This window comes from Benincasa hispida, chromosome 5 (assembly GCF_027475165.1).
Source record: "Benincasa hispida cultivar pf3 chromosome 5, pf3_genome.v1.1, whole genome shotgun sequence".
In the NCBI taxonomy this organism is placed as follows: domain Eukaryota; kingdom Viridiplantae; phylum Streptophyta; class Magnoliopsida; order Cucurbitales; family Cucurbitaceae; genus Benincasa; species Benincasa hispida.
The window spans coordinates 58,686,293-58,830,471 of record NC_143482.1 but is presented as its reverse complement, the minus strand read 5'-3'; the positions used below and the strand labels follow the sequence as shown (position 1 = coordinate 58,830,471).

The following is a 144,179-nucleotide window of genomic DNA, read 5'->3' as shown; positions in this document are numbered from 1 at the left end:
TGATTTTCGAGACCTTTTTATCATTTTTTTTACCCATAAATTAAATTTCTAAATCAACTCTTTATTAAAATTATATTTAAAAATCCTTAGATGCATTTACATCAATTCTGTCCAGAGTGATCTTCATAAACATACTTTTAATCATTTACAACCAAATTCGATCCTATTCAAAGTGAAAAATGAAATATTAAATTATTTTTTAGCGATTATAGATATGTTTTAAAGTGATTCTAAATATGACAAAAATGATTTTAATAATTTCAAGATCACTCTAAAACCTTTATATATGCAAATTTCTTTAAATATCAAATTAGCAAAATAGATGATTACAACTAATGAAGGGATGGTTTTCAAGAGAAATCTTGAGCAAGAGTCTATATTTATGCTATGTTTTTTCAAATAGAATATAATAGATGATGTAAATTGATACAATTACGAATATTTAGAGTTTAGGGAGGCTTAAATTATACAATTCTAAATAAGTAATTTTCAAAAATAGAAAAATAAGAAAAATTAAGTATACAAAATAACAAAATTTAATCTTGTTTAATAGACAGTGATAGAAATCTGAAATCTATCATTGATACTATGTGATAGATGACAAAACAAGTATATTAATATTTTTTTTACTATTTTTAGAAATAATTTGATAATTTTTTTATTTGTTAAAATTTTCTATTCAAAATATTAGAGTTATAAATTGATCAATATTTATTTTTAAAAAAAGAGCAAAATAATGACATACGGATGTATTCGTGACCAGTAGCGTATTGGATTAAAAAAAAAAATATATATTGTTTTTTCATAAAAGAAAAAAATCTCTGTTTTCTCTAACCATGTTGTGACACGTGTGAACATGGGGATTGTAATTCTTTTTTTTTTTTTTTTTTTTTTTCCCTCTCTCTTTCATTCCCTTTTGCCACTTCCAGCCAAATGCCTTAACATCTTATTCACTACTAGAATCTTTGCCCTAACCTTCAGCCTTTATATAAACTTATAAACATCTCTCTCTCTTTACAATATCTTCCTAGAAAGAAAAAAAAAACCCAAGAGACAAAAAAAAAAAAAGAAAAAAGAAAAAGAAATGGAAGCAAAAATTGATTTGGAGAAATCTAGATTTAAAAGTGTTTGTGTTTTTTGTGGGAGTAGTACTGGCAAGAGGATTTGCTATAGAGATGCCGCCATTGAATTAGCTCAAGAACTTGTGAGTTTTTTTTTTCTTTTTTGGGTGATATTTCTTTTTATTTTTGAAATTTCAATATTTTCTATGTATGAAGGTTTCAAGAAGATTAGACCTTGTTTATGGTGGTGGGAGTATTGGGCTTATGGGTTTGGTTTCTCAAGCTGTTCATAGAGGTGGAAGGAAAGTTATTGGGTAATCCTTCAACTTTATTTTCTCCCATATTTTGTGTCTTTTCTTACTTTTTTTAGTTTTTAATGTCATGTTTTGAAAAGTTTTTTTTTCTTACCCATAGTATTTTATAATATGATTGTGGCTTGGTTTGTAGGATAATCCCAAGAACCTTGATGGGTAAAGAGGTAAACTATTTAGCCTTCATTTAGTAACCATATGATTTTTTTGTCATATTATGTTGTTGACTTTTGACTAAATATTTTGAGTAGTTCTTGAAAAACTAATAAATTAAAAGCAAAAATTGTTACCGAAACGGAGTGGAATTCAAAATAAAATTTGGAACTTTGCAATGGGGTTGTAAATGAAATATATTTTGCAGTTAACTGGTGAAACAGTTGGGGAGGTAAAGCCAGTGGCCGACATGCACGAAAGAAAAGCAGAAATGGCCCGCCATTCTGACTGTTTTATAGCCCTCCCAGGTCATCTAATCATCTCTCTTCTTTCAAAAAACCGCTACTATTAACTGTCTCATAATGTCCGTCATAATAGATGTTCTAAAAGCTAACACTCTTTTCTTCAGGAGGCTATGGAACTTTAGAAGAGTTACTGGAAGTTATCACTTGGGCTCAACTTGGCATTCATGATAAGCCAGTTAAGAACACAACAAACTAAATTCCTCTTTTATTTTTATTTTTATTTAGATATATTTATATGTTTTGAATTTATTTTTTCAATTTTTCTTAGGTGGGTTTGTTGAATGTTGATGGTTACTATAACTATCTTTTAACTTTTATTGACAAAGCTGTGGATGATGGCTTCATAAAGCCTTCACAAAGAAGCATAATAGTTTCAGCACCAAATGCCAAAGAACTTGTTCAGAAGCTCGAGGTTAAATCATTTTCTCTTTCACCCTTTTTGCATAAATTACCCCTTTTCTTCAAATTCATTTTTTCTCCTTTTTTTTTTAAAAAAATTGTTTGATAGTCTAAGAAAAAATAATAAATGTCAATGTTTTCTTTCCTTTTTCATTTTAGGTTGTTTACTAGTTTGGTTGATGAAACTATCATATATACCCTTATTTGATTTTTGTTCAACTTTTCAGAAAAGTAGTATATTTTGTAGGATAATTATTTCAAACGACAAAAATATTTGAAATATTTACAAATATAGCAAAACGTCACAATCTATTAATATCTAATACTGATAGATAATGATATTTTGCTATATTTGTAAATATTTTAATTTATTTAGCTGTCCCTTTTGGTAAACTTTTCTTTTTAAGTTCGAATAAAACTCCTTCCCATTTGATTGCGGCAAAGTTATTATATTTTTATTGATCGAATGTTTGCTTTATATCTTTAAGCTATACAAGAGTGTAGGGGATAAATTTAGACGTTTAATTAGTTGTCTTTTAAACTAATCTATGTTCTTTTTTTTGTTTCTTAATGTACTAATCTATGTTTCTAGTTTCTTATGTTTTTTAGTCTTTTTGAACTTTTAGCCATAGGTGTGTTTTGGTTTCAAGAATTAGTTGTAAATGTTTGTAAGTAGCTTATTATATTATTATTATGCATATTGACATGACTTTTTTTGAACTTAAACCTATATTTTATAATTATTATTACACATGTTGACATGACTTTTTTAATTTAAAATAATAATTAAATAAGACAATTTATCATTATTGTTTTTAAATATAAAATGCCATACCAACAGCTATAATAATAATAATAATAATATAAAAAGTCTAAAATGACAATTTTTTAAAACCAAAAAACTTCAATGGATGGTAGTTAAAAACTCAAGGACTAAAAAATGTCGTTTTTTGTTAAATAGAAACATGAGTAGATACCCATATTATTTGTTTCTTTCACTTCGGAAGTTACTTTTTATATTAGTAATTTTTATAAAAGAAAAAACTATGAACTAAAAATTTCCATTCTTATAAAATTCTCAACAAAAATGTAAAATTAGTAATCATATTAAATTTGGTATATTTAATTTTAAAAAATAGAGAATAAGACACTTATAAACATATTCCTAATTCTTTTTTAAACATTTTACTTTTATAGAAAAAAAAACTTACAAGAACACAAAAAAGGGAATGTCACAAAATAGACTATTGATGTACGACGTTCCTTCAAGTATCGATGGAGTAAAAAATGATACTTAATGGTACATTATTAGGTTTCTCAAGTATCGGGGAGACGAAAATGATAGTTTAACGAAATCAATGTTTTAGAATTTGAAGGTGTGTTTGGATATGAAGAATAACACTATTCTTGGTTGGGTTAGGAATATGTACCTGTACATGATGGGGTGATAGCAAAGGCAATGTGGGAAGTTGGGCAACAGCAACAGCAACAGCAACCACAAGTGGGGTTCAGTGCCACCAAAATGAAGACTGAAATAGCCTTATAAAAAAATGAGACATTATTAAAAAAAAAAAGAATGGGTTTATAAACAATCCTTTTTGCTTTTGATATGATTTTGGGGTCTCACATCAATCATTCATTAACCGATATGGTAAGCTCGAAAATTTAGAAATAGACCAAACAAGAAAATTTCCATTGGCCACTCTTTTTTGGCTTTTATTTTGTAGTTTGGCGGTTTTTTGGCTTATGGCTTACTAAACTTGTATTTTGATGTCTCTATGTACAAAAATATTATATATTATATATAGAAGGATAACAAAAAAAACAAATTTTTATTTTTGCATTTTCTTCACATTTCTCATGAGTCAAACAAAGTTGTTTATACTATTATAGTGATTTTGGTATAGTTTCAAGAATATTATTTGATATGAGAGGATGTTTATTTAGTTATTCTTCTCACGTTGAGGAAATGAGAGTAATTGATTGGATTGCTTCTTGTGCTTTTGGTGTAAAAGAAGGGTTAAAATGTAAATATAGTCTCTAGGGTTTGGAGAAACTTAGAATTTAGACTTTACGATTTAAAATCAATTTAATAAATAAAAAAAAAAAGAAAGAAAAAGAGTAGTTTTTATTTTCTTCACTTTCTCTCTCAACTAGGTTCTTAAAGAATTTGTCTGGTATTCTTGTATTATTTACTGATGATTCTTAAATATTGTTGATATGATTGGACAAAGAATAGAATTAAGTAGGATTTTTTGTTAAGTTCTTGATGGGTGTTTGGTTGGATTGGTTGAAGGATCTTTTAGATCTAACTTAATTGGTCGGATTGTACTTCCCTTTTTTTTATATATATATATATTCTTTTTTTTTCTTTCTCTATTTTTTTTGCTTCTTCCCCTCACCCCTTAATTTTAATTTTCTTTCATTTCTCCAATTTTTTCATTTCTCATTTTTCTAATTTTCTTTCATTTATCTTATTTTTGCTTCTTTTTTCCATAAGAATTATGAGCTTGAGTTTGGCACTTAAGACTTGAAAGTATCCAATTTATAAGTGACTTAACTCCAATGAGCCAATCATCAAATTTGATTACTGTAAATAAACATTAAATATAAATAGCAAATGAAAATACTTTTTTTAATCTACAAATTTGCATCATTTTTAGAAACATTCCTTAATAGTTCGAAATAAGAAACGGAAATAGTTATTAAACAAGTTTAGAAATGTTATTGAATAGGCCAATAGTTTTTTTTTCCTTTTTATAGAACTTTAAGAGTATGATGTCATAAAAAATAAACTAAAATAGCATAGATGACCCCGTGTACTGTGTCATATTTGTGTATTGATAATAACAATTATTGGTGATATTAGTGATAGAATTTATCAAATAGATATCAACCATATTCATGTATTAGTGATATCAAATTTAGGTAGACATCAGTAGTAGAAATCTATTAGTAATAAAAGTCTATTATTGATAATCATGATAGAACTTTCTCAATAATAGTAAGTGATAACTTTGAGTGTTAGTCTTTTAAAATTGATAGTCACTAATGTCACTAATATTTTCTATTATTGATGATTTTTTCAACAATTAATATCCACTTATAGAAATCTATCATTGATAGCCAACTTAGTGAATTTAATTAATAAAGTTGAATCTCAAACTAAATTGTAAGTGGAATGCCTAGAGATTATCATTAATAGCATGTTATCAGTGACAAAAGCTATCAACGATGACATGTTATTTGATGGTAAAAAGGAATGATAGAAGTTATCTCTGATAACATGTTATCAATTATAGAAGCTATCACCAATAATTACGATATAAGTGATATAAGTGATATCGGTGATAGAAATTAGGTGATATCTATATATCGATAATATTAATAATTTAAAAGTTAATTCCATTTGATGAAAATCTATCATTGATATCTACTGCTAAAAGTTATTGGTGATAGCCACTCATTGAAGCTATCAATCAATGATATCCGTATATCAATGATATGACTTGAGTATATATCAATAAAATGAATGATATTAATGATATTGGTGATATGAGTTAGGTAAATATCATAGATAGTCCCTTATAGACTACTTATTGATAAACTTCTATTACTTAGAGCTTTAAATGTCTTTGAAAGATGATAGTTTCCTTTCAAAAGTTGATAACTACTTATAAAAGTCTATCCACTGATAGCATTAGGTGTTAATATTTTAAGTTTCATTACAATTTATCAAAGCATATCAATGATAGCCATTTGAAAATTAATAACAAATTGAAAGGTGTTACTATTTTAAGGTTGTATTAATATTTCTCAAATAGAAAACTATCACTGATATCAACTATTAATGATAGCAATTGATAGTAGTTATTATTATGATTGATAGCTACTATCAGTTGATATCACTGATAGTTGCTATCAATGATAGTTTCCAATTTGAGAAAATTGTAGGAAGATGCACGAAATGTTGGATTGCTGGGCTTTTTAGTGATTTACCTATATGCTATCAGTGATAGTTGATGCTAATTTTGTACCATATTCCTAATATGTTTATCCTTGTTCTACATTTTTATTATTTTGAGTCTAATTATTATTTGTGCAACCAACCCTTTATTTTTTTATTTTTGAAAAAGGTAAAATATTAATATGTAAAAGTTTAACTTAATCATTTTCATATATTGAATTAAGATTAATATCTCAATTTCAATTTATATAATGAAAATTTTCTTCACAATGTGTTAAAAGAACTATTTTTATGAGTTTTTGGAGAATAAATTATTTAAAAAATAATGAAACTAAATAAAATTAAAATAAATATATGTATATATAATTGTCTTATATATATGAAAATATATATAAATTTTAAAGTTAGTAATAAGTTTGGGTTGATTCGAGTTTGTTTAAGTTATTTTAATTGAATTCATTCAACCCATAAATTTTTTTTTATTTAAATCCAACCCAATCCACATTAATCGATAATAACCCAACCCAAATCGTACGGATTGGATTGAGTTTATCGATTTTTTTGGATCATCAAATTTCTTTAACACTTCTAGGTCCTAGTTCTTGATATATATATATATATATATATATATATATATATATTTAAATGAATGATAATGGTTGAAGGTCTTAGTGATGACAAAGTTTGCTCTTTTATTTCAACAATACTTCTAATTTTTTTTTCAATGAATTACAATACTCTTTAATAAATGTTTCAAAATTATCTCACGAGTACTAATTTGTTAGATTTTTAAATAAAAATTAGCGCTAACTTAAATGATTAAAATTGACGAGTCATTCTAATAAAATTTTATTTTAAAAGTAGTTTTGAGATATTTTCGACAAGTAATATTTGATTCTTAATTGAAATGTAGTTTCTTCTTATCATACGTAGTTCAACTAACCGTCAAGTATTAGTCGGACCTAAACATTGGACTTATTATTATTATTTTGGAAGAGTTGGTTAAGTTATGATTGATGATGAATGTAGTACCACCAAAGCAATATGTTTTCATTTTTGTAGGGACAGAGATATTTGTTTTTAAAACTGTACCCCTATGCCTTGCCTGCTTTCTCTCTGCCCCTTTCTGAAAAAGTTGTTCTTTTTTTTCTTTAATGCAATTTTGTAGAATTAAAGACAGAGAGAAATATATTATTATTATTATTAAAACGTACGGATACAATTGTTTTCAGAACAACAAGACATCCACAAAAACAACTCAATCTTTTTTTGTTCATAAGAGATGATCATTCATTGCCCAATTTTGGGCTTTTTTGTTTGTCGCATTTCCCCTATTTCCAATGCTTTTTTAATTCCATTGAAAACTTTAATTAAATATATAGTTAGTCCCAACATAGCTTAGTAAATAAAGTTATCAATTACCATTATAAAAGTTGATGGTTCGATTCTATTTTGAATTTGAAAAGGATAGATTTTATAATGTTTTTGATTTTTAGTGAAAATTGTTTCTAGGTTTGCAGGGTCTTTTTGGAAAGATTAGAGAAAGACAATGTTTTTTGTTTTAAAAAAATCATTTTTATTTTAAACTCTTTTAATCAAAACTAGCGTAGTTAGGACCAAATTTTCGAAAGTTTAGGGACTAAATTTATAATTTTGAAGGTTATCATGGACTAAACTTTTAATCTAACATTAGTTTGAACATAAAAAGTCTTTAGGCATTCTAAAAGTTAAAGGACCAAAATAGAACAAACTCGAAAGTTTAAATTGAGAAGTTGTAGATGCATAAAATTTAATTATTTTTTTTAGTTGATAATAATATAGTAGGATTAGAGGATTAAACCATGGACTTTTAAAATGATAATAGACGTCTTAACAATTGAATTATGTTTAAATTGAGAAGTTGTAAATGCATTACTTACAAATAATTTCTAAGAAATGAAAATTTCACTCTTTGTAGACAAAATGTGAAATTTTGTGTTAATTTTCGCAAAATATCAAAAGAGTAGTCATCCCTCGTTGGAAAAGTTGAAAAGAGCAATAAACTCCAAACACTATAAAAGGAGGTTATAGCTTTGATTTTAGATTATCTCGACTAAAAACACTTCAAACTAGGGTGTATTAACTGTAGTTAAATTCTTTTTTGAATGAGACTAAATGGTGTGAGTAGTATAAAAGCTTTTGAGCCAATGCTCCTAGTATTAACGGTAGTTAAATACTCTTTTTACTTATTTTTACGGTAGTTGTGGGAAATTTTTGGGTTCACACGAAAACACATCCGATAGATAAGGTACGTCCTAAAAAACATGTGGATAGGGATAAACGATAAGGATGATTATGATGGGCGGCCCTTGTGGAAAAAGGGGCTAACTGAAAGTGTGGGGTTGTTTTTGTTGTACCCCATCCCTTGCGTTTTGGGTCCATGAAAGCAAAGACACCTAAAGTTTCTATTTCCATGGGGGAGAGAACAAACCCTAACAAAGTATGTCCAGGCAGAAGGGTCCTTGTTTTTTTGGGGCAACGTGACCTTAACTGTGGGGGACCTTTCCTTTCCCCTTTCTGCCTGTCTCTTATTCTCAACTTGGTGTTTGTGTCTTAGTCTTTATTATTCCATGTAATTATGCCATTTTATGACAACCTTTTCTTTACTGTACTTAGTTGAATTTATTGTATAGATGACCTAAATTTTGCTGTCGAAATGATGTTAACCTTAAATCTTAAATCCTAAACATTTTGCTTGTGTCAACTACAATCCAATAAAATAGTACTCTTATACACTTGGGTTCTCCATCCTAGCATATTTAACGTTGTTTGTTTTAATGAGAAAGTGAGAGAAAATAATTATGAGTGTGTAATTATGAAAGATGAAGAAACATTGAGTAAATTTTGTTTGAAGTAATATAAATATTTTGTTATAGGGTAACTTTTTATATGTTAATCTTTTTTTTTTTTTATAATATAAAGAGGTAAAGTAGAAAGATTTGAATTTTCAACATCAAAGACATGAGTACATGCTAATTACTTACTACTGTCAAACTATACTTAATTTTAACTTTATTCATATATTAATATTGACAAGCAATTCTTTTAAATTAAATGTCAGGTCTATAGCAATCTGTTATTGCAGGAGGATTTCACTCCAAATTATTTCTTAAAGAGGGAAGAAATACAAGTACTCAATTTTAGATGAGCTAAACTAAACGACATTTATGGTAACCATTATGAGTTGGTCTAGTGGTAAATATGGGGCATGATCGACCTTGATAAAGAGTTAAAAGATCATGAATTCTATCAATGGTGGCAACCTACCTAAGATTTAATATCCTATGAGTTTCTTTGACATACCCAAATGTTGTAGAGTTAAATGTGAAATTAGGTGAGGTGGACATAAACTCGTGGAAAACTCCAACCCCAATGAAATTTTCATGGAGAATCTTGCCTCAATACTTGGAAAATTAAACGAAAGATTTCGTGAGATGGAGAATGATATGGGAAGCTGAGGACAGGGCTGGGAAAGCCATCCCCACCCTGCGTCGCCTCGTGTACATCTCTAATTAGGATAAGTTTGACTATTTATTCATACTTTAACATTATATTATATAGTTAATTTGGTATTTGGTTTCATTTGTGCTACGATCATTTTGAAAAGTTCAATTACAAGAATTAAATTTGCTAATAGTGGATGATATAATTATCAAACGGATTGCTAGTTAGTGCAAACAAAGTTTTACATTCGTTAAGGGAGAGATCTATAGAATATAAGTGAAATTAATTATTTCCATTGGTACGAAGTTTTTTAGATAGTTCTATATCGAACAAAAAGTGGTTTGGAGATGTGGCAAACAAGTAGTGCAATATCCAATCAAATAAATTTGGATAGAGAAAGCTATATTAGGTCAAGTCCCCTGATAGGAGGATTATATAATGTGATTCATCATAGTATATAATTAGCGAGGGCAATTTTATCACTCGTGATATGAACAATTTAATTTAAATGATTTCAAAAACAAAGTCACGAAGGTTTCGAGTCTTACCCATGTCATGAGATTAAGGCCTAGGAAGCAACATTAATTTGGTTATTGATTTGATCTCCTTGAACCAAACCATCGTCTGATCTTGTGTATGTCTGTCATAGCTTCTAACTAATTTTATAATAATGTATATATATATTGTACTTTTCCATATATAATTATAGTCGTTTGATTTAGTTCATTTCAAATACGCAAAAAGAATTTGACGAAGAGGGAAATATGTGATAGAAGATAGAAATTGAAGGAGATATTTTGAAATGAATAGTGTAAGGGTTATGGCTCCCTAAAGATGAGAAATAGGGAAGTAATTCCCAACCAACCAACCACTCAACAAATAAAGTGGGGGAGGGAGGAATAGAGATGATGATGGTGAAACAGTGGCCAAAGTGGATGGTGATGAAAATGATGCAAAATTCCTCTCCTCCAAAAACGTTTTTTTTTTTTGGTTTTTGAAAAACTCTAGAAACTCTTTAACTTTATAGAAGAAATAAACAAATTAAAGAGAGAAGGAAAAGAAAAGAAGCTAAACCTCTTCTTTATTTCTCTCTCTCAACTGCACTGAAACTGGCAATTTCATTCCCCACCAAACCATATATTTTTGCTTCTCCACTGACAAATCCCATCTTCTTCCTCTTGTCTGTCTCCTCCATTCTCTTCTACCTGACCATTTAACCCCCACATTCACTTGGATTCATCCCTCTCTTTCTCTCACTTCAAATCAAACCCTTTGGGAGCTTCCTTTTGACTCTTGTGTTTTCAACTAGTTTCCACATTAACACCTTTTATTTGTGTATATATATACACACACGTATGTATATATATATATGTATTCGTGAGTGTTTAAATCAATTTATTCGTATTTCGATTAATCTCACGGGACAACTCGCTTAATCCCTACAATATTTAGGCGTTAAGAAAATTTGTAATATATTAAATTTTAGGTAGGTGGCTACCATGGATTGAACTCATGACTTCTTAGTCATTTATCAAGGTCATGCTCTCCATTTACGACTAGACCAACTTACGATGGTTCACAATAAGAGGGCGTTTGGTTTATTTGCGGTTTGAAAAGGGTATTGTGTAACTTGTGACATAAGCGAAAATATTGAAAATTAAAGAGAGTGAAAGCGTAGACAGTGAAGATCAATACAAAAATTTATGTGGTTCATTAACAGTATTGTATTAGCTACATTCACGAACAGAGGAAGAGAACAATTTTATTATTAGAAAGAATATAAGAAAAATACATATGTACAAACACTAATAGGGCTAATTATAAGAGAGTTTATATATAACACGCCTTCTAAACCCTAGGCCAAAAATCGTAAATACTGAGACTCTGTGCTTGGTCATTTTGCTGTACTTGTATTTGTAAATAAGTTGAGTCATTGGTCCTTGAACTTTTATGATCTTGCAGAGACCTCTTAGTTCTCAGTACATACAGATGCCAGTTAAGCCGAACTCTTGTTGGCATTTAATAATCTAGTCTTTGTACTTTAGTTTGTAAGAATTAATTTATCTCTATATTGCTTTTGATTTTATAGTGATTTAGTCCCTTAATTTTAGTTTGGAACACTTTGTAAGAAGAGTGGAAACTTAATAGATATTCCCAATTAAGATTGAGGTGGTTGGCATGGTAGATGAAAATGACTAAAGAAAAATACAAAAAAAAGAGTACTTTTCTTTATATAAAAAAGCACTAAGGTGACTCGTTATACAAACACAGATGTTAAAAGGAAAATACTGACAACAAATGTAACAGGCAGTTAAAGGGATACAGAAGTTAATAACCCAGTTCGGTAAAATCCACCTATGCCCAAGGGACAATGTGCCCGAGAGAGATAATCCACTACTATTAAAGAATTAACTAGTTTACAACGTAGTACTTGTCTACAGTACACGACTACTACAACTCACATAGAGCTCAACTCATTAATCATCCAGGCTCCCCTTAGATGTGAGACTCCCTCTCAAATGTACTTAGGCTCCCCCTAAGTTTGGTAATATTAGTGTTGAACACTTTGACTTCCGATAGTGTGTGAGACTCCTCTCAACGTTATTATCTTCCCCTCAAGTTAGTGAACTCCCTTCACTGATGAATCTAAGGATCCCCCTAAGATGGAGAATTCCTCTTCCGAAGCTGAGTCTTAGACTTCCCTTAAGACCAAGAATCCCTTCTCTTCAAATGTGTCTTAGGCTCCCCATAAGGTAGAATAATCTTTACATTCTTGAACGATTCACACAGCGACGTGAACACAAAGGATGAATAACTTGAACAACAGAACGTAGTGAGCAAAGAGCAAGAAAACCAAAATGAACAATTCGGCCACAAAACAGAAAACGACTTGCTTGATTAACAAAAGCGACAACCCTAAATGATCAGCATAATTCTCTTAAAATAATCGAATTCAAAAAAGGAAACAAATCTCCATTTGGAAAAGATAAGTCACATCTCAATAAAGGAAAATATCGAATGGAATGAATCAGTGAATTTTCCGATAAGAAAAAAGTATTTACGGGTATATAAACTATTATCTGAAACAGATGTTAAAGACTTTATTTGAAACAACGGTAGAAATGAATGTCTTAAAAAAAATATAAATCCAACCAATCAAATCTCCAACATTATACATAAAACTTTTTGTTGTTTGAGTACAAGGTACATATTTGTCTGACTTAATAATAGAAGAAAGCTTCAGAGAATACATCCTTCATTTTTTTTTTAATTTTGACAAAAACCACATTTGTGCATTTTCATTTCTCAAATCTCAAATCCAATTTTGTTTTTAAATTAATTTATTTAATTCAAACTTAAAAAAAAAAATAGGGATGAAATCAGATTCTAGATTTTGATTGGTAGTGATTTAATTATATTTTTGGATTTTTTTTTAAAATTTCATCTTATTTTTCAATTATATTACTTGGGGTTGTTTTTTGTCCATCAAACTACTTAAAAAATCTATGTTTTTTTTGTATTTAATCATATAAAAAATCATTTTGCTATTTTTTCAAATTTGCTACTTAAATTTATCATCTAACCTGTTACCCAAAATAATTCATGCCAAAAGTCCTTGAGGAGTTGGGCTGGGCCAAGCCCAAATTGGGAATTAGATTTATGATTTTTGAGAAGGAGGTCTTAAATAGCACTTTTTGACCATACCCTTTAAGAAATAGCCACATATTCTTATATGGATAGCCAATATATATTTACTACCATTACTTCATATATCCTTTTAGGTTTTGTTTAGGTTAAAAAAAAAAAAAAAAAAAAAACTAGAGCACAGTTCAACCGAACTCCCTCACCTCCTCATCACAAAGGAGGGAGAAAATAAACTTCTAGTACTTAATTGATATGTGCTCATTTTAAAATTGGAGGTTCAAATCTTCATATCCCACCCTGTGGATCACGTGCTTAATTAAGATTGTTTTAGAAAAATTTTGCAAAAATATGGAACTTTCAAAAAGTATTTTATAATATTAGGGTAGAAATTTTTGGCTCTTACAATGGAATCGTGGAACTTTTTTTTTTTTTTTTTTTTAATAAAATATTCTGAATAAGTCAGTTTTCTTTAATTTCTAGGAAATTTGTAATAGGTAGCACTGTAGGGTAAAATATTTGCACCTTTAGCACATTAAATGAATCGCAGATGTAGCACATTTTTATGTGTTTGACTACTATATTTTCTTTCCCATTTTTGCCCCTATTATAATTTGGGCGCATTTTCTTCTATCTTTCTTCTTTGGAAACATAAAAAGGCATATTTTACCATATATTTTCATAAATATTTTTAAATTTGATTTTTTTCAAAAGAGGCTTTTAGCGTTATTTATAGACATTTTTGTCTTTTTTTTTATATATATTTTTATTCGTTTTTTTTTTTTTTGTATATATATTGTTCCTATTTTCAAAGCTCCATTAATGATGAAGAGAGAAATACAATTATTATAAAGAGATAAATATCATTTTTTTCATTCATTTTTTATATTTATTTTCCTTATTTTTCGATGCCCCTTAACCATGTGGAGAGAAATACATTTATTATGAAGAGATAAAATATACTCAATGTGATTTTTTTTTCTCATTTTCAATTGGAAAGAGAAAATGCAATTAATATAAATTTTTTCCATTTTTATTTGGAAAAAGAAAATGACATTTAATATGATTTTATTTTCCATTTTATTTTTCATGTTGATTTTTGATATTATGTGATATATTCCATTGTTTGTTTTGAGTATTATGTGATATATCACGTGTTTGTAATATATTCCATCGTTTATTTGGAAATATCTCAACAAATATATGAAATATATTGGTAAATATGTTTAATATATACTTAAATACAACTCTGGTTTCATGACAACTTGCTGATTTTTCCATTTCCATTTGAGGAGAGAAAATGACATTTAATATGATTTTATTTCCATTTTGCTTTTGATGTTTTGATTTTTTGATATTATGTGAAATATTCTATTAATTTTTTTGAATATTATGTGATATATTGTGTACCTGTAATGTTGGGTTATATATCTTAAAACTTGTAGTTTGTAAGATTAAACATATTCTATTTGCAATAAAGATGTTATGAGGTTTTGTTTAATAAAACTGTTATTTAATATGTAGATTGCACTAAATCTAAATAAACTAAGATGCATGATTATTATATGAGTATTTGGACTTTATGGGAGACGTAAGAATGGATCAAGTTTGAGTAGATAGCCAAAACGGTCTATAAATATATGGATAAGGTTGGGTACCTTATTCTGGAAACACTATTGGATGTGACTTGTATTTAGTACAAACGATGTGATCCTGAATAGTTCATGTGGAGACATGCGAGTGAGGGCGTTCTATGCAAAGAGTTTGTATAAGACCAGACCAAGAAAAATGTCACTCTTATTTTATAACGTTATTTACTGTTTAAGACTGACTATTTCAAAGTGATGACCTAGGTAACTTGACCTTAATCTTGAGCTAACTATGAACTCTTGTTTATTCAGGATTATCCTTGGATTTACATGGGTGAGGGTTGACTCAACAGTGTTGGCTCAATAAGTGTCCCATTTCAGGGGTAAGACCGGGTAGATAGCTGGCCGGGACATTGGGTACAAGACAGAATTCACTCCTACATGCTTTTAGGGATAGTAGATAGGTTATTCCATTAAATGCTGATTTTGGGTCTTTAACAAAGGGCCTCACCCTCTCATTGGCCCGAGAGTGACTCAGTTTGGTGATTAGATCGCAAACCAATTGTTCATTAGAGAATCAATGGGACTTCAGGAACATGATGTAATCTCGGGGGTAAAACAGTTTTTAACCCAACCGTTACAACGAACAACCTGTAAATGGTTAACTTACTAATTATGGTTAAATCAAGTGGACAAAAATATATCTACGATGAGGTGAGTGCAACTACTAGACTTTAGTGGAGTGACCCGGTAGCTAACGAATGTTGCTTAATTCAGTTTAAAGAGTTTAGTCAATTAATCTTGGTTCATTGAAGCCCATGATTGTAGGTTCATTAGGTCCCCTTACTAGCTCACAAACGGATTAAACCTTAGAATAGCGTGATGAGTAAATTTGAAGCGTTCAAATACTAATTAAAGGAATCAGTAATTATATACGATATAATTACACATTTAATTATTAAATTAAACAAAATTGGATAATTGGATAATATTTAAATTTGATTTAAATATTAATTACATGAACAAAGATTCATGATTGTGGAATTGATGTTTAATTAATTTAATATTTGATATTAAATTAATATAACTAATTCAATTATTTAATTAATTTAAAATTAATTATAAAATTAATGGATTTTATTTAATATTAATTATTGAATTAATATTTTATAAAATTAGTTTTTCATTATAAATTGAAATTTGATTTCAATTATAGATTGATTTTATCCCACTTAGGACACCATATATTTTCACATCCAATTTTAATGGTTTTGGTGTCATCTCCCAGTGGTTTTAGATTTTGCTGCTGATAAAAATGAAGGTTTTGACTGAGTTTATTGATTCATGCAAGTTGAATTGAGTAAGAGAAAAGAGTTCTCCTTCTTATGTCACACCAAAACTAGAAATTTCTTATCAATTTTCCTCGATCCTAACTCATTTTGGATCCCACATAATCCACTCTAAGGGCCAAGAGAATAGGAGGGAAGTTTAAGTGGTGGTCTAGAAGGAATTACCGAGGAAATTCAAGCTGGAATTTTGGATTTGAAAGAGTTCTTCAAAGGTAATCTCAGAAACCCTATTTTTCTTATTCTTGAACATGCTTGTTGAATTGCTAAAATTGATGGAATTAAAATGCTTAAGATCCTAATTGCTTCCGTTAATTGTATGCTAACTCCAAAATGTTAGGTATTCCATCATTTATTTGGAAATGTTCCAACAAATATATGAAATATACTGGTAAATATATTTGATATGTACTCAAATACAACTCTGATTTCATGGCAACTTGTTGGTTTTCGTGGCGAATTCATGGTTATTTTTAAATATACCTTAAACATTGTATGTGTTAACAATTATATGAAATATAAATTTATTGAAATAGGTAATTGTATCCATATGACAGTACAATATAAACTGTGACGTCCCAAAATTTTAAGGTAATTTCAATTTATTTATCTTGAGTTAACTAGGAATATATTTTTTTTTTTTTGTTTTAGTTTGAGATTGGAATTCAAATATTGGGTTAAGAGAAAATCTAATTTAAATGTATATGGTAAAAAGAAAATTTGGAGATTTGGACTTAAGTTAGTTGTGGATTTTGTTTAACGAGGGTTGTTATTTTAATTAGGGAATTATGGAGTTTTAAGAGGAAAGGAAAAAAAAATATATAAAATATATTTATATTGGAAGTTAGGGTTAAGGAACATGAAAAATTTGTTTATAAATATTTATATTTAGGGGCTCTTCGTAAACGTGCAAAGAAAAAGGGGTTTTCTTTTTCTCCTCTTTCTTCGTGTGGCCGTGGAGACCCCCTGGGTTTCCTTCAGCTGCTGCTCGCCTACTTAGACTGTCGACGGCATCGCTCGTCTGCTAAGATCGTGTGCCATCGTCGGATTTGACGCTGCTGCTCGAGCCAGCTGTCGTTCGTTCACCTGGTTGCTCCGCCTCTTATAGTCGTGCATGGTTCTGCTCGCCGGTGTCGGTCATGCCAGATTTGGGTCATCGCCATTTTCGTTTCAACACCATCACTGCCAGGAGTTCCGAACTCCATTGTTAAAGAACATAAACATTTATAATAAAAAAGAAACAATTATGTATTAAAGACTAAATTACAGCATGCTTCTTAAATCAAATATAATGGATCGAGTGACGATACCTTTGAAGAACTCTTTCTTCACATATTTTCCTTGATCAGTCACTAACACATCCAAATATCACGAACGGGATGATCAACTAGAAGATCCTCAATCACCAACAAGTAAATCTTGATCCTCGATCGCCGAATAGAATAAGACACCGCCACAAGATTACCTTGGTATTCTCGGGTTGAGAATCCAGTAGTTGTCGGTTCTGTATGAATTTGGATATGGGGAAGGAGGAAGTAAACAATCAAGTAGATGATCGAGTATGCAATGAACAATCGTATAGAAGAAGAAGGTCTATCGTATAGACTTGATACTCGATCGTTTAGTAAACGAGTACTATTGTATAGACTCGATGCTCGATTGTTTAGGCTCTGTAAAACTATCATATAGTAAAACCTCTTTTACTCGATAGTGAATTATGTGAGATGTTTTTAACTCAATGATTTGAAAAACTATTTTTCTTTCTATCTCATAGTTATCATAAACCGTGTAACCACCCACTAAGGTCAGTTATTTAGAAAAAGAAATATTAATTATCATATAATTAATAAATTATAAATAAATATAATAACTAATTTATCATATTATATTTATAACCTATGGTTTTAATATTACATCATATGCAACATATAAACCATAGTTTCTTTTCTATTTTTATGGCATTTAATATAAATCATATTTCTATTAATTCATCCAAGCAAATAATGTATCAAATACATCATATCAATTATATCATATGTAATTGAATTAATTAAATTATATCATATATAATCAAATTTCCTCTTGTTAATTTGAACATTTCAAACTAACCCAAAAACTGATTCTCAACTTGAATCCTTTGAGCTACCAAGGGGACCTTATGGACTTGTAGCTTGAAGCTCCAACGGTATGTGAATAATTGACTAAACTCTTTAATTACGATATCCACCATCCGTTAACAACTAGACACTCCACTAAAGACCGACAATTGAACTTTTCACACTATAGATATATTTCTGTGTCCATATAACCAATCAACAATCCTACGACCCTTCACAAACTACTCGTAAGTATAGTTGAACCAAATTACCGTTTTGCCTCTGTAGTTACATCTAACTCCGTAAGTACCATTGATTCCTTTAATTAACAACAAGTCATAGTCCCAGTATGACTGAGTCCTTTCTTCATAAGAGAGGGTGTGGCCATTATGTTTAAGACTCGAAATCAGCCCTTAAGGGAGCAATCTATCTACTTACCCATGCATCAGGAAAGAAGTGAATTCCGTCTTGTGAAGCTGAGTTCCCAACTCGTTATTCAGACGAATCCCCAAATTGGTAGGCTTGTTGAGTTGGCAATCTGGCCATTCTCACCTATACAAATCAAAGGATCGCCTTCATGAGTAGGAGTTCAAACCTCACTCAGGATTCAGGTCATGTCACCTATGGTCATTCTAGTCTTTATTATCAACGGTGTTATATAAAAAGGCTAATAATTTTGTGGACTGGTCTTATACAAACTATTTGTATAGGATACCCTCGCTCGCATGTCTCCACATGAATGATCAGGTTCAGATCGTTTGTAGCACTTTACAACATTTTTAACATCTACAAAGTGGGCCGTATCCGTAATGTCACAAGGATAAGGTACCCAACCTTATCCATATACTACAGACCATTTAGGTTATTATTTAAACAAGATCCATCTATATGTCTTTACATACTTGTTTAAATTTACATAAAATAATCTCAGATCTTAGTTTATTGGATTGAGTAAATGCTTATAAAATAACACTCATTTTATTGATAATAATATGTTTATACAGAGTTTACAAACTACGAGATTACTAGGAGATTTAGGACACCATTCCCAACAATCTCCCACTTTTCCTAAAGCCTAGGGAGACTAATGTACAATATAAAGACAGTACAAAATACAATAAACTAGGGCATATATTATACCTCAATAACATCTCCCACTTACCCTAGACAAGGTGTCGCATATTCTGTAGACCCAGACTTTCTAGATGATTCTCGAACACTTTAGCCATGAGAGCCTTTGTAAACGGATCAACAACGTTATGCTTTGACGCGATCTTTGTGACATTCACATCATTTTGATGCACAATCTTCCGGATTAAATGATAATTCCGTTCTATGTGTTTACCTCTTCGGTGACTCCGAGGTTCCTTATAATTTGCCACAGCACCACTGTTATCACAATAAAGAGTGATCGACAAAGGCATATTTGGAAAAACTTCTAAATCAGTAAGGAACTTCTTAAGCCAAACAACCTCCTTAGCAACTTGACAAGTAGCTACGTATTCGTCTTCCATAGTGGAATCCGCAATATATCCTCGCTTGATGTTTCGCCATAATATAGCTCCTCCATTCAGAGTGAACACTGACCCTGATATGGATTTTTGAGAATCTCTATCAGTCTAAAAGTTAGAGTCTGTGTATCTTGTAAGGATTATATCCTTATGTCCATACACGAATATGTAGTTCCTCGTTCTCTGAAGATACTTGAGGATCTTTTGACCGCCGTCCAGTGATCTAATTCTGGATTGGACTGATATCGACTGACAATCTCTACTGCATAGCAAATGTCAGGTCTAGTACATAACATGACATATATAAGGCTACCAACATTCGATGCATAGGGAATCCGTCTCTCAACCTCTTGAGGTGACTTAGGACACTATTTCTTAGAAAAAAATAATTCCATGCCTGAAAGGTAATAAACCTTTCTTGAAATTTTACATCGAATATCTGATAAGCATCTTGTCAATGTACGATACCTGAGACAAGGTCAACCTTTTGTTCTTATGATCCCTTATGATATGGATCCCTAAAACATACTACGACTTTCCCAAATCTTTCATTTGGAATTGAGCGGCTAGCCAATTCTTAAAGCCAGTCAGAAAATTCACATCATTTCTAATGAGTAGGATATCATCCACATACAACACAAGGAAAGCTACTGATGGTCTCCTCAAGATTACTATTCAAAAACGAAGTCTTGACATCCGTTTGCCATATCTCATAGTCATAATATGTGGCTATGGACAGAAGAATCCTAATAGACTTTAACATGACAACAGGTGAGAAAGTTTCTTCATAGTCCACTCCCTCAACCTAGGTATAACCCTTTGCCACAAGTCTAACATTAAAGGTCTGTACCTTTCCATCTACACATCTTTTCCTGTTGTAGATCCATTTACAACCTATAGGTTTTACTCCATCAGGTTGATCTACAAGCTCCTAGATAGAGTTGAAGTACATTGACTCCATTTCTTGATTCATGGCTTTAATCCATTCATCTTTGTCAACATCTTCCATTCTTACTTATAAGACAATGGATCCTCAATTCCATCATCAAATATGATGTTTTGGGCTTCTGTTATACCCATGTAGCGTACAGGTGGGTTCACAACCCTCTCACTACATTGAGGCAATCTCAACTTTTGAGATATTTGACTAGATGAACTGACATCAACAACTCTTGTTGATATATCAGTCTGTCCAACAACTCTTGTTGAAGTCTTAGCAGTATCATTATAAATCTCATTTAAAACAAGTTTACTTTGTGGCTTATGATCCCTTATGTGGTCTTCTTCCAAGAAGGTAGTATTTATCGATGCAAACACTTTATTTTTCACTTGGATCATAGAAATATCCACCTCTCGTTTCTTTGGGGTAACCTACAAATAGGCATACTTTCAAATCAGGTTCCAACTTTCTAGGGTTAGCCACAAGCACGTGGGCTGGACATCCTAAATCCTGCTTCTTATTGAGTACATCAGATTATACGCTAAGATATAGGCCCGAGCTTTTTCATTTGCTCTCATCCACCTATCATAGATGTCTCAAACATTTCGGTTGCCTGTTGAACTGGGAACTGGAGGATATTCCTTCGTCAACACAAACCTTAGATTGTCTACAACTAATATTGTATTGCTGTTTGATTTCCAATTCGAATATACTTCTCTATTAAATTTATTAGAAGCTAGCAATTGTATGATTGAGTTCGACATTGCTCATTTTAAACAAACTCTATTAAATATGCATCTAAATCCATTTTTAGCAAAAATAATAAAGTAGCCAATAATTCTTTATTTATTTGCAACGATACTTTAGTGATTTAGAACAATTACTACCGAGGGGCAGTCAAGAATTCCTTCATAGAAGCAAGACAGTTCTTGACCAAGTACTATCTCTAGAGTAACTCATATTTCGATAGTTCTTTTGGTTATCGTTTTCGATCAAGAACTTTACAAACAATTAGTAATTCTTGTAATTGTGACCAGCCTTTTTCAAATCTTACAGAACGGTATGAATATGCCTCCAAAATAGAAGACAATACCCAAGATGGAACTATAAGACCCTATTCATTTTACTGAAGTCGGGTTGTTCCGAATCCTATGTTATAACCCTCCGAGGGGATTGCCACGGTTAATGACTAGCTAGTGTCGCCTAAAAACAATAGCAGGCGCAACATAGGAATCTCACGGTTCAAACTAATGGATGAGACCATAGGACAATGTTGACATATTTCCTTCACCCACTTACTATGAACGACCTCCCTCATTCACCTTGTTATTGACCTATGCAAACACTTTCCGAATGGAGCAGTCGCGGTAAAAGCGACATGAAGCCGAGCATGGATCTCACGGTGTGAACTTTTGAGGACGTGAGAGCTAATAACTATATATCGAATATATTGTTGATCTCCCACAAAAGTGTTCTATGTGTTTGATTATTTACTTAGGTGTAACGACTAATTTTAAACAACCTAAGTCTAAGTGGTTTATCCAAATATAACGCTTATAATTGGATCTAACCTACAATGTCTAGGTGATAAACTATTTTATTACCTCATATCGCTCACGCAAGCTCATAAAATCAGTTAACAACGCTTAATCTTTCGGTCATAATCCCCAGGTAGGAGGTGTTTCGTAAACTATCAACTTAAGTACCCTTAACCTTAAACAGGTTTATGAACCGATATGAGTTTATAACCAAATTTTCTAAGGTAACAATCTATTTTAACTATTAAAACTAGTTGTTAACCTAAGTGAGCTTGCAACTGTTATTTGTTATGGATTTTAAACGTCTAACCCAATTTTATAACGACTTACAAAATTTAAGACATGCTAAACATCCACAACATTCAACAAAGGTATTCAACATCTAATATAATCATTATATTAAATATAACCGTAACATGCATACCATATATTATAATATTAATAACATACTTTCAATGCATGTAACATGCTTTGGTGAGGTTTTGAATCTACATGGTATACTGTATGCATATACATGAATTATTTAATTATTACATACATCACATGCATAAGCAATTAAATACTAACTGATATGGTTTTAGTTTTTGGCATAAACAAGCAAACAGAAGCCTAACTATTACAAACGACTTCAAAATCGTCTGTGAATTGCTCGAATTGCTTCAAACCGAACCCAAGCATCTTGAACCGGACAGGATAAGTCTAAACCGGACCAACAAAGTCTGAACTAGACTAACCAAAAACCCTTTGAGGCTGAACCAGATTGGACCTCGAGAAAAATCAGTTGAACCAGCTGCTTTCAGTCTAAACTCAAAATCTCGCTAAGGCTGATCGTTAACACTGAAAGGCTATCGTCTAACTCCATTGCATTTTGTGGGCAGAGGTACACGATCGCTTAATGTCTTCTGTCTATCGCATAGTGCCATTGTTCAGTTCTTGGGTAGAACTACACGATCGCTTAACACCATCTCACAGCGCTTCATGTCATCGTTTAGTGTCCACCATAGCTACACGATTGCTTAGTTCCATTGCATAGAACTTCATCGCATCGTTGAGCGCTGCAGCTATGCAATCGCTTAGTTCCATCGTATAGAACTTCATCGCATTGTTGAGCACAACAACTACACGATCACTTAGTTCCATCGCATAGAACTTCATTGCACTGTTTAGCTTGCGTTGCAGCTACACGATCATGTAGTGTGATTGTATAGCACTCCCAACACATCGTTTAGTTCCCAGCAGAGCTACACGATCGCATTGTGCTATCATATAGCATTTAACACATCGTTTAGCTTCTGTAGGTACACGATCGTCTGGCGTCCAACATCACAACGACCATCGCCCATAGCTATATGATCGTCTAGCTATTCTTCACATTGTGTAATGCCTTGAGCTAAACGATCGTTTAGCGTCTGAACCTCAATGATGATTTTGAGCAGAAGCTAGAAAAATTGGAAATACAGCTTGACCTTCTTCACTTGTTTCTTCAATTACATCTTAATTTCAACTGTAATTACTCCAAATAAATTATAGACTCTTGATAACAAATATAAGCTCATGAGTCAAGAGCCAATTACAAATTTAATTGAAAAATTAAGGAGAAATAAAATGCCAAAACTTAGAAAACCGTATCAGTGGATCAGTTTCATATATCTCATGTAAAACACCCACCACACTAAAATTAAACCGAATTGAATGTTTATATTGTTGGATAAGGTATTTTTTTTTATTTATTTAGGAAAAAGGAAAATTTTATTAGGGACGGGTGGGGTTGTGCATGTAATCATGTGTTAGACATGGCTTATGTGTGTACGCCCATGTGTTTGAGGTCATGCGTCGGAAGAAAATGCGTTAATCTGGTATGCAATGACCATGCGTTCCTATCACAAGTTTTCCTATGCTCGTGCCAAGTATAACGTGAACGCAAGTTTTTCGAGTAATCCGAGGTCGAACATAGGGATTTGTCACTCAATAATGCTTGTGAAGCAATGCATTTGAGGCGATGAAAAGAAAAATAAAAAGAAGTTTAAGGGATTTACACACTACTCCTACTTCTAACTAAACCGATTGAGCAATAGAAGACTTGCAATGAGAATAGGTAGATGCACAACAACCATTAACGCATAGTAATATTTATTATCTTAAATCGCCCGAGTAATCCCAGCTCATTGCACTAATGCATCTCACACCTCTTTGTGGTCAGCCGCATGACTATATCTCTATAGTGCATGGTTGTATCGAGCATAAGATTGTACCTATCTCTAGGAACAATGCATACTTTGCTTTAGTGCACTCCATCTTTTACCTTCTCATGCAGTTAGCGTGACTACTTAACTTATAGACAAGCAATGCAACATCCCATATACAAGCTTGCTACAACCTTTCACTAAGCAAAGAGGATTAACTCACTATACTCGAACAACGCACATCTCTCGGTGGGTTGCTACATGCGTCCTATCTCTAGGCTACACGATTAAGCATGTAATCGCCTTTGATAAATAAACGTTGAATATAAACAATGATAGAGATAAAGACAATGAAGAAGACGACAATGAAGGAATCAAGATATGGGTTGATCACAAAATGTCTTAATAACCTAAAATGTAATACTATACAGAGGTTAGAAGAGAAATGAAGGACTCTGCATCAAGGCTGCCGGTGGTGCCATAGATGAATGGTGGAGATGTCTCTCGCGAGTTCTATTTCCGACGCAAGCTCTGGTCATCACTCGGTCTGGTTTTTGGAGATGAAGAATTCTCACTAAAAATCTTGCTCAAGCTCTCATTTGTGATCGCAAACCTCTTCCTTGGGGCAGAAGTTCAGATGTCTTGAAATGAAGGTCCAAGAGGTTATTTATAGAGTTTAAACGCCGACAGCTATCATGATTGTGTTATGGCTTACTGATTCTTTTGTCGCAGTATGGGCAATGTCACATCATCTTATCTTGTTGATACTCTCAAGGTATGCGTTCGAGCTTGATTCAGCTGAAGCATCAACATGTCATTCCCATCTTGCGATCATCCTTATCATCGCGTTTTCTACTTGTTAACCCTCATAAAAGGCTAAATAACTGGCATTTCTGCCAGTTATCACCCCCCAAACTTAGAATCATGCTTGTCCTCAAGCATGCGTTATATTCAAGAAATTCTTAACTCACCTTTCGGCGTCTCTTTGCGATGACCATCTTCTCATTATATAATTTACTCGTGCCTCTAACTATGGATGCAATGCTCTTCTTCACTTCGGCTTCTTCTCCAAAGAAATATTTTTAAGTTAAATTCGACAAGCCTTTGCTAAAAAAAACTTTTTATTCATTCATTCATTCATTGCAACTTTGCGTTCATCTCTTGAGAATGCGTTCGTTCAAAACAATTTCAGATTATGTAATTACTTATTTGAATGCGGTGTTGAACCTAATTACGCTCTTCGTTTTGGCTTACCTCCACGTGTGTCATGCGGACATCCAACTTTGGTTGCATTCCATATTCAATTCAGCTCATGTCCTTCTTAATTTGACTTGCGCTCGACAGAGGAGTTGCGCTTATGTGTTGATCCTGGTGATTTACCTTTTTGGCTTTTCTCCAGGGGTGTCATGCAGACATCCAACTATGGGTAAGTGCTTTTCACAACTCAACTCTTGTCAACATGGATTTCCCCATTATGTTAGCTGTGGGGTTGTTATTTTCAAAAGTTTTTTTTTTTTTAAGGGAATGACCGCAATGTAATGAACGCAATTCTCCGAGACCGCTGCCACTTTCAAACTTAGAGGGTGGCAGCGTTGTCACTGCAAGCTAAAAACAAACTCAACAGGAATGTGATAACAAATGTTTCAGCAAGAGTTTGCACACAGTAAAACTATAGTCTTTCACAATTTGAAGAAGCTATTAAAAGTATGGAGACCTTGCGATACCAGTTAGAGGCTGCAGTGAATTATTTGTATCATCATAGATGCATCGCAAAGAACTGCAATCAGACAAGGAGAATTCCAAAAAGGATACGGCATAAAAGATAACAAGAACAGAACCTTAAGTAGAATACGCATGCGATAATGCGTTGGAATTCATGTGATTGAAGCCATGCATTGAAGGGTGTGGAGGATTCTTCCGTTGTAATTGCGCACCGAGGAGAGTTATTGTCGCACCTACAAGGAGAAAACGCACCACAACCAAGGAAGCAGCTACATATCCAAAATAATAATAAATAAAAATAATAAACTAAACTAAGAAAACAACGTAAAGATAGGGTAGAAGATATCCCTGGTGAAATTGAAGTGTTGTCACCGCAAGGAGTCTCCCATGCTGGAGATGGTTCTCAATCGCTCGGGTCAAGGAGTCGCCCTAACCATTGGAGCTTCCAGCAATTGTTGAACGTATGATGGTTGACATGCGCCTAAAATTGCTTCCAGCTTATGCGACAGATAACTTTTCTATCTCGGGGTCAATATTTGACTTTCGACGCATCGCCTATACTTTAAATATTGTTTGCAGCTTGGTCGCACAATCTACAATATGGTTAATATTGAAAGGGTGCTTGCGAAAACAGAAAACTTCACAAAACATTAGTTGCCAAGTCCCCGGCAACGGCGCCAAAAACTTGTTGGATAAGGACATTTTTTTAAATTTATTTAGGAAAAGGGAAAATTTATTAGGGATGGATGAGGTTGTGCATGCAATCATGCGTTAGACATGGTTTATGCGTTTACGCCCATGCGTCTGAGGTCATGCGTCAGAATGAAAATGCGTTAATCTAGTATGCAATTACCATGCGTTCCTATCACAAATTTTCTTACGCTCGCGCCAAGTATAACGTGAACGCAAGTTTCTCGGGTAATCCGAGGTCGAACATAGGGATCACTCAATAATGCTTGCAAAGCAATGCGTTTGAGACGATGAAAAGAAAAATAAAAAGAAGAAGTTTAATGGATTTACACACTACTCCTACTCATAACTAAAAAGATTGAGTAATAGAAGACTTGCGATGAGAATAGGTAGATGCACAACAACCATTAACGCATAGTAATGTTTATTATCTTAAATCGCTTGAGTAATCCCAACTCATTACACTAATGTATCGCACACCTCTCGATGGTCTGCCACATGACTATATCTCTAAAGTGCATGGTTGCGTCGAGCATAAGATTGTGCCTATCTCTAGGAACAATGCATACTTTGCTTTACTACGTTCCATCTCTTACCTTCTCAGGCAGTTAGACGCGGCTACTTAACTTATAGACAAGCAATAGAACATCCCATAGACAAGCGTTGCTACAACCTTTCACCAAGCAAAGAGGATTAACTCACTATACTCGCACAATGCACACATTTCAGTGGGTTGCTACATGTGTCCTATCTCTAGGCTACACGATTAAACATGCGATCGCCTTTGATAAATAAACGCTAAAGATAAACAATGATAGAGATAAAGATGATGAAGAAGACGACAATGAAGGAATCAAGATATGGGTTGATCACAAAATGTCTTAATAACTTAAGCTAAAATGTAATACAATACAGAGGTTAGAAGAGAAATGAAGGACTCTGCGTCAAGGCTGCCGGTGGTGCCATGGATGAGTGATGGAGATGTCTCTCTCGAGCTCTATCTCTGATACAAGGTCCAGTCGTCACTCGGTCTGGTTTGTGGAGATGAAGAATTCTCATTGAAAATCTTGCTCAAGCTCTTATCTGTGATCGCAAACCTCTGCCTTGAGGCAAAAGTTTGGATGTCTTGAAATGAAGGCCCAAGTGGCTATTTATAGAGTTTAAATGTCGACAGCTATTATGGTTGCGTCATGGCTCACTGATGCTTTTGTCGCAGTATGGGCAATGTCACATTGTCTTATCTTGTTGATACTCCCAAGGTATGCGTCCGAGCTTGATTCAGCTGAAGCATCAACGCGTCCTTCCCATCTTGCGATCGTCTTTCTATTATGGTTGTCATTCCGTCGCCGAAATTCCCAAATGATCACCGCAACTTTCGTGCGATGGACGCATTCGATCACCACAACTTCCATGCAATGGGTGCATGCGATTCAACTTTCAGCGTATGCGTTTGTCTGCGATTGCTTATTTCAAACGCATGTGTTTGATTCCTGCGATAGCTACAAAGACACTTTGGCTTGGAGTAATGCATAATATTGGGGTCAGTGAGGATTTAGGTGCTAATCGACGCAAAACTCAAATTTTCACAAATTGTAAGTATTATCATCGTGTGTTCTACTTATTAACCCTCATAATTCTAAATAAAAGGCTTATAATAACTGGCATTTCAGCCAGTTATCATATATGATGCTTTGATACCAATTGTAAGAGTGTATCATCATGCAACGGAAGCAACAAGGATCAATAAACATTCAAATTCACTAATTTTGGCAGAAACTAAAGCATGCTTATCTAATAAAAGCGGGTTTGTAGTCATATCTTTGTAGAACTCTTCAAGATCTTCTTCAACAATAGTTGTCTTCTTCAGAAGTCACCGTGAACCACCTTAAGATCTTCCCCACTATCCTCTTGGAGCTTAGAATGAGTTATGGGACTCAAGAACAACTTGAAGCAACAGAAACAAGGGGGAAGCTCATAATACCACACTGTTTGAAGAACTTTTCTCCAACCCGAAATTTTCTCTAAAATTTCTATTGAATGCATCCCTCAAATTCACTCAACTCTTCTTTATTTATTGCTGGTGAACATGCAAAGAAGAACACTGCATGAGTTGCAGCTCATTCTTGGAGTAAATGTGAAGAAAGGACGTGGTGTTTGTGTGAGCTAGTAGAAGATGGATAATGGAAAAAACGTTTTTTCCCATCTTGTGCAATGTTTGTAACTTTTCAATTTTTCCTCAAAATCAAATGATTTTCAAAAACTAAAAATTTTATTAATTTTATTAAATCAGTTTCATAAATTAGTTTTCTAATAAAATTAATAAATAATTATTTAAATAATTCTAATTAATTTAATATTAAATATTAAATTAATTTTTACACAAATCCATCTTCATATATATAAATCATATTTAAATATATGTTCTCCTATTCCATATAATTCTAATTTGAAGATTTTAAATTAACTTCTAAAGATACTCTAAAGCTTATCCATTTATGAGCTAGTAAGGGAACCTCGTGGACCTACAGATCATGGGCTCCAACGATCCGAGATTAATCGGTTAAACTCATTAGACCGAATTAACCCCCATTCATTAACTAATGGGTCACTCCACTATAGCCTATAGCTGAACTCCCCTCACTATAGATATATTATGTCCACTTTATATAACCATAACCAGTAAGTCGATCCTTCACAGGTTGTTCATAATCACAACTGGGTTAAGATAACCATTTTATCCCTGTGAATACATCTTGTTCCTCAAATTTCCACTGACCCTGTAATGAACAATTTTGATTAACTCTTATGAATCTAATCCTTTCTCTATTATGACAAGGTGGAGTCCCGATTGTTCAAGACCTGGAATCAGTACTTAAGAGAACAACCTATCTGCTAACCCTAAATCGGGTAGGAGTGAATTCCATCCTGCAGGGCTATGTTCTCAGCTATTCATCTAGTCTTATCTCTAAAATGGAAGGCTTATTGAGCAGTGCTGTTGGACTACTCTCACCGGTTGCAGATCAAAGGATAATCCCAAACAAACAGGAGTTCATAGCTAGCTCAGGATTAAGATCGAGTTAACCTAGGTTACTTAATAAATGAAATAGTTAGTTTTAACAGTAAACAGTCATTATAAAGAAAAGTGATTGTTTTCATGGTTCAGTCTATATGCAAACTCATTATATAGGATACCCCCACTCACATGTCTGAACATGAACGATCTGTGGATCACATCGTTTGTAGCACTTTGCAACTTCTTGTAACAACTACAGAGTAGGCCGCATCCAATAGTGTTACCAGGATGAGATACCCAATTTCATCCATGTACTTATTAGACCATTTAGGCTATTGATAATGGACAGAAATGCACATTATCATAGTGTTAAGTTCTTAAATAATGTTGGTTTGTGTGATAAAATATGTTAGATTGCGTCCAAAAAGCATCAAATTCATAATATTGTGGTCGCATGCGTTCATCGCATAGAAACAGTTGATTTTTGTGTTTTTATGCAGAATATGCGTTGACGCAAGGCGAAAATTGCGATCATAGGAAATCATTGGTCGAGCGCAGCATTACCACAAGGCTTTGCGGTGATTGTGTTCACAAACATTTGCTCAAGAAGGATTGCTACAACTTGGTCGGCACAACTTGGTGGGCGCATCTGGGTGAAAGGCATAATTAATCACGGTGGGAAAGAAAGCTGATGACGGTTAAATCCGAATTAAGTTGACAGCCTCTATTGATAACAAGTACATTCAACTTTTTGGTGACAAATATTCCGCGCATCAGTCAGAAAACTAAACCATCCCATCTGAGCAATCATAAGAGAGAAGCCGCCTTCACCCTGAAGCTCTATAAATACCAAAGTCATCCTTCAGAAAAAAGGTTCACCAGTTCACCATCTTACGAGTTTAGAGTTCAGTTGATAGTTTAGCCTTATTCTTAGATTTTCTTTCATTTTAAGGCAGACGCGAGAGAAGGAGGTTGTGCCGACAGATCGTTCCGGTAAGCTTGGGAGAGCGCCGAAAGCTTCACGGACAGAGAGAGGGCTGATGCTTGCGAAAGTAGGAATATCTTTTGAATCGAATAGAGATTGACTGTGTAAAAGCCTTGGTCAGCAAGGAATTGCTACCATACTCTCTACCTTTATCTTCCATTGCTATTTTGTACTCAAACTTATTTATAAAAATGGAATTTTCTTCTCCATATCTGTTAACTCTCTGTTATTTACGCATGAGTAGCTAAATCTGTTGAATAGGTTAAGAAACACTTAGCAAGCTTTACTGGGGTTATTCATCTATACGATTATCTTGAATTATGTATGCTTCATTCGTCTATTAGAGATACTCGGGAAGGTAGTCTAAGGACAGGATCTAGGCTTGGGAAAGTTAGTTAGAATCTAGGCTCGGGAGAGTCAAATTAATCAAGAGATAGAAGCTTAGGAATAAGCACTGTTTGCAATTAAAGCATCGCATGCATCCTAGAGATAGGATATGATTGTGTGCGGTCACCTTGCCTTTATGCACTTTGCATCATCGCATAGGATGAGAGTAGAGACTTAGGAATAAGCTCTATGGACACTTTTGCATTCAATACATGCGTCCTAGACTGAGGAGCATCGCATTTGCATTGGAAATGACTTGTTGTGCATGGTTGTAGCATGATCGCATAGTTTGACGCATTCTCAAGTAAACTAGCTAAAGACCTTCTCAACCCATTCATCCGCATACTCAGTGCATCTATCACGCAATCTAAATTTTCTCAAATCTGCCGCATTTATTTATTTTTCATCACCGCAAACAACAACCTAAAAAATTATTGATTTATCTGGTTACCGCAAAGTTTTCTAAAAATTACCAACGCAACCTGTTTTCGCAAGTCCCTAAGTTCGACCCTGTACTTACCAGGAAACTCAGTGGAGTTTACACTTAGATTCCGCTGAGGAAACTTGAGTGCTCAATGCATTTTTCACCATCATTTTTCATCCACATTTTCACTTCATAAAATAACGCATCAGCTATATACTGTTAACTTTATCCTGTTTATGTCACTACATAAAGTTACAGTATTAAGACTATTGCCATGTATATGTTTATTGGATTTTCATAATAGAATTCAAAATCAACAATTTATTATTATTGATAAATAGAATGTTTAACACGAACTGCGAGTTCTAGGACATTCCCAAAATAAATATGTTTAATCCATGCATAAATATAACTCTTATATTTCATGATGCATGCGCATGCTCTCTTGTAATTTCATCATGCAAGAAACTATATTAAAACAATTATAATATATGATGCATGAATAATTGCATAACCTAAGGTGGGTTTTAAATCTATATGTCATACACTATGGCATATAAACCAATATACATCTCATGTACATTAAATAAAAGTTGATGAACCGGGATAATTAGCCTTAAATCCTAAAAAAACTAAGCTCACTATTAAAAAGAGCAATGAGTCTTTGGTTTAAACAGGCGAACAGGGTCTTGAACCATCTGAGCGAAGAAACGCGTCTCCTTGATCGTGTACCTACTCCTTGTGATCGCCTACACGAGAGAGTAAACTCTTTATTTAATCGTTTAGCAACGTTGTAAGAGCATAAACGATCGTTTAGCAACAATCGTGTACCTTTGACTATGCGATGAAGCATAAAGGCACGCGATAGTGTAGTGCACATCGTGCAGCGCATGCCTTAAGCGATCAACTAAACGACAACGATGCGGTGAAGCATAATCGTCAAAACGATCACTGAGCAAGAACAAGGTATCGTATACCGTGTGATCATGTAGTCAGTGACTATGCGATGAGGCATGCTGAGTTACACGATCATTTAGTGTGCGCGCCTTTTATTGAACGATGAGCATCAAATGCTCTATATGATCGTTTACCTCCAGCTTCAATGCGATCGAGAAACATACGTTACACGTAGAGTAAAAGCTTTTTCCCATAATTTAGCATTAGCTAAACGATCGTTTAATAAATATTACACGATTGGGCAGAACTTTTCTACACGATCATTTAGCCAAATCTCAACGATCGTTTACCTTAGGCTACACGATACGACCAACCTTTGGTCTTCTTCCTCGACGAGAATTGCATCTCCATGCTTCGAACCTTCATCACGAATGACTCAACAAACTTCAAACACTTTGAATACAGACTCGATTGCTTGTTAATTATGCCAAAAAACGCAGGAGCCCTTACAAATGAACACTTTGTAAACTTAAAGAAAGCTTTAAACAGAGGAAACCATCCCATAAACATTCATAAACACATCCACAAATGCATTTAACTCTTAAACGCAATGCATAATACTTAAAACCCACCACGACTATAAAGGAAGTTCAAAATAGAAATGAAATTTGGAATATCAGAACAACCTGGCTCTGATACAATTTGAAGGAAATCAAACATGAGGATTTCCATGAGCAGCTGAAGGGATCGTTCCAAATTCCAATTGAATTAAATATAAAGCAATTACAGTCTAAACGGAAACTAACACATCATGCATATATAGAAATTACAGCATGTTAAACGATGATACAAGGGATAGAGGAATGCATACCTTTGAAGAACCATTCAAGAATCCGTTGAACAATCTACAATGCATCCATAGACAGCAACACTCAAACGTAACAATCACCACACAAACAACACGAACAACTAACAGCTCCTCGAACCCAATCGAGTCCAACTCGATTTATGAACTGAGTAAAGACACTACCACAATTGTTACCTTGGTATTCTAGGTGTGAGAATCTAGGAGTTGTGGGCTCTGTATGATTTTGTCTTGAGGAAGAAACTGGAGGTCTACGATCGAGCAAGTGGGTGATAAGAAGCTGGTCTATTGCATAGACGATGTGCTCGATCGTTTAGTAAACGACAACGTATCGCATAGACTATGCTACTCGATCGTGTAGCTACGATCAGCTGAATGACTATCGTATATTCAACTCGACATGATCGATCAGTTTTTGTCAAAGCTATCGCTTAGTGAAACTCTTTCATTTGATAGCTTGTCACCGTGAGTACTTTCCGAATGAAGCAACTTCTAAATTTTGGAAAACAAGTTTCCTTTTGTCTATATCAATTTCCAATAACCGCCCACTTAATCGGTTATTAGAGAAAAAGAAATAAATTATCATATTATTAATATATTATAAATAAATATGATAACCAACTTACCATATTATATTTATAACCTATAGTTTTAATATTTCATCATATGAAACATTCAAACTATAGTCATTTTTCTATTTGATGGTACTTGATATAAATCATATTTATATCAATTTCTCCAAATAATGTACCTCATACATTACACCAATTATATCACATATAATTGAATTTCCTCTTGTTAATTTGAACACTTCAAATCAACCCCAAAATCTGATTCTCAACTTGAACCCATTGAGCTACCAAGCTGTCCTTATGAACCTATAGCTTGAAGCTATAATGGTACGTGAATAACCGACTAAACTCTTTAGTCACGAGATCCACCATCCGTTAACTACCGGGCACACCACTAAAGACCGACAGTTGCACTCTTCTCACTAAAGATATATTTAAGTGTCCATATTAACCAATCAATAGTGCGATAACCTTTCACAAATCGCTCGTAAGTACAACTGGATCAATTTACCATTTTTCCCCTGAAGTTACGTCTAACTCCTTAAGTAACACTGATTCCTCTAATGAACAATAAGTCATAGTCCTACTGTGACTGGGTACTCACTTTCAAAGAGAGGATGTGGTCACTATATTCAAGACCCAGAATCAGCCCTTAAGGGAGCAATCTATCTATTTACCCCTGCTTCAGGGAAGGAGTGAATTCCATGTTGTGTAACTGAATTCCCAGCTTCCCAATCAGACAAATTCCCAAAAAGGTAGGCTTATTGAGTTGGCAATCTGGCCATTCTCACTCATACTAATTAAAGGACCGCCTTCATAGGTAGGAGTTCCCAAAACACTCAGGATTAAGGTCATGTCACCTATGGTTCTTTTTGTGAGATGTAAGTCTCAATTATCAATGGTATTATATAAAGAGACTAATCATCTCGTGGTCCGGTCTTAAAAAAACTCTTTGTATAGGACACCCCCCCTCGTATGTCTCCACATCAATGATTAGGATTAGACCATCTGTAGTAGTTCACAATACTTGTAAATTTCTACTAAGCGAGCTGTATCCATAATGTCACAAGGATAAGGTATCTCTCATTTATTCTTATACTACAGACCATTTAGGTTATTACTTAAGGCATGATCCACTTGTATATCTCATATACATGCTTAAGTTTATATAAAATAATCGTGGATCTTAGTTTATTGGATATGAGTAAATGCAAGTAAAATAACTCTTATTTTATTAATAACAATGTGTACACAGTTTACAAACTACGAGACACTGGGATAATTAGGACACCAATCCCAACACAAAAAACGTCAAAGTATCATTTCTTGAGGGCAAAAAATGTCAAGAAAGGGTTTTCAATGACGTTTTTTTTACCATCAAGAAAACTTTCTTGATAGTCAGGTTTTTTTTTATGTTGGTTTTCTTGATTTTTTTTTTTTTTTGCCATCAAAGTAGACATTTTTTTGACAGTTTTTGCCCATAATAAAGGCCAAATTTGTAGTAGTATTTGGAAATTAATTAATTTTCGAATGTGGGACAAAACTCCCTTGAAAAAACGTTAGGTTGACTTGTCACTTGAATTACGAATGTTCAATGAAAAACACAGACAACAACTGTAACAACAAGTAAAGAGATAAAGACACACAGAAGTTGGTAACACAGCTTGATAAAATCCACCTATGTCTAGAGGTAGTATGCCCGAGAAAGATAATCCACTAATATTAATAGGTTAACTAGTTTACAACGTAGTACTTATCTGGAATACACGACTACTATAGTGACTCTCACAAAGCTTAACTCACTGATCACCTAGACTCCCCCTAGATGTGAGACTCCCTCTTAAATGACTTAGGCTTCTCCTAAGTTTGAGAATATTTTGAACACTTCGACTTTCGACAGTGTGTGAGACTCCTCTCAACGTTGTTATCTTTCCTTCAAGTCAACGAACTTCGTTCACTAATGAATCTTAGGATCCCTCTAAGATAGAGAACTCCTTCTCCCTAGCAATAGCTCAGGCTCCCTCTAAGATGTGAGAATCTTTTCTCAATAGTGATGGCTTAAGCTCCCCCCTAAAACCGTGATTATCTTCAACGTTATGCATTCACCGGATGAAAGCCTAGCATAACATAATATAGTGAGAAAAGAGAAAAAACACAATGTTGTATAGTTCGGCCACAAAACAGAAAAATCGCCTTGCTCAAATAACAAAAGCGACAACCCTAAATGATTAGCTTAATTCTCCTTTAATAATCAAAACCAAGAAAGGAAACAAATCCTCACATGGAAAAGATAAGTCACACCTCAATAAAGAAAAATATCGGATGGAATAAATCAGTTGGAATTTTCCCGATAAGAAAAGATATTTTACAAGAAAATAATCTATTGTCTGAACCAGATGTTAAGACTTTATTCGAGGCAACTACAAAAACTAATATCTTAGAGAAAATATGAAGCCAACCAATCAAATCTTCAACAAACTCCCTCTTTGGCTTTATATATGTACATATATATACATATAAATATATATATACCAAGGCAAAAGAAACGAACAACCAACCATTGAAAAAAAAATAAAGTTATCTGAAATCAAATCATAACAAATTAAATAACATCACAAACAGAAGCACAAAATAAGCAAAAAAAAAAAAAAAAAAAACTTCCAGAACAAAACGAAAAACAAAATGAACCACATCTTCAGAATCACAAAACAACAAACTCATAATTAGCAAAATCAAGCCCAAAACTTAAACTTTCTAAATTCTCCCCTTTTTTGACTAAAAAAATAAAAAATAAAATAAACACCTCCTTTGAGAAGAGGAAGCTCGACCAGTCTTGGACAAAATAGACCGCATCATCTAAAGTACCCATCGACGTTAGCTTTTCTTTCTTGAAGCATCTGCACTAAAGACTCAATATCACAAAATTCATTAGATAGCAGTCGAAGAGTACGACTACCAAAGATAGACTCAATTAAAGCTTTGCTTGGCCCACCAAAATGTCAGGAATATGGTGTCCTTCCAGGAGCTTGGAATGAATGACAAGCAAGCTTGGAGAAGAGCCAGAAGGTTCAGCAGAGGTAATCAAATTCGACTTCTGAGAAATAAGAATGCCAAAAATTAACCTAGGATTGTAGATAGGCAATTAAAGGGCTTTGGACTCAATGTAACTCTTTATCTGATTCAGAACAAATGCACCATAGTTGAACTGAGATCTAATTCCAATATCATAGATCAACGTAGCAAGATAATTGGAATGCCTAGACTTATAGGAGGAAGGACACCAATTAGATATCCCCATATTGTGTAGAAGGACATATTTCACACTGAGTACAGATGATGACAGTTGACCCTTACTAGGCCAAAGTGAGTAAGCACCCCCTATTAATTTAAACACAAGATCCCTGAAAGACGGATGCTGTTTAGTAGCATTCTCTGACACATTCCTGGGAAAAAAACTGATTGAACAAGGCAAAAGATAGAACAAACTGATGTCTTTGATGTGAACTTTTTGGTAGTCAGAACTAGTTAAATCTACAAAATCTGATGATAGATTTACTATAAATTCTCAAACAAGTTGGGGATAATAAGACCTCAAATTCAACAGAGTTCTTTCTAACACAGTAGTAAGCAGTAAATCCCTGAGGTCATGACATTCTTGAATTCATTTGGACAATTCTTTTTCATCCACAAAATTTCTCTTGACCACATATTTCCACAAACTTGCACTTTCCTCAGAATGGAAGGACACCCCATTTAGGGGAACATGAGGAAAATTAGCACTACTAGACTACTATTCCTTGCCTTTTGCAAAGGACAGGTGACATTCCCCGTGTCCTCCTTTTCAAAACTTCTAAAACCCCCAGTTTGAGTCATCCTAAAAAAAAGTCTTGACAATCATTTTCTGATGTCTCATGTGAAGCATTAACATTAACGGCAACATAAGCAATAACACCAATATCAACAACAGTTTTCTTTAACCGAAGCTTTCTAATAGGAATATTGTCTTTATTGTCTTCGTCGAAAGAATGGGCAAAGCTAGGAGATTTCTTAGGACTCCAATAACTTGATTTATGGTTAACATCAAACGGAGCAGTATTCTTCAAATTCTCATCATTTACAGTAGTAAAAAGATTATCAACATAATTCCTTATTCAGACATAACAGATACCTCCAGAAGAGTCTTAACACTTTCCTCAACAGTTTAAACTACTTCACAAGACTCAGTACTAACAACAACTGGATTTACAAAGACATTTTGTGAAGCAATAGCATCAAGTATTTTCTTCTGTAATGACCCAACCCCTTAGGACTTAAGTTAGGCCGTTACTAAATACATGCATGCATGGAACTCAAAACAACACTCGGTTATGGCGAAATAAATGCTTATTAAATAATGTAAGTTCAAAATACTTTCATTAAATTCAAATATTAAAACAATAGTAGGGTACCCATAAATCATAAAGGATAATAAATAAGTCTGAAAGACGATTCTTAAAAGTAAGTTTTAAACATCAAAACTAAAAGTTAAGAGAAACATGAAAAGAACTCTAAATCTCATGAGCGAAAGCATAGAAACTAGTCTTAGAGGCTCGATTATGAATTCCGCTTGTCTATCGCTGGTGCATCTCTACCCTTACCTGAAACAACAACATGAGAAAGAATGAGTATAAAATACTCAGTAAGTAACCCCGTTATTGGGGTCAGGCTAGGCATCTATGTCCTCTAGATACCTACCTCTGGTGAAACATATAAACTGCTCTAGGCCTTATGGGACACATATACACATGAAACAAAAAAGAGACTGAGTTCTATCCTACTGTAGTTAAGTATGCTCACTAGCTCTGGTGAATCCTGAAGGCAACACAAATTGATGAATCCTGAAGGAAACACAAACTGGTGAATCCCGAAGGAAACAAAAACTGGTGAATCCTGAAGGAAACACAAACTAGTGAATCTCGAAGGAAACACAAAATCTAATGGGCATCTAACTAATCAGTAAAGACACTTGTACAGTCTCAACATCATAATTATAACTATATGAATATATGACATACATATATACCAAAACATCATGGCTCTACAACATACACGTATACGTCAACATCATCACATCAAATACAACCATATGGAATCACATACCATCTCATACTAGCATTCAAGTATCTATGTGCACAACTAAATATTTCAGATCTCGTACAGTCTATCATGCTGTCATTCTGCCATAACATTCATTTATCATGCTAGCATACATCTAATGCCTGGCCCGTGGGCAGTTCCAGTAGTAAGATTACTTACGTCAAAGTTAAATCCAAAGAAACCCAAGCAAGCCTATCCTTTTAAAGACAAGCAACACCTAAACTATAGCTCGGTCTAAACTTAATTCGGAAACCCAATTCTGTTGGCTACCTAAACATACACAAAGTTTAAAATTAATAACTTAATTCTCCCCAATTAATCTTAATTCAAAATAACCACCCAACAACTTACTCCAAACTTACCAAACTTCAAAAGATAATTGGCTTTTACTTTGATGAGTAACACCCCTAAATGTCTAAAGTCTTGAATCTAAAGTCAAACCTAAGAGATATTAACAATTTTAACCCAAAACCAAAACATATAAAATTTAATCTAACAATCCCCAAACGAAACCACAATGGGGGGGTTACCAAGCCTTGGAACTTACCAAATCGCCACGAAGAAGGAACTTCAACACCTACTGGACAGTGGACAAATTCTCCTCCAAAACCCCCCAATTAACCTTTAAATGAGGGGAGGAACATTATTATCAACCCAAGACATAACAAGTGATCCAGAAAACAACAAAGAACAATAACAACACCCAAAAACTTACGCAAAAGTCTTACTCCAACCAAGATTTGATTAGAACCAAGTGGCAAAGGAGATTTGCGGTGGAAGCTGGTTCGACGACAAGGTCGAGCTAACGGTGAGGGGAGGGCATGGCTGGCTGGGAGTGCGTATGTTTAGGTGGCATGGACATGGGCTGGCTGGGCATCGACGGCGCAGCTTCAATTGGCGGGAGAAAATCTGGGCAACGGCTTCGGTGGTTGGTCGACAAGCGTCGCTGCGGAGCACGAACGGATGTTCCAGTCGGCGGCTGGATCTCGCAAGGATGGACGATCCACTCGATAGCTGGACGACGTAACGTCAAACGAGGGAAAAGGGTTGGGCGGCACTCGACAGTTGGACTGAAGCCGATTCTAATGACGACGTGCGGCGAAGCTATGGCTAGGGAGGGGTCTCGGTGGTGTGAGGAAAAAGAAGAGAGGAAGGGGAAAGAAAAAAAGGAAAAACAAAAAGGAAAGAAAAAAGAAAAGGAATAAAATAAAATAAAATATTATTATTATTATTTTTTTCTTTTCCATTCTCTTCCTTTCCATTTTTAAAACAACAATTCTTGCCCTTGATTTCCAACACTAAACTCCAGAATTAATTTCCAATTAAACGATTTAAATTCCAACAATTGCACTTAAATGTCCAAAAATTCCAAAAATACCCTCAATTAATAAAAATGACTGAATTACATAAATAAAAAAAATTCGGGGTGTTACTTCTTCGTTCACATTAACACCTTCATTTTCGTTCAACTCAAATTCAGACACAACAACACTCTCATTAGAAACCAACCCAATTTCAAACATATTAGAATCAACATCTCCTCTAACAACAATAAATAAATAATCAGCAACAACATTACCTATAGAAACCCTAATATCCTTTTGAGCAACAGAAGAGGATCAACACTATCTTTTACTAAATCCTTAGAATATCTAAGGAGAACAATAACATGTTGTGAATATGACGTGCAGTATTTAGAGCTTCTGCCTAAAAGTGAAGAGGCATATGTTTTGCATGTAACATCGCACATGCCAGCTCTTGAAGTGCCAAGTTTTTCCTTTCTATAACCCTGTTTTGTTGGAGTGTGATTGGAGTAGATAATTCATTATGAATCTCATTTGTATTATAAATATAACAAACTTTGAGTTCGCAACTCCCTATCATGATCACTCTTATTGCGAATCACATTCAGGTTTTTCTCACGTTGTAACATGAGACAAAGAGCTTCAAAAACACCAAATGCATTTTGTTTTTCACGAAGAATTCGAACTCAGGTGTGCCTAGAGAAGTCATCAACAACAACTAAAACATACTTTTACCTCCCAAACTTTCTGATTGCATAGGACACATAAGGTCTAGGTGAAGAAGTTCTAAGATTCATGTAAAGCCAGGGTGTGATGTCTATTTATGAGGAGTGCGAGTTTGTTTACTTGATTGACAATCTCTACAGATAATTCCATTCGATGAAGGTAAAGAAGGAAGACCAAATATAACATTTTTTACTATAGCTTTTCAAATCATTTGCATGTTCACATGACCGAGACATTTATGTCATAGGCTGCTTCATCAAGTCAAGAGATACGACAGACCTGCGAAGAAAAGTTAGGATTCCGCATATAACAGTTATCTGATGACTTTGTACCTTTTACGATAAGAGCTTTGACATTGTATATGACAACACACTGGTCTTCATATGAGTTTAGACCTTAATAACATAATTAACTGATGATAATAAAGTTAGCAATAAGCTCTTCATTCAACATTACATCATTTAAGGATAGAAGACTTTGGTAATTAAGTTTTCCTTTCCTAGTGATCTTACCAAAAGCATCGTCGCCAATATGACTTTTCTCGAGCTGATAGGCTTGAGTTCAAACAAATAATTCTTGTCACCAGTCACGTAACAATAGCCCCCACTATCAAAGTACCAATGTCCTTTAGCCAATGATCTAAGAGACGCCAGTACAACATTGCATTTGTTTTTAACATTCTTTACTTTCCAAACCTGTTTCATTTTTTACTTTCTATTAGGACTATTTTGAGAGAGGTGAATAGTCTTTTTGAAGTAGGTACATCTGTGAAGAGTTTCCAACAGTTGATAGCAAAATGGTCGTTTATGGCCCATTCTTCTATAGTAGTGACAGATTCATCTTGGTCTCTGAACATGATTGACTATCGCATTGAATTGTTGGAGGAGGTACCTATAAAGCCATAAGAATCTGGATTATAAGCTCTAACAAACTCGATCTTTTGCTTCCCTTTATACTAAGACTATTTATTTTGATGATTTTCACTTTTTGAGAAGCCTAACCTAGAATTATCTCCAGCTCTTTTTCCCTTTGTCAAAATTTTCTCCAGGGACTCAGTACCAGTGTTGAACATTCTAACATTTTTACACCTAGATTCTTTATTGGCTCTAACTTGGTTAAGTTCTCGCTTTAGTTCTGCAACAGTAGTCATAAGCTTGTAATTGTCTGCCAACAAAGTCTCAAATCTTTCCTTTTGCATATCGAGAGCTTTCTGATCATCTTGCCATTTATTGAAAAGAACTTGATAAGAAGGATCCACAGACCCACGGTTGGTGATGTCGTGAGCATTTTTAGCATACACATCATACTCTAAAATCTCACTTGACGAGGTTTCAGATGAGATGTTATTGATGTTGGTGTTGACAATCAACAAACGGAAGCAGTTTTGATCTGAAGCACTCTAATTCCATCAATTTTAGCAATCAAGTAAATATGTTCTTATTAAAGAAATAGGGTTTTGTAAAATACCTTTGAATAATTCTTCAATTACTTCAATTCCAGCTTGAATCTCCTCTACAACACCTTGTAGACCACCACTTGATCTTCCCTACTATCGTCTTGGACCTAAGATTAGATTGTGGGATCCGAAATGAGCTATAATTGAAGAGGATTTTGGAGAAGAGGTCTGGTTTAGTGTTAAAGGGTTAACGAAGCTAAAATTTCAGAACTTCATCAATTGTATGTCACTTCTTTCAGCTGAAGAGAATTTGATCTATATTAAATTTAGCATGCCACTCAATTTCACCATAGTTTGATACCAAAACCATTATCCATTTGGGTAGAGATATTGGCGAATTAAGTGGGAAAAACCCACTTCGTCAAATTTTCAATTCTTAATTTAAATTAAAACAAAAATTGATTTTATTATTTTAATTTTCATAAAATTAAAATTCTCAATTTTAAATAAAATTAATTCAAACAATTAATTTTAATAAAATTTAATTAATTAATTAATTAAAAATTTTAATCTATTAATTAATTAAAATAATTTAGTATCGAATATTAAACTATTAAACCAACAATTCCACAATCATAAATATTTATTCATGTATTTGATATTGAAATCATATTTAAATATTTCATATTCTCCAATTTCGTTTAATTTGATAATTGAACGTATAATTATATCATATATAATTTTCGATTACCTTAATTCGAATTTGAACGTTTTAAATTTACTCATCACGTTATTCTAAGGTTTAATCTATTTGTGAACTAGTAGGGGGACCTAATGGACTTACAGATCATGAGCTCCAACAATCCGAGATTAACTAACTAAACTCTTTAACCCAATTAACCAACATTTATTAACTACCAGGTCACTCCACTAAAGTCCAGTAGTTGCACCCCCCTCATTGTCGAAATATTTATGTCCACTTAATATAACCATAATCAGTAAGTCTACCATTCACAGATTGTTCGTAATAACGGTTGGGTCAAAAACTATTTTACCCCCGAGATTACATCTTGCTCCTTAAGTCTCACTGATCCTCTCATGAACAATTGGTTTGTGATCTTATCACCAAACTGAGTCTCCCTTTGGCCAATGAGAGTGTGCGACTCTATGCTCAAGATCTAGAGTTAATACTTAAGGGAACAACCTCTGTACTATTTCTAAAAGTGGGTAGGAATGAATTCTATCTTGCATTCTATGTCCCCAACTATCTACCCGATCATACCCTTAACATGGGAGATTTATTGAGTCGGCTCTGTTGGGTCAATCCTTACCCATGAAAATCTAAAGATAATCTCGAATAAATAAGAGTTCATAGTTAGCTCAGAATTAAGGTCAAGTTAACTAGATTATCGCTTTGAAATAGTTAGTCTTAAACAATAAACGACGTTATAAAATAAGAGTGACTTATCTCTTGGTTCGGTCTTATACAAACTCTTTGCACAAGACGCTCCCACTCGCATGTCTCCACATGAAAAATTCAGGATCACATCATTTGTACTAAATATAAAGTAGGTCGCATCCGATAGTGTTTCCAGAATAAGGTACCCAATCTTATCTGTATACTATAGACTATTTTGGCTATTTACTCGAACTTGATCCACTCTTATGTATCCACATAAAATTCAAGTACTCATGTAATAGCCATGGATCTTAGTTTATTGGATTTAGGTTCTTTCTAAAACGAAATAAGCAATTCATATGTTTAATAACAACTCTATTGAATAATCCTTAATAACATCTTTATTGCAAATAGAATATGTTAAATTTTACAAACTTCGAGTTTTAAGACATACAACCCAACAACTGACAAGAGCTTTGATATCTTCTTCTAAATCTGTGCTGTATTTTGATTCATTATCGGATAGGGTTAAAACATAATTTTTACCCTTGCTTCTTCAAGAAATTAGGACATTCTACTTGAAAATGACCATAACCTTCACACATTCTGCATTTGAATGATCTTTCTTTTTTAAAGTTTAAGGCATCAGACTTATTGATTTCCTTCCTACTACTTTGGTTCTGACTTGCTTGAGTGGAAGAGATCCACCAGGCTTATTATTTTTAGAATTTTGCAAGGCTTATTTCTAAATCGGAGAACACGATGAAATTTTTTTGAAAGAAGTGAAATAGATTCAACAAAGGAATCCACAGACTCTCTATCAGCATCAACCTGCTCATCATCAACTGAGGACTGTAAAGTAATTTCCTTACTCTTCTTCTTAGGCGTCCCATCCAGGGATATCTTGAAGGTTAGCAAAGAGCCAAATAGTTCATCCACTTTCAGGGATGTTATATCTTGAGTCTTCTTAATTATAGTAACTTTCATATCAAATTTCTTTGGTACAGACCTAAACACCTATCAGATAAGTTTTCTTCTGAAATTTTCTCTCGTAGAGCAAATGACTCATTAGCTATGCCCAGTAACCATATATTAAAATCAACAATTGATTCATCATCTTGCATTTTCAGATTTTTGAACTTTGAAGTAAAAAATTGCAACATTGACATTTTAACTTTTGAAGTTCCTTCATGAGCAACGGAGAGAATATCCCACATTTTTTTTTGTAGGAACACATGCATTGATCAATTTGAATATGTTGTAGTCCACACCATTAAATATTGTATTTAAAGCATGAGAATTCTCTAAGGATGCCTCATCTTCTACTTCTGATCACTATAATTCAGGTTTCAAGATTTCCTTCCCATCGTTAGTTTTGATGCATGGATGAAATCATCCAGTAACCATAACCTTCCATGTTTTGCTTTCAATCGATTTTAGAAAGGTGGTCATTCGAGCTTTCCAGTATGAATAGTTTATCCCACCTAAAACAGGAGGACGAGTGGTGGAGCCACCTTTCTTGATTCTGTCCATGGTCGCAACACCTGATATCAAGTGACCCACTCTGATACCAAAGGAAAAAGCGTTTAAATTGGTAAGCACAAACAACAACTGTAACAATAAGATACCAACAATAAGTATGGTGATAAAGACACATAGAAGTTGGTAACCTAGTTTGGTGAAATCAACTTACGTGGGTGGCAATGTGCCCGTGAAAGATAATCCTCTAACATTAAGAAGTTAAGTAGTTTACAATGTAGTACTTATCTATAATACACAACTACTACAGTGACTCACGCAGAGCTCAACTAACTGATCACCTAGGTTCCTCCTAGATGTGAAACTCCATCTTAAATGCACTTAGGCTCTCCCTAAGTTTGATAACATTAATATTGAATACTTCGACTTCCGATCGTGTGTGAGACTCCTCTCAATATTGTTATCTTTCCTTCAAATCAACAAACTCCCTTCACGGATGAATCTTAGGATCCTCCTAGGATGGAAAACTCCTTTTCCATAGAAATAGCTTAGGCTTCCCCTAAGACTGTGAGAATCCTTTCTCGATGGCTTAGACTCCCCCAAAGTTGTGATTATTTTTAACGTGATGGACTCACCGGATGAAAACCTTGCATAGCGGAATATAGTTAGCAAAGAGAAAAAACATAATGTTGCACTTTTCAGCCACAGAATAGAAAAATCTCTTGCTTAAATAACAAAAGTGACAACCTTAAATGATCAGCATATTTTCCTTTTAATAGTTGAAACTAAGAAAGAAAACAAATCCCTATTTGGAAAAGATAATTTTCACCTCAATAAAGGAAAATCTCAGATGGAAAGAACTAGTCGGAAATTTTTCTATAAGGAAAAGAATATTTTGCAGAAAAATAATCCGTTGTTTGAACCAAATGTTAAGAGTTTATTTGAGACAACTGAAGAAACCAATGCCTTAGATATAATATAAAGGGTTGTTTAGGTTCTGAGATGATATATGATATAGGTGAAGGATCTCTTAACGAAGAGCATCCATGAGCGCGTTCGGATCTTTCCAATTTCATACCCGTTGAAGTACTCTTCAAGCTTTGGAACTCAACGCAGTGGAAGACCTCTACCCAATCTACAAACGCCTAACAAATACGTCGGCTGCAGCAACACGATCAACCACGAACAAATGAACGCAGCGGGGACGACACCATCAAAGAAGAGCCCTTGGTATTCTCGGATTGAGAACTCAAAATGTGGTCTTTAGTGAGTTTGGTAAAGGTAGGAGGAAGTACTAATTGTGTAGACGATAAGTAAGTGGGAGAGAAAAGGAAGCTATCGTATAACTAAGTACTTATTGTTTAGAAGAAGCTACACGATCGTGTAATTTTTACTGGATGATCGTTTAGGAAAAAGTAGACGATTGTTTAACAAACATGGCACACTATACGATCGTTTAGGAAAGCTATCAGATCGTTTAGGAACTAGTGTGCGATTGTTTAGGCACTGAGTGACTATCGTATAGCTTCTTGACTTATGCGATCGTTTACGTTTCTACACCAATGCCAAATTTTTTGAACTTTTTCGAACTTCGCAAAATGAAAAAAATTCATTTTATTCTTCGGTTACAATAACCGACGTGGTTTTTCCGACTAACGCACGTTCGAGAAAAATTTTAAGCCAATTATCATATAATTAACCAATTAAATAATTAATAAATATAATCATATTATATTTTTACCATATAGTTTGATATCACATATCTATTATAGTAATTTCTCCTCTACTTGATATAAATCATATTTATATCTAATTTCCTCCAAAATAATGTATCTCATACATTTAGCCAATTATATCATATATAATCGAACTTCCTCTTGTCAATTTGAACATTTCAAATTAAGCCAAACACTGATTCTCTACTTTATCCAAGCTACCCAGGAGACCTAATGGACCTGTGGCTCGAAGCTCCAATGGTCCGTGAATAGCTGAATAAACTCTTTAGCCACGAGATCCACCTTCCGTTAACTGTCAGATATTCCACTAAAGACGAACAGCTGAACTCTTCTTACCACAGATATATTTTTGTGTCCATTGGATATAACAAATCATGAGTACGGTGACTCTTCACAGATGCTCGTAAGTACAGCTGGGCCAATTTACCGTTTTTCCCCTGTAGTTACATCTCACTCCTTAAGTACCACTGATTCCTCCAATGAACAATACAACATAGTCCAACTATGTGTGAACACCTCTCGGGTCAGGAGAAAGTGTGTGACACCACATCATTCAAGCCCCGGAATCAACCCTTAAAGGAGCCATCTATCTACTTAGCCCTGCCTCAGGGAAGGAGTGAATTCCATTTTGTGTAGCTGAGTTTCCAGCTCCCAAATCAACGAATGGTAGGTTTGAATCGGCGACCTGGCCACTTGCACCCATACAAATCAAAGGACCTCCCTCAATAGCAGGAGTTACCAACTCATTCAGAATTAAGGTCATGTTACCCATGGTCATCCTAGTGAAGTGAAGTCTCTGTCATGAACGGTGTTATATAACGAGACGTTAACACTTCGTGGTCAGGTCTTATACAAACTCTTTGTATAGGACGCCACCGCTTGCATATCCCGAACATGAATGATCAGGATCAGACCATCTGTGACAAGACACAACACTTGTGACCATTCCACAAAGCGGGCCGCATCCGTAGCGTTACCAGGATAAGGTTTCCCTCCTATATTCATATGTTGCAGACCATTTTGGTTATCACTCAAGATATGATCCACTTGTATATCAGGATATACATGCTTGAGTTACATATAGATAACCAGGGATTTTATGTTTATTAGTTTGTGGTAAAGCAAATAAAATATGCTACTGAGCAAAAAACAAGATGTGAAGTAAATATCATATATTATATGACACAAGCGTTCGTACAAACTGTTTACAAACTACAGGACACGAGACTTTAGGGCATCAACCCCAATAGTAGGGAGTTCTGATTGAGTATGAACGAGTATGTTTAAGCACTGAGATGATATACGATATAGGAAGGAAAATGACAGTGAGATACGAAACACGTTCTGAAAATGGGCTTACAAACAATTAAAATCGGTGAGATAGGATAATGGGCCTCTAAATACTGAGATGATATAGGTTGTAGGGATATACTATCTCATGTTGGGTCCCTAAACAACTCCTAAAGTCAACCAATCAAATCTCCAACAATCTTCGCTTTCCACTTGACTTTTGCTATTGCTATGGGCCTTGGCCCAAAGTCATTCCCAACAATATTGTTATAATATACAATAGAAATACATTGGACTTAGATTAAAAAAAAAAAAAAAGAAAAGAAAAAGGGAAAATTGGTAATGCATTGAGAACCAACATGATAACTTTTGTTATATTGAAAAAAAAAATTTATGCTTGGGATTTGAGTTTTGTTTCAAATTGGATTAATATCTATTAATTAATTTGTAATGATTATGAAGTTAAATTTTAAAATTAGTTTTAATAGTGATGAAAAATAGTTAAATTTAATTGATTATACTTCTTTTAAATTAATTAACAGACATTAAATTTAAAGATTGAAAGTGATTATTTTGTGAAAAATCAGGGTTAGAAGTATAAAACTTGAAACCTAGAGACCAAATTCAAACAAAACTCAAATTTCACGGGCAAAATTATAATTTTTTTTGAAATATAGAAACTAAATTGAAATTAAACTTAAAATTTAAAAACAAAAAGTGTAGGCCCTTTTGATAATCATTTCGTTTTTTGTTTTTGGTTTTTGAAAATTAAGCCTATTTCCTCGCATGTTCTTAGCCAAATTTCAAAAACAAAAACAAATTTTTAAAATCTATTTTTTTAATTTTCAAAACTTGGCTTGATTTTTTTAAAATATTGGTACAAAGTAGATGATAAAGCAAAAGATTTACAGGTTAAAGGGGGATTTATAGGCTTAGTTCAAAAACTGAAAACTAAAAATTAAGATCCCATTTGGTAGCCATTTGGTTTTTGGTTTTTATTTTTGAAAATTAAGCATATAGACATTAATTTTGCATTTAAATTTCTTCATTTATTATCTTCTTTTTAGCAATGGTTAAAAAATCAAGCCAAAATTTGAAAACTAAAAAAAGTAGCTTATAAAAACTTGTTTTTGTTTTTAGAACTTGATTAAGAATCAACCATTGTACTTAAGAAAGATGAAAATCATTATAAAAATGACGAGAGAATAAACTTAATTTTAAAAAATTTAAAACAAAAAATAAAATGATTGTAAAAGGAAGCCTAAATGATTATGAAGGTGTAATAATTTGAAATATAGGATCAAATGAAAATTAGACCCAAAATTGTAAAGATAAAAATGTATTTTGCCTAAAATAAAAAGACAAGCAAAATGCAAAAGTGAGAGAGAGAGAGAGAGATTTGGCATGCTGATGGCCTATCGTTTATAAAAAGACTCCTTGTATTATTACAAAAAGACTTAAAAGTCAAATAAGCATTAATTTTTCTTTTTGTTTATTTGTTTTTTTTTTTCCACTCGCTTTTAATAAAATATGATCCATTATTTGTGTATTCTTCGTCAATAATTAATTATAAAAAATTAGTTAAAAATCAATTTAGTTATTGAACTTTGGTTTGTAATGATTTGGGCCTATTTAGATTGTCTTGAGAAAAAAAATGTTTTTCAAAAAACTCATTTTTATTTAAACACTTTTAATAAAAACTTATTAAAATACAATTGAAGAACTATTTTGAGTGGTTGTCAAACACATCAATTTCTTCTAAAATGGTTTATTTTTTATAAATACTTGAAAATGTATTCGAAACACACGGTAGTCTCTGTACTTTCAAATTTTTGTAACAATTTAGTCCATGAACTTTATTACGTAATAATTTAGTCCTCGCACTTTAAAATTTGTAATGATCTAGTTCCTATTGTAGAAATTAATGTTAAGGTCTAATGAGATTTCATGGATAAATAAACCATTAAACTAATTGGAGACTCAATATTTTTATAAAATAAAAAGTCTAAATTGTTATGTACTAAAATTAAGGGGCTAAATTATTACAACATTGAAAGTACAATGACTAAATCATTACAAACCAAAATTCAGAGATTAAAAGTGATTTTTAACCTAAGAAATATCATACGATTTTTTAAGGAACTTGTTTCTATGTGTTTTCATGATGGAAATCTCTATCTCGACCGAGATCGAGAAAGAAAGTGTTAATGCATTTTTGGTTGGCTATATTCAACAGAAAAATTGTTTCTTTGTATGTCAAGCTTCTTGTGTTGGTTAAAGCTATTTTCCTCATTCGATTATGATCTTGGATGCCATTTTCCTTTGGGTGTTCTTCGTAGGCTTTATTTTTTGTTTGCTTTAAGCTTTCCTAATTTGTTCTTTGTATATATGTTGCGCTATGCCTCTAGTTTCAAGTAAGCAAGTATTGGAAGTTTTCTGTGGCAGTTCTCAAAGAAAATTGAGGTGATGTTGAGCCTAAGTGACACAGTTTGGGGGATCTCAAATGTTTGAAAGTGAAGCACCGGTGAAAGTGAGGAGATCTCATACTTAACGGGAGCCTAAGTAGAAACTAGGAGTTGATTGTTCGTAGTGGTAGAGCCAGGAATTTTATGTAGAAGATACTATATACAAGTCTAACAAAAAAAAAATCTATAAATGAATATAAAAAGAAAGTAAACTAATTTATTACTTTACAATTTTCATCTTTATGTAATGAAATTGATCATGATTCTTCACTTACTTTTGGTTTGAATAGATAGCAACATAAACATAATGCATTATTCTTTGTAATGCTATATTCTAATTAATTAGAATATTCATTTAACCCAGCTGTATTAAATCTTCTTGACTTTGTACCAAAATTCTTGAGTGGAAAAGTAACATAAGGACCTTTTAGTAAATATGTTATATGAATTTGATCTCGAATATTATAATTATAATTAAATTTTTGTTCTTAGACTAAGTTTTTCTAGATTGATTTTTGTATAAAATCGATCAGAATCTAAAATATTTTATATTATTTTTTATTTAACTCTACAAAGGTATTAATCATAAGAATATTACAACCTATTATATAGATTTAAAGGCATTAAAACTTAAAGTCTAAGAAAATTATAAAACTTACTTGCCAAGTTTGTATATCCAAACGAACAACAGCAAATAATCCTCTTGCTTGAACTTTGAAATTAGTTTTAAGAATTCATATGAGTAAATGAGAATGTAAAAATAACATGGAGAAAAAAATATATAAAGTATAATGTGAATATAAAACTTATGTGAAAAAAATGAACGATACATTTTTAAATGAATGTTCTTGAAATTGAAATTCAATTTAATTTCGAAGAGAAAGAAAAAAGTTTATAAACTGCTCAGTTCTATTGTTGATAAAAAAGATATTATTTGATTATTTATTAAAAAAATGAAAAATTATTATATTCTAAATGTTACATTGTTTGACATACTTTCCTTTATTATTCTTTACTAAATGTTACATTGTTTGACATACTTTCCTTTATTATTCTTTACATGAGCTAGTGTAACATCCCGAGTTTTTCATTATTCAAATTCTGTATTTTCGTAAAATTCGAGGACAATTTTGTTAATTTCGAAGTTCAGTTTTGTTTGAAGGGGAGATTTTGATTTATGTCACATTAATTTAATTTTAAGTTAATGTTGAGAATTTAAATTTATATTGGGGAAATTAATTTGATTTTGATTTTGGAATTTGAAGAGAAAAAGGGAAGAGTTTTAAGAATATATATATATATATATATATTTAGATATATTTGTGTAAGGAGCGAAATGTTAAAATAAAAGTGAAATAGAATATAATGAAATAAAATAAAATTTTTAATTATATTATATTCCTTTTATTAAAATAACCTTTTTCCTTTAAAAAGAAAATTAAAAAAAAAAAAAACTATTTTCTCTTCAATCTTCTTCTTCTTCTCCCACCACACATGAAGACATTCTCTGTGTGCCCTAGCAGCCGCCGACCATCTCCTCTCCATTTGGTACCGTGCGTCCGATCGAGCCACCACCAGTTCGTCGATTGTTCGTTCGTGGGTTGTCGTTCATGCAGGTCAGCTCGACCTCGTCAGCAAGCAGCGATCGTCTAGATCTCCTCTGTCGTACACCTCTCCGCACGTCGATCTCGCCCAGCCGGTCAGATTCGTGTCCGCGCCGCACTGTCCACCAAGGTCTGAAGCCGAACGACCCAGCCCAGCCATCGAAACTCCCTTCGTGAGCCGATCCTCCGCTCTGTTCCGTCGAGAGTCATTCGTGCACTCGGTCCTGCACACCATTGCCGTCAGTTCAGTGTCATCGCCGTTGATTTCGATAAGATTTTGTAAGTGTGTGGGTTTTCATTTGAATGCTAATCAAATTGTTGGTTTCGTTTAATGCTTACCCATTATGTTTGGATCATAGATTCGAGCTTTGGAGGAATTTTAAGGTCGAAGTGTGTTGTCCGACATTACAAAGGATTGATTTTGTTGCAGTTGGTTAGCCAATAGAATTGGGTTTTTAAAATTTGTTTTGGACGAAGCCACAATTACGGTGTTACTTCAAGGTCTTGGTTGGAAAGAAGAAGATAAACTTGCTTGGTTTTATTTGGATTTAATTCTGAGGTGAGTAATCTTACCACTGGAACTGCCCATGGGCCAGACTTTAGTTGTATGCTAACATGATGAGTGTATGTTATGGTAAATGTTAGCATGTTGATTGATAGTATGACCTAAATCAAAGTATGTTCTGGCACGAGTTCTGATTTGTTTACATATACACCTAGGCACTTGATTGTTAGTATGAGGTGGTATGTGTTTCCATATGTTGGTATCTGATCTGCTGATATTGAGGCATACTTGTATGTTGTGGAACTATGGTTTTAAGATATACATGAATGTTGTAGAATATGTTGTTGAGGATTATGTGTATGTGGTAGAGCCATGATATCGAGGATTACATGTATGTCATAGATTCGTACGGTGTTGACTTTTGAATGTTGAGACTGTGTGAATATCCTCACTGATTAGTTAGATGCTCACCAGTTTGTGTTTCCTTCGGGATTCACCAGTTTTGTGTTTCCTTCGAGATTCACCAGTTTTGTGTTTCCTTCGGGATTCACCAGTTTTGTGTTTCCTTCGGGATTCACCAGTTTTGTGTTTCCTTCGGGATTCACCAGTTTTGTATTTCCTTCGGGATTCACCAGTTTTGTGTTTTCTTCAAGATTCACCAGTTTTGTGTTTTCTTCAAGATTCACCAGTTTGTGTTTCCTATGGGATTCACCAGATGTAGTGGGCATACTTAAGTACAGTAGGATAGGACTCTGTCTCTTACCTGTTTCATGTGTGTATATGTGCCATAGGTGGGTATCTAGAGGACATAGATGCCTAGCCTGACCCCAGTGGTGAGGTTACTTACTGAGTATTTCATGCTCATTCTTTCTTATGTTGATGTTTCAGGTAAGGGTAGAGATGCACCGACGATGACACAGTGGAATTCGTGATCGTGCCACTTGGACTAGTTTTTATGCTTCCACATCATGAAATTTAGAGTCCTTATTTTTCCCTTAATGTTTAGTTTTACTATTTGAAACTTATTATGAAGGATTGTTTTTTTTTTTTTAATAGTTTTAATAGTCTTTACGAATCATGGATACCCTATTATTGTTTTAACAATTGCATTTAATAAATGGCTTTTGAACTTCTCTGGTCTATTTAGCATTTATTTCAACATAAAGGAGTGTCGTTTTTAAGTGCCATGCATGCATGTATTTTAGTAACGGCCTAACTTAAGTCCTAGGGGGTCGGGTCGTTACAGTTAGGCTTTTAAAGTCTATTAGAGATAAAGAATCTTAGTAAAAACTCATACAAAATCTGAAATAAAATGTTGCAAGTAGTAAGAGTCAGGCTCCTATCCATTGCCAACCAAATGACACTACATGCCAACAAGCCAATGTCACTCTTGTTACTTAATTTGAATATATGTGTGTGTATATATATATATATATATATATAAACGACAGATAAATTGAGGGGGGCGTACGTGGCTCCGCCCATGTTAATGTTAGATCATTTGTCCAACATATAAGAATTGATTTGTAATTGTTAAACTATTTCAATTAGTGAAGTTTCTTTTTGCAGGGCACACTGCCACATAAATGTAGGTGAGTTTGCGTCAAATTAGGTTGTTAATTTTTGTGTCTCATCTAATTGCTTATTTCTTGTGCTACAATTTGTTATACATATCATGCTAAAAACATTATATTTGACATATGTTATGTTGTTTGATATTTGCACATTTCTCTCAAATAGATAGCCATTTTTTAGATGAATTATTTTCTACTTTGTTTCACTTTCCCTCGACAAAAATCATAGTTTTGGTATGAAAGCTCCAAAGAGATGAAAGATTGAAACGCAAGGAGGGAAGAAAAAAAATTGGTTTAACCTTTCAAGTATTTAATTTTTAGAATAAATCATTTTAGAAAAAATCGAAGGATTTAACAACTACTCAAAATATTTTTCTAGTCAAATAAAATATCTTAAATAAAAATAATTTTTTTTAAAACCAATTTTTTTTCTCTAATCAATCAAAACGGACCATAAAAATGATCAAATTTAGAAAACCGATATTTGAGAAACAAACTTGTGTTTTCCCAATGTGTGGAAAAACAAGTTTCTTAAAAAGAGGCAATTTTTAAAAATTGAAAAACATTTTGTACTATTTCTAGCAATTGTGATGCGATTTTTTTAAAGAGAAAGAGACCCTGTTTTGGTTTGTGATTGTTTTTCCCCCAAACCGTTTGGGGTCATTTTCTCTAAAGACTTGGTCCAATTGATTAAAAAATGCAGTGTTTCTTTTTTTATTTTTTTGAGTCCATAAAAAATAAGAATTTTTGTAATGGAGAATAGAATAAGAGAAAAAATCTAAAAATATATTATATTTTTAAGATATTTGTAAATATGGATGAGTTGACTAGTCAATCTTTGATTTTTTTTAATTTTCAATTTCGCCATCCCTTATCTTATTTTGTTGTACAATTTTTTTTAGTCTTTTTATTTTATTTCTCTTCTTTGATTTTTGCTTCTTCCCTCCCTATTTTCATTTTTTCATTTTATTTTCTTTCTTAGTTTTTTCTTCTTCTTCTTTTTTTTTTTTTTTTTTTTTTAAATTTTATTCTTTCCTTTATTCGATTTTTGCTTCTTTCCTTTATTTTTTTTTTATTTTCTTTCATTTCATTCTTTTTTCCTTTTTTTAATTTTATTTTCTTTCTTCCGGTTTTTATTATTCCTTTTTTATTATTTTCTTTCTTCAGCTCTTACTTATTCCTTTGTTTAATTTTTATTTTCTTCTATTTCTCCGATTTTTGCTTCTTCTCTTATCTTTTTTTTATTATTTTATTTTCTTGTCTTTCTCCGATTTTTTTGCTTCTTCTCTTTCTCTTAATTTTAAAATTTTTCTTTCCTTTATTTGAATTTTTTCTTCTTCCATTTTTTTCATAAGAATTATGAGGTTGAGTTCCATACGCATGACTTGAAAGTATTCAATTCATAATTGACTTAACATCAACAAGCCAATCATCAAGGTTGATTATTATAACAAATAATAAATATAAATAGCAAATGAAAGTCTATCAGTGATAGCCACTAATATTTTCTATCATTGATAGCTTAATCTTTGATTATATTTTCGTAGTTAATAACCACGTGTAGAAATCTATCATTGATAGCCACTTTAGTGAATTTAATTAATAAAATTGAATATCAAACTAAAATGTAAGTGAAATGCCTAGAAGTTATCACTAATAGAATGTTTATCAGTGATAGAAGCTATCATCGAAAAGAAAAGAGACTTATAAATGTTTGGGAAGGACAAGAAAGGGGCAAAAAGGTGTTTAGTGGTTATGATTGATAGAAGCTATTATTAATAGCATGTTACCAATGATAGGAGCTAATACTAATAGCATGTTATCGATGATAGAAGTTATCCGATAACACGTTATCGGTGATAGAAGCTACCATTGATAGCACGTTATCAGTGATAGAGAACTATCACTGATAGCATGATATCAGTGAGATCGTTGATAGCATCTTATTAATGATGTTATCGGTGAAAGAAGCTATCACTGATAACCACAATATGAGTGATGTTAGTGATATCGGTAATAAAACTTAAGTGATATCTATATATCGAGTTTCTTTCAAGGGTGATAACCAGTTATAGAAATCTATCATTAATAGCCTTAAGTGTTAATATTTCAATGTTGATTCTAATTGATGAAAGTTTATCAGTGATAATGACTGATAGCTGCTATCAGTGATAGCCATGATAAAAGATTATTAGTGATAACTACTATGGTAATCAAAGTTGTTGGTCTTCTTTCAAAGTTATCACTATTTATAAATCTATCATTGATAGCCACTGATAGCCTTAAGTAGTAATATTTCAACGTTGATTCCAATTGATGAAAGTAAATCAATGATAGCTAATAATAATTGATAGCAAATTAAAAGTTAATATTTCAAGATTGTATTAATTTTTCTAAAATTGAAAGTTATCGTTGATAGCAACTATCATCGATAACAATTGATAGAAGCTATCAACGATAGCAGCTGATAGAACCTATCAGTGGTCATCACTGATAGCTGCTATCAGTGATAGATTTTAATCTGAGAAAATCGGGAAAAAACGAAAAAAAAAATGGTGACTAGGCATGAGTTTTTTAGTCTTTTACCATTTTTTAATCTATATATACAATTATTTTATCCTTGTATTACATATTCTATTATTTTGGGTAGCCCTAAAAATAATCCAGGCTAGTTGATTGGACTTGAACTGTTACTTTCTTCTTCTTCTTCTTTCCCCTCCAATGATAATTATTTTGATCTCTATTTTCAACTTATTATGGTTTCATTAACAACCAAGTTAATTTAAATCTTTTCTAATTTCTTTTGTTTAGAAAAAAATGACAGAATTCATCAACATTTCAAAAGTAATATGGTATTTAGACCCCCTTTTTTAGTCAATTTTAAACCATTTCTAGTGTAAAAAGGAAGAAAATTCTATCTCATATATCAAAATTTCTTATGCCCATCAGATTACCAGGGGAAAATATCTCAACCATATAAAACAAGTTAGTCTTTTCATAACACTATTTAGGCTAACTATATATATATATATATAATTCCTTAATTATTAAGGTAATTGATATTATGACTCTAAAAAGAAAAAAAATCAATTAAATTATTCCAAAATAAATCTGTTAATGAAAACTCATTTATTACTTAGATATAGTTTTATTAATATATTTGATACTTAAACTCGTGTAATTTAACATAAATAAATTAAGTTTAAATCTTATTTTGGTTTTTGAACTTTGAACAATGTTCTATTTTTGTCTCTAAACTTTTGAAAATGTCTGTTTTAGTCATTGAACTTTGAATATTGTTTCATTTTGGTCTGTAAACTTAAATTGTTTGTTTTAGACCTTGAACTTTTAAAAAGTGTTTATTTTGATCTCTGTTATATTAAGATTTTGTTAACTCATTAATAAAATGACGAAGTGATTTGTATTTTTGGATGATTAGGCTACCAAATAAGTTAGTTACGCTAAAAAAACTAAAGTTTAAATTTTGAATAAGGTGGCAAAGTGAGAGAGCTTAAAAGATATTTCTAGTTCAAAATTTTGATCATTCAGTATTTTGATATGTTGGTTATTGGCATTTTACTTTACCTTCATCTTGCTCAATGCTTCAAGAGCATAATCATCTAAAAATACAAACTCCCTCACCTTTTTGTCGAGGAATTAATATAATTTTAATAGTAGAGGCTAAAATAAACACTTTTTAAAAGTTTAAGAACTAAAATGAATATTTTTTTGAAAGTATAAGGATCAAAATAGAACAAAATTCAAAGTTCAGAGACTAAAATAGAATTTAGAGTAATAAATTATTGTTGATGAGCAACAAAATTTGTAAATTAGTTTGATGTTAATTAAGCTATACTCATATTTAGTATTAAATAAGTTTTAAAGATTGACGATTTAAAAATCAATCAGAAGATTAGAGGCCAAAAAAAGAAAAAAAACAAAACAAAACAAAACAAGCAACATTAAACTATTTATTTTAATTATAAAATAAAGATGTGGGAAAGGCTTATTTTCCAAGGAGAGAAAATGATAAACATTCTTCCAAGTGTTGGGATTCCAAGAATAAAATCAAGCAAAGACCAAATTTCAAAAGACTGATTCAAAAAGACTGAGGATTGAAGAGACTCAAGACTTGCTGAAAAGGACTTCTATTTTTTTTTTTTCTTTTTTGCCTTTGAAATTTGAATCTCCCATATACCTCCTATTCCTCTCATAAACAAAATCAACCAATATTTTCTACAATAATCGTAACGAATAGTACTTTTAGAATTAATAATAATTAAATGCATATCATCTTTTTTAAAGATTTACAAATATAGCAAAATAGACTCCAAGATAGCTATATCTGTAAATTCTTTTACACTTTATTATATCTACTTATATTTTAAGCTTGATTGCTATATTTACAATTGTCGGTATTTTCTAGGGTGGGGAAATGGAAACTTACGCTGAAAATTTCCAGCGAGAATTTCCATGTAAATTATGTAAAAGTATCAAAAACAAAAAAGTTTGGCAAAGGACCAAAGAGTTCAAATTTTGATGAATTAATGAGAAGAAACCGTGTGGGGTCTACTTTGATTTCTTTCTTTTTCTTTTTCTTTTTCTTTTTCTCCCTTTTCATGTCCCCTTTTTTTTGGTTGCCAAGTGGCCACATAAATAACTCAAATTCTATGTTCTATAGTTTCTTGACTAAGTCTCTAGTCTTCTTTAACAGCCAAAACTTTAGAAAAGCTAACCAAGATTCTAGCTTCTACCAATCTTTAACTCGCCTTATAAATGTCTTTCATTAGCCTCACCATCTTGATGGCCCAATATTTTCATAACCCTTTGTAATAAAACAAGCAAAAAACTGCTTCACTTCACCAAACTGTTGTTTGTTCACTCATAATCCATACTTTTTAGCACTACAGAAAGGAGAAATGACACATGAAACTGATCTTCCTGGCTTTAGATTCCACCCCACTGAAGAAGAACTTCTTAATTTTTATCTCAAACATGTGGTTTCTGGCAATAGGCTGCAGTTTGATCCTATTGGAATTCTTAATCTCTACCAACATGATCCTTGGGATTTGCCTGGTTTGTATTGTTGAAGTACCTTCTGAATTGATCACTGTTTTGTTTAATTCAATGAGTTGAAGTGTGATGTGTTTTTTTTGTTTGTGTGTAGGATTGGCAAGGATTGGAGAGAGAGAATGGTACTTTTTTGTGCCAAGAGACAGGAAGCTAGGTGGGAGTGGGAGGCCTAACAGAACAACCAAAAATGGTTACTGGAAAGCAACTGGGTCGGATCGAAAAATTGTTAGTTTATCAAATCCGAAACGACTCATTGGATTGAGAAAGACACTTGTGTTCTACTTGGGAAGAGCAACTAGAGGAAGCAAGACGGACTGGATCATGAATGAGTATCGTTTTCCTGATAACTCTCCATTGCCTAAGGTAATTTAGTATTTGTTAATGAAGACGTGTTTGACAATGATTTTTTGTAATTATGGAATCGACAATTAAAGATAAATAAAAAAAATAGGCAGTAGAGAAGTGACACAAGCAGTGAGTTAGCTATGTCCATGGGTAGAGGGAGAGAGCAGTTTATTATTAGAGAGGTTTTTATCATTAATATAGATTAGAGAATGTCTCTAGAGTGAAAAAGTTCATATAGTACATTTCTCCAAGTCTTTGGGCTAAAACTGTAAATAGTGTAAATAACATAAATACGAATACAACTTAAGTTTCGCCCGTACTTGGTCATTCGAAGCACTAAATAACATATTCAAGACATTCCAACGCTTTTCATAAGAATAAATTATTAAACACACTAAAAAGAAACAAGAAACAAAAAACGAAATGAAACGAGCCCTTGTTTTCTTCCTATTCATCTCATTCTGAAGGTGCTAGAACTATGAGTTTTGTAATCATTCATTCGTTCATGTTTTACATTTTTTGTAATGCAGGATATGGTACTATGCAAGATCTATAGGAAAGCAACGTCCTTGAAAGTCCTAGAGCAAAGAGCAGCCATGGAAGAGGAAGATGCTAATCCTTTTCAGGCTTCCTATTCATCACCTGCATCACCATTTGAGACGATTTCTTTTTGCAGCCAACAGGAAGGCATGGTTCCTTCAGTAACTCCAACCCATGAAGTTCTTAACAAAGAAGTAGAAGTGGCAGACATGGTGGATGAAAAACAGGAAGAGAAACCAGTGGAGCCCAAATCTTCCTCCACATCTTTGCAAATCCCATCAGAGCTTGACAAACTGACTGAGCTTCAAGTTCCAAAACTGGATATGGACTGGTCCCAAGACTTATTTTGGACTCAATTTAACAGTCCATGGCTTCAAACTTTGACCCCATATGCCAGTATGCTCAACTTCTAATGTTTAGACAGAGCAATAGCCCATAGGCCCAAAGATATAGGTTGTAGATAAATTTTGGTCTATAATCTCCTTGTACACCCTCCTTCAGAGCTGACTTCTATGTAAATTTTCTATCCTTTTCATCTCAAATGTTTCCCTCAATTTGTTTGTTTGGTTTAATAGTTGGCTTTTAATCTTACCTTGTGATTTCTCCATGTATTGTTGATATGAAACATCAAGTTTCATCCAACTTTTAGAAAGCTTATTGCATTTGAAAAGAATAACACAGTTTTGATTTGCAAGATCCAAATACCTGACTTGCATACAACACTTTTGCCAGATGTTATCTAACTTGGATCAAATCTTTACTTTGAACTGACCAGATCAAGACAATTTTGAGATAAAAAAGAGTAGATTCTTGCCCAGAAATTTGGAGGTATTGCAAAGAGAAGTATCATTATGAGCTCAAAATTGTACAAAATTTGTGCCAAGAGCACATGTGTATGCTTTTCCTTAAAAATCTACATCTTGTGAATTGATATCATGTACAGTATGCATAATGTTTTCATCTAGTTGCTGAGGATGTTGAGGAGGGAGACTCTAGTTTTGATCAAACGACGGAACAAGCGCTCGGTTGTTTGTTCCAAATCTTGAGTGCCTAGATCCAACTTTTCAAGATGTTTTTGGACATTCTCAAACACTTGAATCGTGTCTTTGCATTTGTTTGTCTTTTGGCATGTAACAGAGTTCAATGCATTCTCCATATTGGAAAATTCATTGAGTTCTGCATCTTCTTCAGGACAGACTTCTCTTTTGCTGAGCATTACACTAAGAATTGACCAGCTAGACTTTGTCTTCTTCCCTGAGATAAGGAAAAGTAAGGACTCAAACAGCCTAAGACTAATTGCTTCCGCCTCCTTCAACAAGCTAACCATGGCTGTAGTGTTGTAGTCGCTACCGTTGACCAATGTGTTGCTTTTGCTTTCGATGCTCTTATTAGTATCGAGGGCCTTTTGGATTGCCCTCTTTACAACTTTTCTAGAGGCCAAGTATTTCTTAACCTCATTTGTCATCTCAGATCTTCGTCGAATGGCCGAGTGAAGCTCACGGACACATTCCTTTGTGTGGATCAAAGCATCCTTGGCTGAGCTGCACATATCAAGCAGCCTAAGAGATCCATCCAACAACTCATCAACCCATTTCTCTCCACATTGCCTAACAAAAGCTTCTTGAATGGAGGGTAACAAAAGTAACTGTTCGACGCACTCGTGCAAATCCTCGAGGCCACTTAGCTGTTGGCTTATGGATGATGATGATGAGGCAGGAGTGGAATCAAAAAATCTTAGTCTAGTCAAGTGCTCATCACATTGTGAAATGAGAGGGTGCGGTCGGGACGGCAAGCTGTTCGAGCGAGTATGGTATTTGGTATTCTTGCTTGAAGGAAAGCCAGCCATGTTTCTATCTGAAAAAGAGTGAAAGAGAGAGGCTTGAAGATGAAAGGAAGATGTAGATTGACAAGTCTGTGAACCTCAATCAGTTCCTAATCAATATATATCAGTAAGTCAAGGAGATATTTGGAATTTCATTTGCTTCAAATCTCAATGAAAGATAAGAATAAGATATCATGAATGAGATTTGGATCTAAACCACCTGCTCAGCATTGTTTAAGCAATGTCTCCTCTCCACCAAGTCTCCAACTCATTAACAAGCTAACCACTGCAATTATCATTAATTATATATATGATTCTCTTTTAGAAATATAAACTAATTCAGCTTGGTCTGCCTCCATGGTGACAAGGAGGTTGTTCCACACATGAACACATGGGGGAAGATTGAGAATTCATCTTCTTTCTCTTTATCAAAATGGTTATGTGCAATTAATGATATCTCAGCATTGTTCTTGCCATGTCTCCTACCACTATGTTGTTAGCTTCTTATCTCTTCAATATCCTTCGAGTAATCCGCAAAATCTTCGACGCACGAGTGCTGGTCGAAAGAGCTGCCTTTTTTCTAATAACAAAAGAAAAAAGAATAACATGTTTACATTGTTCATCTTAATTATATATATGTGCACATGCTCAGTTTGTTCCCTCTTTTTCTTCCCCCTCTTCTGGGGTAGGTAGGGGCAAAATTCTGAGTTTTCAAGCAGCATATAATCATCAATTCAACTGTCATTTTTGCTTACAGTGATTGAAGCTTTTTCGAAATATAATCAAAGCCATAAATGACCAAAATGAGGGAATGTATGATATTGTTCATGAAAAAAATGGTATGAGATACATAGTTTTTCATGATATTTCTAGCAGTTAAACAAAGTTGAGCCTTGATCTAGATATTTTGTGCATAAATCTACTACTTCTGGCTGGTTGTGGACATTTCCAATCAACATGATGACATTGAACTGATGTAGCTCTAGCAAATTCTTTTTGGACTTGCTTCTTCTTGCAAATTCTTTTGAAACTTTGCTTCTATTTCTTGTTAAAAGAACTCATTCTGGCAAATCACAAATTGTCATGTCGTTACTCTCAAATTAATGATGAAATTACATATCATTAAAGTTGGGACCCATTACAATGTGGCGTGTCCCAAATTAAAATTAAGGGCCCTTTACCCCACCAACTTCTTAATTTGGTGTAAACAACTTGATTTCAATAGTAAACACTATTGAAATTGGTACATTTATCGAACAACTCTATCTTCCCCTCTATCTATATTTTTCACATTTATTGAGTAACAACATTTTCTTCTCTTTCTCTACTTTCACATTTATTGAGGAACTTCATCTTACAATTCTACATCCTAAATACAAACTTACTAACTTCAACATATAAATTCTAGACTTTTTAACTCCATTCATTGGCCAAACGGCCCTTAAAAAAAATGGCAAATCACAAATAATGCCACATGGCTTTATTATGATCATTTGATCAAGTAAGACCAACCCAGTCAAATTGGGTTATATTGAAATTGAGTCCAAGATCGAATGAGCCCAAGATCAATTTGACTAAAAGCCCAAATCAAGGGGGGCTTAGGCTCAAAGTCCAAATCCAAATGGTTAGGCTTAAAATCCAAAATCCAAGTCTAAAGGGGCTAGGCCCAAAAGCCATCAAAGCCCAAGCCTACAATATGCCCATGGAAAGCTCCATAAATAAAAAAGTTCTATTGCATTTTCTAACTTTAGAAAAATAGAGAACCCAAAAGTACTTAGAAGTTTTCATGATTAGAAAACTACAAACACTTTTTCGAAGACCAAAGATGCTTTATAGATCAAAAGACTTCAAGACCTGAAGACTTTAAAGATCAAAAAAGGCTTTGAACACTGAAATTTATTTGAACGTCTGAAGACTTTGAAGATAAGTTAAAGATTTAGTCTCGAGGAGAAGTGTTCTATACCTTGAGGGAAACATACATCCAAGAGATAGAACCAGAGGATCATACACTAGAGATTGTAATACACCCACACATAAATTGAATTCCACGAATTAAAGAACAAACTCTCCCCTTCATATTTCCCCAATGATCTCATATCCTCTATCTTGAGCTTAAGACAGCATCGTCTTGCCTTTAGAATCAACCTAAAAGAGCCTAACAATAGGAACATTCTTATTATTACACAAGAATCCTCCCCACTTCTACAAATACTGCTTATTTGCTTTGCATCAGCTTGAACACTAAATACCAATTAGCAACTTAGCAGAAATAAGGCATAATAACGAATAATACTAATTCAAACACACCAAGACCACTGATTTCACAACCTTCAGCAGGCTAACCATGACTGCACTGTCATACCTTTATTGCACTCAGCAGTCTGCCTTTGCTTTCAGCTGTTTACAACTACGGATCCATCCATAGCCTTGTGGATTGCTCCTTTTAGAACTTTTCTCAAAGACAACTTTCAGCTCCAAATCTTTGGTGAATGGCCAACTTAAATTCATACAGACATTCCTTCATTTGCACTGAAGTTATCCTTGGCTTAGCCATCTAATCAACCCACCAGCTAGCTCAATGAGTAGTCTCTGTGTGTGTTTTCCCCTTTATCTCCTTAATATATATCAGTAAGCAAAGGGAGACATTTGGAACTTCAACTGCTTCAACTTTTTAGGAATCAGTTGTTTAGGCATTTTCCATTTGGACATAGACACTGATGTGGCAATGTTTCCTCTCTACCAAGTCTACAACTCATGTTTAAATTAAAATAAACCTGTTCAGATCTGTTTATATTATAAAAGATTAACTTTGCCTGCTACTATAGATACAAGAAGGTTGCTTCACACATGCACTTCAGCGAAAAGCTTGATGATGAATCATCTTTCATCCTACATATTAAACTAGTAATCTGTCCCTCATTACATCTCGGCGATCTTCCTATCCACTCTTCCACCATCAGTTCAGCTCATTGTTCGTTATTTAAATCCTACATGATCGAATACAACCTGATTAACTTTATTATTATATGTGTAACCGGATCGAACTGTCTCTTAGTTGAAAGACAGCCTTCATAACATTACAAGAAAGTTGGTCACATGCTTCTATGTGATTCTTGTGCCTACCAACATTGTTGAGACAATTGGAATCTTTGACAGCAATGCAATTTGAATAATTAGCTTCATCAGGTAACCTTGGCTTACTAGTTGACCTCCAGTTAACATACCAGAGTTTAAGCCATAGGAGGAAAATCACTTGGAAGAGAAAAACACAATCTTTTTTCCATTTTTTTCTCCAATAATCCCTGATATAACAAACCATTAAAGTTTTTAGAGTTAAAAGACCAATATGATGAGTTGGATGTTTGGTAGTTTTTTTTTTCATTTGAAAAAAAAAAAAATTACCCTTCTTTGTTTAAGGTGAGCACAGGGATATGTTTGAATGCTGGCCTTTCCATAGCTCTATAATATCATGGTATCGTTTATTTTGAGCTCAAATCAGCATGATTTTAGTTTTGAATTCAATACAAAAAGCATACTATTGTTTACTAATCTATCAAGGATTTTACATTGCAAAAAGTTAGCTAGAGAAGAAGGTGATATTGAATTCATAATCTGGATTCGCAAAATTGTTATAAGAGGTATTTGTATATTTATATATACTGTGGTGTTTACATCAACAAAATTGGATTCTCATGAAATTAGCCATGATACTATGATCTAAGTTTCCATCCTTAGCAAGTTAGGATGTTGAGAAACGAGACTCTATTTTTGATAAGATGTCGATATAGACTCTCAAGGTCTTCTTCGAGGTCGTGAATACTCGACTCCAATTTCTTCAACGAGGTCTGGACATCTTCAACTTGTACAAAGAAATCAGATTTATGACTTGTGATTAAAGATAGTGCAACATCCATTCTCTCTACTTCATTTCTGTTTTCGTCTTCCTCTTTGCAGGCTACTCTTTTTGGTTGCATCAGCTTGGAAACCAAAGACCATCTGCTCATCTTTGATGCAAACTTTTGTCCAGCCATAAAGGACAATAAGGATTCAATGCTGCTATATGTGATTGCTTCTGCCTCTTTTAACAAGCTAACAATTTCTGAACTTTCATCACTTTTTTGGAAACTTGTTTTCTCCATTCCCTTCAAGGCCTTGTGGATTGTCTTCTTTATCGTTTTTCGTGAGTTCAAATACTTCTGAACTTTCCTTGCAATGTCATCTCCTCTTCTTCTGCGTAAAACACACTTGAGTTCATGTGTCAATTCTTTCATCTGTGACAATGCATCTTTTGCCACAACACACAAGTCCAAGAGCTTGAGAGATCCTTCCAACAAGTCATCAACCGATTTGTTGTTGACAAGAGCTTGATGAGTGAGCGGCAAAAGAAGTAATTTATCGATGCAATCTTGCAAATCCTGAAGGCTCCCAAGTTTTTGGCACAAAGAATGAGATGAAGAAGTGGCTTCAGAGGCCTTCAATCTGCATAGATGTTCATCAACTTCGTCGACGACTGGATGCAGTTTCGAAGGTAAGCTGTTCGAGCGGATATGAAATGATCTCTTTGAGTTTCCAGCAAAGGAATCCATTTTCTCTTTGAAAAGAAAAAAGTCTAAGCTATTGAATTACAAAACAGCTAGAGAAGTTTCAACTTTCTTTTAACTTTTGCCCTTTAGGGAAGCATATTTATATTACTTGGCTGAAGGAAACATGAGGAATCTCAAGCTCATCTAACTATAATTAAGTAATGCATCTGCATAAGCAATTAATTCAGCAGTGTTCATGCCATGCTTCCCTACTAACTCTTTCTTATCAACACCATCATTAATGTCAATTTCTTTATAATCAAATGGATGCATATGATACAAAGCCATACGTGCACATGAACAATTAATAGTTTAGGCTTTATCTATTGGGATTTAGACACTACTGTGGCGATGTCTCCTTTCTACCAAATCTTCAACTCATATCTAAATTAAATTAAACCTATTCAGATCTGTTTATATTAGAAAAGATCTGCTTGACAATTGTATACATGAAGATACAACTTGTTTAAGTTAAACCTTTCCAGATCAGCTCATTGTTGATTATTTAAATCCTACATGAAGATACAACTTTTAGATTTATTATTATACTTATAATTAAATCAAATTGTCTCTCAAATGAAAGATAACCTACATAATACTGCATGAAAGTTAAACACAGGCTTCCATGTTCTTGTGCTTATCACCATTGTTGTGAGTTGAGACAATTGGAATCTTTGACAGCAGTGCCAATTTGAATATTTAGTTTCATTAGATAACCTTAGTTAATTAACCTCTAGTTAACGTACTAGAGTTTAAACCAAAAGGAAAATCAGTTGGAAGAGAAACCCATTCTTCTTCCATTTTTTTTCTTCTTCAACTGTTTGCAGTCTTGATGGTTAAAAAATTTGAAAGTTTCTGGAGTTAAAAGACCAAAATTGTGAGTTCAGTAATGGGTAGATTCTATTTTCTCTTATGCGAAGGGCTCGGTTGGACAATGGTAATATCTCCCTGATATGATATTGTTCACTTTGGACAAAGCCTCCATAGCTTTATTTTTAATTTCAACTCGAAGAGCTTTGTGCCATGCTAATAAAGTTATATTGTCATTCATTACATCGATCTTCATTTCTATGCAATGTAAGGCTATGTTCAAATTCTCAACAAGATCACCAATATTAATATTGCAAAAATTTAGCTAAAGAAGAAGATGATATTGTATCCATAATCTTGATTTCAGAAAAGTTTTGTATCTTATACATGTATTGTGATGTTTACATCTACAAAAATGGATTTTGGTGGAATAGGCTATTAGTGATTTAGGATGTTAAGAAACGCGACCCTATTCTTGATAAGGCGCCGATATAAACTCTCAAGGTCTTCTTCGAGGTCTTGAATACTTGACGCTAATTTCTTCAGCAAGATTTGCACATCTTCAACTTGCACAATGCAATCATATTTGTGACTAATGATTGAATATAATGCAGCATCCACCATCTCTACTTTATTTCCACTTGTGTCTAGATCTTTGCTCACTACTTTCTTGGTTTGAATGAACTTAGAAACCAAAGACCATCCGCTCATCTTTGATGGCAACTTTGGTCCTGCTATAAATGACAACACGGATTCAATGCTGTTATATGTGACAGTTTCTGCCTCTTTTAACAAGCCAACAACTTCTGAACTTTCATCACTTTTTGGGAATTTTGATCTTTCCATTCCCTTCAAGGCTTTGTGGATTGCCTTCTTTATCATCTTCCTTGAGTTCAAATACTTTTGAACATCACCGACGATGTCATGTCCTCTTCTTCTGCGCAAAGTCGACTCTAGTTCATGTGCACTTTCTTTTGTTTGCAACAATGCATCCTTAGCCATAGCACACAAGTCCAAGAGCTTAAGAGATCCTTCTAATTGGTCATCAACCGATTCATTATCAACAAGAGCTTGATGGGAGAGTGGCAAAAGAAGCAATTTATCAATACAATCATGTAAATCTTGAAGACCATCGAGTTTTTGGCACAAGGAAGAAGATGTAGAAGTGGCTTCAGAGGACTTCAATCTGCAGAGATGTTCATCAACTTCATCCACAACTGGGTGTGGCTTTGAGGGCAAACTGTTCGAACGAATGTGGAACGATTTCTTTTGGTTTGCAGCAAAGGAATCCATTTTTTTTACAAAAGCCAAAGCTAATGAACTACAAAAAAGCCTTTGTTTTCATATTTTGAAGTTCAAGAAGGCATATTTATATAACTTTGGTTGAGGGGAGACATGAAGAATCTCGAGCTCATCTAATTATATTAATTAATGGATTTGCAGAAGCAAATAATTCAGTAATGTTGATGCTTTGTCTCCCTCCCACCTCTTTATTATCTTTACCATTATTGATGTTAATTTCTTTAAAATCAAATGGATGTACCTGATACAAATTTCATTTGTTTATTATTCATAGCTGTATCAGTAATAGAGAGATCATGGTGATGTGCATTTTGTGTTCCCCATCTCATGTTTATATTCTGCAATGGAACAATTTCTTAATTATGAGGCACACGAGTGATGTTTATAGAGTTGGCATCATTATGAGATACAACCTAATTAGCTTTACTGATATATATAATTAAACTAAATTGTCTCTTAGGTGAAAGAAAACCAAAATGAAGTTGCTTGAAAGTTAATTTCAGGCTTCCATGTGATTCTTGTGCCTATCAACATTGCTGAGACAATTGGAATCTTTGACAGCAATGCTAATTTGGATGGCTAGCTTCATTAGGTAAACTTGGTTAACTAATTGACCTCTAGTTTACAAACCACAGTTTAAGTTTTGAGGGGAAGATCACCTTGGAAGAGAAAAACACAATATCTTTTCCTTTTTTGTTTTTTAAGTACAACAAATCTCCGATCTAATGTGAAGGAGTACATGTCAATTACTACTGAACTATGCTCATGTGGACCATTTTTCTTTCTTTTTCTCGAATATTTTGTAACTCAATTGTGAAAACAAAGAAAGTGTAGAGTTAAAAGAATAAATGGTGAGTTGGATGATGGACCGTTTTCCCCCTCCATTCAAAAAGATCATAGGGATGTGTTTGGATAATGTCTTATCTCCCTAATATTATCTTGTTTACTTTGGACGAAGTCCACGATACGATTCAAAAAAGTCTCGTAGCAATAGAGTTATTATCCTTAGTATCTAATAATCATCCTCACTTCTATTCCCTTCTATTCCACATAGGACTTGTTTACATTCCCGACAATCTCAACAATACTAATATTTTGAAAAGCTAGCTAGAGGCAAAGAGAAAAGATACTAAATTCACAATCTGTGTTTGTTATGCAGAAAAGTTATAAAATTTATTTGTATATATTATGTACGTATTGTGGCGTTTACATTCGACAAAAATGGATTCCATCGGAATAGGCTGTACAACTACTATCTAAGCTTTCATCCTTAGTAATTTAGGATGTTAAGAAAAGCGACTCTGTTTTTAATAAGACATCGATATAGACTCTCGAGATCTTCTTCAAAGTCATGAATACACGACTCCAATTTCTTTAGCGAGTTCTGCACATCTTCAACTTGCACAAGGAAGTGAGATTTCTGATTATTGATCGAGTATAAAGCAACATCCACCATCTCTACTTCATTTCCATTTGCCTCATCCTCCTTGCTAGCTACTCTCTTAGGTTGGATAAGCTTGGAAACCAAAGACCATCTGCTCATCTTTGATGGCAACTTTGGTCCTGCTATAAAGCACAACAAAGATTCAATAGTGCTATATGTAACCACTTCTGCCTCTTTTAATAAACTAGCCATTTCTGAATTTTCATCCACTTTTTGGGAACTTGTTCTTTCCATGCTCCTCAAGGCCTTGTGAATTGCTTTTTTCATCATCTTCCTTGAGTTCATGTACTTTTGAACATCAACTAGAATGTCATCTCCTCTTCTTCTGCGCAATGCAGACTCAAGTTCGTGTTCAGATTCTTTCATTTGTGATAAAACATCCTTAGCCAAAGCACACACATCCAAGATCTTGAGAGATCCTTCTAGCAAGTTATCAACTGACTTGTTGTCAACAAGAGCTTGATGGGTGAGTGGCAAAAGAAGCAACTTATCAATGGAATCATGTAAATCTTGAAGACCATCAAGTTTTTGGCACAAAGAAGAAGATGAAGAAGTGGCTTCTGAGGCCTTCAATCTGCAGAGATTTTCATTAACTTCATCCACAACTGGATGTGGCTTTGAAGGCAAACTGTTGGAACGGATGTGGAATGATTTCTTTGAGTTTGCAGCAAAGGAATCCATCTTTTTAACAAAAGCCTAAGCTAATGAATTGTAAAACAGCCAAAGCAATTTCAAGTTGACTTCATCTTTTGGCCTTCAAGAGCTTATTTATATCACTTTGGCTTGGGGAGATATTAGGAATCTGAAGCTCATTTAATTACAATTAATTAGTGATATGTATAAGCAAATAATTCAGCGATGTTCATGCTTTGTCTCCCTCCCACCTCTTCATTATCTCCACCATTATTGATGCTAATTTATTTATAATCAAATGGATGTATCTGATACAAAACTCATTTGTTCATAACTCATAGCTGTAATGAAATAAAGAAATGTAATGGGATAAAGCACTGTCTCCTGCAGTTTCAAGGAAAATTTAGCTGTGTGAAAATCTGGTCCTTATCAAACTAACATATTTTTCTGGAGTGTTAAACAAGAAGATTGGATATGGACACAAAGATAGGACATGAACAAGACATGAATAATATATAGCGACTCGGGTCAAGGTAAGATGTACTTTTTAGTTTTTGAAATTTATGTTTGTTTCTTTTAATCTTCTTATCATAGTTTTCACCTCTTTAAAACATTTTAATTCCTGGTTATATTAAAAAAAAAAACTAAAAAATAAAATTTCCATAACAATTTCGTTTTTATTATTATTATTATTTAAATTTAGGTTTTTCTTCCGTTTTTCTATTATGGTTTTCACATATTTAAAAGAAAAACTTCAATTTTTTTTGTCAAATTCTAAAAACAAAAACAAGTTTTTGAAAATTACTTTTTTTTAGTTTTAAAAAATTGGTTGTGTTTTTTTTTTTAATATAAAATGAGCATGAAAGTGAATAAACTAATAGATAAAAATGTTATTTATAAACTTAATTTTCTTAAACTAACTGGTTATCAAATGGGTACTTAGTTTTAAGAGTTTGAATTGGTTTTAAAAAAAAAATGATAGAAAATGAATAATAAGACAAAGAAACTTGTAAGTGGAAGTAGTGTTCACTTAACTTTTTAAAACCAAAAGCTAAGATTCTATTTTATTTTTATTTTTAATTCTTGAAAATTAAACCTATAAACACCCGGTCTACCTCTAAAATTCTTGTTTTGTCATTTACTTTCTACCAATGTTTTAAAAAACCAAACTAAAATTTGAAAATAAAAATAATAATTAAAAAAAAAAAACTTGTTTTTGTTTTTAGAATTTAGCTAAGAATTCAACTCTTTTATTCAAGAAAGATGAAAATCCATGGTAAGAAATTAAGAGAAAATAAGCTTACTTTTCAAGAATAAAAAATCAAATTGTTGTCAAACAGAGATTAAGGGCCTATTTGATAATACATTTTTTATTTTCAAACTTGTTTGTTTGTTTTTAATTTCTTTGCTATGTTTTCAACTTTTTTAAAGTACGGTCAAATGCCAAAAACCATGAAGCAAGTAGTTTTTGAAATTTTGTTTTGGTTTTTTAAATCATTGTTGAAAGTTGCTAACAAATAAAAAAGGTTCATAGATGATAGTAATGTATATATAAGTTTAAATTTCAATAACTAAAACACTAAAAACTTAGTCCATGGTAATCATTTGGTCTTTAAAAATTAAGTTTATTTCCTCCCAATTTCTTACAATCTTTTACACCTTTCTTAAATAAAAAAGTTGAATTCTTATCAAAATTTTGAAAACAAAAACAAGTTTTTAAAAATTATTTTTTTAGTTTTCAAAACCTATCTTGTTTTTTTAAAACATTAATAAAACATAAATAACAATTTTTTTTTTTAAAAAAATAGAGGTTAAATGGATATGTATAGGCTTAATTTTCAAAAAATGAAAAACAAAAAAAATCAAATAGTTATCAAACGGGGCCCATCAGTTATCATAGAGAAGGTGTTTTTCACTAATTCAGGTTTCTGCTTGGGCATATACTGAAAATGACTGCCATGGCCTATATCGTTAATGCACAGTAGATGTCTCTTATTCATCAAGCTTTCAACTCATTGTTTAATGATTAATTATAAAAAATGCCTATGAACTTTACACTTTGTGTCAAAAATACTTCTGAAATTTCAAAAATACTCTTAAACTTTAAAAAAATGTTCAAAAAATTCCCATGTTATAGTTTTGGATGAAAACTGTTAAAGTTTTGTTTAAAAATACCCTTAAAATTTCAAAACATTTCAAAAATACCATTAACTTAGTAAATGTTCAAAAATACTTCAACCGTCAGTATATGAACAAAAACAATTAATTCTTCGGGACAAAAACGACTTTAAAATCTTTTTAAAAATTAAAAAATGCTCCTACCAATCAATTTTTTGAAGTTTTCTTATGTTCGAAAAGAACCAGTTTTAAAATAAATTATATAAATATCCTCATTTCTTTCATATATGTACTCTCATATTTCTCTTAATTTTCCAATTCTTAACTTATACCAATTTTCTCAACAACTAAAATATACCAAAACACTGAAACACTGAAGTTCCCCAACAACCAAAACACTGAAACACTGAAGTTCCCCAACAACCAAAACATACCAAAATGCTAAAACGCTGAAGATCCCTTCACGAAGCGCCTTGGAGAGCAAATTAGAAGGAGTGCCTCTTCATGTGCACGTATCAAATGGAGAGCGTTGTGGCGCCGCAGGGCAACATTGCATGCTTGCCTAGCAGATTGTGTTTGTGAATGGCGTGAGGCACAAGTGTCGTAGCATTTAAGCAACACCGTGCCTCCCCTAGCTCAATTTCACCGTTTTGCTTCTCGTTGCTTGCTAATTGCTCTATTTAAGACTGAATTACATTTGAAACATCTCAACAACTTATTTTGCTCGACAACCTATCTAAGAATTAAAATAAATATTAAATTCCTAAGAACCAATATGATTTAGGCTGATACTTTTTAAATTTGACTATTTATGGTTTTGGTATGTTTCGAGTGGAGATTTTGATTTTGAAATTTTGTGAAATTTTATAGTATTTTATGTTTTTATTTAAAATTTTGGTTTTTATTTTGGTTGTTTAGAAAATTAGTGTAAGCTAAGGATTGAAAAATTAAGAGAAATGTGAGAGTACATACATGAGTAAAATGAGGATATTTATATAATTTATTTTAAAATTGGTTCTTTCCGAACTTAAAAAAATTTCAAACAAATTGATCACTAGGAGTATTTATTTTATTTTATTTTAATTTTTAGAGTCATTTTTGTCACGAGGAATTAATGGTTTCTGGTCAAACACTAACGATGGAGGTATTTTGAACTTTTATTAAGTTAAGGTTATTTTTTAAACATTTTAAATGTTCGAGGGTATTTTTGAAATAAAACTTTAATGGTTTCCATCCAAAACTAACGACAATGATATTTTTGAATTCTTTCTGAAAGTTTAAGAGTATTTTTGAAAATTTTGAAATTTCAAGGTCATTTTTTATGCAAAGTGTCAAGGGTAATGTTCAAGACATTTTGTTGGCTTATCTTGAAAATACAGAACTGGGTCTCCTTCTGTAGAGGAAAAGATTGTCGCTTTACACATGCAAATGTGTGAGAATCTTCTTCCTCCCAATGCATCTAATTAATTTTCTGTCTTCAGAGGGGTTTTTCTCTCATTACTCGCTTTCTCAATGCCTCTACTATATACGCTTTAAATATGTTATCTGGCGCTCTAAATGACCATACATGATGTCTCAATAGCCAGTCAGTGAATCAGGGTACAGAGTGACATGCTCTGGTGAGGGCTCGGGGTAGTACCCCAGAAACCTAAATTGTATACGCATTATATGTTATTTAAGATTTTGATATTCTCCTATAATAATAAAATTGTTCTCTCCCTCTATCCGTGAATGTAGCTAGCACACAGTTAATGAATCATGTAAATCTCTATGTTGACTTTTTTTTTATTCTTATTATTTGCTTATCGATTTCGTTTATGTCATAATGATATACTTCATATTCTACAATAGATCGTTGGACAATTTGTACATTATGAAGCACAAAAGTGCTGTTGACAAAGTTGGCATTTTACAGAGAGGAAAGGTGCTGCCATATTCATTTTCTCATTTTCAGCTTTTTACATTTGATAGAATTACATTACTGTTACAAAATCGACAAGTGAAGAATATAGAAAATATAAAAGAATAGAGCCGACACACAGATTTACGTGGTTCACTAACAATGTGTTAACTACGTTTCCGGAGCAGAGGGAGAACAATTTAATTAGAGAGAATGTTACAAAATACAAAATTAATAGCACCTCTATGATTTAGAGAGGTTATATAGTGCACTACATAAATGTAAATCACATAAAGATGACAAATATGTAAATAACATAGATTTCGGGGGGGCCATTAGGGTACGCCGTCCCTAGACCCTGGTTAGCGAGACTACCGTATTTGGTCGTTCAAAGCCCCAATATAACAGATTCAAGGCATTTCAACAATTAAACAATCTTCCATAAATTTGGGACCTTCCTTGAGTCAGGGAATAATCTTTTGTGGCAATATAATGATAGAAAAGGGCATTTACCTATGACTTTAATACATTTTTTTCCCTTTGGCTTTCTAATTTCTGCTAACAAGAAGGGCAAGATCAGAAATGCCAACTGACTTAATTTGTTAGGAAAGGGAAGCTTCATATGCAATGAGTTCACATCCTGATTGTATTTTCTTTGCTGTTGCATGCTAAACCTGTCTCTACTGAGGTAGAACTTTCTTCTTTTTATATGTGGTTTGTATTAAATCTTCTTAAACTTCTCAGCCTCCAATGTGCTCCTGTCTGTTCTCACTCCTTGCGATGATGTCAATGGAATTTTCTTGTCAAGATAAGAAATGAGTTTGATGGAGCAACCACACCAGAAAATTGATTTACTTGCTTCTATTTCCTGTTAGGATAATGAGAACAAGAGTTTAATTTTGCTCTTATCAAGGCGAGTTGGAAAACAACCGGTAGAGCACGAGGAAGACTCACTTATTCTCTTTGTTCTGAGGATTTCTTAACCACACAACTAAGTTTAGTCTTTTAGACCATGGCTTTGATACTAATTGTTAATAACAACGAACCCTCCATATATCTCAACAAATGGTATGATATTGTTCATTTTAAGCATAATTCCTCATAGCTTTGCAGTTAGTTTCACTCAAAAGACCTCCTACAAGTGGAGATAATTGACACCACTTATATACCAGGGGTCTTCTCTTTCTTTGGTGAATGTAAGACTATGTTTTCCCTTAACAAATATGATATATACTCCATTTTTGGATTTCAATCCACATGATTTTACTTTTGAATTCCACCGAGAAAAGCTCCATGCCAATGGAAACTTTTTACTTACTTTCTGGACAAAGATCTTCCACAATTCTAATCAATGCGAAACTCTATTTTGCATCCTCAACCTCAACAATTCTTGAGATAATAGTCATCTGGATCATATTACCTTGAGCACTAAGTACCAACTAACAACCATGGACTTTGATACTTCAGAAATAAGGAATTAATAATGATTCAAACAAAGTAAAATTGTTACCCTTCAAACTGATGTAACATAGCCATATCTGCAGCATTCCTGAGCTATCAACAGGCTAAACCATAGCTGCAGTATCATGTCTTTGTTGCTGTAAGCAACTGCCTTTGCTTTCAGCCTCTGATTTTTGATGAATGGCCAACCAAAGTCATACAGACATTCCTTCATAGCTTAACTACAAATATCCAATAGCCTGAACGATCCAACCAACTGCTAGCTCTATAAGTCTTCTCTGTGTTCTTTTCCCTCTTTATTTGCTCAATATGTACCAGTTAGCACGAGAGGCATTTAGGGGCTTATCTGCTTTGACTTTTACGGGAATTGGCGCATATTTAGGCATCTTCCATTTGGATCTAGACACTGCTGTTGCATTGTTTCCTCTCTACCAATTCTCCTACTCAGGTATAAATTAAATTAAACATATTCAGGTCTATTTACATTAGAAAAAAGATGTATGTCTGCCACTGTGGAGGCAAGATAATCTTTTTCAATCCTGCATATCAAATTGTTTATCAATCTTCCATAGCATCTCGGCATTGTTCATGAAGATTCTTCTACCATCAACTCTCCTCATTGTCAAAATTTTAAGTCCTACATGATGAGATACAGCCTGATTTGCTTTATTATTATACATAGAACTTAATCAAATTGTCTCTTAGATGAAAGACAAACTGCATAACACTGCATGAAAGTTATCTCAGGCTTCCATGTGATTCTTCCGCTCATCACCATTGTTAGGATAATTGGAATCTTTGACCGTAATGCCAATTTGAATACTTGGCTTCATTAGGTAACCTTGGTTAACTAGTTGACCTCTAGTTAACATATCATAGTTTAAGCTTTAAGGGAATGTCACTTTTGGAAAGGAAAAATGTAATCTTTCTTCTTTTTATTTTCTCCAATAGTTTGCAATCCTGATGGTTAAAAATAATGAAACTTTACAGAAGCAAAATACCAAATTGGTGAGTTAGATGATGAGTAGTTTTTTTCCTTCATAGAGTGCATAGGGATGTGTTTGGATAATGGTCTTTTTCTCCATGATATTATATTCTTCACTTTGGACTAAGTGCTATGATTCTACTTTTGGATTCAAAAAGCCTATTATTCTTACTTAAATTCCAAAGATCTTCTGCACATCTATTTCGTAGAGGACTATATTTGCATTCCCAACAATATCAACAATTCAAATATCTCAAAATGTTCACTAGAGAAGAATATGATATTTAATTCATAATCTTGGTTCACATTGCAAAAATGTTGTGTAATGTATATGTATCTCTTATATATGTATTGTGGTGTTTACAGTTGGACAAAACTGGATTCCATTGGAATTGGCTATGATACTACTATCTAAGTTTTCATCCTTAGTGATTTAGTATGTTAAGAAAGGAAACTCTATTTTTTATAAGATGTCGATATAGACTCTCGAGATCTTCTTCAAGGTCATGAATACACGACTCCAATTTTCTCAGCGAGTTTTGCACATCTTCAACTTGCACAAAGACATCAGATTTGTGACTGGTGATTGAATATAAGGAAGCATCCACCATCTCCACTTCATTGCCATATGCACCATCCTCCTTGTTGGTTACTCTCTTAGGTTGCATCAGCTTGGAAACTAGAGACCATCTGCTGATCTTTGATGGCAACTTTGGTCCTGCTATAAACGACAACAAGAATTCAATGCTGTTATATGTGACAGCTTCTGCCTCTTTTAACAAACTAACAATTTCAAAACTTTCATCACTTTTTTGGGAACTTGATCTTTCCATTCCTTTCAACACCTTGTGCATTGCCTTCTTTATCATCTTCCTCGAGTTCAAATACTTCTGAACATCAATCACAGTGTCATCTCTTCTTCTTCGCAATGCGGACCCAAGTTCGTCTGCAGATTCTTTCATTTGTGATAAAGCCTCCTTAGCCAAAGCACACACATCCAAGATCTTGAGAGATCCTTCTAGCAAGTCATCAACTGACTTGCTGTCAACGAGAGCTCGATGGGTGAGTGGCAAACGGAGCAACTTATCAATGGAATCATGTAAATCTTGAAGACCATTAAGTTTTTTGCACAAAGAAGAAGATGAGGAAGTGGCTTCAGAGGCCTTCAATCTGCAGAGATTTTCATAAACTTCATCCACAACTGGATGTGGCTTTGAGGGCAAACTGTTTGAACGAATGTGGAATGATTTCTTTGAGTTTTCAGCTAAGGAATCCATCTTTTTTACAAAAGCCTAAGCTTATGAATTGTAAAACAGCCAAAGCAATTTCAAGTTGACTTCTTCTTTTGGCCTTCAAGAGCTTATTTATATCACTTTGGCTTGGGGAGATATTAGGAATCTGAAGCTCATTTAATTACAATTAATTAGTGATATGTATAAGCAAATAATTCAGCGATGTTCATGCTTTGTCTCCCTCCCACCTCTTCATTATCTCCACCATTATTGATGCTAATTTATTTATAATCAAATGGATGTATCTGATACAAAACTCATTTGTTCATAACTCATAGCTGTAATGAAATAAAGAAATGCAATGGTATAAAGCACTGTCTCCTACAGTTTCAAGGCAAATTTAGCTGTATGAAAATCTGGACCTCATCAAATTGACATATTTTTCATGTAGTATTAAACAAGAAGCATGGATATGGACACAGAGATAGGACATGAACAAGACATGAATAATGTACAGGGACTCGCCTTTTTTAAACAATCTAAGATTCAAACTAAGATGAGTAGATTGATAATGATTTTGTTTTTAGTTTTTAGTTTTGAAATTTATGTTTCTCTTTTCATTTTTTTATACTTTGTTTAAAGAAATATTTGAATTCTTGGTTAAATTCAATAAACAAAATAAGTTTTAAAGTCTTGTTTGGTAACCATTTGGTTTTTAGTTTTTTTAAATTAAGTCTATAAACACTCAATTTCTAAATCTCTTGTTTTGTTAGCTACTTTGGATTAATGTTTTTAGAAACCAAACCAAAATTTGAAAACTAAGGCCCCGTTTGGTAATCATTTTGTTTTTTTATTTTATTTTTTAAAATTAAGCTTATGGACACTACTTCCATCTCCAAATTTCTTTATCTACTTTTCATGGTTTAAAAAACCAAGACAAATTTTGAGAATTAAAAAGAGTATCTTTCAAAAAAATTGTTTTTTGTTTTTTGTGTTTTGAATTTGACTAAGAATTTAACCATTGATACAATCCATTGTAAGAAATATAGTTGAAAGAGGCTTAATTTTCAAAACTAAAAACAAAAAACGAAAAGGTTATCAAACGGGACTTAAAAAAATAGTTTTTGTTTTTGAAATTTGGCTAAGAATTCAACTCTCACACTTGAGAAAAATGCAAACCATATTAAGAAAATGAGAGAAATTAGGCTTAATTTCCAAAAACCAAAAACAAAAAACGAAATGGTTAATAAACGGGGTTTAAGGCTTTCGTTTTTTGTTTTTTTGTTTTTCAAATGTATGTTTTTTTCCTTCCAATTTTTCTATTATGGTTTTCATTTATCTTATAGGAAGACTTCAATTCCTCCTTGTCAAATTTTAAAAACAAAAACAAGTTTGTAAGAAATATTGTTCTCAGTCTTCAAAACTTGGTTTATTTTTTATTTTATTTTTATTTTTAAATGAGTGTAAAAATGGATAACAAAACAAGAAACTTATAGGTCAGAGTATTAGTGATAATTTATATTTTCAAAAAAAAAATAAATAAAAGAATAATTATTATCAAATGACGCCTTAATTTTAAAACTTGACTTGGTTTTTGAAAACAAATGATAAAAAGTGAATAACAATATGAAGAAACTTACAAATGGAAGTAGTGTATATAAGCTTAGTTTTCAACAACCAAAAACCAAAACTAAGGACTCATTTGATATCACTTTCGTTCTTTATAGGGACAATTGTAAATATAGTAATTAGTTCTAAAGTATTATCAAGTATAATACAATGCAAAAAAAATTGCAAATATAGCCAAATTTAAATCCATCTCTCAGTGATAGACTCTATTGTTGTTATGTCTTCTTGGGAATAACTTGGGTCGAGGCCCATAGCAAAAATGTTTTACATTAAACTAAATCATAATTATTGGATCTAAAATGATTTTTTTTTTTTTTTTTTTTGTTTCTTTTTGTTTATTGGAATGCCTTAGCCGTTATCTTCATCTTCTTCATAAACAGTGGGCGCATTTTGCTACAAAAAAAACATAGATCTACATTTTCTTCTTCCCTTCTATTTTTCCATATTGTTCTAAGCATACTCTTTTAATTATACCAATCTTTTCTCCGACGAGTGCACGTTTGAGTTTGAAGTTGTGTTAACCTTGAGGAGCAATCGGCATACGTGATTTAGCACTATAGTCACAATAAATTTGCTTTTAAGACAGTGGATCTTCCTCGGCACAACAAAGATCAACATTTGGTTCCAACATGTCTATCAGCGATAGGGTATATCACTAATAAATTTTGCAATATTTGCGGTTCTTTAAAAAGGTTGTTATCCAATTAATTTTTAGCCTTAGAAGTGCTACTCACTGCAATTACCCTTTTTGTTTTTTGCTTTTTCAAAATCTATGTTTGTTTTCTCTCAATTTCCTTAATATATTTTCTTTTTTTTAAAGAAATATTTGAATCCATAGTCAAATTCCAAAAATCAAAACAAATTTTTACAAACTACTTGTTTCATAGTTTTTGAGAATTGTTTGAAAGTTGCTAACAAAACAAAAAAGTTTATAAATGAAACTGAAAGTTTAGGCTCTGTCTGGTAACGATTTGGTTTTTGAAAATTAAGTCTATTTGTTCTCAATTTCTTACATGGTTTTTATCTCTCTTAATAAAAGAGTTGAATTCATAGCTAAATTAAAGGGAAAAAAAACATGTTTTTAAAAAACTACTTGCTTTAGATTTCAAAAATTGGCTTGGTTTTTTATAACATTGGTTAAAAATAGATAGCAAAGCAAAAAAATATAAAGATAAAAAAAGGTGTTTATAGACTTAATTTTCAAAAATAAAAAATAAAAAATAAAAAATCAAATTCTTAGGACCTTAATAGTTATCAAAATGGGGGTTAATTTTACAAATTCAGGTTTCTCCTTGGGCATATACTGCAAATGACTACCATGGCCTCTGTCAATGTACATTAAATGTCTCTTCTTCCCCAAGCTTTCAACTCATTGTTTAATTCAACCAATGCATTAGGATTGCACGAGCAAGCATGTTTCTACAATCATGGCAGTGGCATCAGTTTTTTTGGCTTATCTTGAAAGCACAAAACTGGGTCTCCTTCTGCAGAGGACAAGATTGTCGTTTTACACATGCAAATGTGTGAGATTCTTCTTCCTCCTAATGCATTAATTTTCTGTTTTCACTGGGGTTTTTCCCTCATTACTTGCTCGCTCAATGCCTCTATTATATAGGTTGGAACCTCAAATTTACTATCTGACTCTTTAAATGACCAAGCAAGATCTCACTGGCCTGTCAGCGAATCAAGGTCCAGGGGCGACAAGCCCTAGTGAAAGCTTGGGGGTAACACCCGAAACCTAAATTATGTAAGCATGGTGTATTATTTACGATTTTGATATTCTCCTCTAGTAACAAAATTGTTTTTGTCCCTACCCATGAACGTAGCTAAACATAGCTAACACATTAGTGAATCATGTAAATCTTTGGGTTGAATTTTTCTTGTTATTATTCTTTACTTGTCGATTTCGTTTATGTCATAACAATATACTTCATATCTGCAATAGATTGTTGGACAATTTGTACATTACGAAGCACAAGATTGTTGTGGATAGAGTTGGCATCTTACGTAAGGGAATAGTGCTGCCATATTTATTTTCTCATTTTCAGCTTTTTACGTTTGATAGAATTACATTAGGACAACCTTCCATAAATTTTTGTCCTTCCTTGAATCAGCGAATAATCTTTTATTGTACCATAATGATAGAAAAGGGCATTTACCTATGACTTCAATACATTTTTCCCTTGGCTTTCTAATTTCTGCTAACAAGAAGGGCAAGATCATAAATGCCAACTAACTTAATTTGTTAGGAAAGGGAAACTTCATATACAATGAGTTCACATCTTGATTGTGTTTTCTTTGGTGCTGCATGTTGAACCTGTCTCTTCTGAGGCAGAACTTTCTTTTTCTTATGTGAGGTTTGTATTAATTCTTCTTAAACTTCTCAGCCCTCAATGTGCTTCTGTCTGTGCTTACTCCTCATGATTATGTCTTACATCTACTTCTTTTGGCTGGTTATGGATCTTCTCAATCATCATGATATCAATGAATTTGCTTGTCAAGGTAATTAATGTGAGTCTGATGGAGTATCTCTCTCCGTATTACAAAATGGTATATTTAAAGACTATCCTCTACATATCTCTACAATGATATGATATTATCTACTTTGGACATAAACCCTAATGATTTTTCTTTTAGTTTCATCCAAAAAACCTCATATCAATGGAGATAACTATTTTCACTTGTATATGATGGATCTCTCCCTTTGTTAGCCAATGTGGGACTTCGTTTACAACAACAATCCTTCCTTCAAACAAAGTACCACACTTAAGCCTCTTCTTGAATAAATCCATCCACTCTTGACAATAATTCCTTCTCAAGTGAGCATCTAGATAGAGTATAAGCACGAATCACACCAAGTGAGAATGAGAGTTTCTTTCTGCTCTTATCAAGGTGAGTTGGAAACTAACCAGGTAGAGCATGAGTAAGACTCACTATTTCTCTTGATTGATAATCCGATGATTTCTCTACCTCACAATTAAGTTTAATCTTCTCGACCATGGCTTTGATACTAATTGTTAATGGCAATAAGCACTCCACATATCTCCACAAATTGTATGATATTGTTCATTTTAGGCACAAGTCCTCACGACTAATTTGATGTTAGTTTCCCTAAAAAGAGCTTCTATCCGTAGAAATAATTGGTTGATCACTTGTATACCATGGGTGTAAACCCTAGACCCTATCTTACTATGTGTTCTACTTAGGCTAATGTATTGTATGTATGATTGTTTGAAAAAGAGGCTTAGAATTTTTGAAGGAAATTATCCTAAGTGTAAAAAGAAGTATAGAGCATGAAGATGGTCTAGTCATGCCATGCGTCCAAGGTTACAAGGGGAGAAATGGCTAAGTATAAGACTTGCGTTAAGGGCCATGAAGAACTTAGTGAAGGCCAAGGCATGCAGGATGCATGCAACTAAACTTGTCTTAGGGGGTGTAAGAGGGGCATCGAGGCAAGGCCTGAGCGGGCCGCAAGGCGCAAGATATGTGTTGGCTTGATGGGCGCTGAAGAGTGTCGTGTAGGCTTTGGGAGATGTTGGTGAGTGGCAAGTGTCAACACAAGTGCCTAATCTATGAGGGCAAGAAACAAGGGCTGGAGATGCATTGACCGAGAGAATGGTCTATGCGTTGCAAACTAGCCTGTGCAATGGTATCTCAAACTATGCATTGGTGTGAGATGGAAGAGTTTAACTTAATTACCAAGTTTAGTAGGCCAAGTGTCGTGTTTAGATGCCTCAAGTATACTTAGTGGTTGAGTTGTCACTGTATTAAGGTATCTGCCTATGTTTGCCTTAGTATAAAAAGGGGGAAGTAAAGTAGGAGAGCTCGGTTTGACATTTCCACTCGTGCTAAAAGAAGAAGGTTGTTGCTGACTTAAGGCTTGTTCGGTGCTATAAATAAACTGAAGGTGCCAAGAAGAAATTCTCACAAATTTGAGTTGAAGTTTGAAGATTTCCCTAAGTGTTCCAAGCTTTCGGATTTCTCGGGCAAGTGAAGAGGATTGGTAAAGTTTGGGCTTCATAGGAGGAATCAAAGGCTCAAATTCTAAGATGAGGAAGTTAAGATATTTATGAACAAATTTCTAGAAGGAAATTATGTGAAATAACATCTGGAATTTAAGTTATTAAGGCTAGAAGTTGAATCTAGAAAATTAATGTTTAAACAAGCAGGCAACTGCATTTGAGGGTTAAGAAGCATGAAGCTGATGGGTGAGGCTGTGCACAATTGAGCATAAGCGTCAGCTGTGGTGTGTGTGCGCGAGATGAGGGCAAGGTTGTGAGGGAAGGAGGACATCGGCCGGGCACGTTGAGGACAGTGTTAGCAAGTACTTAACACATAGGCACCATGGGTGTGTCCTAGGGCCTAAGTGGGTGTTGTGAAATTAAGCTAACTATGGAATACATAAGCATGCAACGGAAACAAATAGAATCAATAAGCACTCTAATTACATTTAATTTGAGTTCTAAAAGCATGCTTTAACAGAAAAACTGAAGAGGTTTTCAAGTTCAACATACATTTGATGAATTCTCCCTTATCCAAGTTGCTCTTCACTCCAAATCAGCTCCAAATTGACAGTGAACCATCAAGAGATCTTCTCTATTATTCTCAGCCTTGAATTTGAGTGGTGGAACTCGAATTTGAGTGAATTTGGTGAAGGAATTTCTGGGTTTGAGAGGGAGAAGAAAATGTAGCAGAAAAACTCTTTTTTCAGCTTATTCTATGTCTTCTTCTTCATAATTTAGTGTTTTTAATCACTGAATACATGCAAGTAATATCTCTTCAGCTCAATAGCCAGCAGTTGCTTGAAGATTTAATGGGATTTGTGTGTGATTGTAGGAAAAACACCTCTTACTTGTGGTGTTTGTGGGCAAAACCCATTTAACCCAATTTTTTCAATATTTCAAAAATCAATTAATTAAAAAATGATTTAATTAATTCATAATTAATTAAATATCAAAATCGAATTTCTTAAATTGAATTTAAAATTGGAAATTAATTTGACTTTAATTAATTAAACATATTTAATTAATTGATTAATTAATTTAATATCAAATATCAAATTAATCACACACCTAATGTTAAACATGAATCTTATTCATGTAATTAATATTTAAATCAATATTTAAATATTATAAACTCTCCAATTTCGTTTAATTTCAATTATTAAACGTTAAATAATTATATCAAATATAATTTTACAAACCCTAATTTGAATTTAAACTTATCCAAATTCAAACCCTAATTTCAATTTGAATATTTCAAATTGATATCATTCCAAATTCACTCAATTTAATAATTCAAGGTGTTCATATTTTACGAGCTAGTAGAGGGACCTTATGGACTTACAGATCATGAGCTCCAACGATTAAGATTAATTGGCTAACACTCTTTAGACTAAATTAATCATTATTTGTTAACTATCAAGTTACACCACTATAGCTCGATAGTTGCACCCTCCTCACTGTAAATGGTTGGGTCACTATGCTGTTTTACCTCCGTTATTATGTCTTGTTCCTTAAGTTCAGTACTGTTTTACCTCCGTTATTATGTCTTGTTCCTTAAGTTCCTACTGATCTTCTAATGAACAATTGGTTTATAATCTAATCACTAAACCGGATCCCTCTCAGGCTAGTGAGAGGGTGGGGCCCCTTGTTTAAGACCTAGATTCAGTACTTAAGAGAACAACTTTTCTCCTTTCCCTAAATTGGGTAGCCATTAATTCCGTCTTGCACCCTATGCCCCCAACTATCTACCCGGTTTTACCCCTAAAATGGAAGGATTATTGAGCCAACCCTCACCCATACAAATCTAAGAATAATCTCGAATAGACAGGAGTTCATAGTTAGCTCAGGATTAAGATCGAGTTACCTAGGTCATCTAAGCGAAATAGTCAGTCTTAAACAGTAAACGACGTTATAAAGTAAGAGTGACTTATTTCTTGGTCTGATCTTATGCAAACTCATTGCATAGGACGCCTCCACTTCTCATGTTAATACATGAACGAATCTGAATCACTTCGTTTGTAGTATCTTTACAACAACTTGTAACAGCTACAGAGTAGGCCGCTTCCAATAGTATTACCAGAATAAGGTATCCAACCTTAATCATATACTATAGACCGTTTTGGCTATTTACTCAAACTTAATCTATCTTTATGTCTCTATATAAAGTTCAAGTATTCATATAATAATCATGGATCTTAGTTTATTGAATTTAGACTTTATGAATGCAATTAATAGATTCAATACCTTTATTGAAGAAATGTTGAATAACATCTTTATTGATAATAGAATATATTTAATTTTTACAAACTGCGAGTTTTAGGACATAAAACCTAACAGTGAGCGCATTGCCATTCACAAGATGAGAGCAAGGAAAATTGTCTTTGTTGCGTTGAAGTATGCTATGCGATGAAGTTTTGTATGCGATGGAAGTCGTGAGGAGTATCTAAGGGTGATGTTAAACTTAAGAATGTAAGTTAAGCTCAAGATGAGCTAATAGTTTTAACCAAGGGTATTTACTGATGTTACAGGGCAAACGCAAATAGGAGAAGCCTATCATCCTTTGAGGAAGTAGCCTAAAACAGTGAGTGACAAAATTTTGTATGTTTTCTTTTATGTGGTTTCAACGCATGATTCACTATTGAGCGAGGTTTCAAGATGTTTTCTTAATGATGAACCATGCTTGAGCTTTTAGCTTTGTGATGAGTTTTCTAAGTAAAGCATGAATTCTCTTAAATACTACTCCAACGTATGCACTAGTATGAAGGTCAACGAGTAGACGCATAGTTCAAACTTTTCTTGAACATTAAGATTTATGAAGCATGTGTTAATTATCATTCCTTATCTTATAAAAGTCTTTCATAATGAATACGTATAAGACTTGTTTTATTGGAATGCTTGATGTTTCATAATGAATACGTATAAGGTATGGAAGTATCTGGATCCCCTTGATACCTAAGATATGATGGTATTCAAGATATTACCACATGCACATAGGTACGATACTATCGACGCTGATTGTATTGAGAATTACTCTACATCAACTAAGGATTGACGTTGAGGGATCGAGCAAAAGGGTTTTCTCTCAACTAAGGTTTAGTGAAGAGAATTTTCGATTAAATGTTGATGCTTGAGTTTCAAGATTTGAATATTTTACATGTTTTCTAATACTTGAATATAATTGTTTTAAACCCTGATGTTTTAAGGAAGTTGATGTTTAATAAAGCTCAATCAATATGTTTGGATGTAGTCATTCACTGGTCTAGTAGCTCACTCTTTCTAATTTTTTCTTTTCCTCAGGTAGTGATCAACATCCCAAAGGATAGCTGTTCTGCGAGTCTGTCACTCAGTATTCAAGGGTTGAAGTGGAGTTAACTTAGGTTGTTAACGGATGTCATTCATGTACATAATAAGGACGTAGACTAGTTTTGGAGATGGGAACACAATCTGTAGTTAAACATGTTATGGTTTATATGTATGAGTTTGGCATCTGTTTTATCTGCTTGGGTTTGTTTGTTTGAGAAATTAACTATTAAAATTTTCTATCATGTGTTTGAGTTCTGTTGAGCAAGTAGGGGGTTAGGGATGGACAGTTGGTGTCATAAAAGGGATGGCATCAACTGTCTTCACAACTCCTCTTAGGATAGAAAGGGTTCCTGGAGGGAGTGTGACAATGGGTCTCTCCTTCCCTGGTCAATGTAAGACTTCTTTTTGCACTAAACAAATATGATGTCGTCCATTTTGGATTTAAACCCACGTGATTTTATTTTTGAATTCCATCAAGAAAGCTCCATACCAATTGAAACTTTTTACTTACTTTCTCACCAAAGATCTTCCACATTTCTAGTTCTAATCAATGTGAAACTCTATTTGCATCCTCAACCTCACATTTCCTGATGTAATAGTCATCTGGATCGTATCACTTTGAGCACTAAATAACAACTAACAGTCGTGGAATTTGTTACCTTGGAAATAGGGAATTAATAATGATTCAAACAAACTAAGACCCCAACCATCAACAGGCTAAACCTTAGCTGCAGTATCATATATTTGTCGCCATAAGCAAACTGCCTTTGCTTTCAGCCTCTGATCTTTGATGAATGGCCAACCAAAGTTCATACAGACATTCCTTCATAGCTTAGATACAAATACCCAACAGCCTGAACGGTCCAACCAACTGCTAGCTCTATAAGTCATCTTTGTGTTCTTTCCCCTCTTTATTTGCTCAATATATACCAGTTAGAGAGGTAGACATTTAGAGGCTTATCTGCTTCGACTTTCTAGTAATTGGTGCATGTTTAGGCATCTTCCATTTGGATCTGGACACTGCTGTTGCATTGTTTCCTCTCTACCAATTCTCCAACTCAGATCTAAATTAAATTAAACATATTCGGATCTGTTACAATACAGAAAAATATGTATGTCTGCCACTGTGGAGGCATGATGAATCTTTTTCAATCCTGAAACATCAAATTGTTCATGCAGATTCTTCTACCATCAACTCTCCTCATTGTTAAAATTTTAAGTCCTAAATGATGAGATACAGCCTGATTTGCTTTGTTATTATACATAGAACTTAATCAAATTGTCTCTTAGATGAAAGACAAAGTGCATAACACTGCATGAAAGTTAATCTCAGGCTTCCATGTGATTCTTGCACTCATCATCATTGTTAGGACAATTGGAATCTTTGACAGTAATGCCAATTTGAATACTTGGCTTCATTAGGTAACCTTGGTTAACTAGTTGACCTCTAGTTAACATACCATAGTTTAAGCTTTAAGGGAATGTCACTTTTGGAAGGGAAAAATGCTATCTTTTTTCTTTTTATTTTCTCCAATAGTTTGCAATCCTGATGATTAAAATAATGAAACTTTACAGAAGTAAAAGACCAAATTGGTGAGTTGGATGATGGTTAGTTTTTTTCCCATCCATTCAAAGAGAGCATAGGGATGTGATTGGATAATGGTCTTCATCTCCATGATATAAGATTGTTCACTTTGAATTAATTGGCATTTTCAGATTCAAAAAGCCTATTATTCTTACTTAAATTCCGAAGATCTTCTGCACATCTATTTCGATGGAGGACTATATTTGCAGTCCCAACAATATCAACAATTCAAACATCTCAAAATGTTCACTAGAGAAGAATATGATATTGAATTCATAATCTTGGTTCATATTGCAAAAAAGTTATGTAATGTATTTGTATCTATTATATATGTATTGTTGTATTTACATTTGACAAAAATGGATTTCGTTGGAATCGGCTATGATACTAATCTAAGCTTTCATCCTTAGTTATTTAGGATGTTAAGAAACGAGACTCTGTGCTTTATAAGATGCCGATATAGACTCTCGAGATCTTCTTCAAAGTCGTAAATACACGACTCCAATTTCCTCAGCGAGTTCTGCACATCTTCAACTTGCACAAGGAAATCAGATTTGTGACTGGTGATTGAATATAATGAAGCATCTACCATCTCTACTTCATTTCCATATGAACCATCCTCCTTGTTGGCTACTCTCTTAGGTTGCATCAGCTTGGAAACTAGAGACCATCTGCTGATCTTTGATGGCAACTTTGGTCCTGCTACAAATGACAACAAGGATTCAATGTTGTTTAATGTGACAGCTTCAGCCTCTTTTAACAAGCTAACAATTTCAGAACTTTCATCACTCTTTTGGGAAGTTGATCTTTCCATTCCCTTCAAGACCTTGTGGATTGTCTTCTTTATCATCTTCCTCGAGTTCAAATACTTCTGAATGTCGATCACAGTGTCATCTCCTTTTCTTCTGCGCAACGCGGACTCAAGTTCATGTAAAGATTCTTTCATTTGTGACAAAACATCCTTAGCCAAAGCACACACATCCAAGATCTTGAGAGATCCTTCTAGCAAGTCATCAACTGATTTGTTGTCAACAAGAGCTTGGTGGGTGAGTGGCAAAAGAAGCAACTTATCAATGGAATCATGTAAATCTTGAAGACCATCAAGATTTTGGCACAAAGAAGAAGATGAAGAAGTTGCTTCAGAGGCCTTCAATCTGTAGAGATGTTCATCAACTTCATCCACAGCTGGATGTGGCTTTGAGGGCAAACTGTTTGAACGAATGTGGAATGATTTCTTTGAGTTTGCAGCAAAGGAATCCATCTTTTTTACAAAAGCCTTAGCTTATGAATTGTAAAACAGCCAAAGCAGTTTCAAGTTGACTTCTTCTTTTGGCCTTCAAGAGCTTATTTATATCACTATGGCTTAGGGAGACATGAGGAATCTCAAGCTCATCTAATTATAATTAATTTGTGATAATGTTAATATGTATAAGAAAATAATTCAGCAATGTCCATGCTTTGTCTCCCTCCCACCTCTTTCTTGTCTCCACCATAATTGATGCTAACTTCTATATGACACAAATGCCATTTGTTTATGATTCATGGTTGTATTATAATAGAGAAATGTAATGCTACAAAACAATGTCTCCTTTGGTTTTAAGGCCAATTTAGCTGCATAAAATAGAAAATTGGGCCTCACCCAATTGTCTTATTTTCTGTGGGGTATTGAGCAAAAAGCTTCAGGTATTGACAAGAATATAGGTCATGAACAAGACAGAACAAGATCGATATATAACAAGGACATGCAATATACAAATTTTACATGTACATACACATTTTTATTTGTGTACATTCCAGTGTTTCACACTAAATTTTATTTTCATATATGAGAATTTTATACAAAAACAAAAAGAAGCCACGAAATGGTACAACAGGTTGAATCTCGTTCGAGGAGTATTTTAGTTTTGAAAGTCAAGTATACAAACACTACTTTGACCTTTGTGTTTTTTTTATTTGTTACCTACTTTTTTTAAACATTTTCAAAATCTAAGCAATTTTTTAAACGAAAGTTCTCAAAATCTTGCTTCTATTATTAAATTTGGATAAAAAATTCAAATATATGTTACCAAGAAAAGTGAAATATAACCTTACTAAATAGTGGGAAGTAAGCATAGTGTTTACAAATAGAAAATTTAAAACGAAATAGTTATCAAAGCGACTTTAATTTTACAAATGTGAATAATGCCTAACTTCACTCAACTTTAGAGTATGTTTTAGTTATGTTGGTGAAATTTCAAAGGCTCATCTTTTTACCATTAAATTTTGTTTTAAAATAAACATTTGTCAACTCTACTATTAAAATGAAGACAAAAATGGGACATGACGATAAGTTGTAAAAAGCAAACTTAGAGATCACTATTAGATTGCAAATTTCTTACCATTGAAGGTGAAGATTTTCCTCATTCAATCTTATTTGGGTTGTTTTCAAATATAGGAAAATAAACTAAAATATTTACAAATAATAGCAAAATATCACAGTCTATCTCTGACAGATCGCGATAGAGAGCGATAGACTATTATCTATATGTATCATGACACAAATAGACATAGATAATAGTCTTTTTGCTGTCTATCGCGGTCTATCACAGATAGACTGTGATATTTTGCTATTAGTTATAAATATTTTTAGCAGTTTTATCATTTAAAATAATTTCTCATCTTATTTCTCATTTTCCTAAGTTTCACAAACTCACGTGCTTCACTTATCCCCTATGAAACACAGACACAGATACGACTATACGATACAGATACGATTGGATATGGCGATTCGTCAATTTCTAAAAAACTAAGATACAGATACGTCTAAGGATGCGTCATTTTTTTATATATTTCTAAAAAACGAGGATACTAATACGTTGAAGATACATTTTCTTTTTCTTTAAAAAAATATAGGGTATAGATAAATTTAACATACAGGTTAATAACAATAGCATAAAATATAATACAAACACTAATACAATACAAAAAAACAACATCTAAGATGTTGAAGTACAATAGTTAATAAAATGCAATAGCAAAGTGACTCATATTACAAAGAAAAAAAAGAAGATTAGAGGAAGAAGTGTGAAGATAAATGAATAACTTATTGTTGAAGATATCCAAATAGGCTTATATTTTAGTGGATTTTGTGAGGACTCAAATGTGAAGATAGATATTAGATGATTCTAGTCTAGGGTTTGGTCGTTATTTTTTTTTTCTTTTAGTTTTGGACTCGAGGAGTGAGCTTTTTAAATAGGTTGCCTAATTTTAGATTGGGAAAGATTAGATAAGTTACTTGTCTTTTTTCTTTAAAAAAAATACGCATAGAAATAGATACATCAAATCGTGTGTCAGATACGTATCTGAAAAGTATCTGAAAGTATAAATACGTCAAATTGCATGTCAGATACGTATCTAGGAAGTATCTGGAAGTATCAGTATCCGATACGTGTCTGATATTGATTCTTTGCCTCACATGAAGTATCTGTGCTTCGTAGCCTATCCCACTCTTTCAAAATTCTCTCTCATACACATATTCATCTCTTAAAGGTCTCTCTTGTTACCTTACTCTCCTTAGAATTTCATAGTTTACGACTTTCATAATCAATGACTTTGGCGATTTTTATCAATGCACTATTTTTCTCACAATGTGTAGCTTCCATTGCCATTGGGACTTAAATTTTGACTCCTAAATCTCCTTCCCCTCTACTTATTACTCATCACCCATCGTCATATCAATTTTTCGTCTTTATTTTATTGTGAAGCTTCAGAATGGTAGTTTTTTTTTTTTTTTTTAAAAAAAGGCCTAACAGTAAAAATGAAATAATTTGAAAAGACACGTGTATAATTGAAACCTACCCATACAAAGAAGAGCAAGGAACTAATGAAATATCAAATCATTAGACACAACAATATCAATCCATGAGATTTTCAAGCCAAAGACTTTATTTCATAGTGCATAACAAGTTAGAATGTGAACAATAGTATAACAGATTCGTTGACAGAAAGAGAAATCCGTGACAATGCCTCATCGATAAAAAAACTCAAATATCATCAATAAATGTGTGGACTTCGCTATTGAAATAGTCGTGACCTTTAAGTAAGTTCTAGATATAACATGTGTCTGCTACCTATGAACATGTACACCACTATTACCGTTTGATTTCATTTTAACAAAAAAAAAAAAAAAAGTGTTGATGTTGGTTATTGAAAAATTTTAAAAGTTTGGGAGTATAATTAAAATTTCGAAAATTTAATGGCATAAGAATCATAAACATACAAATATAATACTCAAAATGGCTGCCATGGCCCATGTGTACGGTTTCTTCTACTTTACAGTTGCAGGGCAAGCATCTCTCTGTAATCGAGGCAGTGGCATCCATTTTGTTGGCTCATCTCGAAAATGGTGAACTGGGTCTCGTTCTGCGTAGGGCAAGATTGTCGATTAACACATGCAACCGTGTGAGAATCTTCTTCCTCCCAATGCATTCAATTAATTTTCTTTTTTCAGAGATATCTGGGGATGCTCGTGCTGTGTTCCCCATCTCCAGGTTTTTCCCTCATCAGTTGCTTGCTAAATGCCTCTATTATGTACTTTATATTCTGCAGTAGATTCCCAAGTAATTTGTAAATTGTGAACCAGTAGAGTCTGTTGAGTTAGCACCATACAGAAAGCAATGGCGCTGCCATATTCATTTTTCCATTTGCAGCTTGAGCATTTGACAAAATTTCATTAGGACAACTTTCAATAATTTTCGGATCATTCCTTGATGCAGGGAAGAACTTTTATGGTGCCATATGGATAGAAGAGGAAAGGGAAACTTTCTTTTTGTGTTTTTATCTGTGAGTGTTGGAGCCGATTTATGTACATATCGACTAATCTTAATCTTAGGGAAAAAAAGCCTTGTCTGGAGAAGAAACAGTCATTGAATAAATGAAATATAGAGAGATCTCAAAGTATCTAGAGACCCTATTGGTGATTGCAAAAGATATTTCTAATTGAAAACTAAATAAAAAAGACTAAAATTCATAAAAATGTGCTTAGTTTTGCACCAATACAAAGCTGAAATCAAGCTCATGAAACTATCAAAAACTAAAAAGGAGTCTCTAAAACGACGTTTATTGCACTCGCCCCATCACACCCAAAAGAAAGCTCCCATAATGGCCAACCAACAAAAGAGATCCAAGAATGTCAGACATATTAGTTAAAAAGGCCTATGACCAACTAAAAGCTTCCAAAATAATATGCCAAAAACGAGAAGCAAAAGAACAATACAAAAATAGATGAGTAGGGGACTCAGAGTGGCCTTGATCCCTTGATCCTGTAACATTTGAATACTAAGAAAGATTTTGTAAGATATTAAACTCTGGGTAGGTGGTCACCATGAATCGAATTCATTTTTACTAATTCGGATGATGACTTCATATTCTAGCTGTCCACATCCTTATTCTGCTCTCTTTTCTGCTGCATGCTGAGCCCATATCTCATGAGGCAGAGCTTTCTTCTACTTCTTTGTGGTTTATATATCCTTTTGAGTTCCTAAACTTCTCAGCTCCCTCTATGCTTCCATCTACTCACTCCTCATGAATGTCTCTCTCTAGATATTTATTGCATACATTCACTTCTTTTGGCCGGTTCTAGATACTAATCACCATGATGTCAATAAATTTGCTTATCAAGATAAGTAATGTAAGTTTCACAAAAAAAATTCATTTTGACTGGCTTTTTTGACTAGGACGACATCTTCCACACTTCTAATCAATGCAAGACTCTATTTGCATTCTCAGCCATTCTTGAGATACTAGTTATTTGGTTTGCATCGCTCTTGAGCATTGGACTATGTCGCCTTCCGAAAATTAAGGAATATTATTTGATTCAAAGAAACTGAAACTGTTTTCCCCTTCAAACTAATACAATATAACCATCGCTGCAGTATTCACAATCAACAATAGGCTTGACCATGTCTGCAGTGCCATATTTTTGTTGCAGTCAGCAGGTTGCCTTTGCTTTCAGCTACTTAAAACTTCAGATCCATCCATTACTTTGTGGATTTCTCACATTTGTTGAAGATAAATACTTCATAATCTCAATCTCCTGGTTGCGTTCAACCCTTGGTCTTGAATGAATGGCCAGCCAATCGAAATCTATATAGACATTCCTTCATTGCTTAGCCGGATCAACCAACTGCTAGGTCTATGAGTTATCCCTGTGTTCTTTCCCCTCCCCATATGCTTAATATATATCAAGCAAGGGAGACAATTGGAACAATATCTGCTTTGACCTTTTAGGAATCAGTGCTTGTTTAGGCATCTTCTTCCATTTGGTTCTAGACACTGCTGTGGCAATGTTTCCTCTCTACCAAGTCTCCAACTCATATGTATATTAAATTAAACGTATTAAGATCTGTTTACTTAATAAAGAAAGAAGTATGCTTGCCACTGTGGAGACATGAAGGTTGTTTTATACACGCACACGGGTACAGGGGTTGATGAATCTCCTACCATCAGTTCAGCTCATTGTTTATTATTTAATTCTTAAATTATGTGATATGGCTTGATTAGCTTTATTATTATACATATAATTGAATCAAATTGTCTCTTGGGTGCAAGACCACTCGCATATGCATAACATTGCATGAAAGTTAAAACTCAAGCTTCCATGTGGTTCTTGTGCTCATCACCAGCGGCAACTGGAATCTTTGATAGCAAGGCCAATTTGAATACTTAGCTTCATTAGGTAACCTTGGTTAACTAACTGACCTCTAGTTAACATACCATAGTTTAAGCTTTAGTGGGAAAATCACTTTAGAAGAGAAAAACTCAAATTTTGTTTATCAACAGTTTGCAATCCTTAATGGTTAAAACAAAGAAAGTGTACATAGGTCAAAGACAAAAAAAATGATGTGTTGGATGATGGATAGATTTATTTTTGGTCATATCACCATGATTATATTCTTCACTTTGGACTTTGTAGGCTTGATTGTACTTTTTGGATTCAACTTGAAAAACGTTGTAGTATTATAGTTATTATCCAAATTTATATAATAAGGATCTTTTTCACTTCTATTTCATATGGTGCTAAGTTGCATTTTCAACCATATCAACAATAATAATATTGCAAAAAGTTAGCTAGAGAAGAAGATGGTCTGCTTTGCAAAATTGTTATGGAATATATTTGTATATATATGTACTGTGGTGTTTACATTTGACAAAAATAAATTCCATTGGAATTGACTATGATACTACTATATAAAATTTCATCCTTAGTGATTTAGGATGTTAAGAAATGAGACTCTGTTTTTGATAAGATGGCGATATAGACTCTCGAGATCTTCTTCTATGTCATGAATACACAACTCCAATTTCCTCAGCAAGTTCTGGACATCTTCACCTTGCACAAGGAAATCAAATTTGTGATTGGTGATTGAATTTAATGCAGCATCCACAATTTCTACTTCATTTCCATCTGTGCCATCATCTTTGCAGGCTACTCTCTTAGGTTGCATCAACTTAGAAAACAAAGACCATTTGCTCATCTTTGATGGCAACTTTGGTCCTGCTATAAATGACAACAAGGATTTAATGTTGTTATATGTGACAGCTTCTGCCTCTTTTAACAAGCTAACAATTTCTGAACTTTCATCACTTTTTTGGGAACTTGATGTTTCCATTCCCTTCAAGACCTTGTGGATTGTCTTCTTTATCATCTTCCTCGTGTTCGAATACTTTTGAACATCAATCACATTGTCATTTCTTCTTCTTCGCAATGCAGACTCAAGTTCGTGTGCAGATTCTTTCATTTGTGATAAAACATCCTTAGCCAAAGCACACACATCCAAGATCTTGAGAGATCCCTCTAGCAAGTCATCAACTGACTTGTTGTCAACAAGAGCTTGATGGGTGAGTGGCAAAAGAAACAACTTATCAATGGAATCATGTAAATCTTGAAGACCATCCAGTTTTTGGCACAAAGAAGATGATGAAGAAGTGGCTTCAGAGGCCTTCAATCTGCAGAGATTTTCATTAACTTCATCCACAACTGGATGTGGCTTTGAGGGCAAACTGTTTGAACGAATGTGGAATGATTTCTTTGAGTTTGCAGCAAAGGAATCCATCTTCTTTTTACAAAAGCCTAAGATTATGAATTGTAAAACAGCCAAAAAGTTGACTTCTTTTGGCCTTCAAGAGCTTATTTATATCACTTTGGCTGGGAGAGACATGAGGAATCTCAAGCCCATCTAATTATAATCAATTAGTGATATGTATAAGAAAATAATTCAGCGATGTCCACGCTTTGTCTCTCTCCCACCTCTCTATTATCTTCACCATAATTGATGCTAATTTCTGTATGACACAAAGGCCATTTGTTTATAATTCATTGTTGTATTGTATAATGGAGAAATGTAATGCTTTAAACCAATGAATCCTATGGTTATAAGGCCAATCAAGCTGCATAAAATAGAAAATTGGGCCTCACCCAATTGTCTATTTTTCTGTGGGGTGTTGAGCAAGAAGCACAGGCATGAACAAGGAAACAAGACATGAAGAAGACAAAACAAGATCGATATATGACAAGGACATGCAATGTACAAATTTTACATGTACATACATATTATTTTTATACATTTCAATGTGTTTCACAATAAATTTTATTTTCATATATGAGAATTATATGAAAGTTAAAAGAAGTAATCAAATATCATAACAGGTCAAGTCTCATTTGGAAGGTGAAATGCATCCCTAAGAAATTTTATTTTAAAAGCCAAGTTTGTATACACTATTTTGACCTTTATGTTTAATAATAATACTACTTTTTAAATTTTGCCGAGAATTCAAATATATTTCCGAGATACAGCCCAAAGAAACGATGGGAAACTAAACATAACATCTACAAATAGAAAATTTAAAACTTAAATGTTATAAAAGCGACTTTAAGTTTCGGAATGTTGAATAATATTATTGCAGCTTTGTTGGCTGCTCATATTTTCTTTTAGCCAGTCTTGCTAAATACTCTTGTCTCTAACTTTGTGCGTGTTAAATTTGTCTATGACTGCATAATATTCTTTCCTTTTATGTTGCATATTTTTTGGCATTGCTTTCTGTTTTTGTTTACCACAATGATACTCTGTCTTGCTAGCTTTCTTGCCTTTTGTAGACCATATATTTAGTGTGTCATGTGGTCCTCTAAGGTAAGCCATACGTTTTGTTAAAAAGAGAGTGATTGTGTTAGAGAGAAGTTGAATGTGCGGCTTTGTAAGATTTTCAACTGAAGGTTTCCTAGTTCTTCTGTAAAATCTTCTATTGTGAGAACTTTGTAATCTAGTTCGAAAGAGAGTGTATGATTGATTACTTTACATAAGTGAGCAAACATGTTGAAAGGTTGCTCAACTAAATGAAGGAGTATTCAGATTAAGGGGAGCCTAAATTGAGAAGATACTTGGAGAGAAAGTCTCAAGTTTAGGGAGAGCCTAAACTTTTCATTAGGAGTAAGCTTGTTGTGAATCAAGATAATGTAACTATCAGATAAGTATTTCTTTGTAATCGCTTGACTCTACTAGTGAAACTCTTTTCATTTGGGCACTCTGCCTCCCAGACGTAGGTGTAGTTACACTGAATTGGGTTACCAATTTTGTAAGTTTGCTCTCTCTTATTTGTCTCGTGTTACTATTCTGTTATTATTTTTGTCTGGATGATAGTTACACTTATCCTACTCTTTTAAAATTTCTTCTCATACACGTTTTGAATGTAGTTACATTCCAATGCCATTTGGACTTAAATTTTTACTCCAAAATTTGCTTCCCCTCTAATTGACACCGTTTTTAATGTAGTTAGATCCCTTCAATTTTCTCACAACTCAATACCATATATTGCCACATACAACCTGTATTTTTTTTACTCATTACCATATCGATTTCCTTCCCCTCTAAGTTTGAATGTCATTAACAAATGTCTGGACTTCGATACTGAAACAGTCTTGACCTCAAATAAGTTATAGATATAATATGTACGGGTTCTTGTACATTACAGTTACAGAGCAAGCATCTTTCTATAATCGAGGCAATGGCCTCCAATTTTTGGCTCATCTCGAAAATGGTGAACTAGATCTCTTTCTTCGTAGGACAAGATTGTCGCTTTATGCATGCAACCGTGTGAGAATCTTATTCCTCCCAATGCATTCAATTAATTTTCTATTTCCAGAGTTATCTGGGGATGCTCGTGCTCTATTCCTAATCTCCAGGTTTCTCCCTCGCCACTTGCTTGTTCAATGCCTCTATTATGTACTTTATATTCTGCAATAGATTGTCAAGCAATTTTTAAATTATGAACCACGTCTGTTGAGTAAGCACAATACTAAAGAGGTTGCACCTCTTAGATTTGACAAAATTTCATTCGAACAACCTTTCATAATCTTCGGATCCTTCCTTGATGCAGGGAAGGACTTTGATGATGCCATATGGATATCTGAGTGTTCGAGCTCATTTATGTACATTTCGACTGGTCTTAGGAAAAAAAATTGTCTAATCCTATAATATTATTTTTATATTTATTTTCTTAGAGAAGAAACATTTAGTTGAAATAAGGGGAGACTTCAAAGTACCTATAGCCTATAGGTGATTACAAAAGAGATTTTTAATTGAAAACTAAATAAAAAAGACTAAAATTCTTAAAAGGACGTCTAGTTTTGTACCAATACAAAGTTGTAGACAGTACCACGTTCATGAAACTATCTAAAAAGATTTTTATTACGCTCGTCCATCAAGTCCAAAAGAAAGTTGGCATAATGGCCAACCAAACCGAAGTCACTATGAATTGAATTCATTCTTACCAACTCTTTTATTACATCTATATTGACAACTAGACGGACTGATATATTTGTCCACATCCTTATTTCTGCTCTCTTTTCTGCTGCATGCTGAGCCTATATATCCCGAGGCAGAGCTTTCTTCTACTTCCAAGTGGTTTGTAAATCCTTTCGAGTTCTTCTACTTCTCAGCTCCCACTGAGCTTCCATCTACTCACTCCTTAATGTGTCTCTCTAGATTTATTGCATACATCCACTTCTTTTGGCCGGTTCGGGATATTAATCACCGTGATGTCAATAAATTTGCTTATCAAGATAAGTAATGTAAGCTTCACCAACAAATTCATTTTGACTTGCTTTTTTCGGTTAGGACGACTGATCTTTTCGTATTGCTTCAATGATATGATATTGTCGAATTTATTTCTAGATTCTACCTAGAAAGCTCCAAACCGATGGAGATTATCTTCCACACTTCTAATCAATGCAAGACTCTATTGGCACTATCAGCCATTCTTGAGATACTAGTTATTTGGTTTGCATAACTCTGAGCACTAATACCTACTAACATCTCTGGACTACGTCGCCTTCCAAAAAGTAAGGAACGTTATTTGATTCAAACAAACTGAGACTGTTTCCCCCTTCAAACTGATGCAATATAACCATGGTTGCAGTATTCCACAACCATCAATAGGCTTAACCATGGCTGCAGTGCCATATCTTTATTGCAGTCAGCAGGTTGCCTGTGTTTTCAGCTATTTAAAACTTCGGATCCATCCATTACCCTGTGGATTTCTCACATTTGTTGAAGACAAATACTTTATATTCCCAATATCTCCAGGCCACTTTCAGCCCTTGGTCTTTAGTCAATGGCTGACCAATCGAAGTTTATATAGACATTCCTTCATTGCTTAGCCGCATATATTCAAAAACCTGAATGTTCAACCAACTGCTAGCTCTATGACTTATCCCTGTGTTCTTTCCCCTCCTCATATGTTTAATACATATCAAGCAAGGGAGACAATTTGAACCATATCTGCTTTGACCTTTCAGGAATCAGTACATTTATAGGCATTTTCCATTTAGTTTAAAACACTGTTGTAGCAATGTTTCCTCTCTACCAAATCTCCAACTCATATCTATATTAAATTAAACATATTCAGATCTGTTTACTTCATAAAAAAAGAAGTATGGTTGCCACTGTGGAGACATGGAGGTTGCTTTACACATGCACACGGGTGCAGAGGTTGATGAATCTCCTACCATCAGCTCATTGTTTATTATTTAATTCTTAAATTATGTGATATGGCTTGATTAGCTTTATTATTATACATATAATTGAATCAAATTGTCTCTCAGATGCAAGACAACTTGCATATGCATAATAAAGTGAAAATTAAAACTCATGCTTCCATGTGTTTATTGTGCTCATTACCGGAGGCAATTGGAATCCTTGACAGCATTGCCAATTTCAATACTTAGCTTCATTATGTAACCTTGGTTAACTAATGGACCTCTAGTTAACATACCATAGTTTAAGCTTTAGTGGGAAAATCACTTTAGAAGTGAAACACAATTTCTTTTTTATCCAATAGTTCGCAATCCTTAATGGTTAAAACAAAGAAAGTGTACATAGTTAATAGACAAAAATAATGATGTGCTGGGTGGTGGATAGATTTTTTTTTGTCACATCACCATGATTATAGTCTTCACTTTGGACTATGTAGCCATGATTTTACTTTTTGGATTCAACTTGAAAAACCTCGTAGTATTATATTTATTATCCAAACTTATATAATAAGGATCTTTCTCACTTCTATTTCATATAGGACTATGTTTGCATTTTTAACTATATCAACAATAATAATATTGCAAAAAGTTAGCTGGAGAAGAAGATGGTTTGCTTTGCAAAGATGTTATGAAATGTATTTGTATATATATGTACTGTGGTGTTTACATTTGACAAAAATGGATTCCATTGGAATCGGCTATGATACTACTTTTTGAAATTTCATCCTTAGTGATTTAGGATGTTAAGAAGTGAGACTCTGTTTTTTATAAGATGGCGATATAGACTCTCAAGACCTTCTTCGATGTCATGAATACACAACTTCAATTTGCTCAGCGAGTTCTGGACATCTTCACCTTGCACAAGGAAATCAAATTTGTGATTGGTGATTGAACTTAATGCAACATCCACCATCTCCACTTCATTTCCATCTGTGCCATCATCTTTGCAGGCTACTCTCTTAGGTTGCATCAACTTGGAAACCAATGACCATTTGCTCATCTTTGATGGCATCTTTGGCCCTGCTACAAATAACAACAAGCATTCGATGCTGTTATATGTGACAGTTTCTGCCTCCTTTAACAAGCTAACAATTTCTGAACTTTCATCACTCTTTTGGGAACTTGTTTTTTCCCTTCCCTTCAAGGCCTTGTGGATTACCTTTTTCAACATCTTCCTTGAGGTTAAATACTTTTGAACATCAACTACAATATCTCCTCTTCTTCTGCGCAAAGCCAACTCAAGTTCGTGAGCACATTCCTTCATTTGGGATAACACATCCTTAGCCGAAGCACACACGTCCAAGAGCTTGAGAGATCCTTCTAGCAAGTCATCAACCGATTTTTTGTCAACAAGAGCTTGATGGGTGAGGGGCAAAAGAAGCAACTTATCAATGCAATCATGCAAATCTTTAAGGCCATCAAGTTTTTGGCACAAAGTAGAAGATGAAGAAGTGGCTTCAGAGGCCTGCAATCTGCAAAGCTGTTCATTGACTTCAGCAACAACTGGATGTGGCTTTGAAGGCAAGCTGTTTGAGCGGATATGGAATGACTTCTTTGAGTTTGTAGCAAAGGAATCCATTTTATTTTGCAAAAAGCCTAAGTTAATGGATTGCAAAATAGCCAGAGCAGTTTCAATTTGACTTCATCTTTTGGCCTTCCGGGTCCTATTTATATATCTTGGCCGAGGGAGACATGAGGAATCTCAAACTCATCTTATTATAATTAAGTAATTGATTTGCAGAAACCAATAATTCAGCAATGTTTATGGCATGCTTCCCTCCCACCTTTTTCTTATCTACACGATTATTAATGCTAATTTCTTTATAATCAAATGGATTTATCTGACAGATAATCTATTATTAATGCTAATTTCTTTACTCCCAAAATTACAGAAGGTTTATTGTTGAGGTATTGACCATCACTGTGGCCCATCATTTTCATAAAAAAGATAGGACAAGGACCCAACTAGAACAGATATTAAAACATCACAAACATATCAATGTAACTGTTTGTAACTATCATTTCAATAATTTTTCCCTAAAAATTTATTGTTCTTTATGATGCTTTCATATAAAAGTCAATATAAAAGAAGTCCTTTCTATGTCATGCAATCTTAAACTTCTAACATACACATAGTTTAATGATAATTGACATGTTTTCCTTTCTTTGAGGTCGAAGTCGAAGGTCAAATCTCTATACCCTACCTTTGCCTTAAAGAAAGGGGAAAAAACTTATTGTTTAATCAAACCAAAGAGGCAGTGGCATCAACATTCAGTTTTGTTAGCTCATCTTGGAAAATGATGAACTGGGTTCTCCTGCAAAGGACAAGATTGTCGCTTTACACACGTGTGGGAATCTTCTTCCTCCCAATGCATTGAATTAATTATCAATTTTCAGAGATATCATGGCGATGTTTGTGATGTGTTTCCCCATATCCAGGTATTTCCCTCGCTTGCTCAATGCCTTTATTATAATTTATATGCTTTATATTCCGCAATAGATTGTCGTGCAGTTTGTAAATTATGAATGCACACGAGTGCTGTTGACATTGTTGGCACCACTCAGAAAGTAATGGTGCTGACTTATTGGATTTTCTTATTCTTCTTCGTATCGTGTAAGATTAGAAATGCTGACTGACCCAAATTCTCAAGAGAGATGAACTTTATGTTCTTTTAGTTCTCATCCTGATTCTTCTTCCTTTGCTGCTTCATGTTGCTTCTATTTATATGTGATATGCATTTAATTCCTTGAGTTCTTAAATTTCCCAGTCCCCACTGTGCTTGCATATGCTCACTTCCATGATTTTATCAGTAAAATTGAACAAATAGATGTCCTCATTATACTTTATTCAAGCAACTCTTTGATCAATCAGTTAAAACTTTAAAATGGTGATTGTTGTGGTGGAGGTGGCAAGATCCACCATGATCGTTCAAGATAGCTTTCATTAGCAGGAAACTGTTCAGCCTTATTATAGATAATTTAGCAAATTGTCTCATAGCTGAAAGACAACTTACCATGTGATTCTCGTGCTTATCGCCATTATTGGGACAATTGGAATCTTTGACAACAATGCTAATGTTGATTCTTAGCTTCATCAGGTATCCATGGTTGGGTAATTGACCCTAGTTAACAATTTTTTTAAACAGAAAAGTGACATGAGAAACAGTACTTGAAAAACAATAAACTCTTCTCTCTTCCTTCCTTAGCAGTTTAAACTCCTCCAACTTCAAATGAGAAATTCAGGTCTCAGATGTTGAATTAGCAAAATTATGATATGGATATAGATTGTGTTTGTGTATTGTTTTTTCCCCTTTGAAACATAGCACAGCACACTGATCAATATAAATAGTGGAAAATAATTGGCTGGGGAAGATGATTATACTAAACGCAAAATCTGATTTTGCTTCAAAGAGTTGATTCTCATAACAATAGAAATGTATATATATACACTTTGGTGTTTACATTTAGCAAAAATGAGTTCTCATGGCATTGACCATTACTATTATCTAAGTTCCATACTTAGTAATTTAGGATATTGAGAAGAGAGACTCTATTTTTTATTAGATGCCTTTGTAGACTCTCAAGATCTTCTTCAAGATCTTGAATACTTGACTCAAATTTCCTCAGCAGGTTCTGCAAGCTGAAGGATTTATCGCTTGTGTGGCTGGCAATTGCAAACAGAGCGGCATCCAACATTTCTACCTCATTTTCATATGCATCTTCATCTTTGCTGGCAACTCTTTTGGTTTGTACCAGCTTGGAGACAAAGGACCATCGACTCAACTTTGATGGCAACTTTTGTCCTGCTATGAAGGACAATACTGATTCAACAGTACTGAATGTGATTGCTTCTACTTCTTTTAACAAATTTACAGTTGCTGAATTTTCTTCACTTTGCTGAGAATAGTTGCTTTTGATTCCTTTCAAGGTCTTGTGGACTGCCTTCTTTATCATCTTCCTAGAACTCAAGCATTTCTGAAGATCACTTGCAATGACATCTTCACCTCTTCTTCTACGCAAAACCGATTCTAGTTCAAGCACACATTCTTTTGTCTGCAACAATGCATCCTTAGCAATATCACACAACTCTAAGACCCGCAAAGATCCTTCTAGCAAGTCATCAGTCCATTTGTTATCACTCTCATTAACAAGAGTTTGTTGGGTGAATGGTAGAAGAAGTAAACTATCAATGCAATCATGCAAATCATGGAGGCTACTGAGTCTTTGGCATAAAGAGGAAGTTGAAGAAGTGGCTTCAGAGGACTTCAATCTGCACAAATGTTCATCAACTTGGTTAACAATTGGATGGGGCTTTGAGGGCAAGCTATTTGAGCGAACATGGAGTGTTTTCTTTGAGTTTACAGCAAAGGAATCCATTTTTCTCTCTCAATTGGAGAAGCCAAAAGCTTAGCTAATGACCTACTGAAAAATTGAGCAATTTTCAAGCTGCCTTCATCCTTTGGTTATAAGGGAAATATATATACAACAGAGGTTAGGGAGACATGAGGAATCTCATACTCATTCAAAATATAGTTTAAGTTATAGATCTACAAAACCAATTCAGCTATGTTCATGCCATGTCTCCTTCCCACCTGCTACATATTTCATTATTAATGTTAATTATCTTTATAATCACATGCATGTATCTTATACAAAAATCAAATTCTTGAATTTAACTAATTTTTAAAAGAGAGAGTTTTATTATAATGTAGAAACGATATGGGATCATGCATGCCTCTAATTATTCTATTCTATTATAAGCTTCTCATGATCTAGATCTAAACAACTCTGCAGTAATGTTTTGGCATGCAGTAATGTTTTGGCATGTCTCTTCTCATTAACTAATTAAATTAATTTGTTCTAGTTTCATGAGAATCTCTCCATATACAAACCATTGACATCAAGATTATTTTCTTATCAAGGAAAAGGTGACTGGGCCTCTCTTGATAAAGACAAGATTGTTTCTTCACCTGTGTCAAATTATATATCTATTTTCAACTATATGTCAGACCATGTTTGTGATATGAGACCCCATCACTAGGTTTTCAGCTCATTAGTTATTTATTTAATGTTTTGGTATGCACATTTAACATAATCTGTAATATGTCGTTGGAAAAATCCATAGATTATGAAGTGCACGAGTGCTGTTGACATAGCTAGTATCATACACCAAGGATATGATTCCTTGACAGTACAATTTAAATACTTGATTTCATTAGCTAATCTGTGGTTATTAGTTGATCTCTGGTTAATAAAATATAGTTCAAATGATAGGTAAAATAGTACTAGTACTTAGTCGAATATAGTACTAGACCTTGGTAGGGTAAACACTTTTGTTATTGTTACTTTTTGCTTAGCATTTTAAAATCCTTTGAGAAACAATATCTCAATGGTTGAAATACAATTTATTATTTTTGAGTTCAAGAACTGATGTAGCCTAAAGGAGATAAAAGGAGAATTCTCTTCAAGAATCAAGATTGTGGATCTTTTATTAGAATGAATAATGTGTTTGATACATGAGGGGAAGGTCCCTATTTATAGAGTATTATTACAAGTGGGGGTAAAAAGGGAATTAACCTAGAATATTACCTAATTACCCAATTGACCCCATTCTTCTTACATCATTCTACCCCTCCAAAAAGAAAACTCCTCCTCGAGTTTTTAAAAGAAAAATTTTATGAAGGAAACAAGGAATGAAATAACTTGTTCAACGGAGTGTGACCAAATCAACCTCCTACATTTTCAACAAAAATATTATGATCAAAGGGATAAATTCGAGAAAAAAAAAATCTAATATGCCACCAAAAGAGGAACTTCTCCGTCGGTCATAAACCCAGAAAAGATGTTTCCTTCAAGCTCATTCAAAATCGTATTCAAATGACCAATCATTAGAAAACCACCTTCCAAATAGAATCATTCAAGTATCACATCTTCTTTATTATTCGCTTCAAGTTCTTCGACAATTTCTTGATCCATTTCCACCACAATCAATGTGTCGTTGTTCTTGTTTGATTCTTGCTCGATGTTCGATACTTCTCTTCCATCTTCTTCATTGGATTTCCGTTCTTCACTTGCGACTATTTCCAAATCAACATCTTCAAATTCTTGTTTTTCTTCAATTTTATCTTCAAGATTTTCTATTTAAAAATTTTCTAACCGTTATTCCTTTGTTTTTTCTTCGGTATATGAAATCAATCCGTTCTTAAACTCTTGCAAATGAATTGATAGTTGATCCATATGTTGAGTCATTTTCCCCAATGAACGTTGGATTTCTTTTGTTGTTTTCTTTACTTCCTCCAATGTTATGGGATCAAAGTAGTCATTTTGTTGGATTCTTGGATATGCCTCAATCTCGTAGTGGATATAGGACTCATCCATTGATTTTCTTGAATCAACTTTCTTGATCGTGTTTCATAACCAAAAGAATAATTTTGAGTCTTGAACGTTCTTCTTGGGTTGTAAAAAACCATTCTTGATGATTCTTGATGATTCTTTAACTCATCTAACTCCCAATCTTTACATTGATTTCTTGAAAAATGGGTTCGATTGGATCATTGGGCATTTTTCTATATTGTCGTCTTCTTATTCCGTCTCGAACTTCCTTAGAAACATCATCGGAGTCACTAGAATCAAATTTTCAATTTGGATAATGATAGGTTCTTTGATAAAATCGAGCATGGCAAAATTAGTATATTGGAATTCTTCTTCTGAATCACTTGAGTCAGAATTCCAACATTGTTTTTGGAAGGAAATTTGATTTTCTTGTTTATACCAATTGCTGATTTTTTCTTGGACGTCCTTTTTGATTGATAATAGTCTATTCTTAAAAATCTTGATAAATATTTGGTTTCTTCTTTCTTTCTTAGAATTTCAAGGGTTCCCTCTAATTAGATGTGTGTTATTTGGCAACGAGCACAACTCAAGAAGCTCCCTCTTACGATCGGCGTCACCAAGAGTTTCCCGGTGTTGGTTGGTGTTAGTGTTGGGATGATTTATGGGTGTTCTTTGATGTTGGTCATAATAATTTCTTTCATACTCTAAATCATTTTCTGAATCATCTAACTCCCAATTCTTACGTCAATTTTTTGAGAAATTGATTTGATTAGAATTTGGATCGTCGGGCTCTTTGTTGATAATGTCGCCTTGTTATTTCATTCTAAACGGCATTAGAATCTTCATCGGAATCACTAGAATCACTATAATAAAATTTCCAATCGGGATAATGATAGGTTCTTTGAGAAAATCGAGCACAGGCGAAATTATTATGTTGAAATTCTTCTTCTGAATCACTTGAGTCAAAATTCCAGCACTGCTTTTGGGAATAAATTTGACTTTATTGCCGATACCAACTGCTATATTTTTTTTTTCTTCGGCTTTTCCTTGATCGGTAATAATCCATTCTTGTGAAATCTTGAAAAAAAAATTGGTATCTTCTTCTTTTCTAGAATTTAAAGGGTTCTCCCTATATAGATGTTCAACAACAAGAACAACTCACGAAGCTTCCTCTTACAATCGGTGTCACCAAGAGTTTTCCAGTCTTCCACACACGACAGTCAATGTAGGTCCAAACAGCTGCTCTGCTACCAAATCAATGTAGCCTAAAGGAGATAAAAGGAGAATTCTTTCCAAGAATCAAAATTGTGGATCTTTTATTAGAATGAATAATGTGTTTGATACAGGGGAAGGTTCCTATTTATGGAGTTCTATTACAAGTGGGGTAAAAAGGGAATTAATCTAGAATATTACCTAATTACCCAATTAACCCTATTCTTCTTACATCAAGAACAAATGGGGTTGAGGATTTAAAGATCTCTTGGTCGAGGGTATATGCCCCAACTAGTAAAGCTATGCTCCGGTTGGCATTAAAATACAAAATTTGTGATATAATGATGGTAGGGGTGTTCATTTCATGATTTGGTTCAGTTCTGATGTAGGGGTATTTTAGACAAATGCTGTAATTTTCTAATTGTAATTTTAGTTTGTATTAGTTTAGGTGTGAAAACACCCTTCCCCTTTGAATCTATTTAAAGGGGGCTTAGACTTAGGACTAGTTAGGTAGTTAGGTGTTGTAAAATTCTTAGGTTTGAGAAAGAATCAGAATGCTCTATTCATTCACCAAATATATGAATATATACAAGTGTACAAAGCATAGAAAAGGAAAATATCACAAAATATTTATAAGACTGGAAAACCCTAACTATAGAATTATAACACTCCCCCTCAAGTTGGAGCATATACGTTAATCATGCCCAACTTGTTACATAGATAATCTATACGTCTTCCATCCAATGCTTTCGTGAAGATATCTCCTAATTGTTCTCCAGTCTTCACATATCCTGTAGATACCAACCCTTGTTGAATTTTCTCACGTACAAAATGGCAATCAACTTCAATATGTTTAGTCCTTTCATGAAATACTGGATTAGACGCAATATGAAGTGTTGCTTAATTATCACACCACAACTTTGTCGATGTAATGATTTCAAATCCCAACTCAACAAGAAGTTCATATATCCAAGTCAATTCACACACAGATTGTGTCATTGCTCTATATTCTGATTTTGCACTTGAACGTGACAGCACATTTTGCTTTTTACTCTTCCAAGAAATCAAATTACCACCAACAAAAATACAATACCCTGAGGTTGATCTTCTGTCTTCTTTAGATTCTGCCCAATCGGCGTCTGAGAAACATTTAATATTAGTATGACCATAATCCTTATATAATAAACCAGCCCGGGAGCAGCCTTCAAATAACAAAGAATCTGTTCCAATGCAGCCCAAGGATCAACTGTAGGGCATGACATGTACTGACTCAAAATACTTACGGAATAGGCTATGTCGGGTCGAGTCACTGTAAGGTAATTAAGTTTTCCCACTAACCTTCTATATCTTTCAGGATCTTTTAGCAATTCTCCATCTTTTGTGAGCTGTAAGTTGGGCAACATTGAGGTACTACATGGCTTAGCCCTTAGCTTTCTTGTTTCAGTTAACAAGTCAAGTACATGTTTTCTCTGTGATAATAGAATTCTTTTCTTGCTTCTTATTACCTCAATTCCTAAGAAGTATTTCAACATGCCCAAATCTTTTGTATGGAATTGACTATGAAGAGGTCTTTAGAGACTGAATCCCTAAAGCATCATCACCAGTAATCACAATATCATCCACATATACAACTAACAAGATGACACCACCCTCAGATCTCTTAAAAAAGACTGAATGATCTGACCTGCTCTTCCGCATTCCAAAGCTTTCAATCACCTGACCAAATTTACCAAACCAAGCTCGTGGGCTCTGCTTTAATCCATACAAGGATTTACGAAGGCGACACACCGTTCCATTCTCCCCCTAAACAACAAATCTTGGTGGTTGCTCCATATACACCTCTTCTTGAAGATCACCATGAAGAAATGCATTTTTTATATCAAGCTGATGTAAAGGCCAATGATTGATTGAAGCTAAAGAAATAAACAACTTCACATATGCCATTTTTGCTACAGGAGAAAAAGTATCAGCATAGTCAACGCCATAAATTTGTGTGTAGCCTTTCGCTACGAGGCGTGTTTTTAACCGAGCAACAAAACCATCAGGATTGACTTTAACTGCAAACACCCAGTTGCAACCGATAGCCTTCTTTCCTGCAAGGAGAGAAACTAAATCCCAAGTACAATTATCATCTAAGGCAGCCATCTCCTCCACCATTGCGGCACACCAACCAGGATGAGACAAAGCCTCATGAACAGTTTTCGGGATGGATACTGACTCTAAGAATGCAATGAATGAACATGTGGAAGGCGACAAATGGTTATATGAAACAAAAGAGGAAATAGGATGAGCACATGTACGTTTACCTTCACGAAGAGCAATAGGAAGATCATCACCCGTTTCTGGATCCAATGACGAAGAAGACTTTGGTACAGGGCATGGAACTAAAGGAGGTTGGCGTCGAGTATAGACCTTAATGATAGGAGGAAGAGTAGAGGTAGCCATAGGTAGAGATGAATTAGGAAGAGGATCAGAAGGAGAAATAACTGTGTAGACAAGGAAATCATCTTTTATTTCCTTATGCTCCCTCTGACTCTTATTCGAAGAGAAAGACGGTGATGAAAAAAATGGGGTATGTTCAAAAAACGTGATATCAGGAGAGACTAAATATTTATTTAGACTAGAACAATAACATCGATACCCCTTTTGGACACAGGAATAACCAAGGAAAATACATTTTAAGGACTTTGGATCCAGCTTGGTATGCTAAGGTCGAACATCTCGAACAAAGCAGGTACAACCAAATATTTTGGGTGGAATGGGAAACAAATGTTGCTTGGGGCATAAAGTACGAAAAGGTACCTCACCCTTAAGAATGGAAGAGTGCATGCGATTTATTAGGAAACAAGCTATGGAAACAACATCTGCCCAAAAGGATTTTGGAACATGCATCAGAAATATCAAAGCTCTGACTGTCTCAAGGAGATGACAATTCTTTCGTTCTGCAACCCCATTTTAAGATGGAGTATCAACACAAGAAGATTGATGAAGAATGCCATGGGCATCTAAATAGAACTTGAGTGTATGAGAGAAATATTCCTTAGCATTATCACTCCGAAGGATTTTAAGAGTACCACTAAACTGATTTGAATTTCAGCATGGAAGTTACGAAAATTAGAAAGTAACTCAGAACGAAATTTCATTAAATATAACCACGTAACACGAGAATAGTCATCGACAAATGTAACAAAATACCTAAACCCTCCTTTGGACTCAACAGGACATGGACCCCAAACATCAGAATGGACTAATTCAAAAGGAGCACTAGCTCGTTTATTGACTTGAGGATACGAACTCAAACGATGAAATTTAGCAAATTGACATGACTCACAATCTAAAGAAGACAAATGTTGAAGTTGTGGACGAAGACTTTTCAACACAGAGATAGACGGATGACCCAAACAACAATGCTCTTCAAAGGGAGACAACACACTAGAGCATGTGATGGCCGTAGGTGTTTGTGGTTCAAAGATGTAAAGACCTCCAAATTTCCGCCCTTTACCAATAGTCTGTTTCGTCGTGAGATCCTAAAATAAGCAATAAACAGGAAAAAAGGAGACACAACAATGAAGATCACAAGTGAGTTTACTGACCGAAATCAAATTAAACGAGAAATTTGGTAAATTTAAAACTGATGACAAAGAAATTGATTCAGTGAGATAGACAGTTCCTGATCCTAAAACAGGAGTGGAGGTTCCATCAGCTATAGTGACATTAGGTGAAGAGGTAGATGTACAAAGGTTAGAGAATAAACTGGGGTTACCTGTCATATGGTCTGTAGCGCCAGAGTCAATGACCCATTTTGACGTGGAGGAAAGAAGGCATTTAGAAATGTTACCTGTCTCTACGATAGTCGTAATGGGAGTAGAAGATGATGCCCTCAATGACTCTTGATACTGCTGAAATTTAGCAAACTCCTCTGCATAAATCGTAATTGACTTGTCAAGATTATCAGGAGTAGAGGCGACATGTGCAGAGGGTGATGGCATCCTGTGACCCTTATTCAGCAATCTTCTGCATTCACGTTTCGTATGGCCAGGTTTATGACAATAATAGCAAACAACACCTCCTGGATTTGATCTCCATGAATAGTAGTTGGATCCATTCAACTTGTGTTCAGTTACTTTTTTCACCATAGGAACAATCTCAGACATTACTGGTTTCTTATCAGCCATTACCTCAAAAAATAGACACCGGACAACAGAGAATCAAAACCCTAAATTACCGAAGAGATGTCTTTATAAGCAGTGAGTATATCTATATATCCCAAACAAACACACCACCAAGAAGAGCCAACAACACTGAGGAAACCCACAGAAGACGGACGAAAAACAATGGCGCACGCGCGTGGACGGACAGCAGGCTGGAGCAAGCGGCGCGTGAGCCTCACGCACTGGTCAGAGGGCAACCGGACTTTGGGGCTTTTGTAGATCGGCGGCTGGGCTCCTCGTTGGACTGGGCGATGTCGAGAAAAAATAACTTTTTTTTCCCCGCGGTGGCAGCGGCAGCGGCTAACGACGGCGAACAAACCGAAGACGGCGACTGTGAGCAAAAGTGTAAACTCACCTCTCCACAAAACCCTAAACGTATCACAAACGGGTTATAAATTCTCAAATCCTAAGGTTCACAAAACCCTAAGTTTGTTTAGAGGGCTCTGATACCATGTAAAACTCTTAGGTTTGAGAAAGAATCAGAATGCTCTATTCATTCACCAAAGAAATGAATATATACAAGTGTACAAAGTATAGAAAAGGAAAATATCACAAAATATTTACAAGAATGGAAAACCCTAACTATAGAATTATAATAGGTGTGAAACAACCCTTCCCTTTGGGTCTATTTAAAGGGATCATTATCAACACTGTACTTAATTTTGAATAATACTTCTACTTTCCAAATTTCTCCAAGATTTAGTCTACACTGAATTCAGTGTGAGAGCCAAATCAAAAAAAATTTTAAAAAGTTTAAAACCAGACCAAACCACATTTTTTTGGTTTTGTTCGGTTCACTTTTAGGTTTCATGGTCTCCTCAGATTCATGACTATTTATTAACTTTAAAAAAAAAAAAAAAAAAAATGACCCCTCTGTTTTCCTGCTTTTTACCTTTTTTCTTTTCTTTTCTTTTCTTTTCTTTTTAATTATATATTATGAATAAATGCGGTTTGGTTCTGTTTGGGGTTCGGTTTTGAATCCTAAACTAAACCAAAGTACCAAGCCAAACTATATTAATTGTAAAAGCCAAAATTTTGGTTTGGTTCAGTTTCTTGCTTATTTTGGTATTTTTGGTCCTGATGCCCACCCCTAGATGTTAAAGGATAGTGTATTTTTCCACCCTTCAAACGTTGCACATTATGAATAATATAAACATTTCAAAACAGTTAGCTTGGAAAGAAGACAGAGTAAACTAGCAATCTGGATTTTGATCACAAAAGATTTCTTCCTAATACACACAGAAGGATATGTGTAAAATTTGGTGTATACTGGCGTTGATCATCATACTACTATCTAAATTCTAGCCTTAGTGATTCAGGATCTTCAGAAGTGAGACTCTGTTTTTGATAAGATGCCTTTCTTCAAGATCATGATGTTGGCTCAAGTTTCTTCAATAAGACTTGCACGTTTTCAACTTGTAGAAGGAAATTGGATTTATCTGTTGTGTGACTGTCGACTGGCAATTGAAAAGAGTGTGTCATTGACCATTTCTATTTCGTTTGTGCATCCGTCTTCACCTTTGCAAGCTACTCTTTGGGGTTGCACTATCTTGGATACCAAAGACCATACTCAACTTTGTTGACAAATTTGGTCCTGCTATGAAGGACATTGATACTGATTCAACGGTGTTGTATGTGATTGCTTCTACTTATTTTAACAAGCTAACGGTTTCTGAACTTTCTTCACCTTTTTTTAGAACACGTGCTTTTGACTCCTTTCAAGGCCTTATGGACTGTCTTCTTAATTATTTTCCTAGAACTCAAGTATTTCTGAAGATCACTTGCAATGATCCCATGACCTCTTAGTCTGTGCAAAACTGATTCAAGTTCATGTGCACATTCTTTTGTTTGCAACAATGCATCCTTAGCAATACCACACAAATCTGAGTCTCAGAGATCCTTTTAGCAAGTCATCAACTCATTTGTTATCTCTCTCATTAACAAAGAGTTTGTTGGGAGAGAAGTAACTTATCAATGCAATCATGCAAATCTTGAAGGCTGCTGAGTTTATGGCACAAAGAAGAAGTTGAAGAAGTAGATAACTTCAACGAGCACAGAACCATGAAATTGGATATTTCTCTGGATATCTTTTGTTGGCGGCTTCATTGCAATGGTTGGAGTTTCTGGAGAAGGAAAATCAACACTTATTTTAGCATTGTAAGGGAATCAGCCTCCTTTTTCTGTCGATCTTTGTATTCAGTGGATCTTGAATTGCTTCCGGGCTGCGATCTCTCCAAGTTTAGTGATAGAAGCAGTCAAACTCAGCGAGTTTCTATGGTTTTCTCTTTGAAGTTTGCTAATAGTTCAGTTTTCTTAAGCGTGGTGGAGAGTGGAATCTTTGCTTGTTTGTATTATCTGTCTTTTGGGTTTCCTCAAGCCTTCCATGGTTCTGTTTATGCGTAGCTTTGTTTGATTAGGGTTCAAAAAATCTTTACAAGCAAGTTTCTTCATGGACTAGTCTGCTTTGAGTCTGTTTCTCAGGCTTCCTCTTGGGATTTTTTCTTCTTAAACTTTTAGATTTGTGGACTGTTTTAGTCTTTGTTCATTTTCGTCTCATTCCCTTACGCAGTTTGTATCTTTATCTTGAGTTTCTTTTCATTTTCTCGATGAAATAATTCATTTCTTCAAAAACCAACAAAACAACTAGCACAGCACTGTTTAGCTTTACTGCTACTAAGATAATTGAACAAATTGTTCCTTAGTTGAAAGAGAGCCTGTATGGAGTTACATGAATGTCAGTCTGCCATATGATTCTCATACTTATAACCATTATCAAGGCAACTGGAATCTTTGACAATGATAACACACAGTGCCAACTTAAATATAAAGTTTCATCTGGTAAGCATGGTTGGCTAGTTGGCCTCTAAATAACATAACAATCAGTTAATACTGTTTGTGACAGGGAAATATACTTGGAGATGAAGCCCTCTATTTTTCTGTTTCTATTTCCTTATAATCTTTTGAGTAATAAGTAGCCACAGTGGAAATACCAAAATGGTGATATGGACAATGAGTAGTGTAGTGAGTCTTTCCCCCCCTCAAATGTAACACACGGATCATCAATGAACATAGCAAAATAATTGGCTAGCAAAGAAGATTATGCGAAACTCACAATCTGGATTTTGATTTCAAAAGTGTTAATTCTTATAAACACAAAAAGGTATGTATATATATACACTGTTATTTACATTTAGCAAAAATGGATCTTCATGGCATTGCCATTGACCATGATATTGTTATCAAAATTTCATCCTTAGTTGTTTAGGATGTTGAGAAGGGAAACTCTATTTTTGATAAGGTGCCTATATAGACTCTCGAGATCTTCTTCAAGATCTTGAATACTTGACCCAAATTTCCTCAGCAAGTCCTGCAAGTTGAAAGATTTATCTGTTGTGTGACTGGCGATTGAATATAGTGTGGCATCCACTATTTCTACCTCATTTGCATTTGCATCTTCATCTTTGCTGGCAACTCTTTTGGATTTTACCAGCTTGGAGACCAAAGACCATCGACTTAACTTTGATGGCAACTTTGGTCCTGCTACGAAGGACAATACTGATTCAACAGTGCTATATGTGATTGCTTCTACTTCCTTTAACAAGCTAATGGTTGCTGGGCTTTCTTCAGTTTTTTGAGAACTCCTGCTTTTGATTCCCTTCAAGGCCTTATGGACTGTCTTTTTTATCATTTTCCTAGAATTCAAGCAATTCTGAAGATCACTCGTCATATTTGTTTCACTTCTTCTTCTGCGCAAAACTGATTCAAGTTCATGTGTACATTCTCGTGTCTGCAACAACACATCCTTAGCAATATCACACAAATCTAAGAGCCTTAGAGATCCTTCTAGCAAGTCATCAGCCCATTTGTTACCACTCTCACGGACAAGAGTTTGCTGAGTGCATGGTAGAAGAAGTAACTCATCAATGGAATCATGCAAATCTTGAAGGCCGCTGAGTCTGTGGCATAAAGAAGAAGTTGAAGAAGTAGCTTCAGGGGACTTCAATCTGCACAAATCTTCATCAACTTGGGCAACAATTGGATGTGGCTTTGAGGGTAAGCTATTTGAACGAATGTGGAGTGATTTTTTTGAGTTCATATCTAAGGAATCCATTTTCTTTCTCACTTGGAAAAGCCAAAAGCTTAGCTAATGATCTAAAAAGGTTGAGCAATTTCAATCTGCCTTCATCTTTTGGCATTCAGGGAAGCATATATATATAACTTGAGTTAGGCAGACATGAGGAATCTCATGCTCATCTGCAATATAATTCAAGTTATTAAATCAGCAATTTTCATGCCTTGTCTCCCTCCCACTTGTTTCCAGATCTCCACCATTATTTATGTCAATTTCTTTCTACTCACATGCATGAATTTGGCACATGAAAAATTTCATAAATTAGGATCATGCATGCCTCCTCAGTATTCAATTATATGGTAAGCTGCTTCTTGTCTGGATCTAAACTTCTTAGCTGTAATGTTTTGATGATGTCTCTTCTGCACCATCTTTCCAACTCATAAACTAATAAAACTAGAGTTTTAATTTTTTACAGGAGTGTCTTTCCATATACAAAGCAAGATTGTTTCTCCACACATGCAATCTTGGGGGAAGCTTTGATTAATTTCTTCCCATATGCATCGAGTTATCTATCTGTCTTCATTGACATCTCAGCTAATGTTTGCGCAATGTCACCCCATTACTAGGTTCTTAGCTCAGTATTTATTTACTTATTTCCTTATTATATACATATAATCTGCAATTTGTTCTCTGGAAAATCTTAAATTTGAAGCCCACGAGTGCTGTTGACATAATCAGTATCATATACATCGAGGATGACTCCTTGATAGTTTTTAATCACACCTCCTTGCACACGAATGATTGATTTTTTTTAGAACTACTTGATTATATAAACTTTCTGGCTTGAAGCCGTTTAATTTTTGACCTTATTGCTTATTCTGATCTTATTTGTTGACTGCCTCCATCCCCCTTAGACCACTGGCAGGTGGTAAAAGGCTGATTATGTAACAAAAGTAAGGGCTTATTTGAATTGACTTTATAAGTACTTAAGAAGTGTTTTAAGCAGTTTTATAGTCAAGCCAAACAGGCTCTAAATAGTTTTGTAAACCAAGTTGCCTGTCTACAAAGAATTTGTTAATATGCTACAAAGAATTATATTATTGACTATTTGTTTAGAGGGTTTACTAGTTTATTCAAACACATCAAATTAATACAGTTTCTTCTTATGCTGGAAAGCATGCATGTGATCTTGCATGTCTCCTTGAGTATTAATTTACATGTGTATATGGTGTTTATGCCATTATGTAGAAGGCTTTAAAATCACAATACAAGTGATTTTTGGCTTCTTTTTACAAGTATGTGTCAATAAATATATATATATATATATATATATACATATTCTCACCGACCTTTTACATGTAAGGACTATCCAATGAGTGTCCTTTGAGCCTACATAAGAATTTTGCTAATAATTTTTTCCAAATGATGCATGAACTAACCAAACCCATGAATAAACCCAGATTATTTTTGGCTTGTATTCTTGGTTTTTTTTTTTTTGTATGCATGTATTGTTGTTATTTTTGTTTTGGTGACTTTTTTTTTTTTGGCCATATTAGGAGTTGGTTTCTTAGTTGACTCTTATATTTAGTTCTCCTTTGTATCTTTGTATTGTACTCTAAGCAATAGTCTCAATTCATTATATCACTGGGTGGGGGAAAATACCTCTTTGTGGTTCTTTCCCCCAATTGTATCGTTTATCTTCTCTTAAAAATCATTCTGTGACAAATTTTCTCGTTTGGACAGGGAGCTCCTACTCTTTCTCCTTCGAGTTTCATCGTGCACTGTCCGAAAGGGAAGTGATGGATGTAGTTGTCCTCCTTTCTATTCTTGAGAGTCACCCCTTTCACCTTGGGAGGAGAGATGTGAGAGTCTAGAGCCCTAATCCTTTGGAAGGGTTCTCATGTAAATTCTTTTTTCACTGTTTGGTTAAACCTGCTCCTGTCGGTGAGTCTATCTTCTTGTCATTGTGGAGGATTAAGATTTCTAGGAAGGTGAGGTTCTTTACCTGGCAAGTTCTCCACGGCCGTATTAGTACGTTGGATAGGCTTGTTAAGAAGATGCCATCATTGGTTGGCCCTTTTTGTTGCATTATTTGCAGGAAGGTGAAGGAAGATTTGGTCATATTCTTTGGCACCGCGAGTTTGCTAGCTTTATCTGGGATTCTTTTTTCCAAACGTTTGGTATGATATGTGCTCGTCGATGAGACATTAGAGATATAATCGAGGAGGCCATCCTCAATCCGCCGTTTGGGGAGAGAGGTCGTTTTCTCTGGTTGGCTAGTGTTTGTACTATTGTTTGGGTGTTGTGGAATCAGAGGATAGAAGGATGTTTAGGGGAGTTGAGAGGGACACTAGAGATTCGTGGTCTCTTATTCGTTTTCACGTTTCTCATTGTGCTTCGATTTCTAAAGTATTTTGTAATTATCCTATGAACTTGATCTTGTATAGTTGGAATTCCTTCTTGTAGAGGGATTTCCCTTTTTGTGGGCTTCTTTTTTGTATGCCCGTGTATTCTTTCATTTTTTCTCTATGAAAGTATATATATATATATATATATCAATGAAGAGGCCTCTTTCCATTTCAAAAAAAATCAAAAGATAATCAGTTGTGTTTTTCTTTTATTATTGCTTTTGCCCCTAGATTAGTAAACCTCTCCCTTCAAATGGAATGTTGTATATGAAAATAACTGCAGTATCAAGTGCTAGAAAACTGATATGGACAATTGTTGCTTCTTTATATAATGGTAAAATACTGGACAAAAGTTGAATTCTTGTAAAAGGCTCTTCAATAAACCAAAAATAGAGTATCATATGTGTGTAAATATATGTGTATTCATTGAAGAACGAAAATAATAGGTGTTCTACATGAATTTGTTTAGTTGTTGAAGATGTTGAGAAGTGACACTCTTGTTTTAATTATAAACCTATAAAGACCCTCAAGCTCTTCTTCAACTTCTTTAATGCATGCCCCGCACTCCCTCAGCAAGTTCTGCATGTCTTCATCTTGAGTGTGGAATTCTTTGTTGGTTTGGTGATTGGTAGCTGACCTTAATGCCAAGTCCAATCTTTCTACTACACTAACGTCTGTTTCTTCACTTATGCAGGCTACTCTTCTGGGTTGCACAAAATTGGAAACCGAAGACCAGCAGCTCCATTTTGACGGCAACTTCGGCCCTGCTATAAAGGACAATAAGGATGCCATACTGTCGTATGTGGTTGCTTCAACCTCTTTTATCAAGTTGACAATGGTCAAGCTCCCATAAACTTTGCGGAAATGTTCACCTTCCATTCCTTTCAAGGCTTTGTGGATTGTTTTCTTTATCATCTTCCTTGATTTCTGAAGTGAACTAGAAGTACAAATTTCACCTCTCTTTCGACGCAGGATTGACTCTAGTTCATGTGTGCATTCTCTGGTTTGCAACAAGCCATTCTTAGCTGTATCGCACAAATCCAGCAGCATAAGAGATCCTTCTAGTAAGTCATCTAACACTTCCTTATCAGTCCCTTGGGCCAAAGCTTGTTGGGAGTTAGGCAAACCAAGCAACTTATCAACACAATCGTACAAATCTTGAAGGGCACCAAGTCTATGGCATAAAGAAGAAGATGTGGCTTCAGAATCCCTTAATCTTCTCAATTGCTCATCAACTTGGCTGATGATTGGGTGTGGATTTGAGGGCTCACTCTTTGAACGAACATGCTGAGAGTTTCTTGGGTTCAAAGTTGAGGTATCCATCTTCCTTCTTTGATTAGAGAAGACAAAGGCCTAACAATTTAATTACCAATCAGTCTAAGCAATTTCAGTTTGGTTTCATCTTTTGGCAATGAAGGTAGTATATATAACAAGGTTGAAGAAACAAGGGGAATATTAACCTCATTTTAAAGAGTACACCATACCATAATTGAGATATGGATCTTCATCACCGTCTCAGCTATTGTCCAAACTATGTGTCCCTCCAACAGGTCCCTACTCACTGGCATCCTTTGTTTTTTTCTCTATAACCACACGAATGCATCTTATTTAATTATATTCCTTTTTTAATTTGATACTGTTTGATAGCTCCATTAGTTTGTTGCAAATTGCAAGAAAGCAATGCAATCAAGACAGTCTGTCTTATGCATGAAAGTAACAAAATGCACAGACAAGAATGCACACGTAAACCATATACACACATATATGAACAAAAAAATAGGTTTTCTTTGCTGTATTCTTATTGTTATCTTTTTGCTGTTGCTATTCACTTTTGACCCCAGGGGAATGAGTAACTATGGACAGATCTTACTTATCATGTAAGCTTTTTAGTTTTCCATTTCATCCCATTATGGATTGTTAGAATGTTGGTATAATATTAAATTTACCTTCATCTATTAGCTTAAGTTTTTGGGTCTTCTACATATTTCAAGCCCAGGTGGGGGAGAGCGTTAGACTGTTAATATAATATTAAAGTTTCCATCACCCATGACCTTAAGCCTTTGGGTCAATCGATGATTTAACATGGATGAAAGTAGATTATGCAGAATCTGGATCATATTCAGAATCATGAAGTGTCAGGAAAAACTAATTTATTAAATTCACTTTCTCGATTTCATTTATGCATTCAAATTTTTGTATACTTGAGAGATTATAAGCTTTTTAAGAGGCAATATTGATAAAAACACAGTTTGTCCAAGCAATGTTTCATGATCCCCAGTCTACACCCAACATCCCAACTCATATATATAGTTTAACATCTTATGGTTCAGACAAGAAGGTTCCTCCGAACCTGCACACGTATGAGAAGCTTGAGGAATCTTCTTTCTTCATTATCACCTCATAAATTATAAACTTGAAAGGTCAATAATCATATCCTTATTTTTCACATGGATCTTCCTTATATAGTTTGTCAAGCCACTTCATTAAAATATGAAGCCCACGAGTTGTCTTGATGAGAGAGAGAGAGAGAGAGAGATTAAAAAATTAAAAGATACCACCTCTACATTATTAACATAAGGTCATATCCCCGTGGCCATATATCATTTTCTTCTATATTTTAAGCAGGAATCAGATCATAACAGCAGACTTGTTTGATTTCAGAAGGGCCTAAACTTCATTCTGGTTAATCTACTCAACACAATGACACCATTGTCCATGCTCCCGAGTAAACTCCCTTTATGTAAAAGAGCTCTATGAAATCAATTCACTTGCAGGATCATATTTGTATTTAAAACTAAATATACTGCATTGTTTTTGTTGGGTACTCCTAAAAAAGAAAACTTGATTTGCTAATCTACATTTGTTGGATTGTTTATTCTGCAAGATGTGGCAATATCCAGAACTGATTGCTCTCTATATTATTATACAAATTATTAGATCAAATTGTCATGAAGGTTAGAGACAGTCTGCATATCATTTTTGCTCGAGGCATATGAAGTCAACTACTATGCGAATCTTTCATGCCACGGTTGAGACAATTAGAATCTTATTAGCTGGCAATATATCAAATTGAAGGTACTTGATTTGCATCCTTACTTGACCGTTCAAATTATGATTACACTAGAACGTAAGCCATAGAAAAAAGTTACTCGATGATCACTATTTTTGTGATTTATCTTATCGTTATTTTTCTTCCATCAGTTCATCTTGTCTGATTAATGGAACAATTAAAGTTATTACGGTTTGATGAGCAGAAATATGGTTATTGCAAATTGATACTATTGTTGTGCGAAAGTAAGAAACCAATAATCAAGAAGATTATGCCAGAAGTCATTGAATAAAGTTTGTATATTTACTGCGTTCTTTACAGTCTACAAAAATGGATTTTCATGGGATTGGCCATGATACTACTATCTGAAATTTTTGGCTTAGTAGTTCAAGATGTTAAGAAGTGAGACTCTAGATTTAATAAGGCGCCTGTATAGAGCCTCAAGATCACCTTCAACTTCTTGAATGTTTGAACTAAACATCTTCAATGAGCTCTGCAAATTGTCATCCTGAACAAGGAAATTGGATTTCTTTGTTTTTTGACTGGCAATCGAATGTAATGCAGCATCAACCAGTGCCACTTCATTTCTGTTTGTTTCTTCAACTTCACAGGCAACCCTTTTGGGTTGCACAAGCTTGGCAACCAAAGACCAACGGCTTGAATTTGATGGAAACTTGGGTCCTGCTAGGAAAGACATTAAGGATTCGACAATGTTGTAACTGACGGTTTCTACCTGTTTTAACAAACTAACAATAGCTGGAGTGGCTTGATTTTTCTCACAATTTTTGGTTTCAACTGTGTTCAAGGCTTTATAGATTGTTTTCTTTATCAACTTCCTAGAATTTAAGCATTTCTGAAGCTCACTTTCTATGAACATTTTTCCTCCCCTTCCTCTGCGCAAGACTGACTCTAGTTCATGGACACATTCTTTTGTCTGCAACAATGCATCCTTAGCTATGTCACACAAATCTAAGAGTCTTACAGATCCTTCAAGTAAATCATTGAACCATTTCTTATCACTCTCGTCAACAAGAACATGTTGGGTGAGAGGCAGCAGAAGCAGCCTATCAACACAATCATGCAAATCTTGAAGGCTATTTAGTTTATGGCATAATTCAAATGAGGAAGATGATGTAGCTTCTGAGGCCTCCTTCAATCTACACAATTGCTCATCAACTTGTTCGACGAGCGGGTGTGGCTTTGAGGGCAAACTGTTTGAGCGGATATGAAGAGAGTTTCTTGGGTTCAAGGCCGAGGCATCCATCTTTTTTTCTTGATTGGAATTTTTTGAGAAGAAAAAAGGCCTAGATTTTGAATTGCAAAGCTGTTGAATAGGTTAAGTTTATGATCATTTTCTGGCGTTTAGGGATCCTTATATATAACCGAGGCCAAGGAAACAGTTGAAACCTATACCTCATTTTTAAAATGCTCAAGAAATTAAATAAGTTCCAGAAGCCATGTGATTGTAATTTGGACCTGAAACACCATCTCAGCAATGTTCCTGCTATGTCTCCCTTCCACCAAGTTCAAGGCTGGCTATCCTTTTATCATATTCTTTGTAAACCATGCATGTAGCTCTTCTGCACACCACGCATGTCTTCTACAACTTTCAGGCATCAATGTTAGGTAGTAAACGAATTATATAATATGCTGCTGTTTCCTCATTCCTTCTCAATAAACACACAATTCAAAATGAACTTCCTGATAGATCTTTCAGTGCTCTTCATAGTTTAAGTGGAAAAGCTTTCCCTTGACTTATAAGACAGTCTTCTTGATGTATGACCTCATCCCAAATTGTTTAGTTCCCAAAAAAACTACTACCTCTAATAATATATATATTGGTGTCAAAAGGGTCTTCTAATTGTAAAAGCTAAGTCAAGAGATGAGGTTATAATTTCTTTCGCAATTGATATGAGATAACCAACAACCTGACTAGTTCAAGTCATTATGCTGTTTGAATCATTTACTTTTGAATGATCAGAAATTTTGGAACCAAGAGGACAGTTTTCCCAAGTTTCCAGCTTCATAATGAGGTTTTCGTCCAGTTGCTCATGTTCTTGCCTTCTTTTAGACTTGCTTTAGTTACCCAAAGAAGCAATTGATTCCCACATTTGAATGGTATGGTAGCAATTTGCTTTCAGATTAAAGATTCTACTTGTCCTGAACACGATCAATGTAGAAAAGATGTAGTAATGATATTTCTTGAATGATTAGAAGGCACAGGCAAGATTTTATCCTCAACTATTTTGTTTCTTATTAACTTAATCTGTATTATATCCTTTTATTACTTGTAGTTATCTCAGTCTTATAAAAATTTCAGCTTTAATTAGATTTCTTAGCTTGCTCTGGGAACAGAGGCCAATACTCTAATTATTATTTTCTGTTTACTTTATTTATAGTCTGATTGCTAATTTTTCTTATAACTGGTATTAGAGAATTAAACCTTTGAAGATGATGTAGATCCTGAAAGTTATGAAGGTTTCATTATTTGGAAATGAAACTTTGAATACTTTTCAGATTTGAATTTTAAAAACTTTGAACCAGGAAGATAATAAAAGAGATCCAATTCTGCTAGTGAATTGGACTTGAATTCAGTGATAAGTAATTTTATATTTTCATGCTATAAAAGATTGAATAAATCAAATTACAAGAAATGGAAGTTTTTTCTAAAATCTTATTTATCAAGTTATGAGCCTTAGTCATTCAATGGCCTCTAGAGGTAATTGGCTCTACTTCTTCTATTGTGCTTGTGTTTACCCCTAGATTAGTGTATTTCTCCCCCCAGATCGGTGTTGGATATGAAAATGATTGCAGTTTCAAATGCAAAAAAAGTGATATGGATTATTGCTGCTCCTTTATATTGTGGAAGAAGAATGGACAAAACTCAGATTTTAGCTGTGTTGTGAGAGGCTTTTCATTACACTAAAAATAGAGTATCGTATATACATTTTTATGCATATTCATTCGAGCACAAACATCCTCAGGTTGTTTAGCTCTTTTCAAAATTTGTGATTGCCAAGCGTGGTGGACATGTCGAACGTTTCGCATTTAGTAGTTGAAGATATTGAGAAGGGAAACTCTGGTTTTGATTATGAACCTATAAAGACCCTCAAGTTCTTCTTCAATTTCCTTAATGCTTGCTCCACAATCCCTCAGCAACTTCTGCATGTCCTCAACTTGAATTTGGAAGTCCTTGTCAGTTTGGTGATTGGTAATTGAACTTAATGTCAAATCCAATCTTTCTACAACACTTATGTTTGTTTCTTCGCTTACACAGGCTACTTTTTTGGATTGCACAAGCTTGGAAACTGAAGACCAGCATCTCCATTTCGCTGGCAACTTTGGTCCTGCTATAAAGGACAATAAGGATACTATGCTGTGGTATGTGACTGCTTCAACCTCTTTTATCTGGTTGACAAAGTAGAAACTTCCATTATCTTTGTTGAATTGTTTGCTTTCCATTCCCTTCAAGACTTCGTGGATTGCTTTCTTTATCATCTTCCTGGAACTTAAACATTTTTTAAGTGAACTAGAAGTACCAATTTCACTTCTCCTTCTACGCAAAACCGACTCTAATTCATGTGTGCATTCTCTTGTTTGCAACAAGGCATTCTTAGCTGTGTCACACAAATCCAGCAGTCTGAGAGATCCTTCTAGTAAGTCATTCAACACTTTCTTGTCACTCACTTGGACCAGAGCTTGTTGGGAAAGAGGCAAAATAAGCAATACGGAATCGTGCAAATCTTGAAGGGCAACAAGTTTGTGGCATAGTGAAGATGATGGAGAAGATATGGCTTCAGAATCCATTAATCTTCTCAGTTGCTCATCAACTTGGCTGATGATTGGGTGTGGATTTGAAGGCTCACTCTTTGAACGAACATGTTGAGAGTTTCTTCGGTTCAAAGCAGAGGCATCCATCTTCCTTCTGTGATGAGAGAAGACAAAAGCCAAAGTATTGAATTACCGATCAGTCAAACAATTTCAATTTGGCTTCATGGTTTGGCAATGATGGTAGTATATATAACAGGGTTGAAGAAACAAGGGGATTCTCAACCTCGTTTTAAAAAGTATGTTGCAGTATAATTGAGATATGGATGCTTCATCACCATCTCAGATATGTCCAAACAATGTCTCCCTCCAACCAGGTCCTTACTTACCGGCATTCATTGTATTTTCTCTATAACCACACGAATGCATCTTTTTCAATTATGTGCCTTTTTTAATTTGATATTGTTTGAAAGATCCATTAGTTGTTGGTATTTGCAAGTGACGGCCTTGTCTTATTCATGAAAGTCATAAACACACACAAGTGCACGCTTGCAATTCCATTTGTAGAGTTGAAATTATTCACTTTAAAAGAGGCAATGTTGATTAAAAACAAAGGTTTTTCTTGCCTGACTTGAAACTGGCACTTAACTGAACACTTTTCTTCCTTCAAAATTTCATTTCTGCTCCATGAGTGCAGGCTACTTTAAGCTCAAATGCCATGAATCTCTTATCTGGCGCTCCAAATGATCGAGTACAACGTCTATATAGGAACCCTCTAACCCTTACTTGCATACAAATCTATATTTTATACTATATTGCTCCTCAAGATATAACTAACATACCTTTAGTGAACCACATAAATTTGTGGTTTTTTTTTTTTTTTTTTTTGCTTGTCCTTTGTATCTGTCATAACCCAACCAATATTTAACTTTTTGAGTCCTGAAGCATGATTGGAATCCAAAGGCTACTGCTTTGAGTATAGCAATCTTATGGCCAAGCTGTTTGAGCAATCATTTTGGCTTTTGAGTTGGAGAGACAAATCATGCTTGCCTGAAGAAAGACATTGTGTAAGAGGCTAATAAACAATGTGATTTGTTGAACATGTGTTTCATCTACTCCCCAGTTTTTGCCTTTAATAGAATATATTATGAATGTCTTACGCATATCTTGATTAACTTCACAAGACAACTATTTAACCCTACAATATTGGTTATAAAAAAAAATCATACAACTTAAATATCCCACTCTTTGAAGTCTCATTGTATATTTTTCACTTGCCCCAATGCCACTAAGTCAACTCGTGGTGGTTAGTTTTTTCTGCTTATACGACATCAAGATTAAGTAATCGCGGTCCTTCTCTATCGTGTCGTAAGTCCAGCTCGATTTGGATCTTAAAACCATTGCAATATTCCAGCAATGTTTCATGATCTCCAGTCTCCACCAACATTCCAACTCATAAATAAACTAGTTTAACTTAACATGTCTTAATTCAGAAAAGAAGGTTCCTCCCCATATGCACACGTGTGAAAAGTTCCAGGAACTTTCTATCTTCACTATCACATGATATTGTAGCCAATTTCTTGCCATGCCTCCCACACCAGGTATTTACCTCATAAATCATTCACTTGAATGTCCAATAATCATACCCTTGTTTTTCACATTTACCTTCCTGCTATTATAACGTCAAGCCAATTCATAAAATATGAAGCCCCACGAGATGTCTTGACAAATTTTTTCATGTGTAAAATATCTTCACCTTTACATTATTAGTTAAGGTCATGCCCACATGCACATACATCAACTTCTTCTATATTTTAAGCAGTAATCAGATTATTGTAGCAGAGTTATTTGATTTCAGAAGGGTTCAAAATTCATTTCTGATTAATCTATTCAACTTAATGGTTCGATTGTGGATGCTGCAGTGCATAACTTTGATTTTGTGAACATATTTTATGAAATCAAATCACTTGCATGATTATATTTGTATTGAAAACTACATATGATGCATTGGTCTTTGGTGGGTGCCCCTCAAAAATAATACTTGATTTGTTTAATCAATCATTTAATGGATTGGTTATGGTGAAAGAGATGCTAAGATCCAAAACGACTACCCTCCAAAACCCCATTATTTAGAACTGTTTTAGCCTCTTATTATTTTACAAATTATTAGATCAAACTGTCATGAAGATAAGAGACAGTCTGCCTATCATTATAGCTTGAGCCGTATGAAGTCAGTCTACCATTTGAATATGTTTATGCCATTGTTGAGACAATTAGAATCTTAATAGTTGGCAATGATGCAGATGCAAGGTACTTAATTTCCAACTTTAATTGATCAATCAAACTATGACTTCACTAGAACTTTAGCCATAGGAAATTTTACTTGATGATTACTATTTTTTTTTTTTTAACTATTTTCTTTTTCTTTTATCAGTTTATCAGGACTCATTATTGGAACAGTTAAGTTATTGCTGATGAATAGAAAAATTAGAAACCAAGAAGACCACGCATGAAGCCATAAGTTGAGAATAAAGTTTGTATATTTACTATTTTTTTTTTTTTACAGTCGCCAAAATTGGATTCTCATGGGATTGGCCATGATACTACTATCTGAAATTTCAGGCTTAGTAGTTGTAGATATTGAGAAGTGAGACTCTAGTTTTAATAAGGCGCCTGTATAGAGCTTCGAGATCGCCTTCAAGTTCTTCAATGTTTGAACCAAATACCTTCAATGAGCTCTGCAAATTGTCAACTTGAACAAGGAAATCAGATTTCTTTGTTTTTTGACTGGCAATCGATTGTAATGCAGCATCAACCAGTGCCACTTCATTTCTACTTGTTTCTTCAACTTCACAAGCTACCCTTTTGGATTGTACAAGCTTGGAAACAAGAGACCAACGGCTTGAATTTGATGGAAGCTTGGGTCCTGCTAGGAAAGACAACAAGGATTTGACAACGTTGTAACCGACTACTTCGGCCTGTTTCAACGAGCTAACAATTGCTGAAGTGGCTTGACTTTTCTCACAACTTTTTCTTTCAATTGCCTTTAAGGCTTTATAAATTGTTTTCTTTATCAACTTCCTAGAATTTAAGCATTTCTGAATCTCACTTGCTATGAACATTTCACCTCCCTTTCTTCTGCGCAAAACCGATTCCAGTTCCTGGACACATTCTTTTGTCTGCAACAATGCATCCTTAGCTATGTCACACAAATCCAAGATTCTGAAAGATCCTTCAAGTAAATCGTCAAACGATTTCTCACAGCTCTCTTCAACAAAAACATGTTCTGTGAGAGGCAACAAAAGCAACCTATCAATGGAATCATGCAAATCCTGAAGGCCATTTAGTTTATGGCATATTTCAGAAGAAGAAGATGTAGCTTCTGAGGCCTCCTCCAATCTGCATAACTGTTCATCAACTTGTTCGATGAACGGGTGTGGCTTTGAGGGCAAGCTGTTTGAGCGAACATGATGAGAGTTGTTCGGGTTCATAGCAGAAGCATCCATCTTTTTTTCTTGGTTGAAATCTTGAGAAGACACAAAGGCCTAGCTATTGAATTACAAAGCAGTTGAATAAGTTGAGTTTATGATCACTTTCTTGCATCAGGGAAATTTATATAACCAAGGCCAAGGGGCAGAAGGAACCTTCAACTGAATTATTGAAAGGCTGGAGAAATAAAATAAAATCCTTAAGTTATATGATTGTAATATGATCTGCAACATCATATCAGCAATGTTTCTGCTTTGTCTCCCTTCCACCATGTTAAAAGCTACCCTGTAACCTGTTAATATGTCCCTTTTGTTTAGAAAGGCGATTAGTTTACTGAAAGACAGCCATGAAAACTTGGATGGTTCTCTTAAGCAGAAAAGCATGTCTCCTCCATAGCTTACAGGCATTTTATGTAGTAAACAGAATTTGTAATATCTTTCTGCTTCTTCATTATTTCTCTACATGTACACACAGAAAGTAATCAACTTGTTGATGAATCTAGCAATGTTCTTGATAAATGAGATCTGATTACCATTAATATGTTTTAAAGATGACAGCTTTAATGTCTTTCCTGTGTCTGTTCTTGTTCGAGGACTTAGATAAGCTGGTTCATGTATGCCTTTGATTTCAATTCCAACAAGTTCTGTTTCCACCAAAAACTACATATATCTGATATAATTTATTGATGTCAAATGAGTGTTTTCATGTTAAAAGTTGAGTCCAAAGGTGAGGTTTTTGTATCTTTTGTAACTGATGTGAGATAGCCCAACAATCTGGCTCTTCAAAGCTACTTATGTAAACATAGTCCTATATTTGTTAAAAATGAAGAAAACTATGTAACATCTCAATTGAGATTTTTGTTTTAGTAGATTTAAAGTGTGAGCGAATAATATTGTACCATTATAGAGATGTACAAATATTTATCTCCCTAACATTCAAAACTTATACACATAGGAAAATAGATATTCTTATGCTAGAAAAATCCAAAATTTGGATCCACAACTTATTTAACAACATTCTTATTTTTTGTTTTTATTTCTGTTTCTTATTTGTTTAAGAAACAAATTTATTTGATAAACCTTTTCACTACTCACTTTCAAAATTTCCACTCTTGCTAAAAAATTAGAAGGTTGCTCACTTGGTAAGGTTTTTTTTTTTCCTTTCACCTTTGGGATATTTCACCAAAAAAGGAGGGGGGAAAACCCCCTCATTTCAACATTTGACAAGTCTTTATGGCAGGTGGACAGTGTACTTCAGCTGAACCCCATCATTGCTCAAAAGAGGTAAGTAATGAATAATGATAATGATGAAGAGCAGGCAAGAATTTAACTGTTTTATTAATTTTAATGTTAATTACTTTATCGTTAATGACATCCTTGTTTTTAATTGAATAATTATATTAAATGATAAAACTGGTAAAAATATTTTTAAATGTAGCAAAAGTATTACTATCTATGCTATTTAATAGTAATTCTTTATCAATTTTTTCTTTTTTAGTATAACAATTTAAAGGCAAGAATTTAAATTGCAAGATTCGAGTTTATCTCTCATAGATAATTGGATAATTGGATTCTCTTTTGCATAGTCTATCATGAGAGGCCAATACACTTCACCTTTTTTTTTTAATCATTTTACTTTTTTTTGTAAATTATGCTAATAATTGGCATTTTTTCTATTCTTAAAAGATTTTTCAAAATGTAATACAATAAGTCAAGGAAACGTGTTTGATTTCATCCGTATGTTAAAGAAAAATGTAAGAAAACACAATAAAAAAATTTAAAATCTAAATGATTACCCAACACGACCAAATGGCTATTAAACAGTCTTAATTTTCCAGAACAGGAATTGATAAATTTTGTAGTATCATAATACCTTTTCACATGTATATATTTAACCGTAACAATCCACTTGAAAACAGCTTGGGCCAAGACAAGAAGAGATTGCTAAATCAGAATATACACTAAAGATGAACAAGTACTACTGGTTGGAAAAGGCCACCATTAGTGAATAGTGAGTAAAAGTTGGAGAGATTAAAGAAACAAAGGGAAAAAAGGAGCATCTGTGAGATACTCTCTCTACTTTTACAAAATTGAGGTGACACAATTTGCCAATCCTCCCAATTTCCCGATCATAGTTAAGAAGGCTTTTCCATATGACTAGGGTGGTATCAAAAATGGTTTTTTTTTTTTTTTATGTACAATAATTGAATACAGAAAAATAACCCGAAAATAAAATTACAAAAAAAAAAAAAAAAAAAAAAAAAAGTACTGAAGAGAAATACATATCTATCTTCTTCATCTTGTGTCATTTTCATGACTTTGCTGCATCACTGTGAAAACAACCCAAAGCCAGGGACTTCTGAGACATCGCCCCAAGAATTCGAGTTATGGCTTGCCAGAAGCTTAAGTCTCAAATACCCAGTGCAGCATCCTTTACACTTAATATTCTATCAAGGAACCAGCTCAAGAGAAAACGAGTAGTCACACAATGTCTGTCATCTTTTCACCTTGGCCGGAGGGGCAAGAGTCTGTCTTTGGGTAGCACAGTGACTGAGCTAAGAATTTTCATTTCTTGAACATTTGGAATAAATGAGCAGGTTCAAGTTAACTTTGGGAATCAATTTTTTGGCACCAATGGTAGCTTTCTCGCTAGCATTTTATCATCGATAATCAAGACCATCAGTTGCTCGATCGATCGAATATGACAACACGTCACCTAGATGAAGTAGCACGATTCCATATATCCAAAGCAACATCTAAAGGGTCCATCAAATCATCCACTCTCTGAAATCTTTATTGATGGAAGCTGCTGCTTGATTACCCAAATCACTATCAAAATGAGAAAATAAGATTCCATCATTCAGAAGAAAAAAGAAAGCCTTATAGGACTTTTTCCTGCTCACGATTCAACCTTTCTTCCTCGCTTCGTTGTAAAAGCTCTTCGTATACTTTCATGGAATCTGCAGTGAACCTCTCCATGGCCTCAAAAATCCGTTGCAGACTAGACTGCAGGCTACTATTGCTCATCTCACTTTGATACACAGCGTTTCCAGGAGCAGAGAGACGCTTTTCATCTCTAGAAACCATCACCATCTTCTTGTCCAATGCCTGAATTTGTTTCTGTATCTTTTGGTCATCTCGGTCCAAGTTTCTAACTTTTCTCTCCGAATCTTTGTTCTCCATCATTCTCTGTCGCATTTCTAGTTTATCGTGTTCCCATATTTGAAGCACGCTCATACTAAACACACGCATAGAATCAACCACTTCCTTCTCGGATAGCCTATCCAAAGCCTGTGACCACTGGTTACAGATCACAAATACCGGCGGTGCACCTATTCTTCCCGGAGAGAAGGGAGCTATACCATCTGGCGTTTCCTCAGGTTCATACAGTAGACACTTTAGAAGCCAATTATTCAAGGCCCTAACATACCCCTTTTGCGCGCTGATCCAACTAGAGAAGCTGATTGTCCAGTTTAGAAGCTCGTGCTCAAGTTCCTTGGTTGCTCCGAGGTGCGCTTCACTACTATTTTTACCAGATCCAATGGGACCTAAACTTTTTGATTCACTGATTGCTTGGTACTGGGCACGGTGGCAATCGAGCATACATCTCCACATCCTGGTTAATCTGAAATAGAAGTATTTGACATTTAGCATGAGAAGACGCCCAAATCAGCTTCAATGAGAAAGGAACAAAACAAATAGTAAAACCATCTCTGCTTCAATTGGAAAAGTTCAAGAATAACTATGAGAAGACGCCCAAATCACGGTCATGATATGAGAAAAAAAAAAACCAGAAATTTGGCATGACATGGGAAGCTCTTAGACGTACCCATGAATTAATTCATTCAGTTGTGGCCATAATTCTTCATCCCGAATCTTATTGATTGTCATGGATATCTTGTCAACCACCTGAATGGCGATTCTTATTTTGGTAGATAGGCTCCTCACTAAAGCTTGAGTGGAATCAACTTTATGAGCTTCAGCACCCTTCTCGTCTAAGCGCTTCAGCTTTCGACATTTCCTTTCATGAATTACCCGCATCTTTTCTTCCGCCTAAGAAGAAAATTCAACCCTCATTAGGACAAACTACCGAAATCACCAGAGAATATAGAAAGACAGAACTGCTCTCATGTCTTTAAACATTTAAATCTCAATGACAAGATTGTAAACCCAATCAATATATCTAAATTATTGAAACCGTGAAAGCATCAAAAGAAAATCATTCAGTACAACAAATGTATTTTCTGAAACTTGAGATTTGGATTACATCCTAGAGTTTCAATAAATGACAGTCAGCTAAACAGTCCACAGTCCACATTACTGGGCAGATTTTTTCTTTTCTTTTTTTGTTCTTTTTGGCCCCCTTCACTAAATGGAGATTCGTTGTATTTTCTCTGGTAACTGTTCAAATGAAAATTTTGGTTTCCCAAGTCAGAAGACAACATTGAAAGAAAAAAACAACGTGGTCACAGGTTAAAATAGCTGCACAACTAGGCTAATATATATTCAAATACAATACATGAACCAAGCCTCTCTGGACACTGGTGGGGTAAAGGTAAGCCATCAGCATAATGAAAGAAGTGGGCCCCACATCTCAATAATAAAAAATAACAATAATGCAATGTATGATGTCAAAATGATCTGGTTTACCTAAATCATTCAAAAACTTTGAAAGGAACCCAAATGGCAGAGTAGTTTAACTTCAGAGAAAGCAATGACAAACATATGGAATAGGAAATCAAGTGGTATTAGTATATCATACTTTAACTTCATTGTAGAGTTTCTTCTCCCACAGATACAACTTCCTCAAGGTAGAAGACAGATTTCCAGAGGCCATCCCAAACTCTTCAATATAACTTAACTCAGCACCAGACGACGAAGGATCGCCACTCTTTGAAGTAGAAGGTTGGGAAGCTACCATTGATAGCGAAGGAGCAACAACGTGCAACATTTTTGATGAAACTGCCAGAATCCAGATGTAGGTTCAGTTCATTCATCAATTTGCAACTTAAAAGAGGTACACACGAGCAAAAGCGCAGCTCAAGAACAGAAAAGATTCTAACATAGCATCCATAAATAAAACAATGGCCATAAAAAAGAATTTCAAATTTAACAGATCAAGCAAAAGAATCCCAGAAAGAAATGTTCAAATCTCATTTTACATAAACACATTATTTTGGAAGTAGCCAGAATTTTAATGGATCTAAGGTAGAATACCCACCATGTTTGCGCTGATAAGGAAGCTTCCCAGCCTCCAGCATTTTCGCAATTTCATTACCGGATTCCGATGCCCTCTCGAACTGAACCTCGATTTCTCTGGCAACTTCATAGACATCTCGTGAACCAGGCCTGCCCTTAAATGCACCACCATTGCCTCGTTCCTCAGACTTCTCTGCCTTATCAACCTTCTTATCCACCATACGGACTTCATATTCAACAGCATCTTCCTCAACCGCAGCGCTCGGCCTCGTTTGGTAAAGCGAGGTCTTTGAATCATCACCACCACCACGCTCATCCTCTGCAGGTACCTTCAAACCCTTCCCACCGCCACTGCCGCCGCCTTCGTCAACAAATTTCTGATTCCCATGTACCTCCTTAACGACCTCATGTTGGTAATCCTCATCTTCCAAATCAGGAATCCCCTCTTCTTCCCTCACCTCCTTCGAGTCCCAGCTCGGCGTGTAAGCATTGTAATACTTGTCATAAGTCTCAAATGGGTTCAGGAAATCCCAAGTGGAAGCTCTCGGAGGTGAAGGCGGCGGCGGTGGCGGCTTAGACGACGAGCCTGAAGCTCCGGCAGATGACATTGAACCATATGCAGTAGGAGGAAAAACAGAGCCACCATAATACCCACTGTCTTGGGGATATCCATAAGAAGGATAAGGATTGTTATAAGCCATGTTCGAGTAAGGATAAGGGTAATGACCTGAAGAAGACGACGATTCACCGACTTGATAAACTTTCTCTGGACTCCTAGGCCTCTGCTCGTATACCACAGAGGGTGTCACTGATTTCCTCATATAATTCATATGCATAAACCCTCCTCCGCCGCCACCGCCGCCGCCGCCGACGCCGGGATATGAACCTAAACCTCCTTGATCCGGAAGCATATAACCCATATGGCCGCCGTGCTGCAGGTCGAAAGGAGGGGAGTGATCGGAATGGTGAGGGGAACCGGATTCATCATCAGAATCAGAGTGAAAATGGAGGTGGGAACCGGAATTAGAGTGAGAGAGATGATGATGAGGAGAAGCAGAATCTTCAATTGCAGAATCATTAGTTTTTCCCACAGGATCACCCTTCCGGTGAGGAGGAAGATTGAGCTTCGGCGAAAGAGGAGACCCAGAAGAAACGCCAACAACAACACTCTCTTCAATGAAATTATGCAACGAATGACCAATCCCTTTAAGAGAATGAATATACGCCATGTGAGCCTCTGCAAGTGAGTATCTAAGATGAATCGCTTCATCAAGAAACGCACAACGCTCACGACAGAGCGCCACCGCTGGAAGGTCATCGACCTTGGAGCTGGAACAGCCCATCCACACACCTCTTGTAAATGGAAACAAATCACTGATTGCTCAACTGGGTTTTACCAGAAGGTGAAGAAAAACACACCCATCAACTCCAAACAAAAAAAACCTCAAAACCCAGCAAAATTTTTGCCCCCTTTGTCTCTTTAACCGTGTCAGTGACAACCAAAACAAACAAAACCCAATTAGGGTTCAGGAAGAAGAAGAAGAAGAAGAAGAAAGGAAAGGGCAAAAAAGAGAAGGCGGTGAGGGAATCTTTTGCCAGCGCGGAGTTTGTCGTCAGTCGTCCGCTTGTACCAGTGAAAGTAGAGAGAGAAAGAAAGAACTGTATGAGTAAGTGAGTGAGTGTGCTTTTTGTTTGTGCGTCGGTGTGGGCTAAAAAAGAAAGGTTATTTCTTGGGAGTAATCTTTTGAACGCCATTAAAACCCCATTTTAAAACTCCATTAATTCATATTTGGGGATTGGAAATTACAGTAACAATGAAGAGGAACAACAACAACAACAATCTCATTGATTCCCAATTCTGGGTTGTAATGTTAAGCATTCTGTAATCCTCCTTTCCCCTTTTTCCTTTCTTTCCTTTTTCCAACTTTTGCTTTTTGTGGGTTTTTTTGAATTATAATCAAATAGGTATTTATTAATCAAGGGTTTATATCAAAATATTCTTCAATTCAGTCCAAACTCCATTGCTACTAAACTTAGACTGGTGCAGGACAATGGGCGAGAAACGAGAGGAATTTGGGTGTTTGGTTCGAGAGAAATTTTTGGCGTCCTACGTAAAATTACGAAAATATCCTTCATTGTAAAATAACTGTTTTTTTTTTTTTTTCCTTTTACTACCCTTTCTTTTTTGGGTGTGAGTAATTAAATTGTCGTTATTTTTTGTGGACCATATTTTAAATTTTCTATAATTTCTACTCTAGCATTTAGGATTTTAAACATTCATCTATTTTACTTTCAAAAGTAATATATGTGTTTGAGATTTTATTATTGTTTTCTTTATACTTCAAACAATATTTGGATTTGAGGATTAACCTCAGCTTTTTTGGTTAAAAAATTTATGCCTAAATTAATTGGATTATGTTCAAGTATAGTCTACAATATCAATCTTGATATTAGATTGATCCCTCATTCAACATATTATCAAAAATAAAAGTGTTATATAGATGTGATCAATAATATACCTTCGTTTTTCATTCACTTTTAATATGAATCGTCAATGGTTCAAAACTGTTGTTTATATTTTATTTAATAATAGGGGTATTGTTGTCATTTTTTACTAAAATATAGAATGTGCCACACGATTTTGGGAAACTATCTAGAGTGCAGCCATTAGGTTATACATTTCAATTTTAGTTTTTTGAATTTTAGGAATGAGATTTTTTTCTTGTGTTGATGACTGAGCTTCATCACCATCCTTTTGCAATTCTTGATCTAGGTTTCCATGCTTGAATGTTCAGATAAAAATTAATTAACTTTTCCGTAGAATGTTCAAGCCTTGAGTTGGAAATTAGTTCTTATCTCTTGGTCTTCTATCACAAGGCAACATTCTCTAACTCTCCCTTGGAGTTGTGTTGAATGATTTTTAGAGTCTTAGTGATTGATAATTAGCGGTTCTCGATCCAAAAATGGTTCCTAATTTCAAATTGTTAGGATTATCACCTTTGATCTCAAATAATGTAATAGATATCTAATGCTATTAATAGAACAAATTAATTGTCATATCATAATTGATGGTTCAAATATCTTATTCCACAATTGCTGAACTAAAAAAATATATATATATCTTCATATATTGAGTATGCTTGAACAAGCAATATCTATATGATTGAATATAGTAGTGTAATAATGGTTTTCTTTCCTGTTGAGAGGTGTAATTATTGTTTTTTCTTTTTAATCAACTTGCTTTTATAACCTTTTTGGTCAAATAATTTATGCACCAATGACCAATATATGTATAGCTCATGAATGCATGTTTCAAAAGGAAAAATATATATAACTCACAATTAAGACACATTTTTCTCTAAATCTGCCTTAACCAAATGACAAAGTCAAGTAGAGAAAGCATCTTCATCCAATAAGTTATAGGTTTTTAGAAGTCTTTATATATATATATATATATAGAGAATCTTACATCCAAGAGAAAATACACCAACTATAGTACTATTACTTGTTTAACATAAAGAGTTAACAAGGGAATATTTTGGTTTATTCTTCCTTTTCTAACACTATTATATTAATTAAGTAATTATTTTAAATGAAAAAATGGATGAAAATATTTTTAAATATAACAAAATGTTACTGTCTATATTGATAGACCTATCGATGTAAATGATAAACACCGATAGGTTTCTATTACTTTCTATCTCTATCTATCATTGTTAGGCAATGATATTTTACTAAATTTATAAATAAGCTCACTCATTTTTCTATATTTGAAGACATCTCTTATTAGTTATGATATGAACTAGGACATCCTCATGTTACCTCTGGGACCAATTACGCGTTCAAGAGCCAAGAAGCTATCGTTGGTATTGAATTCTCTTATATAAATAAAGATGAACTTAATTGAGGGGATTCAAGGAACAACATCAGATTAAAAGGTCTATAATTGTTTCAATTGATGCATGCTACAAGATGAAATCGATTGAATTTTGTTAAATTTTAATTTATTTATTTTTTTTTTTTTTGCAAATATACCTTATTTTTTGGTATTTTTCATTAGACTCATATATGTTTTATTTAGATTTTTAGTATTTTGAGTTAGGGGTAAAGTGGACTTTTTCAAGTTCTTTTGGTTAAGTATGATGAGTTTTAATTAGGTGGGAAAAAGAACTTAAGTTCATTTGATGTTTTGAGTTTTAGGATTTTCTCTGAATGAAAATTCTCTCGTAGATGATAGAGTCTCATCACCATCTTTTAGCAATTTTAAATCAAGATTGCATGCCAAGAACATTCAGGTAAATTTGATCGTCTTGTTTGTGAAGTGTTCGAACTTGGAGTAAGAAATTAATTCTTCTTATCTCTTCGTCTTTGATCAAAAGGTAATTCAATTTCAATTCCCCTTTGAATTGATATCTCAATTGACTTTGGGATTTTTGGAATTTGTTATTAGGAGTTCATCAAAGAGTTCCTAAATTACAAATTTTTAGGGTTTTCATAACAACATATTAAAAATGATATTAATAACAAAACAAAAAAAAAAAAAAGAAATTTTTTTTTTTGATAATCATTAGTAACAGAAATAATTCCAATAACCTATAATTTACAAGGGATATTGGTATTTAACCACTTAAGATATCTTAGTTTTATTTAACCATATAGTATAATATATGGACAAAGATTAGTTGGTGAGAAGAATCTCAATCAACTAACCTACCCAAAAGAATTAGTTAATTAATAACGAACTTAATTGAAAAAGTCTATTTTATATTTTTTTAAAAAAACAAATTCATATTAATTGTTCTCATTTTCAAATAATATAAGATTTTTTTTTTCCAAATCAATAGTATTTTGTTAAATTTTTAGAGAATGATTTTACCAAGTAAAAATGCATCAAGAATCAAATCTAGTTTAAAAAATTCTAAAAATAAGTGTAAACTAGCACTTAAAATTACTTGTAGAACCTAGTATTTATTTATTTAAACAAAAACATGCCAAAAATACCCTCTACCAACTTGGACTAGTTGTAGTACATATAACAAATGAAAGATTCTAAATCCAAATTATAAATAATATACATTGAATTATTGAAACAAACTAATAATAATAATAATAAAGGAATGCTTGAATAAAACTTGCATGACCAAGAAATTTTGTTCATGAAACCAAGTGACATTTTGATCACTCAACTTCCATGTCCAAACCAAAGCTTCACAAATTTTGACCTATGATGGATTATATCCATCATCAAACTTTCTTAGGAAGGATCCTAATTATGTTTTAAAATATTTTTTTAAGTGTATGGTTCCATTGTATTTTTGGATGGCCCTACTCATTCTGAAAAAATAGTTCTCAAAAGTCCCATGATGTATATAACTTTTAAATAATCCTAACTAGAGCTTTTTATTTTAGTTTAACTTTAAGTTGATTTGAGAATTTAAATATTTGACATTTCTATTGAGAATATCTATGTCTTAATAAGTTGAACTATGCTCAATCTAGCATTCTAATTAGAGCTTTTTAAGTCAGATTAAGTCTAAATTAATAGTCTTAATTTTAACTAGGCATAAATATCTTGTTTAGGTTTCTTAACTTTCAAAATATCTACTCCAACCCTTAAAAGATTGTTTGGAGCACTGAGTTGAGTTATGAAATCTAGAGTTAAGAAGTCATGATATGAGTAAAGAGTTATTTAATCTAGATTTAGGAAATATTAGAGAGAGAGTGAGAGAAAAAAGAAAAATGAAGTTCTTCGATAAATGTGCAAACTTCAATAGTAAACATTATTTGGTGGAGTTGAGTTATTTAACACCAACTTATGAAGTCGATAGACTAAATACCCTTTTAAATATGTCTAATATTCACCCACACAATATCTACCTCAACCAACTTGTGTGACTCACCAAAGTAAACATAGCTCAATTGACCAATATCAGAAGTTCAAATCCTCCGTTTTAGATAGAAGGGTATATGCCTTAATCAGTTCAACTACGTTGTTGTGGGTTAAAACGAAATAAATTTATTACGGACCGATAAGATTTTGATTTTTTTAATAGTTAAAAAATAAAAATAAAAAGCATTGTTAGAAGGCATTATGGGCATTGTTGGAAAAGAAAAGAAATGGGAAAAGGGTTGAAAGGGAGAGAATAAAGGGTATAGAATCCATAGAGAGAGTAAAACACAATGGAAGGAAGGAAAAGACAATAGAGATGTAAAGAAGGAAGGAGCCAAAGGGGGACCATATTCATCATCAACACAAAACCATTCCAAATCATTGATGTTATGATCTACCAATATCTCATTTTACTTCCTAACTCATAATTTTTAAGTGATTTTTTCTTTTTCTTTTTTCTTTTTTTAATTTTAATATCAAAATTTCCAAGAAAGAGAAATAGCCTTATTCTCTACCAATAATTCTTTTTTTTTTAAAAAAAAAAAAAGGGGACTGATTTAGTTGATTAATCATAATTCCATGGAAATGGGTCATGTTTGCTTACAAACAAAGCCATGGAAATTCCATTTCCTAATTTTTCCAAAATCAACTTTTGGATTCAATTATTAGAAGGAAAAAAACAACTTGTATCTTACTAAGTTTATTTTAATTTTAAAATTCTTTTCATGTCAAACACAATTTTAAATCTAGAAAATGATGAAGTTAATAGGTCTTTAAATAATAATCCAGAATTATTTATGTATAGTATTTCATCAGAGTTCATTTAACTAGAATGAGTAAGAAAAAAAAACGTAAAAACAAGTATAACTCAACTAACATAAATATTGATTAGCGACCAAGAAGTTCTGTGATTCGAATTCTCTATACCAGAGAAGATACCAAAGAAGAAAAAGATTTTACCCCAGCTACAAATGATAAAATCATCCATTAACAAAAGAGGGAAAAAAGGCAAAATTGTAAAGTAAAATTTTCAAATCCCGCTATAGAAAAGAAAAAAAAAAGTATTAGAACAAAACAATGAACACCTATCCATAAATAATGGGTTCGAATTCTATTTTAGTCCTCAACTTTCAAGTTTGTTCTATTTTGGTCTCATTTTTAAATTTTCTATTTTTATTCTTGAACTTTTAAATTATTATTTTTTACTTTGAACTTTTAAAATGACTATTTTTGTTTTAAGTATTCAAAAATAACTACTTTATTTTGTTTTGTATTTTAATGTGAGCATTATTTCAAGTCATATGATAATTATTTTAAATGGTAAAATTACTAAAAATATTTTCAAGTATAGTAAAATATCACTATCTATCCATAATAGATATCTCGATTATCTATAGACATCTATTAGATATTGATAGATGTTTATTTGTTAAATTTATAAATAAGTTGGTTTATTTTATTTTATTTGAAAATATATATATATTTTTTAATTTAGTACCACAAATGAGGAATGATGTGACTTGTTTTGTTTTATTTTAGAATAATTAATCGTTTAATTAATTCTAGGTGTTCTATCGTGAGTGATTGTTTTGTTTTCTAATAAATTATATAGTCTGCCAAGTGCCAGCATCATCTAATTAAATTTTGTTAAAATAAACACCATCTAGTTAAATAATGGAAACAAATCGGATTAAGTAAAAAGTATCTAATATTCATAATATAGTAAATTAATATACGTGGCATCATTAAATTATTTAATATTTTCAAACACACATAGTAATTATTTAATAATTACATGTTTTCTTTTTCTGCCACTGAGCATATAGCTCAATTGACCGTCCGACATAAAATTAGTACTTTTCAATTTCACTCTATATATTGTAAAAAAAAAAAGTCTTTTTTCTTTTTCTAATCACTCTCGAAATAACGACATGAAAAGTTATGTTATATTGTTTTAAACAAGTTTAAGTCCATTTTAAAGGAAAAATTATATATTAACTCAACTTTAGTGCTTGTATTTTATATCAATCAATATCTCAAATTTTCAAATAATATATTTAGTTCTAAAATTTGAAAAAAAAAATCTTTTATTATTAATTATAGTTAATTTCTAAACTATTTTGTACAATTTTAAATTTATTTGAAAATTTAATATTTCAATGATTTTAATTATTTTAACATACATTTAAATAAAATTATAAATTTAAAATACATCAATAAATTTAAGTAGAGTTTAATTTACATTATATCGTACAAACATCGATGAAACATAAGAAAAATTGACAAAATGTCACCAATCTCAATATAATATAAACGTCAATAAGAGAATTTATAGAGGGTAAGATATTTAGATATTAATTTAAATAATTTTTTTAAATTTTTTATTTTATAATTTTTAGAAATGTCCATCAACATCGATATTATATATTATTTTTTAAATTACTACTTCGACATAATTATTTTATTATTGTTTTTTGACTATTGTAGGTGGGAGAATCGTTCCTCTTACCTCGAAGCTAATTACACAAATTTATGTCAATCCCCTATACTCACTTAATCGACATTGTTATTTTAAACCTTACTGAGAAGTAAGAATCAAAATAGTTGTTTAAAAATGAAAATTAATTTAATCCTTTAAAATCTTTATGATTGGTGACAGGCTTTTTTTTTTCTCTTTTTTTTCTTCTTTTTGTTTTCTATAGACATTTGGTGATAGGCTTAAGCTTGCACAGAAAGGTAAGGATAATTTGGTCAATTCAATTAGGGGCGTACAAACTATTAAACAGTTGCAATCGATAGTACAAATATTATGTCAATTGAGCTACGCTCATGTTGGTCGAGAGATTTTTTCTTTCAATTGTTTATCATTATAACTCAAAAAAAATTTTGAATATAGATATAATTACTTGCTTAAAAAACCAACAAAATAATTGAAAATTTATCAAAATTAAAAAGAAAATAAAACTATGGAAAATATGTAGTGTCCCATCATATCATCTATTCACTCTTCATTTTCTTAA

The 144,179-nt window shown here is 33.8% G+C and overlaps 17 protein-coding genes, 2 long non-coding RNA genes and 1 pseudogene across 22 annotated transcripts; 4 read left to right on the top strand and 16 right to left on the bottom strand.

Moving 5' to 3' along the window:
- The first annotated feature begins 992 nt into the window (after window positions 1–992).
- On the top strand, window positions 993–4,072 carry LOC120078481 (cytokinin riboside 5'-monophosphate phosphoribohydrolase LOG5-like). The gene is made up of 7 exons (XM_039032749.2): window positions 993–1,204; window positions 1,278–1,375; window positions 1,509–1,539; window positions 1,734–1,833; window positions 1,935–2,005; window positions 2,099–2,242; window positions 3,650–4,072. The coding sequence occupies exons 1-7, from the start codon at window positions 1,085–1,087 to the stop codon at window positions 3,773–3,775; spliced, it is 690 nt and encodes a 229-aa protein (XP_038888677.1). The 5' UTR covers window positions 993–1,084; the 3' UTR covers window positions 3,776–4,072.
- Window positions 4,073–52,429: 48,357 nt separating this feature from the next.
- LOC120078165 (uncharacterized) lies at window positions 52,430–54,250 on the top strand. Its single transcript, XR_005481935.2, has 3 exons — window positions 52,430–52,893; window positions 52,974–53,173; window positions 54,008–54,250. It is a non-coding gene; the product is annotated as an uncharacterized LOC120078165 (long non-coding RNA).
- Window positions 54,251–59,335: 5,085 nt separating this feature from the next.
- LOC120077455 (NAC domain-containing protein 6-like) lies at window positions 59,336–61,353 on the top strand. The gene is made up of 3 exons (XM_039031335.2): window positions 59,336–59,769; window positions 59,861–60,129; window positions 60,642–61,353. The coding sequence occupies exons 1-3, from the start codon at window positions 59,613–59,615 to the stop codon at window positions 61,062–61,064; spliced, it is 849 nt and encodes a 282-aa protein (XP_038887263.1). The 5' UTR covers window positions 59,336–59,612; the 3' UTR covers window positions 61,065–61,353.
- LOC120077454 (uncharacterized) lies at window positions 59,496–65,351 on the bottom strand. 4 transcript variants are annotated; one of them, XM_090314004.1, is made up of 2 exons: window positions 62,694–65,351; window positions 59,496–62,505 (listed from the first exon to the last, which is right to left on the bottom strand). In XM_090314004.1, the coding sequence occupies exon 2, from the start codon at window positions 62,495–62,497 to the stop codon at window positions 61,613–61,615; it is 885 nt and encodes a 294-aa protein (XP_090170130.1). In that variant the 5' UTR covers window positions 62,498–62,505; window positions 62,694–65,351; the 3' UTR covers window positions 59,496–61,612. The 4 variants fall into 4 exon arrangements, with proteins under 4 accessions (XP_090170130.1, XP_038887262.1, XP_038887260.1 ...); XM_039031334.2 differs by having other exon boundaries at window positions 64,836–65,351; XM_039031332.2 differs by having other exon boundaries at window positions 59,496–63,536; window positions 64,836–65,347.
- Window positions 65,352–66,090: 739 nt separating this feature from the next.
- On the bottom strand, window positions 66,091–67,252 carry LOC120077697 (uncharacterized). The gene has a single exon (XM_039031657.2). The coding sequence runs from the start codon at window positions 67,057–67,059 to the stop codon at window positions 66,205–66,207; it is 855 nt and encodes a 284-aa protein (XP_038887585.1). The 5' UTR covers window positions 67,060–67,252; the 3' UTR covers window positions 66,091–66,204.
- Window positions 67,253–68,171: 919 nt separating this feature from the next.
- Window positions 68,172–69,544, bottom strand: LOC120077391 (uncharacterized). Its single transcript, XM_039031276.2, has one exon. The coding sequence runs from the start codon at window positions 69,157–69,159 to the stop codon at window positions 68,305–68,307; it is 855 nt and encodes a 284-aa protein (XP_038887204.1). The 5' UTR covers window positions 69,160–69,544; the 3' UTR covers window positions 68,172–68,304.
- Window positions 69,545–70,332: 788 nt separating this feature from the next.
- On the bottom strand, window positions 70,333–71,649 carry LOC120078474 (uncharacterized). Its single transcript, XM_039032743.2, has one exon. The coding sequence runs from the start codon at window positions 71,291–71,293 to the stop codon at window positions 70,439–70,441; it is 855 nt and encodes a 284-aa protein (XP_038888671.1). The 5' UTR covers window positions 71,294–71,649; the 3' UTR covers window positions 70,333–70,438.
- A 6,378-nt stretch (window positions 71,650–78,027) lies between these two features.
- On the bottom strand, window positions 78,028–79,284 carry LOC120077390 (uncharacterized). The gene has a single exon (XM_039031275.2). The coding sequence runs from the start codon at window positions 78,984–78,986 to the stop codon at window positions 78,135–78,137; it is 852 nt and encodes a 283-aa protein (XP_038887203.1). The 5' UTR covers window positions 78,987–79,284; the 3' UTR covers window positions 78,028–78,134.
- Window positions 79,285–81,932: 2,648 nt separating this feature from the next.
- Window positions 81,933–88,282, top strand: LOC150036281 (uncharacterized). The gene is made up of 4 exons (XR_016529470.1): window positions 81,933–82,091; window positions 82,186–82,317; window positions 87,103–87,155; window positions 87,872–88,282. It is a non-coding gene; the product is annotated as an uncharacterized LOC150036281 (long non-coding RNA).
- A 1,445-nt stretch (window positions 88,283–89,727) lies between these two features.
- On the bottom strand, window positions 89,728–90,917 carry LOC120077389 (uncharacterized). Its single transcript, XM_039031274.2, has one exon. It carries the CDS (start codon window positions 90,721–90,723, stop codon window positions 89,869–89,871), a length of 855 nt encoding a protein of 284 aa, XP_038887202.2. The 5' UTR covers window positions 90,724–90,917; the 3' UTR covers window positions 89,728–89,868.
- A 2,839-nt stretch (window positions 90,918–93,756) lies between these two features.
- On the bottom strand, window positions 93,757–97,714 carry LOC150036280 (uncharacterized). Its single transcript, XM_090313725.1, has one exon. It carries the CDS (start codon window positions 97,553–97,555, stop codon window positions 96,704–96,706), a length of 852 nt encoding a protein of 283 aa, XP_090169851.1. The 5' UTR covers window positions 97,556–97,714; the 3' UTR covers window positions 93,757–96,703.
- A 2,526-nt stretch (window positions 97,715–100,240) lies between these two features.
- LOC120078743 (uncharacterized) lies at window positions 100,241–103,964 on the bottom strand. Its single transcript, XM_039033051.2, has one exon. It carries the CDS (start codon window positions 103,106–103,108, stop codon window positions 102,257–102,259), a length of 852 nt encoding a protein of 283 aa, XP_038888979.1. The 5' UTR covers window positions 103,109–103,964; the 3' UTR covers window positions 100,241–102,256.
- Window positions 103,965–103,980: 16 nt separating this feature from the next.
- Window positions 103,981–106,216, bottom strand: LOC120078746 (uncharacterized). The gene has a single exon (XM_039033054.2). It carries the CDS (start codon window positions 105,904–105,906, stop codon window positions 105,049–105,051), a length of 858 nt encoding a protein of 285 aa, XP_038888982.1. The 5' UTR covers window positions 105,907–106,216; the 3' UTR covers window positions 103,981–105,048.
- An 8,232-nt stretch (window positions 106,217–114,448) lies between these two features.
- LOC150036279 (uncharacterized) lies at window positions 114,449–115,929 on the bottom strand (annotated as a pseudogene).
- A 354-nt stretch (window positions 115,930–116,283) lies between these two features.
- LOC120077388 (uncharacterized) lies at window positions 116,284–117,450 on the bottom strand. Its single transcript, XM_039031273.2, has one exon. It carries the CDS (start codon window positions 117,394–117,396, stop codon window positions 116,539–116,541), a length of 858 nt encoding a protein of 285 aa, XP_038887201.2. The 5' UTR covers window positions 117,397–117,450; the 3' UTR covers window positions 116,284–116,538.
- Window positions 117,451–120,169: 2,719 nt separating this feature from the next.
- Window positions 120,170–121,185, bottom strand: LOC120078742 (uncharacterized). The gene has a single exon (XM_039033050.2). It carries the CDS (start codon window positions 121,086–121,088, stop codon window positions 120,231–120,233), a length of 858 nt encoding a protein of 285 aa, XP_038888978.1. The 5' UTR covers window positions 121,089–121,185; the 3' UTR covers window positions 120,170–120,230.
- Window positions 121,186–122,846: 1,661 nt separating this feature from the next.
- LOC120078741 (uncharacterized) lies at window positions 122,847–124,386 on the bottom strand. Its single transcript, XM_039033049.2, has one exon. The coding sequence runs from the start codon at window positions 124,076–124,078 to the stop codon at window positions 123,194–123,196; it is 885 nt and encodes a 294-aa protein (XP_038888977.1). The 5' UTR covers window positions 124,079–124,386; the 3' UTR covers window positions 122,847–123,193.
- A 1,317-nt stretch (window positions 124,387–125,703) lies between these two features.
- On the bottom strand, window positions 125,704–127,354 carry LOC120077387 (uncharacterized). Its single transcript, XM_039031272.2, has one exon. The coding sequence runs from the start codon at window positions 126,730–126,732 to the stop codon at window positions 125,863–125,865; it is 870 nt and encodes a 289-aa protein (XP_038887200.1). The 5' UTR covers window positions 126,733–127,354; the 3' UTR covers window positions 125,704–125,862.
- Window positions 127,355–127,443: 89 nt separating this feature from the next.
- On the bottom strand, window positions 127,444–130,599 carry LOC120078575 (uncharacterized). The gene has a single exon (XM_039032853.2). It carries the CDS (start codon window positions 130,086–130,088, stop codon window positions 129,207–129,209), a length of 882 nt encoding a protein of 293 aa, XP_038888781.1. The 5' UTR covers window positions 130,089–130,599; the 3' UTR covers window positions 127,444–129,206.
- Window positions 130,600–132,009: 1,410 nt separating this feature from the next.
- Window positions 132,010–137,313, bottom strand: LOC120077787 (uncharacterized). Its single transcript, XM_039031812.2, has 4 exons — window positions 135,292–137,313; window positions 134,833–135,032; window positions 133,900–134,123; window positions 132,010–133,695 (listed from the first exon to the last, which is right to left on the bottom strand). The coding sequence occupies exons 1-4, from the start codon at window positions 136,610–136,612 to the stop codon at window positions 132,951–132,953; spliced, it is 2,490 nt and encodes an 829-aa protein (XP_038887740.1). The 5' UTR covers window positions 136,613–137,313; the 3' UTR covers window positions 132,010–132,950.
- Window positions 137,314–144,179: the final 6,866 nt, after the last annotated feature.

Excerpts from the sequence above, each read along its gene's own strand:
- LOC120078481 (XM_039032749.2), top strand. The coding sequence starts at position 1,085 with ATGGAAGCAAAAATTGATTTGGAGAAATCTAGATTTAAAAGTGTTTGT. Across the intron at positions 2,006-2,098 it reads TTGGCATTCATGATAAGCCA|GTGGGTTTGTTGAATGTTGA; the intron begins GTTAAGAACACA and ends AATTTTTCTTAG. Across the intron at positions 2,243-3,649 it reads AACTTGTTCAGAAGCTCGAG|GAATATGTACCTGTACATGA; the intron begins GTTAAATCATTT and ends TGGTTGGGTTAG.
- LOC120077455 (XM_039031335.2), top strand. The coding sequence starts at position 59,613 with ATGACACATGAAACTGATCTTCCTGGCTTTAGATTCCACCCCACTGAA. Across the intron at positions 59,770-59,860 it reads TGATCCTTGGGATTTGCCTG|GATTGGCAAGGATTGGAGAG; the intron begins GTTTGTATTGTT and ends GTTTGTGTGTAG. Across the intron at positions 60,130-60,641 it reads ATAACTCTCCATTGCCTAAG|GATATGGTACTATGCAAGAT; the intron begins GTAATTTAGTAT and ends TTTGTAATGCAG.
- LOC120077454 (XM_090314004.1), bottom strand. The coding sequence starts at position 62,497 with ATGGCTGGCTTTCCTTCAAGCAAGAATACCAAATACCATACTCGCTCG.
- LOC120077697 (XM_039031657.2), bottom strand. The coding sequence starts at position 67,059 with ATGGATTCCTTTGCTGGAAACTCAAAGAGATCATTTCATATCCGCTCG.
- LOC120077391 (XM_039031276.2), bottom strand. The coding sequence starts at position 69,159 with ATGGATTCCTTTGCTGCAAACCAAAAGAAATCGTTCCACATTCGTTCG.
- LOC120078474 (XM_039032743.2), bottom strand. The coding sequence starts at position 71,293 with ATGGATTCCTTTGCTGCAAACTCAAAGAAATCATTCCACATCCGTTCC.
- LOC120077390 (XM_039031275.2), bottom strand. The coding sequence starts at position 78,986 with ATGGATTCCTTAGCTGAAAACTCAAAGAAATCATTCCACATTCGTTCA.
- LOC120077389 (XM_039031274.2), bottom strand. The coding sequence starts at position 90,723 with ATGGATTCCTTTGCTGCAAACTCAAAGAAATCATTCCACATTCGTTCA.
- LOC150036280 (XM_090313725.1), bottom strand. The coding sequence starts at position 97,555 with ATGGATTCCTTTGCTGCAAACTCAAAGAAATCATTCCACATTCGTTCA.
- LOC120078743 (XM_039033051.2), bottom strand. The coding sequence starts at position 103,108 with ATGGATTCCTTTGCTACAAACTCAAAGAAGTCATTCCATATCCGCTCA.
- LOC120078746 (XM_039033054.2), bottom strand. The coding sequence starts at position 105,906 with ATGGATTCCTTTGCTGTAAACTCAAAGAAAACACTCCATGTTCGCTCA.
- LOC120077388 (XM_039031273.2), bottom strand. The coding sequence starts at position 117,396 with ATGGATTCCTTAGATATGAACTCAAAAAAATCACTCCACATTCGTTCA.
- LOC120078742 (XM_039033050.2), bottom strand. The coding sequence starts at position 121,088 with ATGGATACCTCAACTTTGAACCCAAGAAACTCTCAGCATGTTCGTTCA.
- LOC120078741 (XM_039033049.2), bottom strand. The coding sequence starts at position 124,078 with ATGGATGCCTCGGCCTTGAACCCAAGAAACTCTCTTCATATCCGCTCA.
- LOC120077387 (XM_039031272.2), bottom strand. The coding sequence starts at position 126,732 with ATGGATGCCTCTGCTTTGAACCGAAGAAACTCTCAACATGTTCGTTCA.
- LOC120078575 (XM_039032853.2), bottom strand. The coding sequence starts at position 130,088 with ATGGATGCTTCTGCTATGAACCCGAACAACTCTCATCATGTTCGCTCA.
- LOC120077787 (XM_039031812.2), bottom strand. The coding sequence starts at position 136,612 with ATGGGCTGTTCCAGCTCCAAGGTCGATGACCTTCCAGCGGTGGCGCTC. Across the intron at positions 135,033-135,291 it reads TCCTTATCAGCGCAAACATG|TTTCATCAAAAATGTTGCAC; the intron begins GTGGGTATTCTA and ends GGATTCTGGCAG. Across the intron at positions 134,124-134,832 it reads AACTCTACAATGAAGTTAAA|GCGGAAGAAAAGATGCGGGT; the intron begins GTATGATATACT and ends TTTTCTTCTTAG.